The 137455-nt window shown below is 59.1% G+C and overlaps 4 protein-coding genes and 3 long non-coding RNA genes across 27 annotated transcripts in view; 4 read left to right on the top strand and 3 right to left on the bottom strand.

The window, feature by feature from the left end:
• The window catches only part of LOC309631043, a 7236-nt gene extending 457 nt beyond the window's left edge, over window positions 1-6779 (top strand). The window contains exons 2-4 of the long non-coding RNA XR_014246033.1: window positions 1747-1887; window positions 4528-4673; window positions 6270-6779. This is a non-coding gene — a long non-coding RNA (uncharacterized lncRNA). The remainder of the gene's footprint in view (window positions 1-1746; window positions 1888-4527; window positions 4674-6269) is intronic.
• Window positions 6780-35421: 28642 nt separating this feature from the next.
• On the bottom strand, window positions 35422-43600 carry LOC309631017. 4 transcript variants are annotated; one of them, XR_014246021.1, is made up of 4 exons: window positions 39592-43600; window positions 39245-39410; window positions 37590-37696; window positions 35422-36397 (listed from the first exon to the last, which is right to left on the bottom strand). It is a non-coding gene; the product is annotated as an uncharacterized lncRNA (long non-coding RNA). The 4 variants fall into 4 exon arrangements; XR_014246022.1 differs by having other exon boundaries at window positions 39245-40146; window positions 42774-43600; XR_014246019.1 differs by having other exon boundaries at window positions 39245-43600.
• A 4689-nt stretch (window positions 43601-48289) lies between these two features.
• GPC1 (glypican 1) lies at window positions 48290-78148 on the top strand. The gene is made up of 9 exons (XM_082396916.1): window positions 48290-48891; window positions 70605-70763; window positions 72829-73220; window positions 73849-74014; window positions 74798-74928; window positions 75014-75133; window positions 75232-75365; window positions 75725-75900; window positions 76297-78148. Exons 1-9 carry the CDS (start codon window positions 48726-48728, stop codon window positions 76530-76532), a joined length of 1680 nt encoding a protein of 559 aa, XP_082253042.1. The 5' UTR covers window positions 48290-48725; the 3' UTR covers window positions 76533-78148.
• ANKMY1 (ankyrin repeat and MYND domain containing 1) lies at window positions 62224-115334 on the bottom strand. Of its 17 annotated transcripts, none has more exons than XM_082396921.1 (5): window positions 109459-109638; window positions 108801-108950; window positions 107276-107465; window positions 79154-79250; window positions 62224-62341 (listed from the first exon to the last, which is right to left on the bottom strand). In XM_082396921.1, exons 1-4 carry the CDS (start codon window positions 109623-109625, stop codon window positions 79173-79175), a joined length of 585 nt encoding a protein of 194 aa, XP_082253047.1. In that variant the 5' UTR covers window positions 109626-109638; the 3' UTR covers window positions 62224-62341; window positions 79154-79172. The 17 variants fall into 17 exon arrangements, 8 of the variants coding, with proteins under 8 accessions (XP_082253047.1, XP_082253043.1, XP_082253046.1 ...); XR_014246016.1 differs by lacking the exons at window positions 62224-62341; window positions 79154-79250 and adding exons at window positions 95931-95961; window positions 96871-97258; XR_014246017.1 differs by lacking the exons at window positions 62224-62341; window positions 79154-79250 and adding exons at window positions 96416-96484; window positions 96871-97258.
• Window positions 114759-116637, top strand: DUSP28 (dual specificity phosphatase 28). Its single transcript, XM_082396928.1, has 2 exons — window positions 114759-115333; window positions 115547-116637. Exons 1-2 carry the CDS (start codon window positions 114941-114943, stop codon window positions 115673-115675), a joined length of 522 nt encoding a protein of 173 aa, XP_082253054.1. The 5' UTR covers window positions 114759-114940; the 3' UTR covers window positions 115676-116637.
• On the bottom strand, window positions 116563-119794 carry LOC309631016. The gene is made up of 3 exons (XR_014246018.1): window positions 119088-119794; window positions 118441-118642; window positions 116563-116971 (listed from the first exon to the last, which is right to left on the bottom strand). It is a non-coding gene; the product is annotated as an uncharacterized lncRNA (long non-coding RNA).
• A 647-nt stretch (window positions 119795-120441) lies between these two features.
• RNPEPL1 (arginyl aminopeptidase like 1) lies at window positions 120442-130486 on the top strand. Of its 2 annotated transcripts, none has more exons than XM_082396911.1 (11): window positions 120442-121121; window positions 124451-124591; window positions 125136-125269; window positions 125787-125903; window positions 126080-126315; window positions 126526-126639; window positions 127015-127127; window positions 127509-127617; window positions 128551-128781; window positions 128877-129019; window positions 129491-130486. In XM_082396911.1, exons 1-11 carry the CDS (start codon window positions 120594-120596, stop codon window positions 129776-129778), a joined length of 2154 nt encoding a protein of 717 aa, XP_082253037.1. In that variant the 5' UTR covers window positions 120442-120593; the 3' UTR covers window positions 129779-130486. The 2 variants fall into 2 exon arrangements, with proteins under 2 accessions (XP_082253037.1, XP_082253036.1); XM_082396910.1 differs by having other exon boundaries at window positions 120443-121121; window positions 125118-125269.
• Window positions 130487-137455: the final 6969 nt, after the last annotated feature.

Raw genomic sequence — 137455 nt, 5'->3', positions numbered from 1 at the left:
AACTGCGATTCATGGTTTCTCCACAAAGACTCCCAAGCCTCGCAGGGCTGCGCCGTGTGGGCCCGGGAGGCTCCGAGGACACCTGGGGCCTGGCCCACAGCACCCACACGGCCCCTTGCAGCTCCCGGGACACCCCCGCACACCCCGACAGGTGCCTGGCCTGGGAGGGACGAAGCGCCCTGCAGAAAAGGAGGGAGGGAAGCAGGCCTCCGGGCCCCCACCTGCTTCTCGGGGCTCCTGGCTTCCTGTGGGTCCTTTAGAATGTTCATGCCTGGGGGCTCTGAAGGGGTCATGGACAGCCCACAGAACTAGGGAGTCCGTTACCTGCAGCACCCCTGCCAGGCCGCGCTTATGGTGGACGAGGGCTCGGCCCTGGCCTGGTTGGGGCTGAGCGAGGATGAGGGTCAGCTTCTGAATGCGTGTCTCCTGGAACCTGGACCACGTCAGGGCAGACATGGCCCTGCTCTCGGGGGCAGGCAGACCAGAAACGGGCTGAATGCAGGGGGGGCGTGACTGCGGGAGCACCGTTTCAGACCAGGGAGGGGCTCTGAGGAGGCGCCGTTCAGGCAGAGAACAGGAGGCAACGGGGTGAACCTGTGTCGGGGACGGCGCCCCTGACAGCCGAGCGGCTGTGCAAAGGCCCCGGGGCAACCTCATGTTTGGACAGCAGGGAGGTCCGCACGGCCACAGCTGAGAGAACCAGGCCGAGGGGTGGGCGAGGGCCAAGAGGCAGGGTGCAGGGCAGATGGGGGACTTCGCACCTTTTTCTGATGGTGAACCTGCTGGGGCAGCTGCGGAGGACCTGTCACACCCGGGACACGTAAGACAAAGCAGGCAGATGTGCTGAAGTCCTGGCAGTCAGGTAGATCAGGGAGGGCTGAGCCCAGATGCAGACACAGTGCCTCGTGGGATGGAACAGGTGGTGTGAAGCCTGGAATCCAGTCTGACCAGAGAGCTGGCCTGGGTCCCCCAGGGGGCTGCCAAGGGCCCCACTGGCTTGGTGCTCTGATCTGGTGTTGGCGTCTGCTGGTCTGTGTTGGGTTTCCCACTGAGGCTGTCCCTACCTCTCTGGGTCTTCAGCGCGTGGTCTTTGCAGAAGCTTCTGGAACCCGGTACAGCAGCCACCATCACAGGAATAAGAGGGGTCTCCCTTCTCTGCTTGTCACCCCCCCATAGACACTGGCCCAGAGCCCGCCCAAGTGTCCTGGGCAGGCCAGGCTCCCAGGGACCGGTCCAGGCAGTGGTGGTGGGGGTCCCCTGGCTGGCAACCCCAAGGATTTCCGGCAGACTGCTGTGTGCAGAGGGGCGGGGAAGGGCCTGGGGCAGGGAGACAAAGGGGCTCTGTGCGCCAGACCCAGGGGGGAGTGGGTTGGGGGCTTCCTCGGGCCTTTGAAGTCCTGGGCTTGCCCACCCCGAGGCCTGAGGTGGCACAGGTCCTGAGCGGAGCCTCCCACAGAGGTTTCCTGCCTCTGGGGAGGGCAGTGGGGGCAGGAGATGAGAGAATCAGGATGACGGGGGACTCGGGAGGGGGTGGTGTGGGGAAGAGGGAGGAGGGCCGTGGAGGCCCCCAGAGCCGCCCCTGGCTCTCAAACCCCAGGGGACACTGAGGTTTCCTCCTGTTCTCTCGAACTTGGGTCCTCTAGTCCAACATGGGTCCCTTGACCATCAGGTCCCGGGGGTCTGCACCCTCTTCCCCCCGAAGCCAACCTCTCACTCGGTCCGAGCTCCCTCTCTCCTCCTCTCCAGTTTCCTCAGACAAAAGCCTGCCCAGCCTGGCCCAGCGGCCTTGTGCCAGGTGCTGTGGGGACCAGGCTCCACGTGGCCGCTGCATGGGGTCCTGGGGTGACCAGCAGAGGACTCCGTCAAGCTCCACTGGCCGCTCCTGCCGTAAGCCTCCCTTTCCTTGTACGTGCACGGACTGATCTCTCCCCTCCCAAAAGTTGCCCCAGGGCCTTTGCACAGCCGCTCGGCTGTCAGGGGCGCCGTCCCCGACACAGGTTCACCCGGTTGCCTCCTGGTCTCTGCCTGAACGGCCCCTCCTCAGAGCCCCTCCCTGGTCTGAAACGGTGCTCCCGCAGTCACGCCCCCCTGCATTCAGCCCGTTTCTGGTCTGCCTGCCCCCGAGAGCAGGGCCGTGTCTGCCCTGACGTGGTCCAGGTTCCAGGAGACACGCATTCAGAAGCTGACCCTCATCCTCGCTCAGCCCCAACCAGGCCAGGGCCGAGCCCTCGTCCACCATAAGCGCGGCCTGGCAGGGGTGCTGCAGGTGACGGACTCCCTAGTTCTGTGGGCTGTCCAGCTGGGGCCCGGGTGCTGGGCCCTGGGATTGCAAGGGGGCTGTCTCGGAGGCCTGCTCCAGCGCCAGGGTCCCCACCCCAGCCTGTTCCCTGGTTCTTGCCCCATGCGGCCCCCGCGGGGCTCTGACCAGGCCATGGCCAGGCCTCCGGCTGCAGGCACAGGACCCTGGGGCGGGCTTGGTGCGGCCACTCTCAGGCCTCTCCCCACCCCTGGACGCTGTTGGCTGGCCGGCCCCACCTGACCTGCCCTGCCCTCCTCGTGGTCGGGAACTCCTCTGGGACTGAGGCTCCCGGCTGACTGCAAGGCCACGGCCCTGCGCCATCCAGCCGGCGTCCAGAGACGACCAGGCCCTGGTGCCGTGACGGGGAAGATGCACCCACAGCCCGGCAAGCCCAGGCTCAGGCCATCTGTGCGGGGGCAGCAGTGTTTGCCCCACGCCCACAGGACCAGACCCAGAGAAGGAGGAGGGCGTGTAGGCCTGGCCCGGAGGGTCCTCTGATGCCAGCCGGGTGGTGAGGTCTGGGGCCACACGGGCGAGTCACATTCCTGAGGAATGACGCAGCGCCTGTTTATCACAGGCTGTCACTGAGGGAAGCCCACCCTAGAGGCCTCCCGGCCACAACGCAGGCATTCACGTGACAAACCTGCCCTCAGACACTCACAGGCCCCACCCCCGGCCCCTGAAGGCCCTGGCCGGGGGGCAGGGTCCCCAGACTGGGCTCTCAGGCAGTGGGCAGTGGGCAGGGTCTGGTGGTGGCCGTCAGGGTCAGGAGCGTCCAGCCCCCGGCCTGGCTCACTGGCCTCAGGCCTCGACCGTGTCCCCCTCCTCAGCACTGAGGCCCAGGGACCACCAGGACCCCCGAGAGCCCCAGCTTTCTAGGAGTGTCCTTGCCCCGTCCTCAGCGCCCCCAGCCCTGCCCTGAGAAAAGGCCCTGGAACAGCTTCCATGGGTCCCTTTAAAAGGCAATACAATTCCTACTGCTCCAAGGTTGACTTAAATCAGGTTTATTGTACGATTTAAACATATTTAAACGTAAAACTAGATGTTTGCAAGCTAAATGTGAACAATCGTACGAAGCCAATAAAACGAATACTGACAACACCAGGGGATGATGGTGTTGGGCTGAAACTCACTTTCGCTGGATCTTTGGAATCGACACGCCAGTGCTCTCGGCTGCCACGGAATGAAGACTCAGTTTCCCCTGCTCTCCTTGGGCCCAGGAGAAGCTGCAGAGCCCTCCTCGGCCGGGCGAGGGCTCCAAGAGCCGGCGCAGGTGCAGGTCCCAGCCACCTGGGCACCCTAGACTGTGGTCGTGGCCCCAGGCGGCCTCCTGCTGCAACACCTGTGCCTCACGTTTCTCCATTCTACTCCCAACGGCCATCGGGTCCTTTCCAATTTCTGGCCATTAGGATAAGGCCACTATGACCACTTTTGCCGTGTACCTTGGTGCCATCACTTACACCTCGACTTCTCCAGGGTGTGTGTCAGGGGCGAGGTCGACTCCGTGTTGTTAGAACATCTCCCGGAGCGACCTTATCGATTTGCACTCAGTGTCTGCCAGTTCCCGTTTCGCCCTGGCCTCGTCCACAGGGGATCTTTGCCCATCTGGTGGCTGTGCCGTGATTCACTGTGGTTCAACGCACATCTCCCTGCTTGCTACGAGGCTGGGCACATTTCCCTGAGGTTGATGGCCATTTGGGTTTCCTCTTTGGGAAAAACTGGCCGGTGTCTTCCCTGTTTTTCTATTCTGTTTCCTGCTGTTTTGTAATTGCTTTGCAGGAGCTCTTCACATACTCTGGATACAAAGTCTTGTCTGTTACATATGTTGCAAATATCTTTTTCCATTCATTCCAGGGCTTATCTTCTTTGGGATCTGGGGCCTTTTCTTCCCTACTCACTTAATCAGCGCTGCCCAGACGTTTGGGGCCTGATACTAAGTGGGAGCGAACAGGACATCCCCTTCCCCTGGGACTCCACTGAGCAGAGGTGATGCGGGACAGAACCGAGCCAGGTGCACCGGGGAGAGGTTCCCAGTGGGCACTTCACCGAGGGGGCGAGTCTTGAAGAGAGAGAGCATCACGCAGACGAGGGAGGAGAGATTTTCGCCCAACAGCGGCTGGCAAGCAGTGTGCCCGCAGAAGGGCCTCGGGGCCGACAGCTCCCTCCTGGCCCGGCTTCCGGGCAGGAGCGAGAAGAAATGACTCTCCGGTTGTGCGTCTCATCCACAGAGCGTGGCGAGGGCTCAGAAGCACAAATCCACTGGGAAGGACCAACCGGATGCCAAGTCCTCAGCTGCCCCCCTCCCCCCACCCCCATGGGGGTGATCCAGCTTGGAGCCAACAGGGGAAAACAAGGGACAGCGATGCCGGGAAAGGTGAGGAGACAGCGTCGGGTGGGACAGGTGGCCCTGGGCCTCAGAGAGCTCGGTCAGCCCCTCACCCAGGAGGGGAAGGAAGCCCCCTCCCCCGACTGGGGCAGGGGCCCTGGACACACACAGTGCAGGCTCACGGCACTCTGCTCACAGGGGTGCAGCGAGCGACACGTCTGATGATTTTAGTGTCTTAATTAATATGCCGGGCACGAGAGCTTCAGGGCACAAGGCCGCCCCCCGGCCACCTCTCCCGGTCGGTGCTCAGCCATCCTCGAAGACCAGAGCACAAGTTCTCCCTCTCTGGAAAAGGAGGACGGGCAGACAACTGGAGCGGAGTCTGGGAGGACCGATCCTCCCCGAGGCCGACAGGGCAGGCCTGTGGGCAGAGCCTGGGAGCCCCGCCTGGCCTGGCCCTACCTGTACACCTGGTCCCACAGCTGCCCCTATCCACTGCGGCCCCATCCCTGCCAGCCACTGCTTCTGGGTGCTGGACCAGGAGGGGCTTCAGGGCCGTGGGACAGCAGAGCCTGTGAGGGGCCAGCTGGAGGTGTCGCCCTCCCCAGGTGCTGGCTGGAGGGCAGGAGCCCAGCCTGTGCTGAAAGCACCCATTCGGGGAAGGCTGAGCACCTCGACCCCCTTTCCCGCCCGGCCCGGCCCCAGAACTCAGTCTCCACAAGACTGGGCCAAAACCAGGGCCAAATGGTTCTCCTGCGCGGAGGCCTGGGCCTCACGGGCCCTGAGAGTGAGGAGGAGGGAAATGACCGGGCTGGTGCTCGTGAGAAACGCATGAAACACGTGAACTTCCCCACTGGCTTTGCATAAACAAATACTTGGGGAAACAAATACTTGTTTAAAAAGGAGAAGAGGGAGAAATAGATGGGACTAGATTAACAGGCAAATTTAAAAGCTCCCGTCTTCTCTGGAAGATCAAAAAGGCCAAAATCAGCAGATGGAAATCAGCAAATTGCAAAAAAATATGCCGAATGGAGTGTGCCATACACCCCCCTCCCCCCGCCCCCGGCTTGGGGAGCCCAGCACAGGTTTACAGGGACGTGCAGCCGAGGGCAGGGCTCCTGCTGCGGAGAGCGGACAGAGGGACCCCTGGAGGGGTCAGACAGGGGCACCCTGGCGAGGGGTGGGATTGGGGTGGGCCCCAGGGGACAGGAGGAGCCATGGCAACGCCCTAGGGAGGTTGCAGGGTCCAAGAGGAACGGCCAACCCCACACCCATGGGCAGTCCCGGTGGCCCTTCCTGGGGCACTTGGAGATCACCAGGCCCAGTGGACCTGACCCCGCGTGTGTCCACACCGACCATGGGGACTGAAGACACAGCCGAGGTCTGGGCGGGGAGAGACCCTGGGGACCCCGAGTGACTGGGACGGGCCGGGGAGGTGCCCAGGGCTGCCCGACAGGCATGTTCCCACCCGGCAACGACCTTCGATTTAGGTAAAACAAAATGATGTTCTTGCACTTGAGTTTTGTCCAGAAAAGCCCCTTTAACCTCCCAAAATAGAAAAGATTTCACTAATGGAATTTAACACAACTGAAAGTATGCATACAAGAATGTAAAACTTTACAATGTTACATATTTATATTTCAGATGTATAACCCACACTGAGCTCTACAGTCAGTGGACACACCTTCTTTGCCAGCATCCATAAGCTTTCTAAAAATAATCGTGTATCAGGACACAATGAACATCTTGATAAATTCTATAAAAAGTCACTTTATATAAAAGAAATCGTATTGCACCTATTATTTTGTTTCTTGCTTCTTTTCTAAATACTGTGTTTTTTAATTAATAAACTTTGTTTTTTTAGAGCAGTTTTAAGTTCATAGCAAGATTGAGAGGAAGGTACAGAGATTTCCCATCTACTTCCGGTCCCCACACTGGCAGAGCCTCCCCTCTGATCAACATCCCCCCCAGATGGTGTATTTGTTACAACTGATGAATCTACACTGACATGACGTCATCACCCAGAATCCGTAATCTGCACTAGGGTTCACTATGGGTGGTGTACATTCTATGGGTCTGGACAAATGCATGATGTCATGTGTCCACCATTACAGCACCATACAGAGTATTTTCACTGCCCTAAAAATCCCCTGTGCCCCCCCATTCATGCCTCCCCCTCCCCCAACCACTGACAACCATGGATCTTTCTACTGTCTCCTTAGTTTTGCCTTTTCCAGAACGGCATCTAGTTGGAATCACACACATGTAGCCTTTTCAGACTGGCTTCTCTCACTTAGTCATACGCATTTAGGGTTCCTCCATGTCTTTTCGTGGCTTGAAGACTCATTTCTTTTCAGCGCTGAGTAATAGTCCGGTCTGGATGTCTCATAGTTTATTTATCCGTCACTGAAAGACATCTTGGTTGCTTCCAGTCTTGGCAATTATGAATAAAACTGCTATAAACCTCTGGGTGCAGGGACAACTCATTTTTTTAAATGGGCAAAAGACTTGAAAAGGCACTCACAAAACAGTAAATAAACGTGGAAAAAAAGTGCTCAACGTCATTTGTCATCAGGGAAATGCAAATTTAAAACCACAGTGATCACCAGAATGGCTAAAATTAAAAGGACTGACAAAACCAAGGGTTCTCACCAATGCAAGAAAGGGAAGCGACGCTTTGGGTGAGAGTGTAAATTGGTGCCGTAGTTTAGGAAACTGTTCGGCAGTATCTTCTAAAGTTGGAAATACACATAGTCTACAGCCCAATGATTCCATTCCCAGGAATGCTTGTGTATATTCACAAATGGACACCCTCATGGAGGCAGGGCAATGGTATTCATCAGAGCCCTAAGCCAGAAACATAACTGTCCATTGACAATACCATAGAGAAATACTCTCAAACAATTATATAGTCATCCAGTTGAATGCAACAGGGAAAAAAAGAATGAACTTCTGCCCGTAATAACCTGGAAGAATCTCACAAATATAAGTTGAGCAAAAGAAACCAGACACAAAAAAGAGCATGTACTGTATGATTTCATTTATGCAAAGTTCAAACCCAGACAGAACTCGCTGATGGTAATGGAAGTCAGAATGGTGGTTCCCTTTGAGGGGGTCAGCGAGGGGGAGCGGTGCACGAGCGGCTCATGGGGCTCTGCTGATGTTCTGTGCCTTTGTCTGGGTGGTGGTTTCATGGGTGTGTTCACTCTTTTAAATGCACCAAGCTGCACGTTTACAGTTTGTGAACTTTTCTGTATGTATATTACTCTTCAGTGAAAAGGTTACTAAAAAAACCTTGCCCATGAAAATGTATGTGCAGCCTTTGAACTTCAGGGGTAATCTGCTCACTGCAGGTTCTGCCATGGTCCACAGCAAAGATGGCAGCTGCTGAACCCAGAAATGATTTGCTGCCGGTAGAGACGGTCTCTCCAAACCTGCTGGAGGAGCCCATGGGCCCGGGAGATGCATGGGTCTGAATCCTGCGTTTATCAGCGTATCCTCACCAGTTCCTCAGAGATAAGAGAATTAAAAGGCTTGGAAGATGTTTCACATGCTGTTCTTGGCTTTTAAAATTCACAGTTTATATCCCCCGTAAGTTAGCTCTGGAAAGCAAACTTTGCCCTCCAAGGATGAATCCATCTTTTGGCTCCACGCTCTGACGAACCTGAAGATGAATCACGCTCAAGATCAATGCGTCTTATATGCAACCGCAGACGGTTCTCGGAGACCACGTGCTGGCACAGCTCACGGGCCAGCTCCAAGTGGGGCGTGTGTGTCGCCAGCATCCTTATGGAGAAGCAGAGCGGCTGGCACGAGGGGGCTGAGGTGGGGGGCGGGCGGGGGAGCCGCAGATGGGCACAGGGCAACCAGGCTGCCCGAGGGCCTGCCATCCGTAGCAACCCCTCACCCCCCAGGCCAGGCACCCTCAGGCCTGCAGTCGGTCAGCCTCTGACCCTCCCAGCCTGTCTTTAGGTCACTGTCCGGCCCTTCTCATGGCCAATCCCCACCTAACGTCAGAAAAGCGAGGTTCCCTGGGCACGTCTGGCTTCCTCCCCCTCCTCTCAGCTCAGACTCGTTGCCGCCCGCTGCTGCGGCCCCACACCCGTCTCCAGAAAGCCACACGCTCACTGCTGCTGGGTCCCAGGACGTGGGGCTGCAGGGGTCAGCGTGGCTGGCCAGAAAGGCGGCGTCAGGGAGAGGCTTGGTCGCCAGGAGCAGAGCTCACTCACATGGCGTGAGTCAAGGAGCCCTGAAGGCAGGCGAGGGCACTAGGAAGGTCCAGCGTCCCAGGAGGAGCCCTCTGTGTCCTGGCCTGGAAAATCGGACACGCCGCCTCCCCTGCCCCGGCAGGTTGCCCTGAACATGCTGTCTCTTTGTCCCTTCGTTTTTCTTTCCTGTTTATGTCTCTCAGCTACCTGTGAGTCCCTGAGGACAGAGCCTGTCCAGCCACCCCTGGACCCGGCACCAGCCAGAGCCCAGCGCTCCCCGGACGTTTCCAGATGAATGAACGAAGGGGTGAGAGAACGAATGAGTGGACGAAGGGCACGCCCAGCTCTGCCACACTCCTGGATCGGGCTGGGCCGCCGTGGGGTCCCTCCAGGTCACCCCTGTGAACAGCAGTGTGGAAACGGCCAGGAGAGCCCAGCTGGACACACGGCGCCTGGGTCTGGCAGCCGCTCCCCATCCCCACCGTGCCCCCTGCAGGCTGCCCTGCCCGGTGGTCACGGGTGGGTCTCAGAGTCTCCCGGGCCCGTGGCAGGGCCTGCTCTGTGTGCTCCGGCCCTGGCCTGGGGCCCAGCCCTCCACGGGTGTGGGACCAGGTCTGACAGGGGAAGCCCCATCCTCAGGGCCCAGGACCTGGCTTGCAGCAGGCCCAGGGTCAGGGCCACCCAAGGGCGCTCCCAATGCCCACCTCCCTTAGGGTGCGTCCTTCCCCTCCCCCTCCAGCACGCCCTGCAGCCCGTGAGGACTTGGGGCAGGCACTGTTCTGGGGGGAACACTGATCCCACCCTGATTTTCAGTAAATCAGTTAAACTGGCAGTCTGTGGCTTAATGCTCAGCGGTGGGCTCTCAGGGGGGGACAGACTGCTTTGCCCGATTGCCAGTCTCCGTGGTGCAAACGCCCATCATGGCTGGTGCAGAGGTGGGAGGAGACGTGCAGTGGGCACCGCAGAGGGCAGGTGCTGACCTGAGGGCTGTACCAACAGAAACCTATGATGCGCTGCGTATCCCACCACCGGCCTCGGCCCAGCACCTGGCCCTGCCTCCCGTACCAGTTCCGAGGCTCCTCTGGGTCAGGCCCTCAGCTGCACAGCCTGGCGAGGCCTCTTGGCTCTGCCCCCGGCCCCACATGCGCTTCTCTGACGGCCCAGCTCCAGCCCACAAAGCACGTCCTCCTGTAGGAGAAGAACAGGACTTGGGCTGGGCTGGGCTGGGCTGAGCTGGACTGGCCTGGGCTGGGCTAAGATGGGCTAAGCTGTGCTGGGCTGGGCTGGGTTGGGCTGAGCTGGGCTGGGCTGGGCTGGGCTGGGCTGGGCTGAGCTGGGCTAGTCTGGGCTGAGCTGGTCTGGGCTGAGCTGGGCTGAGCTGGTCTGGGCTGGGCTGTGCTGAGCTGGACTGGGCTGGTTTGGGCTGAGCTGGGCTGAGCTGGGCTGAGCTGGGCTGGGCTGGGCTGGGCTGGGCTGGGCTGAGCTGGGATGGCCGAGCTGGGCTGGCCGGGCTGGGCTGGCCTGGCTGGCCTGGGGCTGCCAGTTTACACTGCCTGAGCTTATGGGCTGGAAGAGTTCAAAGGACCAGGCTGGCCCACTCCGAAGGCCACCGTGGGCCTGAAGAAGCTGGTGGCGGTGGGGGATGAAGAGGACTTGGGTCTGTAGGGCCTCAGTGGCACTCGCAAGTGTCACCCACAAGCAGGACGCTGCCTGCTGGGGTCTGCTGGCCCTGGGGCCCATCAGAGGCCACAGGAATGTGATGGCACTGAGTGGCTTCCACCAAGTGCTGTGGGGGACGAGGCCAGCCCAGAGGCAAGGGGAGCAAGAAGGAGACCCCAGCCCTGAAGGGAGAAGCAACAAAGGAGCTCTTGGAAGAACTGGGTGGTGGAGGGCAATCTTTGAAAACAACCTCCTGCATATTCCATGTGCTCAGGGAAAGCAGGCAGCCTTGAAGCCCATATCGACGCGATATGTCCGGAACGCGCAAGTGCGCAGAGAGGGACAGCAGACGCGTGGTGGCCCGGGCGGGGGCGGGGAGTAGCAGCCGCCAGCCGTGGGGGTTTCCTTCTGGGGTGACGAGGGGCTCTGGAATTGGATAGTGGTGAAGGTTGAGCAACTGGGTGAACATACTTAAAAGCCAGTGAATTGCACACTGTACTTGAGTGAGTTACATGGCATGTGAATCATTTCTCAACAAAGCTGTTATTAAAACAACACGGCAGACACTTTCCCTGCCCCAGACCTGGACTTGGCCATTTCACCAAAGATCCCTGAGGGCTCCCATCGGTGGGGCTCTGTCCAGACCCACATGTGGGCGCGTGTGTTCCCGCCATCAGCTGTCACAGCTTCCCGCCTTTTCTGGGCAGTGAGCTGGGAAACACATCTGTTTGAAAAGAAAAAAGAATGAGTTCATCCTGATACAACTAAAGCCTGATAGTAAGGATTTTTTTTTTTTTAAGGGAATGTTATTTATTTATTTATTTTATTATTTATGGCTGTGTTGGGTCTTCGTTTCTGTGCGAGGGCTTTCTCTAGTTGCGGCAAGTGGGGGCCACTCTTCATCACGGTGCGCGAGCCTCTCACTATCGCGGCCTCTCTTGTTGCGGAGCACAGGCTCCAGATGCGCAGGCTCAGTAGTTGTGGCTCACGGGCCTAGTTGCTCCGCGGCATGTGGGATCTTCCCAGACCAGGGCTCGAACCCGTGTCCCCTGCATTGGCAGGCAGATTCTCAACCACTGCACCACCAGGGAAGCCCGATAGTAAGGATTTTTAATCAACTTTTCTACTTGCGTCTCTCGTCTTTTACACTAAAAATCTTTGCTCCTAATCACTGAACTACTCTTTTGCATTCATCTACAGCAGAAGTATAAAAACACACACGTACTTGATAAACATTAACATATTACTTCTAACAATTAAACTAAGATTTCTGGGGGCTTCCCTGGTGGCGCAGTGGTTGAGAGTCCGCCTGCTAATGCAGGGGACGTGGGTTCGAGCCCTGGTCTGGGAGGATCCCACATGCCGCGGAGCAACTGGGCCCGTGAGCCGCAACTACTGAGCCTGCGCGTCTGGAGCCTGTGCTCCGCAACAAGAGAGGCCGTGATAGTGAGAGGCCCGCGCACCGCGATGAAGAGTGGCCCCCGCTTGCCGCAACTAGAGAAAGCCCTCGCACAGAAACAAAGACCCAACACAGCCATAAATAAATAAATAAATAAATAAAATTAAAAAAAAAAAAGATTTCTGTGCAGCTCTGTTATCCTTAGAACAGTCAAATAACTTGAAGTCACAGATAAATGTAATCTTGGCGTTTCAATCAGGATATTCAAATTTCAGTCGTATCTGGATATTATGAATAAAGGAGGTTTAATATCCATTCGAGCATTTCGAGATTGATGAATCATAGGACTTTAAAATAGTTGAGTCATGCGATCGAAAATGGCTAAATTATAAATCTCACAGCTCCTGACTCATCTTCAATTGCTGAGTCATGATGTCCCCAATTCCAGAACCCCAGAGTTGGAAGGGACCCCAGAAGTCTTCTCCACTGGAGAAAGCTTGTCCGGAGGCCTCTGACCGAGACAGCTCCCACGCTCCTGTTGGCTGTGGCCCGACTGGGGAGGCGGGGGCTGGGGGGGGGGCACCCAGAGTGGGAGCCCTAAGGAACACCTCCTGACTCACTGCCATCTAGGCTCCTCTGCATCCGCTGGGGCCCTGGGCACTATGCCCATTTTGAACACACAGTGGGAGGCTTCCTCAGGCTCAGGGAAAGATGGGGCAGGGCACGAGCCCTAGAAGGTCAGGAGCACCTGTTCCTCCTATGGGACGTGGGCCCCTCCCAGCAGGGGCTGCTGGCCGACCTCGCCTTCACACCCTCTCACCCAGCCCACAGGCAGGTCCTCCCGGGATGGAAGACGTGACCAAAGGCAGCCAGAGCTGCACACCTTCCACAGACCAAACCCCAGCACGGCCAGCACCATCCGCCCCGGACAGCAGCTAGCAAAACAGGGTTCTGGCCTCCTCAGCGGACACACAGGAAAACGGAGGCAGGCAGAGGGACCGACTCGCCCAGACCTCCCGCGGGGTCGTCAGAGCCGTGACCTGGGAGCTCAGCGCCGAGCAACGCGTCCAGAGGGCTGGCCCAGCCACCAAACCGCCAACGAGGAATGTGGTGTTCACCGGGCCAGGGCGGCGGAAAGGCAGGACCCTCGGGGCGCCCTGAGCAGTCCACAAAGCCTCAGACTAGGGTGGGGGGCCAGGAGGTCAGGCTGCGCTGGCCCGGGTTATGAAGGGTCAACACTGGGCTCCATCCCGAGGGTGACCCAGGCCCAGGACTCAGCACATCTGGGGAGGACCTGTCTGGCCACAGCGTAGAGAGGGCCGGGGGCAGGGCCAGCCCGGGGGCTAAGCAGTGAGCAGACAGAGATGACCCGGCCTACATGAGGTAGGAGCTGGGGCCGGACGGGAGGAGGGCTCCTCTGGGGTCCCGGGGGCGCTGGCTCCCCGAGGGCGTCTGGGGAGAAATCCCGGCCGCCACCAGGGAGATGTGTGGACAGCGAGGGAGTCCTCAGCAGCAGGCTGTCCTGGACGCCGTGGGGGAGGGCGGGCTTGCCCAGGAGAGGGGCCCCCGAGGGACCAAGGGTATCCCAGAGACCAGGCCTGGCTGCCTGCTGACCACGGGCAGACAGAACACGTAGGGATGAGCATCCTGCATCCTCAAAGATCGCAGAGCCCTCCGCTTCCTTGGGGGTGCCGGTCAGAGCTCCCCAGTCCCCCAGTTGCAACCAGGGAAGGGAGCTTGGAGAGCCAGCAGACTTGTTTTACAAGATCGAGGCCCACAGAGTTGGGGGAGGAGAGCCGCCGAGCGCTGCCCAACTCCATGGGCTCTGAGCCCCGGTCGGGGCCTGGGAGACTCCCACACCGTGTGGCCTGACGTTGGTGAGTTGCTGTGAGGGCTCGGGGCGGGGGGGCTTGTCGCTGGGGAAGGACCTCGGCTGCGGGAAAGCTGAGCAGGGCGGGCCAGGGGTGAGCCAGCCCCCCGCCATCTCCAGGGAGGTCCTGCAGGGTCCACCCCGCCAACCCACCAGGCGTCCAGACACAGGAGGAGGAGCCGTCAGGCAGACCAGCAGCACCCTGAGGGAGACGAGCCTCTCAGTGTCCAGGACAAGCCTGAGCAGCGGGGGGAGGGGGCTTTCCGGAAGCTTCTGTCTGCTGTGGTCACCCCAGGGAGGCTCAAGGGGGCATCCAGTTCCTTGCCCGTGGCCCTCACCTGACCAGAGGCCACAGGGCTGCGGCATCACAAATACCCCCAGGGCGGTGTCGCCACCGTTAGAAATTGCCTCATAAAAAGTCTAAAATGTGCAGCATCTGGTCCCACAGCTGTGTGTTCCTGAATCCCAGAAGCTGACGTCCTGTAGACGGAATGTATTTTATCCAGATCTTTAGTCCTGAACAGCTTAACGGATCTGAAGTTACATTGCAGAGCCGGAGACCGCAAAGCGGGAAAGCACCGTTTCCCCTTCAGTTTAGGGAACAGACCGAGGTCACAAGCGACTCCAGGACTGAGGTGTGTTAGGAAGGGGGCTTCCTGGGATGAGGCTGGTGCTGCGAGGGGCGAGGCCCTCCCACCCCCTCTGAGGGCCAGTGGGGTCTACACTGGACATGTGATGGGCGCTGGGACTCTAGAGTTTCTGCTTTAATACTAGAACCCACGCTGAGCAACCAGGGGGCTTCTAAGGCCGGGGGTCTCGCCCCTCCCCACCGACACTGACTTCTGCAGCCTCAGTGACTGGGGGTGACGTGCTGAGGGGCCCCAACACGGGTCCTGGGTCTTCTGACCCTCAGCACCACCATAGGGACACGCCGGCGTGACCTGGGCAGCTCATTGATGTGATCGCAGCCTCCACCCACAGAAGTGACACACAGAGTGCAGAGAGTCGACAAGACCCGACGCCCCAGCCCCCGGGGACATGCAGCCGGCCGTGTCCAGGAGCATCTGACCCTGCAGCAGGCTACGGTGTGGCCCCGCTGGAGTGGCCTCTGCATGTGCTGCCCGGACGCCCCTTCAGGCCCCGAGGGTGCGGGAGGGACCCCAGCCCAGGCCCCGGGGCTCCTGGCTGAGGGCACTGGGCTCTCCGCGGGCGGTCCCTCCCAGCAGGTGGTCTCCTTGGGAGAGGCCCTTCCCTGGCCGGGGGTCCGACCCACCCACTCATCCATCCCCACCCAAGGAGGCCACGGAACCACAGAGGAAGCCGGCTGTTCCCAGCACACTGCTGCCCCTCCCCTTCCTGCCCTGCCCCTCCCCCCCCTCCCCTCTGCTCTCTCCCCTGCCCCTGCCCCTCCCCTCCCCTCTGCTCTCTCCCCTGCCCCTCCCCTCCCCTCTGCTCTCCTCCTGCCCCTCCCATCCCCTCTGCTCTACTCCTGCCCCTGCCCCTCCCCTCCCCTCTGCTCTCTCCCCTGCCCCTCCCCTCCCCTCTGCTCTCTCCCCTGCCCCTGCCCCTCCCCTCCCCTCTGCTCTCTCCCCTGCCCCTCCCCTCCCCTCTGCTCTCTCCCCTGCCCCTCCCCTCCCCTCCCCTCCCCTCCCCTCTGCTCTCTCTCCTGCCCCTGCCCCTTCCCCTCCCCTCTGCTCCCTGCCCTTCACTCCGTAAACACTAGCTGAGCCAGGTCTTCTACAAGGCTACCCTGGCCCCAGGAGCTGCAGACACATCTGTGGGTGGGGCAGGAAGGTGCCAGAAAGTACCTGCATCTCACCCTCAAGTATGTGAGGCAGGGGTGGGGGGATGCTGAGCTATCTACAAGGAAAGGACACAAGAAACACAGTAACACAGGGCCTGGAGCAGGCGGGGTGCGGCGGGTGCAGCGGCTGGCTGGGGACTCTAGAGCTGGGACCCCAGGGGCCAGCAGGGGTGGCCCTGCAGAATCCCGAAGGGGGCAGGGACGCACACAAGGGTGGGTGACCGTGAGCGGGGGAGCAGGCTGGCCCAGCGCAGCCCCAGGGAGGGGGCAGCAGCAGCACTTCCTCGTCCTGCCCGGGGTCAAGGGCGCTGAGCGGCCTCCTGCTGGGTGGCCCTTTCATCCACCTCCGCCCATCGCACCTCCATCTCCGCGGTGAACCTCCCCAGCTGCACAGCCAGCCCTGCCTGTTCCCTGCAGGGCCTCGCGCAGCTCCCCTGCATGTCCGGACCCCCGGCCCTTTCACCGTGGCCGCCTCGCCCGGCTCCAGGCCTCACACCTCGCGGCCCACAACCCAGATACCGACCTCTGACCTCGGTCGCAGCAAGAGGGGCTTGAGCCCACTTGCTTGGGTGGGAAGCCTTGAACTCATATTCCAGGATTCCAGGTGAAGGCGAGGTCTCTGGGCTTTCCTCTGGCTCCAGGTGAGTTAGGGATCTTCTCGCTGCCTTGACTCTGCCCCAAACCGCCCCGAGGTCACATAGCCACCAGGGCTTGGAGAGGTGACTTACAGCTCACCCGGCAGGCAGCTTGGTCTCACGTGTGACACTCATTTCTCCATCACTGAGCTCCTCTGAGCTGGATTTCTGTCTTCAGGCAAGATCCTTGGTCCTGCCCATGGTGGAGGCCAGCCCCACACAGACAGGGGGACTTGCAGACACAGGGTGTGCAGGACAGAGGCCCGGCCCAGGCCCAGCCCTGCGGCAGACTGGGGGCTCCACAGAACCGCCCTAGGGAGACGTGAGGCCAGGGGCGCTGCCCCCCGCAGAGGCCAGGGGGCTTGGGGCCAGTTTACGAAGGTGGAGTCAGGGGAGGTTCCATCCGAAGCAATGGAGGGCGTGCAGGGCTCCGGAATGTGGTTCAACAATCCCGTTTGGGGGCAGAAACGTGGTCAGAGACAGCTCACAATCTCTCCCTCCCCTGGACATCAGGTCTGAGGAGGCCAGCCAGGGCCCGGGTCCTCGGACCTGCCCTCTCTGTCTCCGGGATCGAGGACCCTCACCCCAGAGGGATGGGCTGAGCAAACCCCGGGCAGCTGACGGGGTACCCCCACCCCATACGAGCGAGAGCAGGGCTGGGCCTACTGGACCTTGGACATCCCCTGCTCAGCTTCGCAGCCCAAGGCCTCACAGGGCCTCAGGGGAAAGAGGGGTGTGGGTCCCAGCAGCCCAGGCCACGTGGGCTCAGCCCAGGCAGGCAGCACCCGGGTTCTGCGGCTCTGCCCTCACTCCTTCTAGAGTGAGCACGCTCAGGGCCCAGCAGCAGGAGGGCCGTGGGCCAGGGCCGCAGTGACAAGGTCCAGGCTGGACCTTCCCTGCCCCGGGGCCACACCCACGTCCAGAACAGGCCCCCTCACCCCCCGGACACCCGCACCTTGAGGCGCCCCGCCAGCGGCAGCCCCCCTAGAATTCCCACAGGCAGGAGCTGGGGCACAAGCATGCAGTGGTGGACAGATTTCATTAAGAAATTGGTTTTTCTTCTTATTTCCGCTCACCTGTTCTGTCTCCTGCCCCCAGCGAGCGACCAAGGGGAGAAGGAGCTCAGGGCGTTCACCCTGAAGCCCTCACCCTCCAAAGGATCTGCAATGCTGCCTTTACCATCTTCAAGGGGAGGGGTGTTGAGAGCCGGCAGCAGCGCGGGGGCTGGCAGGGCCGTTAGGGCACAGGGCTGTCCTTACGGGCAGTAAGAACGGGCAGTCCCCCGGGGGGCTCTGTGCCTGCGCCCACCCGCCTGCCCACAGTGCTATCGCTACTTCCCATGGCGCCGTCCTGCCCAGTCAGCTCGTAGGCCCGGGTCCCACCCGGGAGGGCACCCCACCTTTGTGACAGCATCAGCTCAGTGATGGGAAGACCATGTGTGTGTAGCTGTTGACAGCGCCCAATGCAAGGCGGGTTTGCTGAACTGTGGCAGAATGGGGGCAGCTGCTGGAAGAACTTCTGGGGGCACCTCTCCTGGCAGCCCCTTCCCCACCTGGGCAGCTGGGAAGGTGACCGATCAGGTGCTTGTGGAGGGGTCAGCAAGTGCCCCAGGGCTGGCACCCTCCCGGCCTGGGTCAGGGGTGACGGTGGGAGAGGGGGGAGCTGAGGTAACTGACAGGCTCCTGGGGAGACCCAGGCGCAGTTAGAGGTCTGGGAAATCATCACCCCGCCGGCCCCAGGAGGGCGCCCGGAGGGTGGCCGTCGCCGCAGCGGGGGCCCCCAGCTGGCCAGGAGGGAGCGCTCTCCCATCCGGGGCTCCCTGCCCGAAGGCCCCGCGGGCAACGTCCCCCCTGCTGGTCCCCGCCAGGCCCTTCCTGGGTGAGTAGCCCTCCCCTGCCCTGCGCATCCCGGCTCAGAGGCCAGACAGGCGGCGGGTCCCTCCGCCCACGCCCACAGTCCATCCTTTGTCTGCACATCTTCAAAGCAAGCACAGGAAATGCCAGCCCCGCGTCCCTCCCTAACCCCTCTGACATCTTGAACCACTGGGGGGATTCCAGCCCCATCGCTCACATTCACTCCCTGAAGCCCCAGCTCCCCGGGAGCTGCTAAAAATAGGGTGTGACCAGCCAGACCCGGATGGGTCCTGGGCTCTGTCCACCGACGCTGAGGAAGGAGGCCTCGGAGCTGTGCTGGGCCCCTGTCACCCACAGGAGCAGAATAAAGGAGCCTTGTCAGGGCGAAGGACTGGCGGTAAATACCCCAAAATGCCAGCCCTGCTGGTGCCAGGCTGCTTGTTTTTCTCTTCTGTCTTTTCCAGATGTTCTGTAGCCGTGTTTGTGTCACTTTTACAACAGACGGGGCACAGAAACACACACAAAGCTGCAGCCCGGAAGGGACACCACGGGTGGAGGCCTGGCATCGCCTGAGGCTCAGGAGGAGGCTGGTCGGGGAGGTTCAGAGCGCGCGGGGCCAGCTCTGCCGAGGGACGTCGAGGAGCCAGGGCAAGAAGACAGGTGCCCCGAGGGTCAGGGCCGGGCCCACATCACGTAGCCCCGGGGGCCGCTCCGTGGGCACCCTGCGAGGCCTCGGGCAGGCAGGCCAGGCGGGCACCACCCCTCCACTTGCGTCCAGACCTCCTCCTGACAGGCCCTCCAGCCCCGGCCGCTCAGTTCTCCACAGACCCCTAGGAGACCGAGGCACTGTCCTCCAGCCAGCCCTGCTCAGCCCCTGGGAGCCGGGAGCTCCAGCCGGGACCTGCTCCCCAGACGCCCACCCCGCAGGGGCAGGACAGCTGGTGGCCTCAGGCCCCACCCCCGCCTGGAGCTCAGGAGGGGAGGCAGACTCGCCCAGTGGCCCCTCCGAGTCTGCCAAGGGGCGGGAGCAGCCAGTCTGGGACTCTGCTGAGAGCCCCTCTTCAGAGCCGTGGTCATGGTCAACTGTGGGCAGAGGGGGCAGGGAGGCTGTGGCGAGAGCTGCACGTGGTGTCAGGCCGGCTGGGGAGATGCCAGCTCACCACTTACCAGGTGGCTCGCTCAGGCCAGAAGCTGGGCCTCTCCAAATCTCGTCTGCGTCACGCAGCAGACAGCGCTGCTGGCTTTCGGGATCCAGTGAGGACTAAAGGAGTCGCTGTGCCCAAAGCCCCGCTCCCCCAGCTCCCGCCTCCCCAGCACCCGTGGCCCCAGGAAGCCACCACCATCCTGGCAGGCTGCACCCACTGCGTCCCTCGGAGCCCTGGCAGCCTGCCACGCCCAGTGCTGTGTGGGGCACTTCTCAGGTGATAATAGCAGCTGTACAGACACTGCTCACTGCCCCCCACATCCTCCCTCCCTCCACCCTCAGTACAGCACTCTGATTTTATGGGGCAGCAATGTAAAGACATCTCTCAGCCTCCTTGCAGCTCGAGGGACCCAACAAGATGGAAGCAAAAGTCATGCCAAAGGGCTTCCAGGAGAGCTCCAGAGAGAAGGCCAACTCAACTCAGAAGGTCCCCATTGCCCTGGGCCTGTCCCCTTCCTCTTACCTGGAATGCAGGTGTGAAGGAGGGAGCCCCAGCAACCATTGGCAACCATGGGGCAGCCACGAGACTGGAAGCTCTGTGCTCAGGATGGCAGAGCAGCCACACAGAGGAGCCCTGGCCGCTGATGAGACCTTGGAACTGCCACACGGCCCCCAAACTTCTGCTCGAGAAAGTCAGCTCCGAATGTTTTTGTCACTGTAGTCAGAGGTCCGTTACTAGCAGCCACGTGCAATTCCTAATGGATTCACTGTCTGAGAAGCCCTGACCCCAGGCCAGGCACGGCACCCCCTTTTCTGACTTGTACACATCATCCAATTGCCACTACCTCCCGAGACAGTGGATGTTACCAACTGCTTCTACAGAGGAGGAAAGGGAAGTTCAAGTCCTGCGACTTGCCAACAAGCCACAGCCAGGAGAGGGGCCAGCCCAGCCCGGGACTGTGGACCCCAGCTCTTGGCCGAGTTCACGCCAGGGGGAAGGCGCAGCTAGAGTCGGGGTCTCAGTACCTCGGGGCCCCCCTGGCCAGGCCACGCCCGGCCTTAGACACACAGGCTCCGCAGGACGAGGCTGACCCTCAGTCTGAGGGGCACGCAGGAGTGTGAACACCTGTGGGTAACAGTGGAGGAAGGGGCTCGGGCTTCGGAGCCCCGGGTGGGATGCTGGGCCTGATCCCACGTGATCCCGCCCGGGGAAGTGTCCCCACGGGAGATGTGCGATCACACCTGGCCCGCAGGAGGTGCTCCCCACGCGCTCCCAGGCCCTTTGGTCCACAGACTCGCGGCTCAGACGGTGCCGGGGGACAGGTGGACACACCTCGCCCCACACGTGCCCTACCTCCTTTCTCTGATTTTAAAGCAAATACAGGAAATTTAGAAATTGCAAAAATGTACAACAGCAGAGAAAAAGATTAAAAGCCTCCAGAAATCGCCGTTAATACAATTTGGAATATCTGTGATGGTTCCAGTTAAACATGAGACTGCACCATTTCTCACGCTGATGGCCGCTGGCACTCCTGCGTGGACTCTGCATGCGTCCGTCCCTGTTGCTGAAACGCGGTGTGACTCTCCCTGTAGGACCCACTGCCTACAGTTGCTACAGGCCGCAAGTGTCCTTTCCCACTGGCGGTGACCTCATTCTGCTGACATGTTTTCTGAAATACACACGTTTATGATAATATGTGGGTTTTCTAATCTAACTTCTTTGTCTCCCAGTTTCTTTATTTTTATGCAGTACTTTAGAAGTCCTTCCAGAAGTTTACATGTGGCATTTCACGTCACCGCTAACACACATGTGGAAGCACAGAGACACAGAGATGGGAGGAGACTCAGACCCACCTCCCAAGCCCTGAGCCACAGGAAGTGTTCCCCCCACCTCCCAACACAGGGCAGCCAGGGCCTGATGAAGCAGGACCTGGCCAGGCCGGCCCTGTGTCCTGGGGTTGAGGACGGAGCCCTCATTCGCACCCTCTGAATGTCCTGCTCCGAAAAAGTGGTCACGGCACTCGCCGGCCTCCTGCCCCGCCGAGGCTCTGGCCACCGCGCAGCCGCGGGGCACAGCCAGCCGCATGGGCCGCGGGGCTGAGACCGCTGTCCCCGCGCCCTTTCACAGGGACATGGCTCCGAGGATGGCCCAGGTCCAAGGAGCCCGGTCTGGAAGATGAAGGGCGACCAGGCCAGTTTGGACAGCAGACACTGATGCCCGCCAACGCCCTGCGGGAGGGTGGCCCCACTCGGGGGACAGTTTTACTTCCAGCACTACTCAGATTTGGAACCGCGACGAGACGCCAGTGCCCGCAGCTCCTCTCTCCAGAGCCCGGCAGCTGACTTCAGTGGACACCACACTCCGTGAGATGCTCCCCTTCCTGGTGCAAGCCGTGCTTGGCCACCGCCGGGACAGCTGGCCTCGTGGACAGGAAAGCAGAGGGAGTGACAGGAAGGGCCAGGCGTGCTGTCCCCCAGGTGAGGCCGGGAGCCGGAGACCCCTGCCCCAGGCCCCTTGCCCACTCTCCACACGTGGGTTCCCGTCTTTGGCCTCCGTTTCTCCATCTGAGGACTGAGGGCAGTGGGTGGAGGGACCCGAGATCAAAGGAGAGAAGTGTCTGAATTGCTAGGGCAGAGGCTCAGGCCAGGCAACAGGCAGGAGGCCCAGCCCTGGTCCCTGCAGGGCTGCACCCACACCCCTGCCCGCCGGACCCGCAGCCCGAAGGCAGGGCTGTCGTGCCCGGCCAGACCTAGGACGCAGGCATCAAAGGGGCCAGGCTGCGGGCGGAGGGAGACAGGCTGGGGCACGAGGGCCGAGCTGCCCTGCAAGTGCCTGCCTGCTGCCAGGCGATGAGCCTGCCCCGGGAGGGAGGGCGCCCCAGCCCCCGAGCACCACCCCTGCTCAGGCCCACGGGCTGGACGAGGGGCAGCGACCCTCCCTGGGGCGGGGGGTGCTTCCTCAGGGCGCTGAGCCGCTGCTGGGGCGGGGCAGGGGGGGCGTTGCCAGCCCGTCTGAGTGGACACTCCCAGGAGCGCACGCGGGGCCTCAAGTACACGTTTCAGGGAGTGGCCAGGGGACCCTGTGCCTGCCCCGGTGGGGCCCCGTGTGTGTGGATGTGGACGCCCCCCAGCGCTGACCACACACACACGCACACACACACACGCACACACATACACGCCCGCGTGGGGACAGCCACAGGCGCACAGTCTGTGCTCGTCTGACTGCAGCACCCAAGGGTCTCTGAGACCCCCTGCCCACGGCCCCTCATCTGTAGACGAGGACCTGAGCTGGCTGGGGTCCCTGGCTGGGTGAGTCCTGGGCCTCTGTCTGACTGCCCAGGGCAGAGCAATCACCTGCCATCTGGACGCCCTGCCTCGTGCCCAGCAGGGAGGCCAGAGGCTGACCCTGGGGGTGTGGAAGGGCTGGGAGGGAGGGGACACCGGGAGGGACAGAGGCCTGGGCAGCAGGATGTCTGGGAGCCAGAGTCCCAGCCCCCAGCCTTCGAGAGGCTCAGGCCTGGAAGCTGAACATACACAGGCCTTTGATCCAGCCGTTCTACCCCCAGGGTGTCGCCAGCAGACAGCAGCCCACGTGCCCCCCATGCAGGGGCAAGAAGGCACTGGTAGCAGCCCCCAAGGGATGACAGCATACTGCCCCTGAGACATGCATGTCCTAAGCCCCAGAACCTGTGACCGTGTCCCCTTACTGGAGAAAGGACATTGCCGATGGGATTAAGTGGAGGCCCCTGTGGTCCCACTGTTACCACGTGGGTCCTTGTAAGAGGGAGGCCGCCGGGTCAGAGAAGGAATCAGACATGGGGTGAGGAGGCCACAAGCCAAGGGATGCAGGTGCCTCTAGAAGCTGGAAACGGCCAGGAACGGATTCTCCCCTGGAGCTTTCAGAAGGAACCAGTCCTGCAGACACAGTGATTTTGGACCTCTGACCTCCAGAACTGGGAGAGAATGAAAGTGTGTTGTTTTAGCCACTGATTTGGGGGGATTTGTCAGAGTAGGTGAAGGAGGAGGAGAAGCCAAAAGCTGGTGCTGTTTGTTTTTAATTTATTTATTTAACTAATTTATTTTTGGCTGCGTTGGGTCTTCATTGCTGCACGTGGCTTTCTCTAGTTGCGGCAAGCAGGGGCTCCTCTTCCTTGTGGTGCGTGGGCTTCTTATTGCAGTGGCTTCTCTTGTTGCGGAGCACGGGCTCTAGGCACGCGGGCTCAGTAGTTGTGGCTCACGGGCTTAGTTACTCCGCGGCATGTGGGATCTTCCCAGACCAGGGCTCGAACCCGTGTCTCCTGCATTGGCAGGCGGATTCTTAACCACTGCGCCACCAGGGAAGCCCGAGAGCTGGTGCTATTTGCTTCCCCTAAGTAAGTGCAGCCCTGGGGCCAGGGCGGCATCACCCGCAGGGGGCGGGGCGTGCCTGGGAAGGGCTCAGCTGTGTTTGGCATCTCAGTCTGAGTGCTGGTCTCACGGGTGTTTCCTGCTTGTGAAAACACACCCACCGGACATGTCGATTTCACACTTCAGGAAAAGTGAGCATAAGATCAAGGCCAGAGAGGGCTGGGGGGCCGGGGGTGGGCGCAGGGGGCAGCTCAGTGTGGTTTCTGGCGGCCGGGAGGCTGACCAGGCACCTGGAGTCCGGGCACAACCCAGCTCCGCAAGAGCGCCCGCTGCGGATGGGCACAGGCTCCCTCTTTGCACCTCCACGGCCTCCTGGACCACGAGGGACACATCCCCACCCTCGGTCAGGGACCCCGAGGCGCCGGCCCGCAGTACAGCCCGGAGCCCATGGGCAGGGGCCCGGCTGTCTCCCAGAGACCACCCTGGGCACAGGCGTTTAATCAGAGCCTGGGGATCAGACGAGCCCAGTGGCTCAGGCAGTCTCCCCAGCCAAAGCGGACTCTGCCCCTCACACCCCAGGGGCCCTCTGTGGGCAAGGCAGGGGCCCCAGGCCGAGGAGAAGGAGCTCCCCGAAGATACGGCCCCCCCCCCGCCCCACGCACCTGGGTCTCCCCTCTTCCAGAACCCCTCACCCTAAGCCTCACCTTTCAGCCTCACACCCGTGCGAGCCCACCTTCACCCGTCCTTCCTGGTCTCCCCACCCTCCTGCCTCTTCGCAGCCTCCGCCGAGGGCATCCCTTGTCCTGGGCTGGCTCAGCGTCCCAGCCTCCGCCCCCACCCTGGCCCCAGCTCCCAGGCAAGGGGGAGCCGGTGGGCAGCGCCTGGAGGGAACGGGCAGCGTGGACGCAGCGCTGTGGGTGTGAGCCCCCCGCGTGCACAACCACGGCTGGGACACGACACAGCGAGCAGCTGAGATACGACTGGGGAGGGAGAAGAATCAGACCATGATTTCCTTCGCTTTGTGATAAACTTCCTTCCAAAATGTGGAGCCCCCACAAGGCGGTGCACCTTGGGCACTCAGGAGCCGCGCATTGAACTGATAAGATTTCTCTGTGCGCCGTCTTCAAGGAAGATTAAAATGACAGCTATTTCCAAAACACACAAAGTCGAAGTAACCCTGAGTAATTAAAGCGTCTGAGAGGTGGGAAACAATTCCGCATATCAAAGACGGAAAAAGTTCAAGAAGTGGTTTACAAAATGGTGTTGTACCACCCCATGTGATCTCTTGCTATGAAACTGCTCTTTTCTGTCAGATGCTGTGCTTTATTTCCTGAATAAGGTAACCAAAATTCAGACTGGCTACGCACAGTTACTAATGCTTGCCCAGAGTGTCTTGCTGTCCTGAGTACCTCCACACGCTGGGAGCTGTGACAAACTCTTCCTGGAGGACTTCTGAAAACGTGCGTCCAAAGTTAAAATATGCAGACCTCTGACCCTGCATTTCTGAGAATTTTTTTCTAAGGAAATAATTGTGCAAGGATGTATATGGCAGGAACCTTTGTCCTAATGGTGAAAAACTAGCAGAAAAGCCACCGGAACCTGGCTGGTAGAGTGAATAAACGGTCCCGCCGTAGGGTGGGGTAGGTTCGGCCTATGCATGTCTCCAGAGGAAGCTGCCCCTTGGTTCCAGAAGTTACAGCAAGATCTCAGCTGTGTTAGGACGCAGCAGCAGTTCTCAGCCAGGGACGGGTTCCCACCCAACTCCCACAACCGGGGACACGGGCACTTCTCCAGACAGTTGTGGATGTCACGAGGTGACACGTGTGACTGTCACGACTCGGGTGCTCCTGGCGTCTGGTGGGCGGAGGGCAGGGAATCTGCTCACCATCCCACGAAGCACGGGTCAGGCCCTACGCAGAGGATGTCGGCCGTGCCAAGGTTGAGAAAGCCCAGAATGCAGCCTTCTGAGTATCTGAGAGTCTGCCCGCCACACCGTTAACAAAGTTGAAGCCTGAGGTGCAGGGCTGACGGTGGAGGACTGCAATGGGCCCGACTCCCTATATATTCGTTTGAGTTTTCAATAAATTATTCTACGAGATTTGTCTCCAAAAGGCCACTTTGAGTCCATTTCCCTCAAGGTTCCTAGTCGGGCACAACGCACTTTGTTTCAAATGACCCCTTACACCCTCCTGCCCCCGGCTTGTCTCTGCGTGTTAGGATGATAAGAACGTGTGCTGAAGCTGTTTACTTTCCACCCACCCCCCCCCATTTTAATGGCTTTATTGAGCTGTAATTTACATACCGTAACATATCCACAGAGTTGTGCAACCAACACCACCATGTAACTGTAGGACACCGTCACCCTCCCCCAAAGAAACCTCATGCCCATTTGCAGCCACTCCGCACACCCCCCCACCCCCCAGCCCTCGGCAGCCACAAATCTGCTCCCTGTCTCTTTAGATTTGTCTATTCTGGATACTTCATATAAATGGAATCACATAACACGTGGTCTCGTGTGACTGGCTTCTTTCACTTAGCGTAATGCTTTCCAGGTTCACTCATGTTGTAACACGGAGCAGAACTCCAGTCCTTTTTGTGGCCGAATAATATTCCGTTGCGTGGAAAGACCGCGCTGTGTTCATCCATCCATCCGTCATTGGACTCTTGGGTTGTTTCCACCTTCCGGCTGCGGTGAGAAATGCTGCTGTACTCATCCATGTACAAGTTTCCACAGGAACATGTGATTTCATGTCTCTTGAGAATATACTCAAGTGGAGTGGAATTGCCGGGTCATGTGGTAGCTCTATGTTTAACCTTTAAATGAACTACCGGACTTTTCCAAAGCGGCTGCAGCCGTTTTCACTCCCCCACCGGCAGTGCATGAGACCCCCGTTTCCCCACCTCAGACGAGTCCTTCTACTTTTAAACAGGAACCTTCCAGGAGTGCGGCCCCTTGAGAGCAGCGGCCCTGCAGTCCCAGCAACGAGATAGCACTTGCTACCTCGTCAAACTCTGTGCAAATAAATGTGGAAAATGGACAAAACGAGCACTAGCCTAGGAAACATAATTTACTAAAACTAACAAGGGTCGGGGGAGGGACCTAAATAGAACAATTGCCAGAAGAAAAAGAGAAATTTGTCAAGCAGCCACGTTCCAAAAAAGTACGAGACCCAGGCAGTGTAACCAAGGAATTCTGCCCAACCCCCCTCCAAGAAAAACGGATCATTCCAACATCATTCACACAGCTTTAGAGCACAGACACAGACAGGTTCTGATTGGATCCAAGGTAAGCGCGATACTGATGTCAAAATCCAACGTATATTGCACATAAAGATGGATCTCTTCTATGAAGACCCATGCAGAAATCCTAAATAAAATGCAAGCAAACAGCTTCTAGCCTGTTTGCACTTTCGGAGCATCAGACTGTATGAGAAGCAGGGCCTATTTCAGGGGGCAGTTTACTGACACAATTCGTGGATTTGATGAAGACGTTTAATGAAATGCAACATTCATTCTCATTTAAAGTTTAAAAAGGTAACGAAATAGAAATAGGTGGAAACCTCCCTCCCTCCCGATAAAGACATCTCCGCCCCACACGAGCATCATGCTTGATGGGGAAATACATATCTTTGTCCCTAAGACCAAAGCAAGACAAATCCACCATCCGCCCTACTGTTTGGCATTGCTGCACAGGTGAGAAAAGGAAAGAAACCAGGGGCATTCAAACTGAAAAAAGAAAGGTAAAATTAATACTATTTTCAGAGTATATGATTGCATACTTGGAGAAACAAATAAAATCAACTAAACATCGTTATAAGCCAAAGGAGAATTCTGCATGATGACTAAGTACAAAAATAATATATAGAAATCTGTAGCTTTCATCAATACCCCTAATAATAAATTGTACAAGATAGAAGAGAAGATCCCACTTGAAATAGCAGCAAGACTGATAAAATCCTAAGGAATAAATTCTACATGAAGAAAATTTTTACACAGGTACGTTTTGAATGAATAAAAAGTCAGACTATGCCCTTGCGTAGACAGATTCAACATCATAAAGATGTCAGTTCTCTGTAGCTTCGTCTAAAACATTAATGTGATTCCAATAAAAACACCAATAAAACATTTTAAATAAAAAAGGAAAAGTTTAAATTAAAGCATCATAATTAAAAGCAGCAGGTGGTACCATCACGCATGTAAGCAGATAAATGCTGGACGAAGCATTCCTGGTATCAACCCAAACATGCGGACCACGTCCTGTGTGGGGAGACCTGGGTTGTTCGGTGTATGATAGGCGATGTTGGGACAGCTAGAGCTGACTGGGGGAAAGCTTAGATATAGATCTCACATTTCACACCAGAAAAGTCAAAGATATAAATACAATGAAAGCATGAATGTTCAAAGGACCCGTGGGAGACCATTACATTTCCTTATCTCAGGGTAAGGAAGGCCTCTCTACACAAGACAAAATCTGCAGACATAAAAACATGGTACAAAGTAACTGCTTAGGGGGACTTTTCTTCTGCTTAGGATGGAAGAAGCGACAAGAGAATGTCACTCCCACCGTGACATGAATAAGGCTTCAGAATCATCATTTTGGAGCCACTGGAGGAGCTGAGGTGGAAGGACAGCCCCGGGAGCTGAAATCCAGCAGACAAGACGCACAGCTGCCCCCAAGCTGGGAAGCAGAAATCGGCGGTGTTTTGAGAAGTTCTCAGGACCCCATGGGGCTGACATGGCGGTTTGGAAGCCCCAGGAGTCCAGACACAGGGGTCATGCTTGCTTAGGCCCTGCCGAGTCCTGGGGGCCGCCCAGGGGGCTTGGAGAGCCGCTCTGTGGCGCAGGGCACGGGGTGCCCATCCGGCGGCGATGGAGGGGCAGGGGGGCCAGGAGATACCACCTGTGCCCCTGATTCTGTCTGATGCCAGGCAGGTGTCCTCTGCGTCAGGGGACATGACCAGCCTGGCTTCGGGACGCCAAAAATGAGGCTGGAGGTGCTGCCTTTGGGAGTGGCGTGGGATTGCACGGAAACCCTGCACTGGGTACCGTGGGGCGAAGGCGGGAAGACGGCAGAGGGAACCCAGGAGGCCCAGCACGTTCCGTCCTGGGGAGCATGTCCTATGTCTGTCGTTTAGTCAGTAGGATCCACCAGGGTAGGTGTCAGTGTGGACAAAGGCGCTGTACCCTGCAGCATGTCAGCCCTGGGGGCAGCGGGGAGAAGGGTCTCCTGGAACTCTTCAGTAAAGTCTGCAATCACTTCAAGATGAAAAGTTGAAAAAAAACTGACAGCACTGAGAAACAGTTTGCACGCTCTTTCCTTTCTGCATCCTCTATCCAGGGGGTGTCACGGTGAAACCTCGGCCCCAAGTTCCACCCTGCCCGTCAGGAGGGAATCCTTCTGCCAGCCCTGCGTGCCTGTGAAATGACCCGGGGCTGAGGGCTCTGGGCCCAAAAAACGGGAACACCCGCGTGCCCACACGTCTATGTGCGCACGGGACATACCGCGCACTGGGGCGAAAGTGTGCGGGGAACCGCAATCGGGGCAGCCGTGTGCACACGCGCACGGGCATGTGCACATGCGGAGGATGCAGGTAGCGCGTGTGCACAGCTCCACGTGTGTGTGTCCTGGCTGCAAGTCCAGGTCTAGGTGTGCCCCACTACAGACGCACAAACCCTCAAGAGGCCTCCAGGAGGCGGGGCACCTGCGGAAGGAGACGTGGCCCTGCACAGGCCCCAGTACCTCTGAGCTCTGACCAAGGGATTTACTGTTTACTCAGAAACGCTAACTGCAAACGTTTTAAATAATGATTAGTGGTTCCTGGGGAGACCAGGTTCCAGCTGGGGGGGTCCCTTGGGGTTCACAGCACCTGGCACAGAGCAGGAGTCAGATAATGCTGGATGAATGCATGAAAGAGTGAACCAGTAAAGAAACAACGGAATGTCCCGGTTCCCCCTCCAGCTCCCCAACCCGCCCCCTGCCCCGCCTTCTGCCACCCGTCCTAGTCAAGCTCCTGGGCTCACCTCACTGGCCCCCCAGGGCAGGGACACGCTCTCCTCATCTCCGGAGACAGAGCAGAACTCTCTCCCACCCCCTTTCTTCCCTCCTTGCAGCCACCTTGCGCCCGGCTGGCCCTGGGGCCACACGGACACGTTTTGCCCTTGGACCCGGGAACCCCAGCCCGTCTCTGTTGTGGGAAGCAGAGACCTGGGAACCAGGGACCCCAATTCTGTCCAGGCCGTCCTCGTGGTCCCCCTGTAACCTCCTGCCCCCTCCCAGGGTGCCCCTGAAGGGTCTGTTAGCTGGCCTCTCCCCACCACCATCCTACCCCAGGAGAAGGCAGGGCAAGCGGGGTGCCTAAGCCACGGCTTGGGGCCCAGACACCCTGGCAGGACTGGGAGTGCTGAGATGCTGCCCCGTGGAGGGGAGGGTCTGTTCAGCTTCTCTGGAAACGCAGCAAAGACTGAGGCGGTGCAGGACGAGGGGGCGGCCCTGCTCAACAGAGGACACCTGCGCACAGCTAGGCGATGGGACGCTGTCCCCGCTCGCTGACCTTCAGGCGCTCGGGGGCACTAGTCTCCATGACCCCCAACCCCCGGCCCCACCCCGCTGCCTCCAAGCTGCATTTCTAGCCCCCGCTCTGGTCCGCGCCCCCCCGGGTCCACCCAGAGACCTCCTCCGCAGACCCCCGGCGCAGCTCTACACGGTGCACCTGGCTGGAGAAAGAGGGGCGGCCCTTCCGGGAGGGGAAGGGCAGGTCAGACACGGGAGCGACAAAGGGCCCACGGGCCCTGCCCTGGGAGCCTGTGGCCTGTCAGACCTCCTCGTCCTGCTGCAGGTCCCAGGCCAGCCGGGAGGGGTGGGGGGGCAGGGCACCGAGCCCCACTGGAGTCCGCCCTGCTCCGAGGCCACACGAGGGCCACGGCATCCCAGACCCTCCACGGTGGCCGCGTGTCCCTACCCCTCGCGTCAGCACCCCAGGGGGCACCCCTGCCCTCCCGCATTTCTCCCCTTCCTCGTCCCTCGCTGGGTACGGTTCTCTGAAACCTGATGGAGAGAAGGCAGCCTGCCTCACCAGGGCTCCTCCTGGGCCGCCCACCGGAGCGCCCCTCACCCCAGCCTCATGGCCGTCATTTATGGGTCACGGGGTGACTGCTCCTTCCCTCCAGGTCTCAGGCTGTGGAGGGGAGGCGAGCAGGTGGGAAGATGGGTCCCAGCGGGGAGGGGGTCTGCCACAGCTGCACCCGCCCCTGAGCAGGGCTGTGGGCTCATTCCCACCGAGCTCAGGCCCTGGCTTTGGGGCCCAGCCTCAGACAGGCTCCTGGGGGCTCTGGCCCACCGCCCAGCCCTCCACCTCACGGTGTAGCCACCCCCTACCTCCCACGCAGGACGTGCCCTGTATCCCCATCTCCTGCGTGTGTGTGGCGGGGGGCTATCTCAGGAACCCCCCTGGAATTCAGCTCTTCTCCGCCATCGAGTTCCCAAGGGCCCAGGAACCATGAGGTCATAGCAGCCGTCCCCGCGAGACCTCAGCGTCGCAGGCACTGTCCTCCCCCTGCAGACTCTCCCCTTCCCACCCGGGGGGCAGAGGGGGGGTGAGGCCCAGCTGCACCTGCTCCCCACCCCCCAGGGCAGGAGAATCTCAGGGAGAGGCCGAGACCAGGTCACCCAGGGCTGGATGCTGGGGTCCAAGAGGGGAGCGGGAGGGGCCCACAAGAGTAGAGCTCGGCAGGGTGGGCAGCGGCTGGAAGGACTCGGGCTGTGTCTGAACACTGGACCCCAGCCTTGCCCTCGCCTCACCAGCCATGTGACCAGGCGGTGGCCTCACGTGGAAGGTGAGCGACACACAGGCCTCTGCCCTGGGATGTCTGCCATGGGCAGGTTTCGAGGTTCAGAGCCCTCTGGGGGCAGTGGGCCTTTGGGTCCACTGTGGGGTGAGCCCCAGGTCACCCCACCGTGCCAGGGAGAGGCTCTCAAGACGCGTCCTGGGCCGGCAGGGACTTACATGGACCTCCGCCCATCCCTTCTCTCTCTGTTATCACCGGCGACTGCTCCCCCGTGTGAGAGCTGAGGCTCCTGGGGGAGGGCCGGGTGGGGCGAGGGTCCCGGTCCACTCCTGGGCAGAGCCCTGAGCAAGCAGGGGGCCAGGGTGTGCCACGTCCTCCCCCGGTCCCGGGGTCCAGGTAAGCGGGGACGCCATGGCTGTGGAGAGCAGAGGCATCTGCAGGTGGGTCCCGGTGCTCTGGAGCCTGGGTGTCCCGAGGGCAGTGGTCAGTTTATGTGACCCTCGGCTAAGCTTTGGTGCCGGTGATTCAACTGCACAGGAATCTAGGTGCTGGGAAGCCGGTTGTAGACGGGCCAGCATCCGAGTCAGCTGGCTTCAGTAACGGAGGCGACCCCCATGGCCCGGGCAGGCCCCCAGAAATCTCCTGACTGATGATAAAGGTGCTGTTGGTTCCATCTCTCTGGCACGGCGGGGCTGCAAGGGCGGGGTGAGGGCCGCCTTCCTGCAACAGCCCGAAGAGCTTCGAGCTTGTCCATTTTATAGAGTGAGCTGGGGTCCAGGTAAGCTCTTCTTTCAATGAAGCACCTTCTGCTAAAAGTAAAGTTTGCAAACCACTGACGGAGCCACACCTCATCAGTGCCCCGAAGGAGGCAGTGCAGCCAGGGGAGGAAGAGGCCGGGCCGGTCAAGGGCAAAGCCAGGTGGGGGCAGCCCACACACCCTGCGGCCTCAGCCTCTCCCTGTCTGGGTCTGGCGCTTCGGGCCAGGGTGGGAGAGGGACCTGGCAGGGAGCCCCCAGCCGGGCCAAGCAGCCCGGCCCCTCTCCCTGCATCGATCCCTGGCAGGCAGCCCCAGGTCTGTCATCAATCACCCAGGGCTGATGGAGCCTCACTTCTGGAAGATTCCGGAACAGTCTGCTTCACCGCTCCCATTCTTTCTCCAGAAGCGGGGTGGCATCAGGGAGCTGTTGGTGGCCTCCTCTTCCCCCGCCCTGCGCTGACCTGGGGTGGGGCTCCAGGCCATTCTCCTGAGGCTGAGCCCCACCTCCATCGGCTGTGCATTTGAGACCCCGGGGAGGAGGCTGTGGTGGTCTCAGGGCGTAGGGGGCGCTGCCTGCCCGCCGCCCCGCTCATGCAGAGCTGGGCGCCACGGCCAGCCCTAAAGACAGGCCAACCCCAAACCAGGCCAAGGCCCATGGGGCTTTGGAGCCCCCCGCACGCACGCCCCCAGGGGTCTGCTCCCCACTCCCCGTCCAGGGAACCCCTTGGAGGGTGGCCCCAGAGTAGGACTGGGGTGACAACATGGAAAGACACAGGAGGCGGAGATGCCTCTGGAAAAAGCATGCTGGTCCAGACAGGAATCCCTCAGATGTGCCCCAGCGCAGGCCCAGGTAGCAGAGAATCTAACCTCACCCAAGACGAGGTCTGGCCATGGCCCCAGCTTCCAGGAGGTGAGCCCTGAGCCCTTGGAAGGTACCACCTAGTGGGGGTGCCTTTGTTCACCCGGGGACCTCGGTGACAAATGTGATGTGGGGTGCAGTCTTGGGGTCATGTGGTATCAATTGACCTCAGGAGGGGCTGGACGCTGAGGTCAGCCACTTGGACAATCATCAATCAGTCAATGAATCGTGCTCACGTAGCGGGGCTCCCGGAGGAACTCCGGACTCGGGCTGCAGTGAGCCCACGGTTGGCTGTGCTCCGGGCCCTGATCTCATGTGGATGCGGGGAGGCCGGCCATCCTACCTCCAAGAGAGGACAGTGGAAGCTTCCTGTCCAGCGTTTCTCCCAGGTTCTGCCCTCAGCTTCTCCCCATGGCTGCCTTTAACCTGTGTCTCCTTTCCCGGGAAAAACCATAACCCTGAGTGTAGCAGCTCTGGTGAGTTCTGAGAGTCTTTCTAGTGAATTACAGAACGTGAGGCTGGTCTCAGGGACCGCAGACTTGTCACTGATGTCAGAAACAGTCCTGTGTGGATTTTCCCTCCCGCCTGTGCCGGGTAAACTCTGGACCCCACCTCCCAGAGCTGCTGCGGGGAGACTGGTCCTGCTGTCCCAGGGGGCCCCCGATGTGTGGCGGAGTTGCTGGAGGTCACCCACTTGCTCCTCTGAACGCAAATGGCTGTGCTGGCAGGGCGGTGAAGATGGAAAGGGTCTGGAAACATCTAAACAAGCTCTGGCCACTGGCCTTCTGGGACTCAGGTTCCTTAGCTGGAGAACGGCGCAGCGGGGTCCCCCTACCGAGGCCACCTTCCAGGGCCACACTGCAGCCGCACGGGGGGCCGGGCCAAGGCTCCACCTCCGCCCAGCGGGCCATCTGCACAGACCTCAGTTTCAAACAGAATCAAAGTCTTTTTGGAGTTTGGGCAAAAATCTTGTGATTTTTCTTCTTTTCAAATAGTTTGGGCTTGGCAAGTCCCAAACTATACTTTGCCAAGCTCTCCTTCCTCCTGTAATTTAACGAAGAAAAAAAAAAACAAGGCGCCAAACCACTGTGCATTTCAAGGGAAACTCGGTCTGTGTGCCACTTCTGCCGCGTCATCAAAATCACGGTTTGGAGAATCGACGTCGGGCCCAACGGCCTCGCAGAGCCTTTCCCCGAGTTTGGTCGTTTTCTATTTTATCGTTTTATTTTTAATCCGTCCATGAGGTGCTGTCTCTGCAGGGAGTTGGGAGCCGGCCAGCCCACAGGTGGCCAGGTGATCCCTGCCGAGAACCCCTCCCCAGGGCTGCCAGGCCTGAGGGCCGGTACCCGGGAGCCGGCGGGCCAGACCCCAGCTGTGGGCGGAAGGGGGACAGCCGGTGAGGGGTCCTGGGTTGGGAGCTGCCGCCCTCCACCGTGCCCGTCGCCTTCAGAGGCTAGGGACCCAATACAGTCTCCTGACTCTGTGTGGCAGGACAGACAGACTTGCTGACACCACCCCCAGGGCCCAGAGGGCCTCGGTGGGCTCTGCTCCGTGCCCCGGGGGCTAACAAGGAAGGGCTGCTCTACCACGGTGGGGTCTGGGGAAGGATGAGGGCCTCGGGATCATGGCTGGTGCTTGACCTGCATCTTGCCCTCTGGGGGGTTCCCTGGGAAAACAAAGGATAGAAGGGTGGCCTCCTGGGTGAGCAGAACCCAGGCAGGGGAGACGCCAGAGGGGTAGGGCCCCTGGCTGAGCTCTTGGGACAGGCAGGCAGGATCTGCTGTCTGGTCCATTTGACTTGTGCTGCCAGGGCTCCCCACCACCGAGCCCCGTATGTCCTCCTTCTGTGGGTTTTCCGTGGCCCTCAGCGGAGGAGGGATCCTGCAGGGCCTACACCATCTGCAGATGGGCGGGTGCCATGCCCCAGGGAGCCGCCGAGCCACACGCCTCTGCGTAATAACAAGGCACCAGCCCGCTTACGGGGCCGGGAGCCAAGTGTCCACAGCTTTGAGCAGTGGTTTCTGCTCGGATTAAGGGATGCACATCTTCGTTTCCACCATGGGACCCGTTCTGCAGATCTGCCCGGGGGCACCGGCCTGCTGGGGACACCAGGCCCACAAAGTCAGGCGCAGGCCAGCGCCCAGACCTCATGAGGGGAGGTTTCCACCCTCCAGCCCTGGCACGGCGCTCAGCCGTGCACCCCCAAGTTCAAAATTCCAAAGGACCTACTGTACAAAGATGTGCGGGGAGAGGCTGCAGACCCCTGGGTCTCAGCTGCTGGACATGGGGGGTTCCGGGGTGGGTGACTCCACCCATTTGGGACACACAAGACATAGGACACTGGAGGCTCCCAGACAGGCCTTTGCTCAGTGACTCACTCGAGCAGGAGCCCTCCTCCCGAGCAGGCGGAGCCCCTCCTGGAGACCCCACCCATTTCCAGGCAACCCCGGAAAGGCCACGCCAGCCTCCCCAAGGCAGGACGGTGCCGCCGTGAGCACCGGCGATGACGACTGGGGACACTAAGCAGGCCACGGAAAGCCCGGGGCAGGACAGGAGGGGGCCAGGGTTCTACAGGGAACTTTCCAGATTGTGGGACACACAGCACCAGAAGCTGCCTAAGGCAGGCCAGGCCCGACAGGTGCTGTCCGTCACACCCTGGCTGAACAGCAGCCAGAGGTACACGGGGGACAGAGCCACTGGTGCCCCTCTGACCCCACAGTCACAGCAATGTGGCCACCTGCCCTGAGCCCAGCAGGGAGTCCCGGGGCAGGAGAAGTCACCCAGACCATCAGAACCGGAGGGCTTGGGGGCTGACCTCAGCAAACCACAGCCAGGATGGGGTTGAGAACACCTGCATTTCATGTAGGGTTTAATTCTGGGACAGAAGGCTGGCTCGGCATCAGTAAATCTATAAATATAACCCACTATGTTAAGAAGTGAGGAGAAAAAAATATGATCATCTTAAAGGTGTTGAAAGCATTTCATATCCTTTCCTACTAAAAACTTTGAAATTTCTTAGCAAGAAAAGAATGGCGCAAACCTCCCTAACTTGATAAAGATTTCCTCTAGAAACCTTCAGCCAAAGTCATGATTAACGGTAAAACTTTAAAAGCATCCCCCTTACAGTCAGGAGAACAGACAAGGGTCTCCATCGTTACCAATATTTTTTTTTATAAAGTTATTTATTTATTTTTATTTTTGGCTGTGTTGGGTCTTCGTTGCTATGCCCAGGCTTTCTCTAGTTGCGGTGAGTAGGGGCTACTCTTCATCACGGTGCACGGACTTCTCCTTGCGGTGGCTTCTCCTCTTGCAGAGCATGGGCTCTAGGCACACGGGCTTCAGCAGTTGTGGCTCGCGGGCTCTAGAGCTCAGGCTCAGTAGTTGTGGCGCACGTGCTTAGTTGTTCTGCGGCATGTGGGATCTTCCCGGCCCAGGGATCGAACCCATGTCCCCTGCATTGGCAGGCAGATTCTTAACCACTGCACCACCAGGGAAGTCCCACCAATATTTGTATAACATTTCATGTTTTACCAGTATTACACTAGAGATCATAGTCAAGGCAGTAATATATATACTTTAAAAAAAGAACTGAAAGTCATAAATATTTGAAAATAAAAAGATCAAGCCATGACTGACTGTAGGTGCTATCGAGAAATCAGAAGGGGGCCAACTGAAAAGCTGTTTGAATTCCCTGGGGGTCCGGTGGTTAAGACTCAGCACTTTCACTGCCGAGGGCCCAGGTTCGATCCCTGGTCAGGGAACTAAGATCCCACAAGCTGCGCAGTGCAGCCAAAAAATATATATATATATATATCAATGTTAGAACTAATTATATAATTTAGTCAAGTTGTGAGGTCAAAAAGCAACATTCAATAGTCACTAACTTTCCTGTACAAGTAATGACTGATGAAAATACATTGTCAAACATGTCACAAGAGCCAAAAAAAATCTAAAAATCAATCCAAAAAAATGTAAAAGGCCTGGATCAGGGGTCCCCAACCCCCAGGCCACGGAGCACTACCAGTACATCGCCTGTTAGGAACCGGGCCGCACAGCAGGAGGTGAACAGGGGGCGAGCGAGCGAAGCTTCATCTGTATTTACAGCCGCTCCTCATGGCTCGCGTTACCGCCTGAGCTCCGCCTCCTGTCAGCATTATGGGGAGTTGTATAATTATTTCATTATGTATTACAATGTAATAATAATAGAAATAAAGTGCACAACAAATGTAATGCACTTGAGTCATCCCGAAACCATCCCCCCAACCCCAGCCCGTGGAAAAACTGTTTTCCACAAAACTGGTCCCTGGTGCCAAAAAGGTTGAGGACGGCTGGCCTACATGATAAAAATTATAAAACTGCATTGAAAAGCAATTGTTTAAAAAAACTGAATAAAGGGAGAAATTTGAAATACATAAGATTCTCAATTTTGAGAAAAAAAATCAATTCTCCCAAAACTAGCCTACACATTCAGGGCAATTCATGAGACTTCAGGTCGAGCCCAAAGTTCTTACAGAGGAGAATAGCCGAGAAATTTTGAAAATTAAGAAGTATGTGTCCTACTAAACTATGGTATTTGAAACAGCGAGGTTTTGGTCCAGACGGAAACCTGCACAGAGATGGGAGGATGGGAGTCCAGAAACACACCTGCGTGGGTTGGAATTCATGTGGACCGATTCACATGGTTGCGGGCGAGGTGGAATCTGCAACGGAGACTCCAGGTGAGAGACTGGTCTTTGATCCATAGAGAATTCCTCAAATATCAATACAGAAAGACAAACAACAAAGGTGGAAGATGGCAAAGAGCTCAGATAGATGGGCCCCAGGAAACACGCAAGGTGCCACGAACTTATGAGAACATCTCAACCTCCCAGTCCTAGGGAAGCACAGATGGAAACACTCGTGAGATTCACCTGTCGTCCAGGTGGGCACACGACAAGGGGCTTCACCTGGCCCGGTGTTTCAGAAGGACAATTTGGCCGTGTTTATTTAAAATATTAAAGTGCACACCCCATAACTCAGCAGACGTGTTTCTGATCATCTGTTCTATAGAAGAACTCATGTGTGCTCACATAGACTCACTGGTGGGATTTAATGTCGATTTGTCTGAAATAACAGAACTCTCGAGCAGAGGCATGGTTAAATAGAAGGAGAATGCAGCCGCTTTTCAGAATAAAGAGGAAACAAACAGAAAGGACAGGGAGATCTGGACATACGAATGTGAAATGACCACCAGGACTTAGGGTTCAGTTGAAAATGCTCCACAACAATATGCCTGATAGACCTGAACTATTAGGGTCTCTCAGATGCCCAGGTAAGACCCAGAGAAAGTTCTAGAAGGGAATGCCTGCAGTGTTAACCTCAATACTCTGGATGGAGGGTGTGATTTGGGGTGTGAACAGGAACTTTATTTTTCGTCATACACTTCTGAATTTGGAGTTATAACAATCACATATACATACGCTACTAGAGTATTTTTTTAAGTTTTTAGGAAGCTTTAAATTCTGGCTGTTGGTCATGCACACTGGATCTTGGCTGAGAGCAGCGGGCTTCGGCCTGCTCAGCCACCTCTCACTCCAGCACCTCTGCCCACTCCGGCAGGGGCTGCAGCAAATAGTCCCCCTACCCGAGGCCCTGAGGGAGACCCTCCTGAGTGGGCAGCCCTTTCACCTGTCCAAACCAAGCGTGTCACCTGTAAGTCCCAGGATCCCAGGCCCCCCTGCTACCCCATATATAACTGCACTCCTGGCGCCGGGGGCACCCAACCCAGCTCCTGCCTGGTGTCCCCGGGTGTTTCTGACCACTGCGGGGGGTGGGCAGGGGGCTGGCAAGGTCTCTGGTTTTGAAGTGCATTTTCCACAACTGCAGTTAAGTCAGAATACCCAATCTGGACAGCTTGAAGGTGGAGACGTAGAAATGGTCATTTGGTGAGACTAGCTCCTTCCAGAAAATCTGCAGGCAGAGTGGGAAGGAGCCTGAGGCTGGGGGTCTCTCTGAAGCAATGGGAGGGTCAGCAAGCAGGCTGGCCAGCGACCACTGCTCTGAGCCTCATGCTGAACGCAGCCCTGAGGGGCGCGTCCCATCCCCACAGGAGAGGCCCGTGAGGATGAAGAAGCAGGACATCGGGGGTCTTCATGGCCTGGACCAGGGCACGAGGGACATGTGCAGGGTGTGAACACTCAGGTGAGGGCCAACCTGTGCTGGTCAGAGCAAAGGCGACTATCCCCCCTGGGAGCCCCTGAGCTAGGGAGCCAGAGGTGGAGGGTCAGGGGAGGGGGGTGATGGGGAGCAGCCTCCCTCACCTGTGGCCGGGCTGGCTGCCGGCTTAGAGGACGGATGGAGGATGGATACGCCAGCCCCTGCTGTGAGCTCCGCGGCCTGCTGTGGCTCATGACCTGGCGGTGACGAGTCAGTGGCACACGGAGAAGCCTCTGCGGGAACCTGACATTGTGACGACATTGCTCTTGCCTGTTATGAAAGGGTGGGTCCACTCCCAGTGGGTGGGAAACCAAAAACTCAGAGCCTGAGAAGCTCTTCTCGTGCCAGGCGCTTCCCCTCCGCACCCCTTCCCTCCCTCCCAGGGGACCTGCCTTCCAGGTGACAAATGCAGGTCCCCACCAGGGCTGGAGTTAAAGCGAGGACACACTACCAGATTGCCTCCTTCCCCTGTAACTCCGGTGTCCCTCGCTGTCCCCACTCTGGAAGGTACTGTCACAACAGCTTATCACAGGGACGTCCCAGGAGGGTCGCTCATGCCAGGTGTGCTCTCAGGCTTCACACAAATTAATCAGACTTACGAAGAATGACAACTCTGGGTTTTTTTTGGTGGGGAGCGGGTTATGTAAAATTCACATAACATAAAATTAACCATTTTAAAGCATACGATTCGGTGGCATTTGGTACCTTCACAATGTTGTGCAACCACCTCTCTCTGGTTCCAAAACATTCTCAACACCCCGAAAGGAAGCCTCACACCCACTGGCAGTCACTCCACATTCACCGCCTCCCCCAGCCCCTGGCTGCTACCAACCTGTTTTCTGCCCCTGTGGATTTCTCTCCTCCAGACATTTCGTATAAGAGAAATCAGACAATACGTGCCTTTTGTGACTGGCTTCTTTCACTGAGCGTAATGATTGCGAGGTTCATCCAGGTTGTAGGCTGTGCCAGCACTTCATTCCTTTTTATGGATGAATACTACTCCATTCTGTGGGTAGACCACACTTGCTTTATCCACTCATTAGCTGATGGACATTGGGGTTGTTTCCACATTTTATGTGCTGTGAATAATGCTGCTATGAACATTCGTGTACAAGTTTTTGTTTGACTACCTGTTTTCAGTTCTTTGGGGTATATATACTTTGGAGTACAATAGCTAGGTCAAATGGTAATTCTCTTTTTCTTTTTCAGGACCCACCAAACTGTTTTGCCCAGTGGCTGCACCATTTTACATTCCCATCAGCAATGTACGGCACTTCCAAATTCTCCACATCCTAGCCAACATTTGTTATTTTCCATCTTTTTTATTATATCCATCCTAGTGGGTATGAAATGGTACTTCCTTGTGGTTTTGATTTGCATTTCCGTAATGACTAATGATGTTGAGCATCTTTTCATGTACTTTTGGCTATTTGCATATTTTCTTTGGAAAAATGCCACTCAAGTCCTCTGCCCATTGTTTAATTGTGTTGTTTGACCTTCTATGGTTGTGTTGTAAGAGTTCTTGTATATATATACATATATATAAAATATGTACATATATTATATATTTAGTTAATTTATATTATATACACATAGATCTAGACACTAGATCTGTATCAGAGATGTAACCTGCAAACATTTTCTCCCACCCTGTGGGTTGTCCTTTCACTTTCTTGACTGTGTCCCTTGATGCATACAAGTTTCTAATTTTGATGAAGAAGTCCAATGTATCAATTTTTTTCTTTTGTTGCCTGTGCTTTTGGTGTCCTAGCTAAAAACTCATCGCCAAATCCAAGGTCATGAAGATCGACCCCTGTTTTCTTCTAAGAGTTTTATAGTTTTAGCTCTTCCCATTTAGGTCTTTGATCCATTTTGAGTTAATTTTTGTGTATGGTGTGAGCTAGGGGTCTAACTTCATTATCCCAGCACCATTTGTTGAAGGGACTATTCTCTCTCTCAGTGAATGGTCTCCACACCCTTGTTGAAAACCAATTGACCATAGACATGCACGGGCTTATTTCTATTCCATTGGTCTATGTCTTTATGCCAGTATCACGCTATCTGATTACTGTAGCTTTGTAGTGAGTTTTGAAATTGAGAAATGTAACTCCTTCAACTTTGTTGTCCCTTTTTAAGGTTATTTGGCTATTCAGGGAACAACCTTGTATCGTGCCCATTTTTCCCATGAGATAATGGAGAAAGCAAAAGAAGACACAGTGCCCTCCTGGGGTGGCTCAGCTGGGCACTGGCAGTTTGGGCACCAGCAGTGTTGGAGGGGATGAGGGGAGAGGGCTCGGGGGCCAGGCAAGGGCACTGGGTCTGCGGGCCGGGGAGCACCTCCAGGGGCTGCCTTGACCTGGCTCTGGGGCTCCTGGGGCTGAGGGCACAGTGGGCAGGCACCTCAGGCCACCCTCCCCGGCTCCAGCCCCAGCCTCAGGCCTGGGGACCCCTTTGATCTGGGGCCCCCGGGAAGGGCTAGGCTGCCCCGTCTGTCCCCTTCTCGGGGACACCTTGGCCAGATTCTCACTGAAGGGCAGGCAGCAAGGAGACAGGCAAGCTGGTCAGTGTCACTATCCAGTCTAAGCCACCAACTGCCTCCGCGGAGGGGACACTTGACCTCCAGTGCCCCCTGCCTCCCAGCAAAGGTGGGCCATGGCCACGTCCTGCTCACCCAGAACTGGCCCAGGTCTGGGGCGCTCGGGCTGAGCTTGGCTGTAGGGACGACCCAACAGGCCAGGTCATGGCTGCAGGCTGTGGTCACCAGCCTCCCCTTTCTCACCCAACTCCTCAGCCGTGTTGTTCCAGCCGGTGCCTCCTTTATCCATGGGGATGTCCCTGCTGTGCTGGGGGACGGGGAGCTGTAGCCTCCTGTGAGCAGGGCCAGGGCCGGAACCTTCCCTCACCTTGGGTTGCGCCCAGGACAGCAGGGCAGGGCGAGGCAGAACCGCTCCCCACGCCACCCCCCCCCAGCAGCGCACCCCTGACTCTGGAAGCAGCCTGCCCCTTGACTACCCCTCCCTCCCACCTTCCACCCGTTTCCAGGGGTAGGGGTTCCTGGCTCAGCGTCAGATGTCCTCTCCCACCCAGGAGGCGTTTACTCTTGCACAGAGAGTCAGAGCCCAGCAGCGTCACTGGCAGACCACGGCGGCTGGAATCTTCTCTCAGCCCCACCTGCCAGAGCCTCCCCTCGGGGTCCAGAAGACCCGAGTTCCTACCCTGGGACTCAGTGCACCTGCCAAGGTTGCAAGACCCTGCTCCTCGGACCCTGCAGGGCCCCCCAGGAGAAAGCGCTTCCCTGTGGGCCCACACTCCATCCCCTCCCTGGCTGTGCCCTGGCCCCAGCTTCACACAGCGTGTGGTGGTCTGAGCGTTGGGTGGCTGGGCTGGGTCCTGACCACACAGGCTGGGGGCCTCCTCAGCCCGGTGTATGGGCCCCGCCCCCAGCCCGTGGGCTGCCCACCAAGGCCACTGAGGCCAGAGCCACCTCCCCACTGTTCTCTGCTCCTCCCGGGCTGGCTGACAAGGGCCCCCAGCCTGGCCACCTCTCCCGTCCTCCCTGCCGACTCAGCCCCTTCTCTCAGGCGGACTCCCTGGGGAAGACCCTCGGACCGACGGCCCTGCAGCCCGGGGCACCTTTGTGAGGAGCAGCAAAGATCAGGACAGCCAGCCAGAGAGGGGTCCGTTTCTGGAGCACCGCTCCACGGCCGCGGGGTGCAGAGGAATCATCGCGTCCTGGGCTGCTGGGGTCTCAGCCCACGAGGTGAGCACGGGGTCCGCGCCTCCACGAGCTCAGGGAGCACGTAGGTGAGTGAGCAAGGTCACGTCCGAAGAGCAAGGCGACGCCTTGTTTCAGATGCCGATTCGTCTCTTCCTAAAAATGACAACTGGAATCTGGGTCCTCCTTCGGCCACGTGGTGGACCCTGGTCCTCCTGGGTCAGCTCCTCCCAGGGGCGAGTCCTCCACGGGGTTCTCAGAGGGTGCCTCGAACTTGACCCAGCCCTGGAAATTGCTCTTTGCTTTGGGGACCCAGCAACCCCTGAGGGCTGTCCACACTCTCCGGGTGATGAAGGAATGCTGGAAGGCCTCAAGTGCGGAAGACTGACTTCCCTCAAGGTTCCTCGAGGTCTCAGGTGCTGCATCTGCGTGGACACATACGTCCTCGGCCCCAAACCTCTGGGGCTGGCAGCAACCTCAGACCTGCCCCAAGACGAGTGGAAGATTCCGGGACTGAGCCAGGGCTGTCTGGGGCGGAGGGAGTGGCCTGGTTTGGTTTCATGTGCCGGTCAGCCGGTCAGCCGGTCAGCCGCAAAACAAGGAGCGGCCGAGGGCTCTCTGGCATCGCCCTGCAGGCAGAGTCTCTGCGGGCTTTTGGTAGAAGCTGGTTTTAGAGCCAGCAGCCTGGCCGTATGGACTGGAGAAAGAAAAGATGAGAAGCCAGCGACGGTCCCGGAGGGAAGAGGCGCGGAGGGCACACGGAACCAGGCAGGGAGGGCCGGCCAGCCCAGCGGGAAAGCAGCAAGCTCCCGGTGGCCTGGGCCTGCCAGGAGGGCTTCGCCCCAACACGTCACACGGTGCCTGGACACCCCAGGGCCCGGCTCAGCCCTCCCCAGGGGACGGGCCAAGGAGCTGGGGCGAGGAAGGCGGCACAGGGAAGAGCGCGCCAGGCGGGCCCAGAGCTGAGGGCGGGGCCTTCTCCTCCAGTGGGTGCGCAGACCCCAGACTCGGGCACGGGCTGTGCAGGGCCCCCCCTCCGTGCAACTCCTCCCCAGCGCGCCCCGCGTGCACGAGAGGCCTGCCCAGGCTTCTGGCGGATCAAAGGGCCCCGCAGAGCTGAGCAGGCTGCCTTAAAGTCTGAGCCCGGCAGGCGTTGGCGCGAGAGGGGCAGGGGGACACGTAGGACCACCCTACGTGCGGAACAACAGGGGCACCCATGGAGCGAGGGGCAGGGGGACACGTAGGACCACCCTACGTGCGGAACAACAGCACCCATGTTCTGTCTGGCCTGCTGACCCCACGGTGCCCAGATTGGGCCTCCTCCACCCTCCCTGGTCCCAAGAGGCAGCCCCTGGCCCGGCTTGGGGAGCAGCTCGGTCTCAGAGCAGAGTCAGTCTTCTGGGGGTTGGGGACGAGGCCCACGTCTGGGGGCCTCCAGAGTCCCACTGAGTGTCTGGGCAGAGTCGGGGCCAACTTTGGGGTCTCCACACTGGGGCAATCCCGGGGTGGCCTTGGGCCGAGACCCTTCATAAGGACAAGAGACGCATTCCCGAGCTGCCGAGTGAGGGACTCTGTTTTCCCACCTCCCCGCAGAGGCAGGGAGCTGCAGTAAACCAGTGGCACCCACCAGGCCCAGGGTCTGGCTCCCCCTCCCACCCCCAGGCTCTGGGGAACCCCGTCAGGGACCCTGACTCCGTCCGCAGGACGCCCCGCCTGGCGAAGCCTCTGCTCAGCCAGTGTCACATTCCCCTCCATCAGCCACACGCCGTGGCGTCCACTTCCTCTCTCAGGCTGCTGCCTGGGGGCCCCGTGCCCTACAGAGGTGGGGGGACCCTGTGTCCTCTGCTGACTCCCAGGGCATCACAACACCTCCGGGGCCCCAGTGGGTCAGGGTGTGGCAGCCTAGCTGTCCTGCCCAGTGCCCTCTGACCCCGTGCCTTACTGCCAACACGACGGGGCCCTCGTTAGGGACACGGCTGGCAGTGACGGTCGTGAGCAGACACGTGGATGGAATTGCTCAATCTATCTGAAAACTTGCTTTTGGGGTTCCCCTGTTGCTCCGCAATAGCTGGGGAAGGGGAGCACCGGCCCGTGGGGATCCAGAGGTGGAGGCCAGCAGGCCGGCAGCCCTAACGTGTGGATCCGGCGACCCGCGCACTCCCCATGTCTTCTGAGCAGCCAGGGCCCAGCGTGCCCTGACCCCTCCCTGGCCGGAGACAGGAAGTGGGGGGGCAGGGTGCTGCCCTCCAGGACTCGGGGTCACTCCTCGAGAAGACGGAAACGTGGGAGAGCACAGGCCCCCTTCCGAGATGACTCTAAATGGTCCCTTTCTTCTCAGCCCTCCCTTGGTGTAAGCAGAGGGCAAATCCAGCCCCCATCACACACCCACTCATTCAGGGACGATGCCACTTCCTTTTCATGAGCAAACCACTCACTCCTTCCTCCCTTTCTTCCATTGCACGTCTGTGTCTGCACGTCTGTGCCCACACCTCTGGCAGACCAGGGCCCCAAAGCAGGAGGTGGTGGTCTTGGTTGGAGCCACAGCAGCCATGTGTGGGCTCACGAGGCCCTCCCCAGTGTAACCCGGCCCTGGCTCCTGAAGCCCAGGCTGCGTGGGCATCCCTCGCCCTGGGCTGCCCCAGACGGGCACTAGATCTGAACGGCAGGGCCGGGGCAGTAAGTGGGGGCCTGGCAGAGGCAGCTGTGTCTCAGGAACAGCGGAGTCCCAGAAGCTGGCACTGGGGCACCTCCTCTGGGCTTCATGACCAGGGATGGGGCCCCTTCCCTCTCCCAGTAACAGTGTCCACGTCTGTACAACATAAGCACTCCCCCGGGTGGGGCAGCAAGGAAGGAGGCTCTGCGGGCCGGACGACTGGACGGAAGAGGGGAAGGAACACTGCAGGTGCACAGGCATCTCCTCTCCAGGCCCCCAAAGCCCCGTGACCTGGCAGAGCCGCCTCCACACCTGGCCTTCCAGCTGCTTGTCATCAAGGCCCTCTGGCAGGGGTCAGCCCCACCCAGAGCCGGGAGGATGGTCCCGCCTGCCATCCCTCTGGGCCACAGGCCAACACCGTGGCAGGGCCTTCATCACTGCCTCCTCCCAGGCCCTGAGAATGGGGCCCCCAGGAGCTGGGTCCACGCGGGGTCACAGCAGCAGCGTCTCTCCCGCACAGGCACAGACCTCCCTCCTAGAGCCTCACGGAGGAAACAAGGAAACTGAGCCGAGTGCCACATCCAGAATCACACTGCTGACAAGTGGGAGGGCCGGGATTTGAACTCAGGCCTGTTCCTTTCGCTCCGGGACAGGACCAGGGAGTCAGCTAGCGCCAGCTACCGAGATGATGCACCTCCTTTCCTCATGTTGGCTTTCTGTTACTTTCAGTCATCAAGTGTCCTGATGATGCAAAACTGGCAAGAAACTGCACCTGGTGGGGAGGCACGCATGTGCCCTGGGAAGAACCTCCGCCCCAGCCTGGACCCTGGCCTCCCCTCGGCCCCCTCAAGTGCATGGAGGCTGAGCACCCAGGAAGCCACCCAACGTGGAGGAGACCAAGAGGGACGCAGCCAGAGCCCCGCACCCCTGGGGAGGGGAGGCTGCCCGGCCGCCATTCCCAGTTTTCCTTACAGCCATTCTCCAGAGGGACACTGCACCCCTCACTTCCCCGGCTCCCCTCGACGTCAGGGAAATGAGAGCTCGGATCCAGCTGGGGGCATGTCTCCTCACTAGGGGACACTAGGGGAAGGGCCCTGGCTGCGAGGGTCGTGACCTCTGAAGGGGAATGACACGGGGACCTTGCAGGCAGTGGTGAGGATTTCTCTAGGGGATGGAGTCATCATACACCTGGGAGGCACGTGTGCAGGGGCCGTGCCCGTGACCACCATGTCCTGAAAACCGGCCACGTGAGCATGGCACGTGGACATTCTGGCCACACCACTGTCTGGAGGCCCAGAAACGCACTGGACGCTGACGCCACCCTGAGAAATCTCCCCGTCTGGCCGGATTAAGAGGAGGCGACAGATCCCCATAACAACAACAGTACGTGTGTGTGACTCTATCGAGCCTCAGGCCGTCTGGCTCCTGCCTGACCCGGAAGCACGCGGCTGGAGGTGAGCTCCTGAAGAGAAGGCGGGGACAGGGGCCAGGTGGCCTGAGCCAGGCGGGCACAGGGGAGGCATGCAGGCAGCTGTGCCAGGCACAGGCAAGCAGGAGCAGGCTGGCCTGAGCGCTGCACAGGGTCTGTGAGTCACCAGCATGACTGGGTGGCAGGTGCGTGAGGACGGCCAGAGGCCAGCACGCTGGGGTAGGGGCCTCCCAGCCCCGCTCTCACACAATGACTCAGTGTCTCTGGGTGAGGGGGTAGAAGACTGCAAGCCCCCTCTTGAGGCTGCTGAGCCCACCACTCTGGGAACCCCAGGGGAGCGATGGAGCCCTCCTTCCTACCCACAGTGGACAAGCTCCCCCTGCTGTGAGGTGAAACAGTAAGCCCCCAGGTTCAAGGTTTGGGCACCCTTATTGGCACATGGTGGTTATCCTGGGGTCCTCTTCCAAGGGTGCCTATTTATTTGCTTTCCCCCCATTTCAACCAATCAGGCGTCTGGGGTCATGGCCTGGTGGTCTCTGGGGCCTTTGCCCACGTATCAGGAGAGCAGGAATGGGGTGGGGGAGGGCAGCAGCCGGGAAGAAAGAAACGGAGGCACCCTCAGCTCCCGGCGCCCGTCCCCCCGCCCCGGCCTCTCACCTCGCTTCCCACGGCCCGCATCCCCACCCTCTGCGGCTACCAGCACTGTCCACCCGCCCTGCAAGGTCCCCCGCCGCCTCGCTCACTGTTACGCCCTCCTCAGCCCCCAGCAATCTGACCTGTTGTCGGCCCGACGCCATCCCTTCCCCAAGAGATCACCTGCCACCGCCCAGCGGCCCAAGCCAACGGAAAAGCTTCTGCCCCCCTCGCTCGCCTCTCGAGCACCCAAAGCATCACGTGGAGGGAACACAAAACCGGCTGCCGATCTCCAACAACTAACTCGTTGGTTGCCTCTACGCAGGAACGGGCGCGCGCGAGGTCTACTCTCGGCTAGTTTCCCACGTACAGCCCCCCACTCTCCGCCACAAAAAAAATCAAGTGTGAGCTGGAGCCGCGGGAGAGGCGGCTGAAATGGGCGCGGGGACGAGGGGCCGTAAAGGGGTGCAGGCGGGGGACAAAGGGGACCAAGGCTGCGGGAGCGGACGCGCGAGGCACGCGGCCAGGGTGCAGGAAGGCACGGCCTGATCCGAGGAGAGGGAAGACGGGAGGGATGCCGACTTCGGCTGGGGGCGGGGAGGCCCCTGATAGGCGCGCGGAAGGCGTGATGTCACGTCCGGCGGGGGAAGCCCTGCCTCAGCACCCCCGCCCCCGCCCCCACAGGTGGTGCCGCCGCCCCGGGCGCTGGGCGTGGAGGGCCCGCCCCCGGGGACCCCGGACACGGCCCGCGCGCTCCCGGCCACCCCGCTTCCCTCCAGCAGTCAACGGATCCTCGCGAGTCGGGCGGCCCCGGGAGCAGGAGGAGCGCCCCGTGCGCCTCGGATCGCGCCCCCGCGCCGCGCCCCGCCCCGCCCCTGCGCGCCCCGCCCCGCGCGCCCCTCCCCGCCCCTCTCCCGGGCCGCCGAGGGGCCGGGCCGGGACTGCGCGCTCGCTTGCCGCGCTCTGGGCCGCCGGAGAGAGCGGCCGGACCTCGCGCCCCGCGCGCTCCGCGCCCAGCCGCCGCCGGCTTTTGTTGTCTCCGCCTCCCCTGCCGCCGGCGCCTCCGGACCGCGAGCCGAGTGCGCCGGGACCTTGGCTCTGCCCTTCGCGGGCGGGGGCTGCACGGGCCCGGCCGGGGGCGCCGCCGGCCCCGCCATGGAGCTCCGGGCCCGAGGCTGGTGGTTGCTGTGCGTGGCCGTCGCGCTGGCCGCCTGCGCCCACGGGGACCCTGCCAGCAAGAGTCGGAGCTGCGGCGAAGTCCGCCAGATCTACGGGGCCAAGGGCTTCAGCCTGAGCGACGTGCCCCAGGCGGAGATCTCGGGTGAGTGACCCGGTGCTCCCGGGTCTCCCCCGCGCCCCCTTCTCTCTCCCGTTCTGCCCTCGTCCGCCCTGCGCCTCCGCGCCCCGCGCCGCCCTCCCTCCGCCCGGGTCTCCTCTGCTCCGCTCGGCCGCCCCCCGGCCCCCAACACGCACACCGGCCCCTTCCCCGCGGAGCTGTCCTCGCCGGGCGGCGGACCGGGCGGTCCCCGGCTTGGTGCGTCCTCCGGGACAGGCAGGGCTGAGCTGCGGGGCCGGCTGTCGGGGCGCAGCCGATGGTGGCCATGGGCTAGGTACTCCCACCGGCTGTGCGGGCCTCTCCGGGAGGCGCCACGGGTCGGCCCGGGGATTCCCGGGGGTCCCCGGCAGAGGCAGCCTAGGGGCCCCGGGGAGGTCGGGAGCGAACTGTGCACTCGGGGAGGGGCGGGGGCGAGGGTGGAGAGGCTCGACCTCTGCCACCGGGAAGGGAACATCACCTCGCAGGGATTCCTGCCCAGGGAACTTGTGCTCGCCTGGCACTCAGGGCCGCCTCGGGCGGGGAGTCCAGCTGCAGGTGGTCGGCACCTTGGATCCCGCCCAGGGGCCGTGTCATTTCTTTGTAAGAGCATCGCCGTCCCAGGCGGCCTCAGCCCTGCAGCTGCCCGCAGTCCTGCCCACACCCTCCCTGCAGGCCTCTGAGGAGCTTTGGGGACCGGAGTGAGGGTGGAGGTGGAGCATGGTGGCTAAGGATTTCACAGACGCCCCCCAGGCTTTTTCCTCAAACTGCAAATGTGTCCAGAACCACCGTGGGTCTGCGCGTCTGTTCAGGGTGCCTGGGACACGGTGGACGGGAGCAGAGCAGACCAGCTTCCTGCCCTGGGGAACTCCTCCCAAACTGGGCCGGGGTTGGGGAGGGGGCATTTGAGTAGTGACACGGGGGACATGGAACGACCACAGCCACAGGAGTTCTGAGCGAGAGAGGAGTGTGAGGGGCAAGTCCATGGCCGTGTCTTGCTGGGGAATGGGAGGGGGCAGCCAGGCCCTGGACCCCTGCCCCCAGCAGGGCAGGACCCACAGAAGGCTGCCTTGATACCTTGACAGCCCCCTGCCCCGGGTTCACGTCCCCCAGGGTAGGCCTTCCTGTGCCTCTGTCTGCTGACAAAGCCCTGTCATTGTCAGGGCTGCCACCCTCCCTAGGGGACAGGTTTGGGGGGCACATCTGGGTGCCTGGGGCCAGCACACGTTGGTTCGTAAGCCCCGCCACCCGCCATGCAAACAGAGGAGCTAATGCCCAGGAATCCCTGGCCTTTCGGTTGAATCCCTTCCCCTGGACACCAGGGTCTCAGGGCAGCTGAGCAGCTGCCCTCACCCAGCCCCGATCTTAGACGGCACTCCAAGGTCCCCTCGCCCCACAGCTCTCCTTCACACATCCACTCCCGCTCGGCCGCTGTGTCCTCGGGACCATCCTCAACTTGATCGCATCCACAGGCCTCTGTCCCAGTTAGGCTGAGAGACAGAGTGGCAGAGTCTGGGCAACCGTCAAGGGCTGGGAGAGAGCAGGGCAGGCTGGAGAAGGTGAGGTGGGGCCGGCGGGGGGCTGGGTCTTGGCCTCCTTGGGCTGGGGCTACAGTGGGTTGGGGACCCGGAACCAGCAGAGTGCCTTGCTGTGCATGTGATGGGGGGGGGGGGGGGTGCGGTGTTCGGCCGCCCAGCAGCTGTCCGAGCACCGCACCAGCCAGGGCTTCAGGTGCTGCCCCCCGGGGCCTGGACTGCACCCCCTCCCGACCAGTGCCCGTGGCTCCTCCGTCCCACCTCCAGGGGCTTCTGGGAAGCTGCTCTCCCCGACCCCCTATGGCTTCATACTCCCCCATAAGCACCTGAACTGGAGAGTGCCCTGCAGGGCCCAGGCACCGAGGAGAGTGCCGGTGCCACGTGGGGTGAAGGAAACAGGGTGACCTCCCAAGGCAGCGGCCAGGCCTGTCCTCTCCTGCTCCGAGCAACTTGGCCGGGCTCCGTGGAACGGGCGCCCTCTGGTGGCCCCGTGGTGACACGCTGCTCTCGGGGATCCGGGCCTTTGGTCTCCTGTCCTGCCAGGCGGCAGGCAGACTTCTCCAGCCTGGGGACCCCCGGGGGTGGACGGCTGGGCTGGCTGGTGGGGTGGAGACTCAATGCTTGCTAGTTGTTGGAAGGGAGGGAGGGCGGCCCTGGGTCTTTGGGTGGCCTTTCCAGCCTGCGCCTGCCTGGGAGAGCAGAAATGGTGTGGGCTCATGAAGGAGGGACCATCAGCGCGCATGGGGCTCCCGTTCGTGACTTTGTGTAGTTTTTTGGATGGACGGCCAGGTGTGGCCCTGATGAGGACGACGGTCATCGCCTTTTACAGGCTGCGCAGCTCAGGCAGCCTCCCTCCGGCCAGAGCACTATATGGAAGGTGAGGGGGAGCCGCCCCTCTAGCTGGCTCTCTCTGCAGCACTGGGGAAGAGCCCGGCCCCATGCTGCATCTCACACACACACACGCACGCACACGCGCGCGCACACGCATGTGCACACACTTGCACGCACATGCACACACGCACGCACGCACACGGGCCGGCCATCTTCTATCTCTGCCTGTGGGGTTGCTCCTGGTCCCCAGATGTTTCCTGAGCACCTGCTCGGCCTCCTGACACTTGACACGGTTTGTCATGTGTCTCTCTGAACCTTCCCTGAGGCCCTGGGGGCAGAGGCCACCTCTGTCTGTACTGTTCTTTGTAGTAGCCACAGAACCTGGCGCAGTTCCTGGCACAAAGTAGGTTCTCAGTCAAAACTTGCTGGAGACCCGCACACGGCCTGCTTTCTGCCAGCTGTGGTGGGTGGGCAGTGGGAGACGGAGGGCCTGGGCACGGGAGAAGGGGCCTGGACTTCGGGGCTGGAGATCAGAGGGGAGCGTGGGCCTGTCAGTGCAACACGGACTGGTGGGCAGCTCCTCTGCTCCTGGACCCCGGCTGGCCGTGGGCTCCCCACCGAGGACCACCCCTTAGCCTCCCAGCGGAAACCGCTGCTTCTCTGTGCCGTCCTGCCCGAGGCCGAGGGAGCCCGCCGAGCCTGTCCCTCGGCCGTGCGGCTCTCGCAGGCCATCTGCGTACAGCCCGGCCCCACACCAGACGGTTGTGTGCCCCCTGTCCTGTTCAGAGGGCAGAGGCCCCGTGTGCCTGGCTTGGGGCCCCAGGGTGGTCCGTGGCCTCCAGCTGAGCTGCTGCTCTGGCCCTTCACCACTAGAGCAGCTGAGGTTTCATCACCCCCAGCGTGAGGGCAGGGCTGGGGGGGGGAGCGGGGAGAACCACAGGTGGGGGGGCCCAGGGGAGCCAGGAGCCGACGGGGCCACCTGCGCGATGCGGCGGCCGGGGCCTTGCTGGAGCCGTGGTGCCGGCCACGCCGCGTGCTGCTCCGAGGGGCGGGACGTCCTCCGTGGGCCTGGGCTCAGGTGCCAGCCCTGCCGCGTCGGCCTCCCCGCCACCACCACCCCCCCAACCTGGCTTCTCTGTGCCTCCGTTTCTTCACGTGTGACACGGGAGTAGTCACGACCACCCGAAGGCCGCAGGAGGGGAGCATGCTGACCGTGCGCTCTGCGGCTGCCTCAGGCGTGTCCTCCCCTGTGCGCCCCGCCCTAGAGGCCCCTGGAGGGCCTGCAGGCGGTGGTGTCTGGCACTTGGGAGCCCTCATCGTGACCCAGACTCAGCGTGGCTCCCTCCCCGTGACTGTCTAGCTGGTACAGTGGATGAGGAGGGGTCTTTGCAGACCTGCTTCACAGATAAGTAACCGAGGCCGAGAAGCCCCACAGCTTTCTTCAGGGCGCTCGGCCCACGTGGAGCTCTGAGGTCTAGAGCCCAGTCTGTTGACCCCAGAGCCGGTGGCATTAACTGCTGAACAGCCCTGGGCTCTGTGTTCTCTGGAAGCCTCGTGCCGCCCCGGCCTGGAGGCCTGAAATGGGGCCTCGAGGCCAGGCCCTGATGGGCCACCAGCTGCCTTCTCCTGGTCGTAGACTCCACTGTTTAGGCCGGGTTAGAACTCCTCTTAACTGGAACACCTCCTGCGCCTTCTCCGGGGCCGCCCTGCCCCGACCCCGACTGCTGCCGGTGACTCGGCCTTCCACGTAGCTGGGCCTCACCCTGAGCTGGTCCCGGGAGCCTGTCCAGTGAAGGCCCGCCGCTCCTGCCCTGCTAGAGAGGGCTGTTCCAGGGGCGGGAATCAGGTGACCCCGCCCGGGGTGTACACAGAGGATGGCCCAGCTGTGTGCTGCTGGCCGACCCTAAGAGCAGCCCCTGGCATGTCCCCAGTACCATGCCGGGCCAGGTCCCCCAGGAGTCATGGACAGATGTCCCATCCAGGAGTAGGTGACTCCAGAAGACAAGACAGGTCGGTCTTGGTAGACTGGTTCCATGCCGGCCCTAAGAGGGAACAGCGTGAGCCCGTGGTGGACAGGGCTGCAGGGCCCCGGAGGCCTCCCAGGAGAGGGACTGAGGACACTCCCGCCAGGCGGCAGGTGGGCCTCGGAGCCGGGAGGAGAGCACAGAGGGTGTGTGGGTGCACCGGGCCTGTGCTAGGCCACCACGTGCATGGGCACAGGTGTCAGCCTGGCTGGTCCTGGACAGGGAGACAGGCCAGGAGAGGGGCTCACCCGAGGCCACGCCGGAATCAAATCGGGCCCAGGTCTGGACATGCCCAGGTGGTGAGAGGTTGGTCAGCTTGCCAGACCCTCTTCCCTGAGGCCTGGCTTGGTTCAGGAAGATTTCAGACCAAGACTCAGGGTCCAGGCCCTGCCTGTCTGATGTCTCCTTGCCTGGTGCCTGGCACCAGCTGTGACCACATCCAGCCATCAGCACAGCCTTGTGGGGTCAGGTCATCACCCACATTCGGAAGAGGACACAGGCTCAGGCGGGTGAGGGCTCCAGCCCGGGGCCACCCACCCCGTGCCAGCTGGCGGCCTTCTTGCCACGTGTGTCTAGGAACAGGCCTGGGCAGGTGCTCTGAGCTGCCTGAAGTCTCTGGGCGGAGATGGTTCAGGCGGAGGTGCTGCAGTCCTCCCCAACCCCAGGCCCTACCCAGTCCCCAGCTGTGGGGTGGGGGCTGTCCTGTCCTCCCAGCCGTGACCCCTACACTGGGGGCAGGGCCAGGGCCTCCAGCTTTCTCGACTGTTCTTGGTCTCGCCATGGGTGCCAGGGAAGCTCTGGGTGTGAGGGGTGCATACTGGCTTTCCTGGCAGGAATCCTGGAATCCTGGGTAGATCTAGGAGCCCCTGAGGGGGCCAGGCCAGCCCCACCCCAGCCCCTCGTCTGCCTGTGGCCTCAGCGTTGGCTCCCGCCAGCTCCTGGCTGGCTCACCTTCCTGGCACACGCGCCCCCTCCTGCCAGGGCGGCCCTCCCCATGCCCACCCCCGGCACACGCCCGTCACCATCCTCCCTCCGGGGCTTGGCCCTGCCACGCAGCTTCCTGGGCATACCCAACACACCCACTACTCTCCAGGGCTCTCCCTGTTTTCCCGGGGTGCTCCCCGAGTCTGGGCAACCTCAGCAGTAAGTGTGCTGAGCACTGCCCACGTGGTGCCAGGCTGGGCTGGGTGCTGGGGGTCAGGCGTGTGTCCGCTTCCCCCGGCTGCTGGCACTGATGCAGCAGGCTAGGCGGCCTCACAGCAGGAGTTTATTGTCTTGCAGTTCAGAGGCTGGAAGTCCAAGATCAAGGTGTCACTGGGCTAGTTCCTCCTGAGGCCGTGAGGGAGAAGCTGTTCCAGGGCCTCTCGTGGCTTCTGGGGGTTGCAGGCGATCCTTGGGGGTCCTTGGTCTGTAGTCTCTGGGTTTGTCTTTATGAGTAGGTGTCCCTGTGCTGGCCTGCTTCTGAATTTCATTTTATGGAAATAAGGACACCAGTCCTATCAGGTTAGGGGCCCAACCAGTTACATTTGCAAAGACCCCACGCTCAAATGAGGTCACCTCCTGAAGTCCTGGGGGTTAAGACTCCGACATACGAACGAGGGTCGGGGTTCAGCCCATTGCAGGCGCGGCGCCCCACTCTTGGGCGCATCCTGTCCAGTGGGCGGGGGTCCTGGGCTCTGGGTATTTCGGTGGGTGGCTCCTCAGGACAGGACCATGCCACAGGCTCAGGGTCTCGGCTCAGACGTGCGCTGGAGCCTTGGTGATGGAGTGAGGGTGTCAGGCCATGCTCAGCCCGCTCCTCACCCCCACCAGCCTGCAAGCTTCTCAGGAAAATGGCCAGAGCTCTGCACCCCATGGGCCTTAACTTCTCCAACTGAGTCAGAGGGGAGGGCCGGGCGCCACTCATTCTGACATTCAGAGTCTGGTAACTGCCGACCCGCTGATGCATCTCACTTGTGGCACGTCCCAGAACCTGGGTGGGCGATGAGGGGCCCAGCCGTGAGACCCTCATGGGGGTCAGGGGCACCCGTCTGGGAGAGTTGTGACTCACTGGCACCAGTTTGCCGTGGACAGGCTGGGGGTCCCCCCCCACAGGTGCGAGGGCCCCTGAGCAGGGGACACAGCATGCGGGGCAGGGTGTGGGGAGGGGAGGTGGGCAGGCAGCTGGCTCCTGGCTCCGTGGCCCAGCCGAGGACGCTGGCTGCCGATTTGTGCCAAGTGCTCCCTGGGTTCTAGAGGCTTGGCTGGATGACAGGGCAGGCCCGGCGGGCTCCATCAGCCCTGCGCCCTCACCATCTGCCCTGACCTCGGCCCCCTGGAGGCCCAGCGCCCTGCCTGCCGCCCCGCTGCCTCTTGGAGGAGGAGAGCTGCACAGGCTGGGACGCCGGCAGGGGGAGGCCAGGCAGTTTGCGACCTGGCCGAGTCCGGGGCTGCAGGGAGGGAGGAGACGGAAACCGGGGTCCAGCACCAGGAGATGGTGAGGACCAGCCAGCAGCACCGCGAGGCGGGCCTCCCATCAGCTCGGGTGTCGCAGTGTGGCCGAGCCCAGGGCCCTGCAGGTAGACAGGATGACCACAGCCGGGCCCGGGGCCAAGGGGAGCACCAGGGCTGGAGGAGGCCAGCACGCGGAGGCCCTGCCGGAGCCTCGGCTTGGGCCCTGCCTTCCTCGCCCCTCCTGCCCACCCACTGAAGTGCCCAAGAGCCAGCCCCGGCCTCGGCCCAAGGCCCTGCGTCCTTAAGCCGTGCCCTGGCCTCCGCCGGCCCATTGCCTGGCAGCCCCCCCCGCCTCCCAGAGCGGGCAGGACAGGGTGCTTGCAGGGCAGGCCGAGTACCACCTGGTGCAGCCACTTAGTGTGCAGGTGGGGAAGCGGGGTCCCAGAAAGGGGTCCCTGTGCTCAGAGCGCCGTCCCTGGAGTAGCTTCTCCTCCGTGGCCTTGCTGCCCTGGCCCAGGTTGGCCCCAGGTATCTGGCGTGGGCACCGGGCAATGGTGCCACCCACTGAGGGGGTGCCCCAGAGAGGAGGAGGGCGGGGCGAGCCACGCAAGCCTGCCTCGTCGGGGCGCTGGGGGCATCCGTGTGGCCCTGTCCGTAGGTGCTGGGTGTGCGTTCCAGGCTGCAGGGGTGAGGTCGGCCAGAGGACAGAGCTGGCGGGGGAGGCCACAGAGCTCCCACAGGTACAAGGAAAGACGGGCCCTGGCAGACCCCAAGGCTGGGACAGGTGGGCGAGCCCCAGGAGGGGCTGGGTGGGGTGTCCGGGAGAGGAGCCGGCCTGAGAGGCGCACGTGAGGACTCGGGCTGCAGGAGGGCCCGGCCGGCCGGCAGGAGAAGAGAAGGTCAGGCTCAGCTCAACTCCAGCCCAAGCTCTGCCAGCCCACCACCTCAAGGAGGGCCTCCTAAGGTCAGAGCTGGTCCCGCCGACGGGCACCAAACGCCCGAGCCCCACCGCCCCGCCTGGAAGGGACGAGGAGAGGCTGGCCAGGCAGGAGGCGAGGACCTTCACCCTCCTACCCATCCATCCATTCGTCCGCTCTGTGCTCACCCCAAGCTATGGGCCCCACCCCCCGCAGGTCAGGATCTAGTGAGAAACTCAGCTGGGGCCGCCAGCCCCTCCCACACCCCGCAGTCCGGAGCCAGGCGGCCACTGCACCCCGGCTGGTGGCCTGGGGGTGGATTTGGCTGCAGTGCTCCCAGCAGCTTGAGGGACAGGCCAACACGTCTCCCTGTCAGGCGGGCAGCCAGGCCCTGGACAGGGGCACCTGGCAGTGACTGTGGCCCTGTGCCTCCCTGGCAGGGACATCTCTTGGGCTCACCATCAGCACCAGAACCTGTGGAGGTCCGTGGCCTGTGCTACACCTTCGGACAGTGTCCCCAGTGCTGAGGACCGCTGTCTGAACCTGAGGGTGGCCGTCCGGGCTCGTGTGTGTGTCTGAGCGCATCCTTGGCGCCTGGGGCCACCTGTGGACATCTGGTCCCTGTGGTGAGCCATGTGTGATGTCTGTGTGCGTGCTCAAGTGTCTGGGGCCACGGAAAGTACATCCCACCCACCTGTGACCATCTGCAGGCCCTGGGGAGACGGATGGTGCCACCTGCTTCAGGGCTGGCTGAGGTATTCACTCCCATCTCCCTTCATCGTGGAGTTCGGGACACACTGGACCCACAGGGGTATTTTAAAGGGACGAGGCTCTTAAAACGTTTAGCCCCGCCGTCCCTGACCCCCCGCCCCTGGCCTGGCAGTGGCTGCCCACAGGACACTCCAGGCACCTTGCCGGTCTCCCTTCGAGTGACCTAACACCCAGGGTCTGCCACCTCCCCGTCACTGTATATTTGGGAGCTGCTGCAGGTCAGACACACAGCTAACCGCCCCAGGATAACGTGGGTGTTCCCAACCAGGAGCCGTTCCCCGGGGGCGTTTTTGGTTGTCACAGCATTTAGGGGAGGGGACAGGGAGGCCGGAGACCCCATGAAGTGCAGGACACTCCTGAACAGGTGGGAGGTGGCTTCCCGAAACACCAGTCCCACCCCATGAGAAGCCCTTGAACCGAAGCTCTAGGCAGGATGGAGCCAGCGGCCGAGGGGGCAGAGGGGAGGGGGCACCCCTCTGCTTTGGGGCCAGGATGGCCTTCCAGGGATGGTTCTAGAAGGATGGGCAAACGGGTGGACAGACGTGGGTGTGAAGGCGGGTCATTTGAGGCTGGGCTCCTTCACCAGGGTGCACTGGAGAGGCCCAGGTTTAGAAGTCAGGGAGTTCTGAGAAAGAAATTACATCTCCTTTTTTGCTAACCTTTAGCATTTCCTGTTACTATGAACAAGGCGACGATGGCATTCTAGAATCTGGGACTTGGTCACCAGTGGAAACTGCTGATTTTTTCACATCCTTTACATTTTTAGCAAATATCTCAAAGTACCGTTTCCACTCATCACAGCTTTGAGTTTCTGATGGGCATCAGGCCTGCAGGATGTTCATAGGAAAGCGCGTGGACACCACCTCACGCGCCTGTTTATAATGTTCCGACGGCTGCAGCACTGCAGCTAGCTTCCTTCATGATTCTCTGCGTAATTTTTTACTTCATTACTTCTTTATTCTGAGAACGGGTCTGCAGTCTTCAGCCAGCGGCCAAGGGGGCCCAGGGCCCAGAGAAGAGGAGGCCTCTGGGCGGCGGGCTGGGCCCTCAGCCAAGGCGCGAGGGCTGGTGGAGCCCCATGTCTGCCCCAGGAGAGCCGGCGGGCCGGACGGGAGCACTGGGGCAGAGCGGGGGCCCGGCCAGCTGCCTGCGGGTGGGGGTGATGGGGACACAGAGATCAGTCTCTCTGGGTCACTCGGTAGTGTTCCTTGAGCTCCTACTGTGTGCCGGGCGCTGTCCTCGGTGCTGAAATGCAGCCACAGTGCCATCCGCGCAGGGACTGGACGGGTGTCAGAGGCTTCACGTGAGCTGCAGCTTTGCTGGCCACGGTGACCACGTGTTACTTTTGTAAGTTATAAGTAACGAGAAATAACATGTGGGTTTAGACACACGCATGCGGTTTGCAATCATACATGTCGCTCTTGACCGCAGAGCAAAGACCCCTCCCAGCCTGGGGCGGCCCCTGGCCCACGTGCCGCTTGGCCACTCTCACTGTGAGTCGTGGCCTTCTCGCCCCATCCTCCCTGAGGGCTTGAGGCGCTTGCTCGGCCCCAGCTCCCTCCTGGCCCGAGGGTCCCACGCTGCCCTTGCAGGGCTCTTGCCTTGGGTGGGCCCCCCACCCCAGGCATTCCTGGCCCAAGGAACCAGCCCCCACCTCCTCTGCTACCTAGAGTTTTCAAGGCCACCCCCTGGCCCAGAGCCAGTGTCCTTTGGATCCAGTGGCCATTCCCAGTGGCGTATGTCTTAGGAAAGAGGTGGGGCCCTAGCAGAAGCCAAAACCTGGTCTCCTGGACACGGCCATCCTGCCGCCAGGGTTCAAGTCTGGTGCCATGCTCCCTCGCTGTGTGACCTTGGGCCAATTACTGAACCTCTCTGTGCCTCAGAATCCTTTTCTGTAAAATGGGGATGGTAGCAGCGCCTGCTGTGTGGAGTGGTTGTGAAACTGGTTTCTCGTGTGGAGTGCTCAGCTCGGGGCTGTGTCCTAGGGGGGCATCACGGCTGGGGGGAGCCTGTTGGAGAGAGAGGCCCATCCTTTCTCCAGAGGCGGCCGTGGGGAAGAGTGCCCCCTGGTGGGGAGGGAGGCCAGCCTGCGCCGGCCAGGCCCAGGGGCCACGCTGGGGGTCAGAGGGATTGGGCTGGAGAGGAGGGGCTCCCCGGTCACTACGGCTGCTTCCTGGGTGGCGCTGTCTCGTGGTGTCCCGTGTTCCCCCTTGGCTGGCCCTGGTCCTGAGAAGTTGGGAACTGGGTAGCGCTGTCTCATGGTGTCCATGTTCCCGCTCGGCTGGCCCTGGTCCTGAGAAGTTGGGAACTGGGTAGCGCTGTCTCATGGTGTCCGTGTTCCCGCTTGGCTGGCCCTGGTCCTGAGAAGTTGGGAACTGCAAGAAGAGTTGGCTGCAGGCCCCTCCTGGAGGGGCAGCCCGCGATGAAGGAGTGCTGCCCCAGCACAGGGCCATGCCGCCAGCCAGGAGGGCTCTTGGGGCAGCCTTGGAGGGTGGCAGCTGGTATTCAGAAATGAGTCCCAAGCAGAGGCCCAGAAGGCCCTGCAGGCTCTGCAGAGACGTCGGAGGGTGGGGGGAAGACAGTGCCAGCAGGACCCCACTCGTGGTCAGCCCGCGGCCAGCCTAGGGGCCTGGCAGCCTGCATCAGAAGGGGCCTCTCCTTGCCCAGGTCATGTGGGGCCTGTCACTGCCCCTTTGACCCGTCTCTGGGGATGGGGCTGTCTGCCCCAGGAATCTGACTGCCCTGGGCGGGACCGTCCCACCTCTGCCTGCTGGATGTGGCTGAACAGAGTGGGGACCAAGACACTGGGTGCCTGAGGGAGCAGAATTCCCGGCCTGCTTAGAGACCTGGCCCTTCCCTGACGGATGCGTCAGCTTGACCACCCTGGAGGAACTGAGCTGGAGAGGTCAGGAAATAGGCTGGCCCACCCATTCCCACTGGCCCCCAGGACCCACAAGAGGTCAGGGTCCCATCTTTGGGGAGCCGGGCAAGCGGGCAAATGCCAAGGTCACCTTACTGCTCCAGGTTGGGAGCCCTTTCTGGTGGGTTTGTGCTGCTGGCAGGAGTGTCCCGGCAGGTGTCCCTCCCGTGCGGGGGGTGGGCATGGCCGCTGGCCCCGCGGGCTCCTGCCCAGCTGCCTGACGGTGTCCTAGGTCTTAGCTGCTCCTGGCCACTGACGGGGTGGTGCAGGCTAGCAGGGTGGCCAGGCCACCACTCTGCCCTCATCTTCCAGGAGCCTTCATCTCTGCACCTGGGACCTCTGGGCTGCTGGTGGGCCCCCAGATGCCAAGCACTTTCATTTCCTCCCCTTCAGTGAAGACAGGGAGGCACTCGGGCCAGTGGAAGGAGACCAGCACTAGGCAACACGTTTGAGACATTGAGCAAGTCTCAGAACCCTCCCAGCCTCAGTCTTCCCATCTGTGAGATGGGGATAATTGTATCTTCCTGTTGGCTGAGACGGTGAGGCCCACCGTTTTCCAAGGAGGCCGGGGGCTGTGGGAAGGTGGACCCTGCTCTGACATCCACCTCTGCCCTCCTGCTGCTGGCATGGGCAGGGTCTGAGGCCCTCGTCCAGGGAGCCTGGAAGACAGTGCACACGTGTGCATGCCCACGTGTGGCGGGGAGTTGCCGGTGGGGAGCCTGAGTGACTTTGGTCAGGCTTCTCCCCACGCCCCACAAAGGGCCGGGCCGCCAGATTTAGCAGATAAAACTACAGGAGACCCAGTTAAATTGCTATTTCGATAGTTAATAATTTTGTAGCGTATGTCCTGAATATTTAAGTTTCAAATAAACAACAAATACATTTTTAGTATAAGTAAGCTCCACATATTTAGTATAAGTATGTCCCAAATACTGGGGAGGGGGGATTGTGTGCTTTTTTGGTGGTAAAATATGCATAATAAAATTCACCGTTTGAATGATTTTTACGTGTACATTCAGTGGCACTAAGCTCATTCCCACTGTTGTGCAGCAGTCACCACCATCCACCTGCAGAAATTTCATCTTCCCCAACTTCATACCGATTAAACACTCACCCGCCCCCACCCCACTCTCTTCAGCGCCTGGTAATCACCATTCTACCGTCTCTATGAATTTGACTCCTCTGGGGACCTCATTTAAGTGGAATCATAACAGTATTTGTCGTTTCAAGACTGGCTTCTCGCGTTCAGCATCATGTTTTCAGGGTACATCCACGTTGTGGTGTGTGTCGGCGCTTCGTGACCCCTTAAGGCTGAATGGTGTCCGTTGTATGGATGTGCCCCGTTTGGTTTATCTGTTCATCCATCAGTGGACACTTGGGCTGTTTCCACCTTTTGGCTCCTGCAAATAATGCTGCTGTGAACAGGGGTGGAAAAGATTCTGTACAAGTCCCTGCTTTCAGTTCTTTGGGGCCAGATACTTCTAGTCTGAAAAATAATGCATCGTTTATCTGAAACGCACGGTTAGCTGTGTCCTGGCTGTATCTGCGCACACGCCCTCACAATCGTGCCTTTGGGGCTGGGCTAGGTGCCCCGACACCGGCGAGCTGGGTGTGTGCTGGACACGGAGGTGCGGCCTGGGCAGACGTGCTGAGTCAGCAGCTGGGGACCATCCCACCTGAGAACTCCCAGGGCCCTCCGGGTGGCTGTCTGCATATCGCTTGGTGGCAGAGCGTGTCTGCTCCTGCTTCAGCCGCTACCCTCCTGCTCAGGAATTCCCCTGGGACTGGAATCAAGGGAGGTCTTGTGGTGGGAGAGGCGGGGGAGGCCAGGATTCTTCTGTGTCCCTTGCAGCACTCCAAGCTGAGTGGCCTGGGCATGTCACTCTAGCTCCCTGTGTGGCGCCGGCAGCAGTAGAATGGGAGAGAGCAGTTGTCGTGAAGAGGAAAGGATTCTCAAACCCGGAAATGGCCGAGACCCTTGCAGGCACCCAGTGAGAGCTCCATCTCATCAGGAGGTGGCCGGGGCCTCTGGAAGAATAAGGGAGTCCTTGTGGACTGTGAAATCATCCCCGCAGGCCCCCCTCGCACCAGCACGCAGCTGGCTGTCATGCCGCCTCTGGGGAGGGGTCGGGTCGGGGAAGTGCTGGCTTTCCAGGGGAGGGGGAGGTCTGAGGCTGCGGCTCTGGGGCAACGCTGGTGTTAAGCCTCATTTCCCTGAATGCCAACGCTGCACAGAGATCCTTCCTTTATACATATTTGTTACGCAGCACCAGGTCCAGGCTGGATGCTGGGCAGAGAGGCGAGAGAAGCGGAGGCTCCCACCAGCAGGCCGAGCAGCTCTCCTGCTGCTGGGAAGGGTGGCCAGTCGGAAAGCCCCCAGGGGGGGCCGCCCATGCTCAGGGAGGTTACCGGCTAGGCAGGTGCTTTGGCCCAGAGGGACCTGGAAGGCTTCCTGGAGGAAGGGAGAGGTGAGTGGGCCTTGAAAGAGAGTAGGGCGAGGGAGAAGGGCGCGTGAGATCGAGGGGTTAGCGGAGCAGCAGGTGAGAGCTGGATGCCAGCGGGGATGGCCATGACCTTGGAGATGGCTGCCAGGCTTTGTAGGCAGTGGCTCGGTTGGGGGTGAGCGGCTGAGCCCCTCTGTTCCTTCCCCTCTGGATTTACGGAGCCGGTGCTGGGCGTGGGCCTGGGACTCAGCCTGCCCCCGAGGGCTCCCTCAGTGGCACCCAGGGGTCTGCTCTATATTCTGGCCCAGCTGAGAGTCTGTGCCCTCTGCCTGTTCAGCCTTCCCGGGGTGGATGGACGGGCCTGCGTTGGGTCTTTGTGGGAAACTGGCTGAGAGGACCCCTGGGCCGCAGCGTCCCCTTCTGCTATTCCAGGATCGCCCCGGTGGACACGGCAGAGGCAGGCAGCATCAGTCCATCTCACTCCCAGGCCCCATGAGAGAGCCCCCTGCCCTGCAACCAGGACCTGGGGTCACGGGCACAGAAGACGCCCCTTCATCCCCCCTTGTTCTGAGGCCACGGTGTGAGCCCTGAACCCTGAAGCACTGTGGGAAGGCCAGTGGGAAGAGGCCTGGCCTCTGAGCCAGAGCTGCTTCCAGGCCCACATCCAGGGAGGCCCACCGCCTCGCCAAGGCGCCCCCAAGCCCGGTGCCTGCCGGCAGGGTGGCCTGCTCGGGGGAGGGGGGTCCCTGAGTAGGAACTAGGCAGCAGAGAGCGGCCTTGGGAGTTACCTGGTGGAACCCCCTTCTTCAGGCGCCCTCAGTGTTCTGGGCCCCCTTGGAGAGGGCGCTTCGCTCCAGAGCTACCTGTGCAGCACGTGTCTCCGTGTCGCTGTGCAGGCTGGCCAGGGTGGGGGCGGGGGAGGGGGACCCGGCACGGCGGCACTGCGGCGAGGGGGACCTCAGTGGGTGGTTTCTCCAGTGGGTCTGGCAGGCACGGCGGAGGCGAGGAGCAGGGCTGGGGCTGCAGCGAGTGGAGGGGACTGGTCCTGCGTGTGGGAGGGTGACCCAGGAGGAGGCGGTGGCTGAGCCAGAGGAGGGCGTGGCCAGGCGCGGTCTGATATTTCCTAGGGACGCAGATCAGGACGTTAGGATGGAGGCCCAGGTCTCTGAGGCCAGAGGCTGGGGGCTGGAGAGGGCGGGGAGAGGATACGGGGAGTGACCGATGGTGGCCCTTGAGTGCCCAGACAGCAGTAGGGATCTGGTCGTTGTCATGCGGAGAGGGGACTCTCAGGCAGTGGGCTGCCACTCTCCTTCGGAGGAGAGAGCTGACGCCCCTCCCATCACCATTCTGGGATCGGCCCTGGTTCCCCTGCGCACCAGACTCCAAATGGGGAGCAGCCCCCCGTAGGGCAGGGCGGCAGGAGCCTGGCGGGCACCGGGCGAGCCCCGGGCCGTGGGAAGCTCGGGGTCTGAGCGCGGCTGCCGAGCCGGCGGCGGGAGGGGTGCGGGGCGGCCGCGGCGGTTTCCTGGGAGACGGGGGCGGTGCCGAGCGCAGCGGGGCGGGGGCCGCGGGAGGAGGCGCGTCGCCGCGCGGGGAGCCGCCGCCCTCCACCGTGCGCGCCAGTGCGGCTGCAGTGCCGCCCTGGGAGGCGGCCGCGGAGCCCTCCAGCCGGACCCGCTCGCCTGCGCTTCCGCGCACCTCCTCCAAGCCCTCCAGCCCGATCCCGCTCCTCCGCCTTTCCACGGGCGGACCCCTAGACCCCCACGCACCCGCACCCGGAGTCGCGCGCCGCCCGCCCGGACCGTCACCGCCGCCGCCGCCGCCGCCGCCGCCACCACCGCAGCTGGGGACGCCGCCGCCGGAGCCGCCGCCGAGAAGGGGTTTCGGGCTAAGCCCGGGCGGCGTGCGCGGAGCTGGGATCCAAGCCGGTGACCCCGCCCGGGCCCAGCCCGCCGCCCGCCCTATACCCATTTCCATCTCCGCCGTCCCACCGCATCTCCATCCGCAGGCCCGCCACCCTCACCTCCACTCCCTCCTCCTAGCCATCTTCATCTCCAGCCCTGTCGTCCCCCATCACCACCGTCAGAACCCCACCTTCAGTCCATGCTACCCCGCCCTCACCCTCACCACAAGCCCTCGTCTGCGCCCTCATGCATTTCTCCACCCCCTTCCCATCACGAGCCCCCTCGCCAGTCTCCGCGTCCACCCCATCGATCCCTCACCCTCACTGCGCCCATCACCAATCCACCTCTCCTCCCCTCAGCTCCCCACCTTCACCCCATTTTCGCGTGCCTCCCGCTGTATCCCCGCAGCGCCCCTGCCACCCCTCCCCGCCCCCATCTCTTCCTGCAGCAAGACCCCCTTCCTCTTCCGTCAAACCCATTCCCCTCCCTTTCGCTTGCGGCAGCCCCCGCGAGCCCCCTCTCCCGCCACCCCCGCCAATGCCTGCCGCGCCCACTGCGGCAAGCCCCTTCCCCGCCAATCGCGTCGCCCTCCCGCCCTCCCCCCCTCGCCTGCCGCAGGCCCCGGCGGCGCGGCCCCCCTGCTCTCTGCGCGGCCGCGCCCACTGCGCCAGCGCCCCCTGCTCGCTGCGCCAGGAGCCAGGAGCTCGGCCGCCGCTGCAGACCCTCGCGCGCCGGCTCCTGCTCCGCGGCGTGGGGCCCTCGGTCCCTGGCCGGCAGCGACTGGCGCCCGGGCGCTCGGCCTTTGTCCCGCCGCCAGCGACGCAGCCCCTGGGCAGCGGGACCCCTGGCGAGCCTGAGGGGCGGACCCCTCCCGCCGAGCGCAGAGGGGTCGCAGCCGAGACCCCTCAGTTTCGGTCCCCGTGCGTGACGGAGGCTCTGCAGCGGCGGCAGAGGGCCGCCTTGGTGATGCTGTCATGTGGCCGGAATGGTGGAGGGGCTTAGGGCCGGCGATGAGGTGGTCGGTGAGGGGTAGAGAAGCGCGCTGGGAGCGGGGCGGGAGGGGTTATGGGTTTTGTTGCCGCGTTAGGAACGGGGGAGGATGGTGGTTGAAATGTCCTGTCCGAGGTGGGTCTGAGGCTGCCCCCCTGGATGGACTCTAGGTGCTCGGGGTGACCCTGCGACAGAGACTGGCGAGGGACAAACGCTTCTTGGTTGGGGCCGGGGGGGCGGGGTGAGGAGATGAGGAAAGAAGGTCTGGAGCTCGGGTTGTGGGCGGTGCCCAGGGGACCTCGGGTTATTTGTCCAGCGCCCCCCACCAGCAGGCTGGGGGACGTGCCAGCAGGGTCCTGCAGCACCCACTGGAGCTGGAAGGGGTCCAGGAGCAGGAGTGGGCATGGGCATTTGTCCCAAGAAGGGTCAATTGCTTGGGGAAAGCCTTCTGCACACCCCACCCGCTCAGCAGGCCGGCTGGGGTCCAGAGCTGAGAAGAAGGGAGGGGTAGGGAAGCAGCCCCCTAACTGCTTTTCCAGACCTGGGCCTCTCCCTCGTGTTTTGGAGGCCAGGGTGCCTAGAACTGGCCACAGAGCTGCATTCCAGCACCGTCCTGGGAGACGAGGGCGGCTAATTGCCTGCACTGAATTGCCGAAGAGTATTCTAGGGGCGGCAGGATTAGTTGGTGCTGAGCATCTGGGATGTGGCTTTAAAGTCAAGTTGAGCAGGCAGTCTGCGTACTCCTGTGTGAGCTGCAGAAGCTTCTGGAGAGATGGGCTTGGTGTGGCGCCATCTTTCCTCTGCAGTCTCCTTGGGAGGGCTCTAGGGCCACCAGTCAGGAGTGGCTGCCAGGCTGGGCCCGGACAGATGAGGTCTGCATCCAGCATTGGTGATGGGGATCACTGCTGCGATGGGGTCTTGGGCTAAAGCACTGGGTCTGCAGAGCTGGTGGGGGGACTGCTGGGTGGGAATGCCATCAGGAGGCTGCTTGTGCCCTTAGGAGGGCTGGGAACTGTGGCTGTGTCAGCAGGTGGCAGGAGGTGTGAGGCTTAAAGATGTTTAAGCCATAGGCTGATGGGACTTGCTGAGGAGAAGCCGGAATCTGGGGTGACCCCAGGAGGTCTGAGTATGGGGGAAAGAAGGCGGATACGTGGTCTGCCATCCAGCAAGAGAAGGAACTGCGGGGGGTGTGGGTAGGAAGCGAGTGCAGGTGTTTTAACCTGGGGAGGGCGGCTGGGGGTTTGGAGACTTGGGACCTGGGGGCCAGGCCTAGAGGAGGGGCTCTAAAGAGACTGGGGATGGGGGAGCAAACCTGCCATGAAAGAGCTCTCCCCTCTTCCCCCCAGAAAACCTGGGATCACGAAAGGAGGAGGTGTCCCAAAGGCTGAGGGAAGAGAGAGTTCTAGAAGGATGTAGTCTGCTGTTGAAAAAGCAGCAACAGACTGAGGAAGAAAGGAGGGGCCATCACTGGCCAGCTGGGGGAGAAGGCTCAGTGCCGATGGGAGGGGTCCGTGGGAAGAGGGGACAGGCTGATGCCTCCCAGTGGGGAGCGGGGACCGGAGGGGTGGAGTGGGCAGCTCTAAGATGGACGGGATACCAGCCATGCCCTCCTGCCTGGCCCGAGTGCCCCCCTTTCTCCAGGCGTTTAGCCGAGAAGAGGTGAGGGTTTGGGGGTGGAGGTCTGAAATGACAAGAGGGGAATTTTATCAGTCTGCCTTGCACACTTCCCAGGGTCAGGGAGCTCACCTGCTCTCTGGCAGGCCCCACCCCCCTCCAGCCGTTTGGCTTAGATCAGGGAACAGACTTGCTTTTTGGGAAGGTGCCCTGCAGAGCCCACCTCTGCCCGGCTGATGTCCAGGACCGACAGATGACCTGCGGGCCCAGGCCGAGCTGGGCCAGTGCCTTGACCACCGACTAGCACCGGCCACCGCATCTGCCCTGCCGCGGGCTCGGGGAGCCTCAGCCCAGCCTGCCCGGGGCCTCAGGCCGGCGCCCGGGCTCTGGCTCCGTGTCTTCACTCCCGTGTGTGTCCGAGGAGGGAGGGAGGGACGGGGGCTGTGCTGGGGCGGCCGGAACAGCGCAGGTCACCGGGCTGGCTGGACGAGGTAGCCAGGCAGGGCTGAGGGGGGCCGCAGGGAGGCTGCAGGGGGGCGGGGAGGGGCGGGGAGGCCAAGGGGGCGGGGGGCGGCTCACGGCTGTGAGCGGTGGGTGGGCCGACAGCGCCAAGGAGCCCGCTCAGAGCCGGCCTGAGAAAAGGGGGTCCTGGGTGATTTGTCCTCGCCTCTCTCCTGCCTGCAGGAACGGAAGGTTCGGGAGGGAGCGCGGCCAGCCGGGGAGGCCGCCGGCCCCTGTGGCCCGCAGGTGCTTGCACCTCGCAGCCTGCACCCTCCTGCCTCTCCTGCCTGCCCGCCGCTGCCCCGTGACCCATCCGGCCTGGCCTGGGTGCCTGTCACAGCTGAGCCTAGGCTGGCACCTGCAGCCACTCCCAGCCCCAGGGCACGCCCCCAGTTCAGCCCCCGACCCCCAGCCCGGCACCACCACGGCCCGCTGGTCCCAAGCAGCAGGGGAGGGGCCTCGCCAAGGGTGCTCTCCTGGCCCCTGCCGTTGGAGGGGAAGCCCGGGGGGAGGGCGGTCGGGGCCCAGGCCCCTCCTGGCTGGGTGCACACGGCCCCATCGCACAGCCTCCACCATCAGGGAGACGGGTCCAGTATCTGCCCTGCTCTGCCAGCTGGGACGCCGGCTGGAGGACCCTCGTCCTGCTCTGTGAGCTGCCCCCTGCTGGCGATGGTCCAGGGCCACGGGTCAGCGTCAGCCAGGGCAGCCGAGAGGAAGAACTGTCTCTGGGGACGTCCTCGGGTCCCAGCCCTCCCTGCCTGGAGGTGCCCGCCCACCCCACCCCGGCCCCGAAGGAAGGAGGGCAGGGATGGGGGTGCTTACTCTCTGCCAGGCCCTGGGGAGCTGGGCTCTGTCCCTCCACCCCAGCTGGTTCCCGTGAGGCCCACACGTGGCCAGAAAGGCCTGACTCGCCCCGGGGCGGGGGGGGGGGCAGGTCCCAGACCCCTGACTCCCCACCCCCGCGGGCCTGGGGCTCTGCAGGGCGTAGGCACACGAGCTCCGACGTCTACCCCACAAGCAGCCCTGTTCCAGGGTGGAGGCCACAGCGCCCCTTAGACAGCAGGCCCTGGGAGCAGGGGTGGGGGCCCCGGGGGACGAGGCGGCTGGGGGCAGGTTTGTGAGGGAAAAGCGGGAGGGAGCTGCCCTTCCTGCCTCTGCCCACCCCCCCTTTCTCCCCACCGAGCCTCTGACACTTCCCTCGAGTGCCACCCGAGTGTGCAGCGCCCTTTGCCCCCTCCCACCGCGCCTGGGGCACCGCTGCCCTCTCCCCGCTGTTACACTGATGGGCACAGAGCTGCAGACGTGCCATAGGGCGACTCTGCCCTCCGCACCTGTCCCTGCTTCCCCGGGGCGTGTGCAGGAGAGGAAGACACTCAAACCTAAGTGTGACCGAGCCACCCCCGCAGGCTCTTCAGGGTTAATGCAGCCTGCGGAGAGTGACTTGGTCTTACCCACCCCTCTCCCCCCGCAAGGCCTCCGCTGGAGGCCGCTGCCCACCCTGCAGCCCCCCACCCCTCAGGGCAGCCTCGGGACCCAGAGATCTCTGCCCAGGCTGCTCCACGACCCCCTGCAACCATGCCAGCCGCACCGGGCGAGCCCTCGACCCCAGCCCCACACAGCCTCTGTCCAGGCCAGACCCCTGCGTCCACTTTCCTCCGTGCCCTGCCCCGCTTAGAGGCAGGAATTGCGGCCTGTGGGGAGTGGGCCTCGGGGGCTGTGAGGCAGCGCAGGGGCCATGGGGGCCTGAAATCGGGCGGCTGGAGCCACTTGGCCCCTGACTGTGTGACTTCAGACAGGAACCCTCATCTCTGCCAGCCTCAGTTTCCTGGTCTGTAAAGTGGGTTTACAGCACCCACCTCAGAACTGGGCCCAGCACAGTTTGAAAGGTGCGCCCTGCACCACGAGAGTGGTGGAAGCAACCTCAGTCACGTCCTAGCGCTGCTGTAAGCAGTGCTGCCGGGATCCCGCGCCCGGGCGGTGGCACGGGGGTGATGGGGGATTTGAGGGTGCAGAGGAGGGTGCACACACCTGAGGGGGCTCAGTGTGTCCTGCCAGGTGGGTGCGGGTCTCACAGCAGGGCCCCAGCAGACTTGTGCCCGGGCTGTCCTGATGGGGTGGGCCTCAGCCTAGGGGGCCACTGCCTCTGGCCGGCCCGGAGCTGTGGGTGGGTGGCCTGCCCAGCCTGCAGGGCCTGCTGTCCTCCGTGGGAGCTGGCAGCCCGGACTGGGGTCGGGGAGGCTGGGGCTCTCCTGCCCTGCCCCTCGGGGATCCCTTCCTCTCCCTGTCCTCAGCCTGGGCCCAGGGAGGGGCGCCGGGCAGGCCTGGACACTTCCCCTGTGAGCCTTGAGTCTGGCAGCCCCCCATGCCCCCCACGCAGGACCTGAGGCCTCTCTGTGCTGAGGTCCAGGCGTGAGCGGAGCTGCTCAGGGCACCTGGGGTGGCCCTCCTCACACGCAGGGGGCGTGGAGAGCTGGAAGGGGCTGAGTGGGGACAGCACCCCACAGCCCTGCCCTGGGGCTCAGCCTTCCGCACCCCTGCTTTACACCCATCCGCACCGGGGCTTGCCCCAGGGGTCCTAGAGGTGGGATTCTGCAGAGGAAGCCCTGCTCCTGTGTCCTGCGCTGAGGGCTGCACGGCCCACCCTAGACGCTGCCCCGAGCCGGGCCTGCCTTCCCCCAACCCTGGCTGGCAGCCCCACCTGTGTGCCGCCTCCCGGGGCCTGCTGCCCACGTCCCCACTGTGCAGGAGAGCCCACCGGCCGCGAGGTCCCGTCTCCTGGTGCCCTGCCCTCCAGCCTCCTGTAGCCCTCCTCTCCCTCACGCCAGCCCCTCCCCACAGGTGAGCACCTGCGGATCTGCCCCCAGGGCTACACCTGCTGCACCAGCGAGATGGAGGAGAACCTGGCCAACCGCAGCCGCGCCGAGCTGGAGACGGCGCTCCTGGACAGCGGCCGGGCCCTGCAGGCCACGCTGGCCGCCCAGCTGCGGGGCTTTGACGGTGAGGGGCTCCGGGGCCGCAGGACGCTCACGGCAGGGGGCTGGGCACTTGGGGGCCTCTCGCAGCGAGGCAGGGTCAGAGGGGACGTAGTAGCAGAACGCTGGCCGCGTGCAGGGGCCTGAGCGGGGGGTCACCTGCAGGTCTCTGTCCACCCCGAGGCACGCACGTTTGGGGAGGGCCAGCCCGTCCCTTCCATCAGCCCCTCAGAGGGGACCCTCTGCCCTCCAGAGCTGTCCTAGGCACCTGCCAGGGACAGGCCTGGCACTGGCCACCAGCTGGCCTGGAGCTGGGGAGCTCAGCGTGAGGACTGAGATGGGGGGCCAGGACGGGGCTGCAGGCTGGGGGCACGAGGAGTTTGGGGCCCCTGCCATGGCCCTCGAGCCTCCAGGTCAGCTGTGTGTGTCAGTCATCTATTCCCAGCCCCTCACCAGCTCTCTCGTCGTGTCTGGGCCCCTAAACAAGGGACGGTGGGATGACGTTGTGATGCTGACAGCGGGCACCTCGGAGGGGATGGCGGGCGCCGGTGGGAGGGGCCCCAGAAGTGACAGCTGATGTCAGAGCCTGCACAACATCCATTCGGGACACTAATCTGTGTTCAAAGCGATTCCTCATCCGCTTCCAGGCCCACTTGTGCCCCCCCCACCGCGAGAGTCCTTTCCACCTGCCCCTCTGTGTGCCACTTCCCGCCCCGCGCCTCAGCCCCACTGTCGTGCCTGATCTGGCTCCCTCCGCGCCTCGTGCCTCGGGAGCAGTCCTTACCTGGCCACCAGCGGCAGGGGTCTCAGAGCCTTCGTCTGAAGTGCGCCTGGGACCCGCGTCTAGTGGGGCCTCAGGTGGCTGTGTTCCAGGACGCGGGGCCCACGCTCACGCACCACACCTTTGGGCCGGCTGCCAGGGGCCTGGCTCAGAGCAGGACCCTGCTCAAAAGATGGGGCTGGGGGCCGGCCATGGGATTGGGGGCCCCCATGACCACCCCGTGTGCTGCTGGGCTAGTGACTGAGCTACAGACTGCCCATTTGGGCCAGAGGCTGGGGTGGGGACCAGGACCCGGGGTCCCACGGCAGGAGCTGGATGGGAACTTGGACTGTCCGCTCCTTCCCACGGTTCCCACCTGGGGAGCTGCAGGGGCACAGCAGGAGCTGCGGGAGGGTCTTGGGTGGGGTGAGTGTAGACACAGGTCCGAGGGCCAGAGGCCTGATGTCCACCACGCCTCAGAGCAAAGCCAACCTGGCCCTGTGTCCCTGGACACCCGAGTTTGGGTCTGTGTGGGGAGGGCTGGCCACAGCTCTCGAGGAAGCGTCTGAGTGGATGGTCTGTGTGCTTATGGACCCTGCAGTCTCCCTGCTGAAAGGGGTGGACGGCGTTGGGGGCCTCGTTCTCAGCACACGGGGCACAGAGGTATTTCCCCAAAACCACAGGGGTCTGCGGCCCACGCTAACGCCCCGCCTCGGCACCCTGTCCGGGACTCTGGGTGCATCCTGAGGGCTGCGGGAGACCCTCTCCAGACCCTCAGGCTCGCCAGCTTCCAAAACCAGAGGGAGGGCGTCCAAGAGAGATGAGGACGGAGGGGGAGGGCAGGAAGCCCAGGAGAGCCTCAGAGGTGGGCAGGGTGGAGAGTGCACAGAGGCACGCCCCCAGGGCAGGGGGCCTGGCTGGGTGACAGAGGCCGGGGGAGGGGGCGGGACGCAAGGAGAGCTGCTGGGAGGGAAAGCAGGCGAGGGACGCCCTGGGCCTTCTTCCCCCACTGGGTCCCACCCCCACTCAGAGCACCCTCCTGCCCCTCCACACAGACCCTTGCCAGGTGATCTCGGGGGGCACTGAGGCACCGTGTGTCCCCTGCTCCAGGCCCAGCTCAGAAATGGATTCTGGATGCCCAGACCCCGGGCCAGGAGGGGGAGGTCTCAGAGCCCCGTGGGGGCGGGCACCCAGGGCCCGTGCAGGCTCTGATGACTCTCAGAGCACCGGGGGTCCCCGGCGGAGCCCCCTTAATGCCGGTCGCGCTGCCACAGCACGCGGGGTGGGCAGGGGGCTCTGGGAAGGCCTGACGCCCGTCTCCCGCGCGCAGATCACTTCCAGCGCCTGCTGAACGACTCGGAGCGGGCGCTGCAGGAGGCCTTCCCGGGCGCCTTCGGAGAGCTGTACGTGCAGAACGCCAAGGCCTTCCGCGACCTGTATACCGAGCTGCGCCTCTACTACCGCGGCGCCAACCTGCACCTGGAGGAGACGCTGGCCGAGTTCTGGGCCCGCCTGCTCGAGCGCCTCTTCCGGCAGCTGCACCCGCAGCTGCTGCTGCCCGAGGACTACCTGGACTGCCTGGGCAAGCAGGCCGAGCCGCTGCGGCCCTTCGGGGAGGCCCCCCGCGAGCTGCGCCTGCGCGCCACCCGCGCCTTCGTGGCGGCGCGCGCCTTTGTGCAGGGCCTGGGCGTGGCCAGCGACGTGGTCCGGAAAGTGGCCCAGGTGCGCGCGGAGGCCCCGCCCCCTGCCGCACGTCCCCGCGCCCCCACCCCGGGGCCCTGGGCCTCCCGGTGCCTCCTTTCACCCTCCACCCCGGGCGGATGGGAGGATCCAGCATGCGAGCTGTGCTCCGGGCAGCGATGGCGAGGCCGGTCCCGGGCAGGAAGGGAAGGAGATGGGCTGCGGCTGGATGCTGAGCCGGCTCCAGGGGTCAGGTGGACGGGAGACGGGAGATGAGGGAGATGCGTGCTCCGAGGCTGGGGCGGGGGATGCCTGGCCCCGTCGGGCAGCTCGCTCCGTCAGACCCACCAGCGTCGGGTGTGGGAGGGCATCGGCCTCAGGCGCCTGCAGCCCTGGGCGTGAGCCACCTCCACCCCAACTGGGGTCCCTAACGAGCCTCCCCAGCCCCAGCCTCCATCCGTTCCGCTGCATGGTGGGCGGTATTCCCTCTTCCCTGGGAGGGTTAGTGACCACCGTGTTCCGGGAGGCGTGGCACTGTGAGCGTATCGGTTATTAGACGGAGCCCCGCCGCGGCCAGCAGGCCAGCTTGGCCACCTGAGAAGGACCCCGGCGCGCCCGTGGGGCTGCGCACCTGCTGCGGGGCTGCGCTCAGGCTGCCTTGGCTCCCCAGGTGCCCCTGAGCCCGGAGTGCGCACGGTCCGTCATGAAGCTGGTGTACTGCGCCCACTGCCTGGGGGTGCCCGGCGCCCGGCCCTGCCCCGACTACTGCCGCAACGTGCTCAAGGGCTGCCTGGCCAACCAGGCCGACCTGGACGCCGAGTGGAGGAACCTTCTGGGTGAGCTCCCACTGCCGCCACCGCCTGCGGGAAGGGGGGTTGGGGGCGTGCAGAACCGGGCCTGTCCTCTGGAGCAGGCGGTCCCTGGGGCGAGGAACAAGATGCCCCCTGAACGTCCCAAACAGAGTGCAACGTGGGCAGCTGCCCAGGAGGGAGCCCCGCGGGGTCACAGTCCTGCCCTTCCCCCCCGAGCGCGTACGCGCCAACACGTGTATGACCTACAGCGGGCCAACCCGTGCATGAGCTAACGTGTGCGTTGCTGCCCTGGGGTGGGCCAGCTCTGAGGTGTGCCGACGTGACGTGGGCCACCAAGCACCTGTGCCAACACAGGTGCACCACAGTGTGTACACCTGCTGCTGTGAGGTGAGCCTGCGTGCATCCATGTCGACACACGTGGGCTGACGTGAGGGCTCAGCGTGCCTGTATACCGAGATACGTAAGTTCTAACGCGTGCTGACACGTGGGCCAGCACACATTCACGCGGAGACACGTGCTAACATGGACGTGTGATGGCATGCCTCGAGCCAACGTGAAAACGTGAGGTAACATAGGCATGTGGTGGGCCAGGTGTACGTGTGCCGACAGGCGTAAGCTTACACACATGTGCTCAACCTACACGTGTGCCGACGCACACAGGCGCTAACGTGTACACGGGCTGGCCTGACGTGGGCCGACATGCAGATGTATCGTCTCGTACAAGCTGCCGTGTGCGTGGTAGCACGTGGCGAGCCAGTGCGCGTACGTACAAAGTGCCCCCTGTGTGTGTGCTCACGCCTGTGCCAGACTCCATGGTGCTCATCACAGACAAGTTCTGGGGCCCGACGGGCGCAGAGAGCGTCATCGGCGGCGTGCACTTGTGGCTGGCAGAGGCCATCGGCGCCCTACAGGACAGCAGCGACACCCTAACGGCCAAGGTGCGGGCCGGGGCGTGCGGTGGGCGAGGGGGGGCGCCCCGGATACCGCCTCGTACCCTTCCAGGACCCCTGCGTTCTCCCCCAGGTCATCCAGGGCTGCGGGAACCCCAAGGTGAACCCCCAGGGCCCTGAGCCTGAGGAGAAGCGGCGCCGGGGCAAGCTGGCGCTGCCGGAGAAGCCGCCCACAGGCACGCTGCAGAAGCTGGTGAGTGGCCCCTCAGCCGGGCAGGCCCCGGGTGGGCGCAGTTGGGGGTCCAGGGCAGGCTGGGCCGGGGTGCCGGTGGCCTGACTGCTGCCCTGCAGGTCTCCGAGGCCAAGGCCCAGCTCCGAGGTGCCCAGGACTTCTGGATCAGCCTCCCGGGGACGCTGTGCAGTGAGAAGTTGGCCATGAGCGCGGCCAGCGATGACCGCTGCTGGAACGGGGTGGCCAAGGGTCGGTAGGTGCCCCCCGGCTGACACAGTCCGTCCCTCCTCCACGGCCCCTCGCCGGTCTGGGGCACCAGGTGTTGTGTGCACAGGGCCATACCTGACGTGGGACACGCAGCGGGACGCAGAGCTGGGATGAGGGCTGAGCCCTCGCCCTGTGCCAGCTCCCCACAGCAGGCGCCGTGCCCAGCGCATCCTCACCCCGCCATAGTGGGGCCTGCACGGGCTCCCGTCGGCCCCTGAAGCCTCTGGGGGGGTCTCAGGCTTGCCACCGCCCTGACGGGGGGAGGGGAGTGGGCAGGCATGCTGGGGCAGTGCCCTCGTGCGGGGAGCGGGGCAGTGACCCAGGGCCTGCCTTCCCGGCCTCCAGGTACCTCCCCGAAGTGATGGGCGATGGCCTGGCCAACCAGATCAACAACCCCGAGGTGGAGGTGGACATCACCAAGCCCGACATGACCATCCGCCAGCAGATCATGCAGCTGAAGATCACGACCAACCGTCTGCGCAGCGCCTACAACGGCAACGACGTGGACTTCCAGGACGCCAGTGAGAGCGGGGCCCGGGAGGGCCTGGGGGCTGAGAGCCTAGGGTTGGCGCCGGGACGCCAGGGAGCACCCCCAGCTGGGGAAGGGTGCCGGGGACGGGGCCCTCCCAGCCCCACGGCCTCCACAGTGGCTCTGAGGACGCAGCCGCTGCCCGGGTGTGGTCACAAAGTTCCCCTGCCCCTTGCCCCCAGGCACAGTTGTGACCCGGCCCGGATGTCCTCCCAGCCTCGGCAGGCCCAGGGGGTCGGGGTGCTGCGGTCAGGATGGAGCTGGCGTCACCAGCCCGGGAGGCCCAGGCGGGGGGACACGGCTCCGGGGTCCCCAGGGCTGGGCGGGCCCGCGGCTCTCGGGGTCCCCAGGGCGGGGCAGGCCCGCTGGAGCCTCCTCTCCTTGCCAGGTGATGACAGCAGCGGCTCAGGCAGCGGCGAGGGCTGCCCAGACAACGAGTGTGGCCGGAGGATCAGCAAGAAGGGCTCCAGCTCCCGGACGCCCCTGAGCCACGCCCTCCCCGGCCTTTCCGAGCAGGGGGGCCAGAAGACGTCAGCCACGGGCTGCCCCCGGCCCTGCACGTGCCTCTTGCTCCTCTCCGTCCTCACCCTGGTTCTCTCAGCAGCCAGGCCCCGGTGGCGGTAACTGCCCGACCCCAGGGACCGAGGCCAAGGACTGACTTTGCCAAAACTCGAAGCAGACGGTATTGAACTCCCTCGGCCGAGAGCCCCCGGGGCGGGACAGGAAGGGCCGGCGAGGGGCCGCGGCCGTGACCGTGCTGGGGGCCGGGTGAGTGGCTTTGCCAGCCACCCTGGCTTTTAGTTTTGTATGAGGCCCTCAGGTCAGCAGGAAACAGTGTCCCCAAAAGCCATGCATTTCAGGGACCTCGGGGATGCCAGTGCCGTCTCTCCCCCCAGCTCCTGCGCCATCACGGCAGCACCAGGGCCTGTGAGGAGGCGGCCCGAGCAGTGTCCCCCGGAGCGCGAGCCGTGCCTTCCTCTCCCGCCTGCCCCGCCGAGCACCGGGGGCTCCAGGTGTCTGAAAGCCAGGCCCACCCTCAGCGCCCAAGAATCCCTGAGAGGGCGTCGGGGTTCCCGCCGTCCAGGGTCTAACGGGGCCTTTGAGATCATGCATGAACCTTGACCCGCCCCCCCAGAGCCACCTCTGGGCTCTGCTCTCAGCGGCGTCTCTGCGGGGCTGGGCCGCTGCTCCTGGCCATCCACGTGGACCCGCGGCCCACACGGGGACTTCTGGCTGTGCAGACGCGCCACCTGCTGTTGTCCTGCCCCCTGTCTCCGCCCAGACCCAGGGCCAATCCCAGCTCAGGGCGACACAGGCCAGGGCTGCAGGTGACCCCTGGCTGTCACCTGGCCACAGGGATGCTGGGTGGCTGGTGAAACTTCAGCTCAGGGCCAGCGAGACCCGGCTCTGCGGGCCAGAGGGACATCCCTTCCCTGACCCCACCAGCTGCAGGGCCCGGGGAGCTTTGACAGTTAAGGGCTTTTCCAGCCGTGCATCCTCTGCAAGCGCTTCCCGTTCTCTCACCTAGAGCTGCTTTCTCAGCTCCTCCCGAGATGCTTTTGAAGGTCCCGGGTGACCTTCTGCGGCCCTGGGATCTGGGCGCACCCCCGCTCACTCAGGCTACCCAGGCCCCTCCGTAGACCTGTGGGCCCACCCTCCTGGGCCCTGCCCTCTGCAGGGCCTGGGGAGGGGCTGGCGAGAGAGGGAGCCGGGCAAGGGAGGGGGTCCTTGAGGGTCTGGGGGGTGCTGAGCCACCAGGGCCAGGGAAGGTGGTCCTAAGCAGCCCCCGGGCCCTGAGAAGGCTGCTTCGCGCTGCTTTGCTTTTCCTCACAGGACTGGGGGGGCCCCTGGCCACTGGTTAGGGCTTCTGGGATGCGTGGGGTCCTGCACTCTGCCAGCAGCCCAGCCTCACAGGCACACCCACCCCATCGTAACCGTGTCATGCCTGGGCAGGGGGCTGGGCTTGGGGCCTCCTTCCCTGCGAGTGAGGGCTAGCTGAACTCTCAGGGGCTCTGGGGCAGTGACCACCCGTGTGCCAGGACGGCCGCCCTTGAGCTACACGTGGACGGCCCCAGAGCGGCCTGCACGCTGGCCCTGCCCTACGTGCATCTCTGGGAGGGGCGGCCCTGCCACGGTCACTGGCCAGGCGGCAGCCAGGCCTGCTGTCTCCTTGTGCTGCACGGTGTCAGCAGGTGACGTGTGTTCTTTGAGTCCTCGTGTGAATAAAAGGCTGGAGGCCGCGTGTGGCTGCAGTGGTCCCGCTGTGCTCAGCCCGGCTGCAAGGGTGTGCCGTGGGCCGTGCACAGCAGGCCGTGGCTGGTTGGGAGGTCAGGAGGGGCTCGGGCACAGATCGCGCCTGGCGGTGTGGCCCACGGCTGCAGAGTGCACGTCCTGCCCCCGACCGGGGTCCCCCTGCCGTCCACCCTCACCGCCCCTGCTCTGTACACACACATCCGGACACATGTCCCAGGAAGGTTCCCGTTACCAGTTTCTGCCAAGTAGCCTCAGAGATGCCCAGAAGGTCAGAGCATGGGGACCAGCATCTCCTGAGGTCGGGCCTGGCGGGACATCCTGATGGTCCAGTCAGCCCCCAGTGCCCCAGAGAGAGCCCTGCCACGCCTGGCTTCTCTCACCAAAGCACGGACCCCTGCCCAGCCACCCTGCCCTTCCCCAGGCAGTCCCGTGGGATCCCTGAGTAAAGCTGCCAGACCCACCTCTGCCCCCGGGGGGCCCTGCGGCCCCACCTGGACACCGGCCTCTGCAGCACCGCACCGAGTGCAGGGCCCGGCACCTCAGCCAGAGGCAACATAGAGGCGGGAGCCACTGAGGGTCACTTCATTTGGGTGTCGCAGCCCACGGTGGCCTGCCAGTCAAACGTTCTGCAAAGCCTCTCTGTCACCTGGGGCCCTGGAGCACTGAAGGACCAGCAGCCAGGACCCTGGGCCCCGTGAGTGTAAGGAGCAGGGCCCCCAGCACAGGGTCGGGGGGAGACCAGGCAGCCCACCCTGGGAGGAGAATGCCGCCCCACGGAGGGAGGCCTGCAGGGGTCGCAGCTCCTGCTGGGCCTGGGGCGAAGCTCAGGCCTCCCTGGACACCTGCCCGGCAGCAACTGCGTGCTCACCCGCCCACCCCTCCTCGAGTCCTGGGGTGGTCCCCGTTCCTGCTGGCCCAGCTCCTCCTGGAGCCCTGTACAGGCAGGTGGGTGCCCAGACGCTCACTCGTGACCGTAGGTGGAATATAAGCACCTCGACTTGCGTGGCAGCTTCAGGGTCGCAGACTTCTGTGGCTCGTTGCCACGTTGCTGCAAGGGTTCCCTTGTGAACAGAGCTGGATGTATTCTCCCTGTCGGGGGAAAGGAGTCCACGGGTGAGGTGACAGCCGACGGGTCAGGAGCAGGAAGGGAGGGGGCCCACCTTGGGGGTCTCTCTGCCTTGTCCCTGCAGCACTGGGCCCTCCCTGCCCCGGGCCAGGCCCCGGACCACCCTGGAGCTCCCAAGCCCTGCCCACCCCAGGCCAGGTGCCGGTCAGTGAGAGGCTCCCCCTCCTTGGCTCCTGGTCCCCGTTCATTCCTCATGGGAATCCAGGAAGCCACAGACACCCTGACCGACCCACACTGATGGGCAGAGATCACCCAGCTCCACAGGGAGCTACCTGTGGGTGGCCTGTGCAAGGCCAGCGTGGGTGTCTGCAGTGCACACACATGCACAAGCATGCACACACTCATTCAGACACACCAGTGTTTGCATACGCGTGCAGGAATGCGTTCTCTGCTCCCCTCCAGGTGACACTCCGTCTCCTTTACCTGGAGACAAGCCCTCCGTCTAGAAATGATGTTTATAATCAAAGTGCTAGTCACTTCCAGGATGGAGAAGTGACTCCCCAACCATAAGACCCTAGTGAATAATGGAAGGATTAGAATGAGGGTGTCTGTGTCCCTACTAGAAAGTGAAGACACGTGACAGGGCCATCAAAGATGGGGCACATGGGTGGGATCCCGGGAGACCCCAGCAGACCCTCCCTCTGCACAGCAGGGACTCCTTCTAGACAGGACCCCACCCTCGAAAGTGAAACCTCAGTGACCCTAAACACTTCCCTCCTCCCTTCGTGTGGCCTGAAAATAAGGACAGGAACCTGCAGAGTTTCTAGCATAAACCCATTTCTATACCCAGCCTGGGAAAGCAGAGAAACACACCAGCAAGGAACTTGCCCAAGATCTCAAAATATGCAGCAGCGTTGACCTGGGGGAATCAGACCGACTGTCCCGACATGAGAATATCAAGAAACAGGAGAAAATATTAAGAAATGTCTACTTTGAAGAGGTCACGGCAACATGGTAGCCTCAGCTGAAATGACCCACTTCCCGGCAGACATGTTGAAATGTTGGGCAAAATCAAAGTATTTATAAAATCAACAGCTACCTGAGGTCACAGGAGAGCTAAGTCCGATGCACTTAAAAAAAAAAAAAAAGGCCCTGTGTGGTTGCAGTGAGTGTGTGAGTGGTTATCAGATGCAGAAACATTCCCTTCTGGGCATCACAGGTGAGCAGACAGGCATGGGACAGGCAGCTGGAGCTGGCAGCCCTGTATGGCCTGGACTGTGGGAGGAACAAAAAGCTCTCCCTGCTGGCCAGCGGGGGCCGAGAAAGCTTCGCTGCCAGGGCTCTGAGCAGAGGCATCTCCCAGCAGCATCAGAGTCCCACTGGTCCTCAGCTGACGACAGACAGGAGCAGATAAAAAAGCACCCACAGAGCTCGCCCAGTGTAAGGCAGAATGTGATTTCCCCCAGGGAGAGAGGGAAGAGCAAATCCCCAGCAAATTAGCAAAAAAAAAAAAATAGCAAATTTAAAAACTACAACATGCCAAAAACTACCCACCAACCAGAGAGAGCACCCTGAGAACGCTGGATGATGGGGAAACTGGAATAGTGCATAAGGTGGTGTGTGTGGCAGCTGCCAGTGCACCCCAGAAGGTGTGGCCATGCTCAGTTCAGACCCAGCTCTCCCACCGAAGCCACTGGGCACACACAGACTGCACAGGGACACTCCCACACAAGGACAGGTCTTCGAGACCAGCATAGGTGACTGTTTTGCATAATTTCATAGAGACAAACAGAGAAAGTCAAACAAAATGAGACAGAGGAACATGTTCCAAATGAAAGAACAAGATAAAGCCCCAGGAGAAAAAAACTAATGAAACAGAGATAAGTGATTTACCTGATAAAAAGTTCAAAGCAATGGTCCAGAAAAACGCTCACCAAACTTGGGAAGAGAATATAGGAACACAGTAAGAATGTCAACAAAGAATTAGAAAATACAAAAAAGAACCAATCAGAGCTGAGGAAGACACTGAAATGAAAAATACACTAGAGGGAATCAACAGCAGAATAGGTGATACAGAAGAACATGTAAGCAACCTGGAAGACAGAATAGTGAAAATCACCCTATCAGAACAGCAAAAAGAAAAAATATTTTTAAAAAATGAGGACAGCTTAAGGAACCTCTGAGACAACATCACACATACTAATGTTCACAGTATAGGGGTCCCAGAAGGAGAGGGAGAGAAAAAGAGGCAGAAAATGTATTTGATAAAATAATGGCTGAAAACTTCCCTAACCTGAAGAAGGAAACAGATATCCAGGTCCAGGAATCACAGAGGGTCCCAAACAAGATGAACCCAAAGAGACACATACCAAGACATATCATAATTAAAATGGCAAAAGGTAAAGATAGAGAATTTTAAAGGCAGCAAGAGAAAAAGAGAGAGTCACAAACAATGGAACCCCTACAAATCTATCAGCTGATTTTTCAGCAGAAACTTTGTAAGCCAGAAGTGAGTGGCACAACATATTCAAAGTGTTGAAAGGGAAAAACCTACAACAAAAGATACTCTACCAGCAAGATTATCATTCAGAACTGAAGGAGAGATAGAGTTTCCCAGATAAGCAGAAACTAAAAGAGTTTGTCACCACTAAACCAGCCTTATAAGAAATGTTAAAGCATCCTCTTTAAGCAAAAGAGAAAAGACCATAACAAGAAATGAGAAAATATATGAAAAAAATCTCACTGGGACTTCCCTCGTGGGCCAGTGGTAAAGAATCCGCCTTGGGGGCTTCCCTGGTGGCGCAGTGGTTGAGAATCTGCCTGCCAATGCAGGGGACACGGGTTCGAGCCCTGGTCTGGGAAGATCCCACATGCCACGGAGCAACTGGGCCCATGAGCCACAATTACTGAGCCTGCGCGTCTGGAGCCTGTGCTCCGCAACAAGAGAGGCCGCGATGGTGAGAGGCCCGCGCACCGCGATGAAGAGTGGTCCCCACTTGCCGCAACTAGAGAAAGCCCTCACACAGAAACGAAGACTCAACACAGTCATAAATAAATAAATAAAAGAACGTGAATTTCTTTAAAAAAAAAAAAAAAGCAAACTGGGCTATTCATTTCAGTAACAGTCAAGTGGTCTTAGTTTGCATTCAATTTCCAATCAGTTTAAAAAAAAAAAAAAAAAGAATCCGCCTTGCAGTGCAGGGGACGTGGGTTTGATCCCTGGTCAGGGAACTAAGATCCCACATGCTGTGGGGCAACTAAGCCCACGCACCACAACTACTGAGCTCGCACACCTCAACTAGAGCCCACTTGCCACAATATACAGAGCCCATGAACTCTGGAACCCGTGTGCCACAACTACAGAGCCCATGCACCCTGGAGCCTGTGCACCACAACTAGAGAAGAGAAAACCCACACACCACAACTAGAGAGAAGCCCGTGCACCACAACGAAGAGCCCGCGCGCCACAACAAAAGATCCTGCATGCCTCAACGAAGATCCCACATGCCACAACTAAGACCCAATGCAGCCAAAAATAAATAAAATAAATAAATAAAATAATAATAATAATAAACCAAAAAAAATCTCACTGGTAAAGGCAAATATATAGTAAAAGCAGTGGATCAGCCACTTAAAATTTAAGCTAGTACAAAGGTTAAAAGACAAAAGTCACAAAATTAACTACAATAAGGAGTTAAGAGATACATATAAAGATGTAAAATATGACATCAAAAACAAAATGTGGAGTGGGGGAGTAAAAAAATGTAGAGTTTTTAGAATGTGTTTGAACTTACATGACTATCAGTTTAAAACAAATTAGATAGATGGCAGATAGATATAGAGATATGTACATAGATATAGAAATAGATATATAGAGACAGAGATATACATGAACCTCACAGTAACCACAAACCAAAAGCCTACAATAGAGACACACAAAAAAAGAGAAAGGAAACCAAACATAACATTAAAGAAAATCATCAAACCACAAGGGAAGAGAGACCAAAAGAAGAAAAGAGCAGAGAAGAACTACAAAAGCAACCAGAAAACAAGTAACAAGATGGCAATAAGTACATACCCATCAATAATCACTTTAAATGTAAATGGAGTAAATGCTCCATTAAACAGACATTGCATAGCTGAATGGATTTTTTTAAAAAAACCTATCCATATGCTGCCTATAAGAGACTCACCTCAGAACTAAAGACACACACAGACTGAAAATGAAAGAATGGAAAAAGATATTCCACACAAATAGAAACAAAAAGAAAGCTGGGGTAGTAATACTCGTATCAGACAAAACAGAATTTAAAACAAAGTCTATAACAAAAGACAAAGAAAGGCATTATATAATGATAAAGTGATTAATCCAAGAAGAGGATATAACGTTCACAAACATGTATGCAACTAACATAGAAGCACCTAAATATATAAAGCAAATATTAAGACATAAAGGGGGAAATTGACAGTAATACAATTATAGTAGAGGACCTTAATACCCCACTTATGTCAATGGACAGATCATACAGACAGAAAATCAATAAGGAAACAGTGGCCTTAAATGACACATTAGACCAAAAAGACTTAATAAATATCTATAGAACATTCCATCCAAAAACAGCAGAAAACACATTCTTTTCAAGTGCACATGGACCATTCTCCAGGATAGATGACATACTAGGCCACAAAACAAGTCTTAACAAATTTATGAAGATTGAAATCATATCAAGCATCTTTTCTGACCACAATGGTATGAAACTAGTAATCAATTATAGGAAGAAAACTGGGGGGAAAAAACATGTAGAGACTAAACAACATGCTACTAAAAAAAATGAGCCCATGAAGAAACCAAAGATAAAATAAAAAACACCTTGAAATGAATGAAAATAGAAACACAACTTTCCAAAATCTATGGAATGCAGCAAAAGCAGTTCTAAGAGGGAAGTTTATAGCAATACTGGCCTACCTCAAGAAACAAACAAACAAAAGTCTCAAATAAACTACCTAACTTTCCACCCAAAAGATTAGAAAAAGAAGACCAAAGCCCAAAGTTAGTAGAAGGAAGGAAATAATAAAGATCAGAGTGGGAATAAATGAAATAGAAACAAAAAGAAAAAGAAAAAGAAAAGAAAGAAAGAAAAAGATCAATAAAATAGCTGGTTTTTAGAAAAGATAAACAAAATTGATAAACTTTTAGCCAGACTTATCAAGAAAAAAAAAAAAGAGTAGGCCCAAATTTTTAAAAATTAGAAATGAAAGAGAAGTTACAACTGATATCACAGAAATACAAACCATCATAAGGAAACAGTATGAACAGTTATACAGCAACAAATTGGACAGCCTAGAAGAAATTGATAAATTCCTAGAAACATATAATCTCCAAAACTGAATCATGAAGAAATAGAAAATCTGAGTAGACGAACTACTAGTAATGAAACTGAATCGATAATCAAAAAACTCCCAACAAACAAAATTCCAGGACTAGATGGCTTCACAGGTGAATTCTATCAAACATTTAAAGAAGAGTTAACACCTATCCTTCTCAAACTCTTCCAAAAAATTGGAGTGGAGGGAACCCTTCCAAACTCATTCTGTGAGGTCAGCATTACCCTGATACCAAAACCAAAGACACTATAAAAAGAGAAAATTACCAACCAATATCCCTGATGAACAAAGATGCAAAAATTCTCAACAAAATATTATCAAACTGAATTCAACAATACATTAAAAGGATCATATACCATTATCAAGTGGAATTTATTCCAGGGATGCAAGGATGGTTCAATATCTGCAAATCAATCAACATGAAACATCACATTAACAAAACAAAGGATAAAAATCGCATGATCATCTCAATAAACATCTAGCAGAACAAAATTCAGCATTCTTTCATGATAAAAACTCTCAACAAAATTGGTAGAGAGGGAATGTACCTCAACATATTAAAGGCCATTTATGACAAACCAACAGCTAACACTGTACTCAATGGTAAAAAGCTTTTCCTCTAAGATGTTAGGAACAAGACAAGGATGCCCACTCTCACCATTTCTATTTAACAATAGAATTGGAAGACATAGCATTCAGACAAGAAAAAGAAAGAAAAGGCATCCAAACTGGAAGGGTAGAAGTAAAACTGTCACTATTTACTGATGACATGATACTATATAGAGAAAACCGTGAAGACTCCACCAACAAACTATTAGAAATAATAAATAAAAATTCAGTAAATTTGCAGGATACAAAATTAACATACAGAAATCTGTTGCTTTTCTGTACACTAATAATGAACTATCAGAAAGCAAAAACAAGAAAACAATCCCATTTACAATCAAATCAGAAAGAATAAAATACCTAGGAATAAATGTAACCAAGGAAGTGAAAGACTTGTACTCTGAAAACTATGACACTGAAGAAGGAAAATAAAGACTATACAAATAAATGGAAAACTACCCATGCCCACAGATTGGTAGAATTAATGTTAAAAAGTCCATACTACCCAAATCATTCTACAGATATAATGCAATCCCTATCAAAATACCAATGGAATTTTTCACAGAAATAAAACAATTACAGAATTTGTATTGAACCACAAAAGACCCCAAATAGCCAAGGCAATCTTGAGAAAGAAGAGCAAAGCTAGAGGCATCACACTTCCTGATTTCAAACTATATTACAAAGCTATAATAACCAAAACAGAATGGCACTGGCACAAAAACAGACACTTAGATAGTGAAACAGAATAAAGAGCCCAGAAACAAACCCACTCACACATTGTCAATTAATCTCCAACAAGGAAGCAAAAGTATATGATGGGGAAAAGACAGCCTCTTCAATAAATGGTGTTGGGAAAACTGGACAGCTACATGCAAAATAATCAAACTAGACCACTACCTCATACCATACACAAAAATCAATTCAAAATGGATTAAAGACTTGAATGTAAGACCTGAAACCATAGAACTCCTAGAAGAAAACATAGGCAGTACTCTCTTTGACATCATCATTCTTAGCAATATTTTTATGGGTCTGTCTCCTCAGGCAAAGGCAAGAAAAATAATCAAATGGGACTACGTCAAACTAAAAAGCTTTTGCACAGTGAAGGAAACCATCAACAAAGTGAAAAGGCCACCTACTGAATGGGAGAAGATATTTGCAAATGATATGTCTGATAAGGGGTTACTATCCAAAATATATAAAGAACTCACACAACACAATATCAAAAAAAATCTGATTAAAAAATAAGCAGAGGGCCTCAATAGGTATTTTTCCAAAGAAGACAGACAGATGATCAACAGACACATGAAAAGGTGTGCAACATCACTAACAATCAGGGAAATGCAAATCAAAACCACCGTGAGATATCACCTCACACCTGTCAGAATGGCTATCATCAAAAAGACAACATAACATGTGTTGGCAAGGATGTGGAGAGAAGGGACCCCTCAGGCACTGTTGGTGGGAATGGAAATTGGTGCAGCCACTATGGAAAACAGCATGGAGTTTCCTCAAAAAATTAAAAATAGAGCTTTCATACAATCCAGCAATTCCGCTCCTAGGTATTTATAATCCAAAGAAAAGGAAAACACTAATTTGAAAAGATATATGCACCCCAATATTCATAGCAACAATATTTACAATAGCCAAGATATGGAAGCAACCTAAGTACCCACTGACAGGTGAATGGGTAAAGAAGATGTGGTGTATTTATACGATGGAACATTACTCAGCCATAAAACAGAATGAAATCTTGCCATTTGCTGCAACATGGAGGCACCTAGAGGGTATTATGCTAAGTGAAATAAGTCAGGCAGGGAAAGACAAGTACTGTATGTTTTCACTTATATGTCAAAGCTAGAACAAAACAAAACAAATATAACGAAACAGAGGCAGACTCACAGATACAGAGAACAAGTAAGTTGTTACCAGAGGAGGCGGGGGAAGGGTAAAATAAGGGAGGGAGATTAAAAGAGGTACAAACTACTAGTTATAAAATAAGTCACAGGGATGTAATGTACAGCACAGAGAATACAGTCAATATTTTATAATAACTTTGTGCAGCATGTAATCCATAAAAGTATCGAATCACTACGGTGCACACCTAAAACTACTGATAACGTAAGACTGTGTAAATCAAGTATACTTCAATAAATAACAGTAAATAAAATTAGGTGTTGTGTAGTATCAGAGAGGGGCAAAGGGAGAGATGGAAACCATAAGGTTAGAACAAGTCTATTTTTAAAAAGAAAACAGGAGAAAAAGATTGGGAAATGCACCAAGTGGAGCTGAGGCAGGGATGCCCCCGCAGAAGGCGGGGACCCCCGCAGGAGGCAGGTGGGCAGGAGCTCTGAGTCTGTGGGGGGGGGGGGCGGGTAGGGAGAGCAAGTCTTGGACCCAGTGAGGTGGGAGGTAGAACGAAGACCCCCGTAGAAGTGAGAGCCCCCCACTCCTCCTTCACAGGCTGGCAGCCTGAACGCAGCCCCCAGGCTGCAGGGGCCCACGCCAGCCGATTCCTTCTGGATGACATTCTGGAAAAGGCGAGTGTGTAAGGGTGGGAGCCGACACACACTGCCAGGGGCGGGGGAGACAAGACCATAAGACAGGTGGTGCCGGGACGCGGGCTACCGCGTGGAGAAGATAAAACGGGCCCGTGCTTCCCATTATCAACAAAAATATATTTGGGACGGAATAAGGAGGGAAATGGTGGAAAGCGATGTTTCAAAACAGAGAAGATGGCGGTGTATGACCTGAGGACGCGGCAAACTTTCCCAAAGCAAAGCCGAGGGATGCGAGGGGCGACCACGGTTGCACTGACGTCCAAGCCTGCACAACAAAGACCATGGACACGGGGAAGTGCAGGTCACAGAGTAGAGAAGAAGCTCCTACTATCAATTTAAAAAAAAGGCAATTTAACAACAACAAAAAATGGGCAAAGATCACACACATGTAATTCACAGACAAGGAATTCCAAAGGGCCAAAAATAAATGTATGGAAAATGCTCAACTTCGCTTGTCATCAAGGAAATGCAAAGAGACCTTCCAAAGTGTCGTGCAGTGTGGTCTCACAGTGGAAGCAATTCCACCCGTCATGTAGGGAGATGCCAACGAAAGCAGGACCCCAGAACAGGAGACGGGGTGGCTTCCCTGCATCTCGGCCAGTTCTTAACAAGCCAGGCCTCACACGAGCGTAACTCAGCATGGACGCCTGTGTGGACACCTGTCCCACCTGGGGGGAGGGGGGGAGGGGGCTCCTTTTATTATTTTGTTGACTTTTTTAAATTTCCAGCGTTGCACTAGGTCGGGTCCAGGGCCTTGAAGCTCTTATAAGGGGGTGGAGGGTGGTCTCTTCTAAAACAAGAACACAAACCACAAAGGAAACTAAGCTGGGAGCCTCCCCAGGCTCAAGGTCACTCTCTGGACCCCCGAGGAGGAGCGGCAGCGGGCGGGAAGGCGGAGGGGCAGGTGCCCAGCTCCCCAGGCTCCAAGGGCGAGCTGGCGGGGGCTCTGTGGCCCGGAAGGAACCTGAGGTTCCAGGCACTGTGGTTTCTGCATCCTTCCTGAGACCCGCCCTGCTCCCCACCCCATCTCTGCAGAGCATAGAACGCTGGCTCTGGGCAGAACGCCAGCACCCCAAATTCAAGGCCCTTTATCTCAACCACCAACATTCCCGGCCAAATGCCACTGCCCTTTCCCCATCCCAAGGCCTCCTCCCAGGCTGTGCCCCTCTCGGGCTCCCCGACTCCCCTTCCCAGCTTCCGGGCTGCTCCCCAGACCTTATCTGGCATCCCTCAGGGCACCACCAACCGGCCTGGTCCCTCCGGCTCAGAGGCTCCGGCCCCCCACCCCCCCACTGTCCCCTCCCCTCATGCCCTGAGGACATGGGCCCCCCTCATAGCATCCTCTTGGCCTGTCCCCCGCCCCCGCTCCTCCCCCGCTCTAAGAGGGGCCCATCCGCCCATCCGCACCCCCGCCCCTTCGCCCCACCGCCTGGACCTCGCCTGCTCCAGGGCGCAGCGCCTCAGACACCACCGGCCACTGTCCTGATCACCGACCCCCGGCCCGCACCCCGCACCCCTTCACACTCTCCGCCGTCCTCCCCCACTGCCCTCCTGACCTGCTGCTCTTCCACTGAGTCTGGACCCCGAAGGCCACGGCCGCCACCCTCGCTCTGAGGTCGCCCACGGTCACCCTGGGCCACCTCCCCCCTGCGCCGTCCTGCCCCCCCCACCTCAAGTGCCCCCGGTGTGGGCCTGGGGCGAGGCAGGTGCCAGGGCTCCTCTTACCAGCCTGAGGGAGGACCCGGCGTCCAGGTGGCTGGCCGAGAGGAGCCTGGAGGCGGGGAAGCTGAGAGCGAGGGTCACAGGGAAGCCAGGGGGCATCCGGGCGCACTCTTGAGCCACAGGAAGGGTGGGAGTGGCTGGGGGGAGGGAGAAGGCAGGGGTGGGAGCGCCTCGGAGCAAACTGACCCCCCAACGGCTGCCCGGCCCTCCACCTACTTGGCAGTGACCGCCTCTGCACACGCGGGCACACACGGACACACACCCGCTCCGCAGCTGCCCGGGGCAGGAGAAATCCCACCGCGCGGCCCCCCCTCCTGAGGCCGTGGGCAGTCCGCTCTCCCCTCCCCTCTCCCCTCAACTTCTCGGGACGCACAGGACTTGGCCCTGAGGCCGCGCCCCCCCCCCCGTCCAGCCACGCGGCTCCAACGACCGCCCCCGGCTGACGGGTCCACCGCGGCAGCCCCGCCACGTGCTCCCGGCGCCAGCGCGCGCTCCTCTGCAGCCCCGCCTCCCGCAGGTGCCCGGCACACGCTGAGCGTTTCTGCATCGAGCTCTGACCCTGCACCCCCTCTCGCCAAAACCTGACCCCTGTCACTTAGACCCGTCGATCACTGCCTTGTGCAGTGATCCCGTGGCCCTCCCCTCCTGCCCTCGTGGCCCTGACGCCCAGCACAGCCCCTGAGGGACCCAGCGCCAGGCCCTCGGGGCTTCTCCCTCTGGGGCACCGAGGTCCCGGCGAGTCACCAGGCCTCGCACGCCGTGCTCCCTGGCCTCAGCCCACCCCCCGCTGGTGGTCTCACCCCGAGCGCTGCTGCCCCAGCGACCTTGGACGTTCCCCTCCCACCAGCCTCCAGCAGGCGACCGGCAGTCCCAGCGACGCCACGACCCCCCGACGGGGTGGGGTGCACGAGGGAGGGGCGGGCAGGCTCCTCCAGGTCCAGGCCACCGACAGGGGCACAGGTGGGGCCCAGCGTGCGGCCTGAACACAGCCTCCCTAGCTTCCTGGGGCCCGTCTTCCTGCAGCGGGGCCTAAGTGACCAGAACTCCAAGTTCTCAGAGAGCCAAGGGGCCAGCGGCCAGCCCAGCCCACTGCAGCCGGGAGAAGAGAGGTGGGATTTCGGGGCACATCCTCACGCTCAGAGAACAGAAGCAGGCAGAGGGTCTCAGCAACATCACAGAACTTTCTGGAAAGGGAGCTTTGCTTTGCAGGAACCCCTAGCACGGGGCCCCCTTTGCTCCACACACACTGGCAGTGCCGGGCGCCACCCTGCTCTGAGTCTGTCAAGGGGAAAGCTGACCCCAGGGACAGCCAAGAGCCCAAGCTATCCCTGCGTCTGAAATCCCGACCGGCGGCTGCCCGAGGCACTCGGGACCTGAGGGGGTGGCCACTGGCCTGGCTGTATCCCTGCTCTGGTCGGAGTCTCCGTGGACGGCAACGTGGGAGGGGGACGGGCGGCACGAAGGAGGGGTCCATGAGGCACAGCCTCCCAGACACCGCAGGGACCACCAAGGGCAAGGTGAGAGGTGATGGGTTCCCGTATATTCTGGAGACGCAGCTGAATTTCCGGGTGAGGGAGGGACGGAGAGGCCAGCGCTGGGCCGGTGGCCTGAGGGTGGCGGTGATGGGGAGATGCTTCACCACACAAGTGAAAATACACAGAGGCACAGCATCCATTGAATAGATCAGTGGAACAGAGACACAGAGACGTAAGATTTAAGCTGGGACGACGAACTGTAGCGCAACAACTGTAGAACGGAATGCCGCGTATCCTTTAAGAATCAGTGGCTGAAAGCCTTCCCTTAAAGTCACAGGTGGCCTGCCGCTGCCACGCCATCCAGCACCACTGCAGCACCGGCCAGTGTGCCGGGGAAGGGATAGACAGCCACAGACGCCGGGGAGGGACGGACCCAGGCATCGCCATCTCCGGAGCCCGTGGCCGACCACCCAGAGGCTGGGGACAAGCAGTAGCCGAGCTGCCCGATCTCGTCCATGGTGTGGGCACAGATCACGTGTAAGACGAACGCTGGGGCCTGCGGGCTGGGTGCCCCGTGGACGGTACTGAGGCACTGTTGTGGCACCTGCGGTTCAGCCTGGCACACAGTTCCTTGTGGAGGCCGGCAGCCGTGGGCCTCCCCCACACAGCAGCTCTCCCTCCTGGAATGTGGGCCCCCAGGGCAGGGACCCGGTGCCCTTGTCCTCTGCGGTGTCCTGGGTGCCCAGAGCATGCTGGGCAGCGGGGAGGCACTCAGTCACGTGTTGGCCCAGAAAGGAGTGGACATGGCAGCACCCATCTGGGGGCGGGAGGGAGGGAATGAACCACGTTTGGGGGAGGGCGGTCAGCCAGAGGGTGGAGCCAAGCGCCAGGGGGGTGAGCGCCAGGGTGGGTGTGGCGACGCAGCGGGGCCAGAGGCGCGAGGGCTCTGAGCGCACGCGGGTGGAGGGCGGAGCTACGTGGCCTTGGGCCGTACTTTGAAGGCGGAGCTGAGCAGGTTTGCTGAAGATCTGACGTGAGGTGTGAAAGAGGTTGCCGGTGATTCCTTTGTAATGGAAAATATCAAACTCAACAGCAACATACTGTTGCCTAGAAAACAACATACAGGAGGTGCTAACTGTCTCCCAATCAAACTAAACACTGGAAATAATTACAAAGTCCCAGCAAGACATTCTTGAACCTGACAATTTACAATTCATCTGCGTATGGACAACAGCTAGTGCATTTCAGAGGGAACAGAACCCTGGTGGGATTGTCCCGGGGACCGTGGAGCCAGCAGCCTGGAGCACCCAGGAGCACGTGTGCCCGGGCAGCAAACAGAAGTGGACACTCGATCACCACTAATCCCGGGGGGAGAGGTCCAGCTAGGCGGCTCTCGGGTCCTGCACAAAAACGAATTCTAGGCTGATTATAAAATTCCAGGTAAAACCATAGTGCAAGAAAATCGTTTGTAAAATCTGGGCACACCCTTGTATAATCTCATCCAGGGTTGCTCCCTAAGCAGGCCAGCAAACCGGACCCTGAAGGACAGAACAGACGGAGTGAACAAGAGAGTAGAAAATTCCACGTGGCCAAGTTCAACTGGGAGAAGGCCCTTTCCACAGGAGAGGGAGAGGGGATGTGCTTTAGGAAGAGTCCTCACAAGTCGGCGAGAGCAAAGCTCTCCAGTCAAAGCAGGGCAAGAGGAAAGACAAATGTTGAATCGGAAGCGTGGAAGTGTGCTCACACTGGTACAAGCCTTCCCCAGGGGACCGGACAGGGCAACAGTGCCAGAGCCCGTGACTGATGGTGCAGGGTGGGGACACGCGCGGTGACCTCCCAGAACGCAAAACTAAAGGTGTGAAGAGTTAACGCCTGTGAATTTAGACAAAGGGAAAGATAGGCCAACGGTGTGCGTGCAGCACCCTCTCACAGGTGAACGGTGAACCCAAACGCCCTTCACAGGGGCATCAGGCAGACATGCTCGGGTTCCTGCGTGGAAGTGACAGGACCGCGCGGTGCTCTAGAAAGGCAGGTTAAGGTCGCAAAGTTAACCTTTGTTTTAATTAACATAAATGGACGGAGTGCATGAAAAAGCACATGTGTGCATGGGGTGCTTGAGGACATACACGCATGTATGCATGCGTGCACAGATGAAAATCTAAACATGTTCAGGATAGTTATACTTGAGTAGGCTAGGATGCTTTACGCTGATTTCATCTTGCATAACCAGAATGAAACAAACTATTTTCATTTGGGGAAAATGATGTTGCAGGTAAGTATTTAGTAGCATAGAGAGATGTTCGTGGCCTAGTTTAGAACACGACCGTGCTCCCACTTTAGATATGCATGTGCGTCTGTGCTGTGTGCACGTGTGTTGTGTGTGTGGTGTCTGTAGACACATAGATGAAATCGGAAGGACACACACCACAGTGCCAACCGTGGTAATTTCCGGGTGTCAGGATAATCGTCATTCACTATTTCTTACTTTTGTGTATCCATATTCTCTAACTTTTCTACGAGTCCTTGTTAGGACGTTTTCCTTCTGGCAGATGCAGTGGGAGGCGGCCACACCCCCACCCCTCCCCCCTCCCCAGGAAGGCCCTCCACTGCCATGTTACGTGTCCCCCCGGGGGGCCTGCAGCCACAACTAGCTGAGGCTGCTACAAAGGCCCAGCCCCCAGCCTCCATGGAGAGCCCCTCTGAAAAGCCAGCCCAGCTCCAGAGCAACACACAAGGTCATTTCTCACTCTGCCCACAGGCCTTCCTCTCCCCTTACAGGAGCATCAGTCAGGGTGGCCCCCAGCAAACTTCCCACATAGGGAGCCCCGTCTCCAACAAGAGGCTATGGAAGTCAAGCAAAACCCCCATGGCTGCAGGTGCCGCCTTGACCAGCAAAAAGCCTGCCTGGTTGGGGACCTCACCTGCTGGGCTCCAACCCCAACTCCCTGCCAACTGCCGCGCCCCGCCCCGCCCCTCTCCCCAAGGTTCTGCTCTCAGCAGCAAGCCCCCCTTCTGCCACCTCCTCCCTGGAAGCACCACCACCTTCTTGCCCTCACTTCTCACCACCCCCCTCCCCCCACCCCCTCCACGAGAGCAGACGCACCACCCAGGGGCCCACCCTCCTCACGCTGTGCTCCTGGCTCACGGTCACCCTCTAGTTCCTCCTCCGTCTCAGTCCACATCCAGCAGCCCCCCTAGAACACCCCTGGCAAAGCAGACACTCAGTAAACGCACGTGGAAGAAATGAACGCGCTAGACACCAGCGGACAGCCTGGAGCCCGTGGGCAGAAACGTGAGACACCCAGCCCGTCCCTTCTGAGCCCGGTGGGTCCCCCGTCCCGGCGGTGATCTCTAGAGCGCGCTCCAGCCGCACCCTCCGGCCCTCCTCCTCTCCTGCCAGACGGCGCAGGCCCATGGGGCCCAGTGAGATCGCCAGCGCGGACGTGGAGCCCCTGGCCCGGGTAGGGGCAGAGAGGGTTAAAAACAGCCCCACGGGGGCCACTTTATTGGGGGTCAGGAGGGAGACCTTGCTACGCACAGCACTGCAGGCGCAGACCCCCCGCCCTCGATTCCTTGGGGCCAGGAGCCCAGAAGCGACCCCAAGGTGCAGCTGCCAGCAGGTGAGAACAGGCAGCCCGGCCCCCGCAGCCTGGGCACCAAGCGCGGCTCCGCTACTGAGATCCTTCCACCCTCCAGCCCTCGCCCTTCCAGCAGGCCCTGCACCAGGAACTGGCAGGGGGAGGAGAAGGTGAGGGGCCTGGGCCGTCCCCCGGGGGCCCACACGCCCTTGAGGGCCGGCGCTGCTGCTCCCAGAGCCGTACTCCGCTCCCCGCCGCAGCGCCAGGTGACCAGAGCCCGACGTGGGGCGAGGGCTGCACAGGCGTGCCGTGCTCCGTGCGCGCACGTGTGTGGGTTACACGGCAAGGACTCCCTGTGCGCTGTGATCGCTCCTCAAAGAGGACCCAGCCCCCGGTGCTGTGAGCAGATCCAGGGTGCACCCCACAGGGGCCTGTTATCAAAAGACCCACTACACAGGGGGGAAACGGAGGTGACACCGGCTGTCAGAGCTTCGGGGGCACAGGCCCGAGGGCAGGGTTCAGCCCAGCCTCTCCGGTGGAACCGAGGACAGGTTCTGAGAAAGAGCAGGCGATGCCTGCCCCTCTCCCTGGCCCCCAACAGGCCCGGGCCGCCCGGCCACGTCCCAGGGGACGGTTCTGCACACAGCCCTGCTCACCACCGGCCTCACCGGGAGCACAGGGCCGGGGAGAGTCACCACCCACGCACCCTCAGCTCTCCTCGCGGCCCACCAGAGGGGGGTGGGGAGGGTGGGAGAGGAGGGTGCTTCTAGAAGCAGACTCCTGCTGCGACAGACACCCGGGAGAGCGGGCTAGGAGGAAACTTCCAGAAGCAGCCCCAAGGCCAAGTGCCCTGTGGTCCGGGAGAGCCATTGTCTACCAGGGCCGTCCGGTGTCAGCAGAGCCCCCAGGTGTCCAGCGGAGCCCCCGGTGTCACGTCACACCTCCAGGGAGCCACGGGCACACTAAGCGTGGCGTTGCCACCTTACACGGGGACAGTGGCCTCCCTGTCCCCACACAGACCCATCTGGGAATTCTGCAAAGTGGCTTGAATTTGAACAATTTCAGAGGATGATGGGGGATGCTTGCCCGGCCACCCTGCAGGCTGGTGCCTGTGTCCCAGGAGCAGCCCGGCCCGGCGCCCGGACTCACCGATGGCCATCAGTGAGTGGCAGTCCCTCCTGTGGAAGTCGCTCCAGGCTTTGGTCTCGCAGTATTCGCTGCAGGTCAGGATCCCGTAGCAGCGGGTGCAGGGCGTGAGGCGCACCCCAATGCAGCGGCCACACTCATAGCAGAGCTTGAAGAAGGGAATCCCGCCGGCGAGCCACGTGGGCCGTCGGGAGGCACCCGTCACCTGTGCCCGAGGCCCGGAGCCCCGGGGCCTGCCCTGTGTCCAGTGCGGTGCTACTGGGAACAGGAATCAAGCCTCGTGCCCTGGAAGCCGTCCGGGTGCTGGCCGGCCCGACTGGGCAGGAGACGACACCACACCATTAGGGGACCCGCACCACGGCGTGGGAGTGGGGGGCAGTCTGCAGTGGGGGGAGCAGCCTCCTAGCGGGCGCGCCTCGGGAGTGGGCCTGGCACGCCTGCGTCAGGAGGACGGTGAGCCCGGTGGGTGTGCCTCCCCCGCGCCCAGCCCACCCCCGTCCACCAGGGTTTAGTGGGCGGGCGCCGTCCAGGACGCCCACCGCCCGCAGCAGGGCCAGGCCTCTCAAGAGCCGCGCTGTCCGGGGCAGCGGGGATCGGGGCCGGCCTGGCAGCACGCCCAGCCCACCGCCACCCTCGGCCACTCACTGCCCCTGCTCGTCCAAGTCCAGCCCCTCGGGCAGGCCGGTGCCCTTCCGCTTCAGCCGGCGACAGGGGGCCAGCTCCGCTGCACCGGGAGACCGCGTTAGCCCCCGAGGGCCCTCCTGGTCACGCGTGACGCCACCTGCGGAGGGGGCCCTGAGCTGCCCACCTCGACCACCCTCCTGTGGTGGGCCCACCCCTGGCTGCGCGGCAAGGCAGGCAGGCGCCCCAAGCCTTGGACAGCCCCCCGAGCAGGTCCGAGGGCGCAGAGCGGGGCTCGGTGCTGGCGGCGCCCCCTGCCCCGGCATCCTTGCCCTAGGATCTGCGGCCTCCTGGCCACCGGCCCCGGCTCTGTGTCCCCTCACCACGCCTTGAAAGGCCACCGGGCAGCGCCAGGTTCTCTCTGGCCTTGCCCGGCTCACACCCCTCTCTGGAGGGGAGACTCTTGGCTCTGCTCTCTGGCCACTGGTGGCAGGAAGCACAGCGGGCCGGGGGACAGGCGGGCAGCGAGCCCCCGACAACAATCACCTGCGGCTCAACCGCGTCCCTCCACCTTCCTGTCCTTAAACAACACGCAGTCCTCCCAAGGAAGGTCACCTATCCTCCGCTTCGCCAGCACCCCTGAAGATGCAGGAACTTCACAAAGAAACACCTGCTGGCGAGTAGAGATGAGTAGAGAAGGTGGGAGCCCCTCATCACCCCCCCAACCGCCGTGCCCACCAGCACCCAGAGCCACTTCCCACGCTGCTCTGGGGACTAGGACGTGGGTCAGGAAGCCAGCTGTGTGACGAAGTGTGCAGGGCCAAAGCCACCGTCCTGAAGACCACATGGCACCAGGGCGATGCTTCTGGGAGGGCTGACAATAAAGCAGAACTTAAAAGTGGATCTGATGGCACCTCGGTGTCACAAATCACCTCTTTAAAAGGAAACAGGGAAATGACAAGAGGGCATGTCTGTTTGTTAGAGTGCTGGGACTCTTTTGTGAACAGCTTTGTTGAGACCTAATTCATATTCCATCCGATACACCCATTTAAATGTGCACAACCCAGTGGCTTTTAGTACATTCACAGCTGTGCAACCATCACCACAATCAATTTTAGAACACTTTCATCCTCCAAAACGGTTCCAGCCCGACAGCTTTCATGCCCCGATTCCCCTACCCCTCCATCTCTAAGCAACCACTCATCTACTTTGTCTCTGTGTATTTTCCTGTCTGGACATTTCATATAAATGGAATCATATAATATACGGTCTTTCACGACTATTTTGCTTACTATAATGTTTTCAAGGTTCATCCATGTTGTAGCATGTTTCAGTACTACATTCCTTTTTATGGATGAATAATATTCCATTGTATGGTAGACCACAATTCGTTTATCCATTCATCAACTGATGGATACTTGGGTTGTTTCCATTCTTTGGCTTTTATGAATCATGCTGCTATAAATCTCCGTGTGGACATATGTTTTCATGTCTCTTGAGTATATACCTAGGAGTGGAATTGCTGGGTCGTATGGTAATTTGATGTTTAACATTAGAGGAACTGTCAACTGTTCTCCACAGCAGCTGCACAATTTTGCATTCCCACCAGCAGCGCACGAGGGTTCCACCATCTCCACATCCTCACCAACACTTATTATTGACTTCGACTATAGCCATCCTAGTGATTGCGAAGTGATATCTCTTATCTCCCTAATGGCTAATGATATTGCACATCTTTTCATGTGTTTGTTCGCCATTTGTGTATCTTTCTTAGTAGAAATTTCTATTCATACTCTTTGTCCATTTCTTAATTTGGTTGTTTGTCTTTATTATTAAGTTGTAAGATTTTAAAATTTATCCTAACTACATACAAGTCCCTTATGAGATATATGATTTTCAAAACATTTCCCATACTATGGGTTATGTTTCGTTTTCTTCATAGTATACTTTAAAGCACAAAAGTTTTTAATTTTGATTTATTTTTTCTTTCCTTGCTTATATCTAGGAATCCATTGCCAAATCCAAGGATATGAAGATTTATCCCTGTATTTTCTTCTCCAAGTTTTATAGTTTAAGCTCTTACATTTAGCTCTTCAATCCAAATTGAATTAATTTTTGCATGTGGTGTGAGGTCGGGTCAAATTTCACTCTTTTGTGTGTGGATCACCAGTAGTCCCAGCACCGTTTGTTGAAAAGACTGTTCTTACTCTCACTAAAAAGTCTTGGCACTGTTGTTGAAAATCGGTTGACATAGACACATGGGTTTATTTCTGGGATCTATTCTACTCCATTGTTTCTATATGTCTATCTTTAGGCCAGTATCATGCTATCTTGATTACCATTGTTTTGCAGTAAGTTTGAAATTGGAAAGTCAGAGTCCTTCAGCTTTGTTCTTTTTCAAGATGGTTATGGCTATTCTGGGACCCCTGCAATTCCATATTAACTTTAAAATCAGTTTCTCAATTTGTACAAAGAAGTCAGTTGGGATTCTGATAGGGAGATGTCTTTCCATTTATTGAGGCCTCCTCTAATTTCTTCAACAATGTTTTATGGTTTTCAGAGTATAAATTTTACACTGTTTTTGTTAAATGTATTCATAAGTATTTTATTCTTATTGATGCCATTGTAAATGGAATTGTTTTTTAAATTTCACTTTTGGTTTGTTCATTGCAACTGTATAGAAATACTATTGATTTTTTTATGTTGATCTTATATCCTGCAATCTTACTGAATGTATTTATTAGTTTTAATAGTGTAGTAGCTTTATTTTTAGATTAATATTACTATTTTTATATGTAGTCAAAATAGTTTAATACTAGTTTGTTAGTTTTAAAAGTGGTTTCCTAAGATTTTCAATCTGTAAGATGATATCTGCAAATAGAGTTTAACTTTTTCCTTTCCAACCTGAATGCCTTTTATTTATTTTTCTTGCCTAATTACACTGGCTAACAACTCCAATACAAAATTATACAGAAATGGTGAGAGAAGACATTCTTGTCTTCTTCCTGATCTTAGGGAGAAAGTATCTAGTCTTTCATCATTGAGTTTGATGTTAACTATGGGGTATTTTGCAGGTGCCCCTTATTGGGTTAAGGAAAGGCCGTTCTATTCTTTGTTGTGTGTTTTTATCATGAAAGGCTGTTAGATTTTTTACATCAAATGTTTTTCAACATCAAATGAAATAGTTTTTTCTTTCATTTCTAATAATGTAGTGTATTACATTTATTATTTTGTTGTTTAACCACCCTTGCATTTCTGGAGTAAATCCCACTTGGTCATGTCAGATAGTCAATAGTTCTTTTGACATGATGCTGAATTTGGTTTGCTAGTATTTTGTTGAAGCTTTTTTGCATTTATATTCATAAAGGATATTTGTCTGTAGTTTTCTCATAATGTCATTGTCCGGCTTTGGAATCAGAGTAATGCTGGCTTCATAAAATAAGTTAGGAAGTGTCCCCTTTAATTTTTGAAAGAATTTGAAAAGGATTGGTGTTAATTCTGCTTTAAATGTTTGGTACAATTTACCAGCCATCTGTGCCTGGGTTTTTCTTTGTTGGGAGGTTTTTTATTACTTATTCAATCTTTTTAGTTGTTATAAGTCTGTGCAGATTTTTTATTTCCTCTTTAATCAGTTGTGGTAGATCATGTGTTTTCAGCAATTTGTCCATTTCATCTCAGTGATCCAATTTTTGTCATAAAATTGTTCATAGTATTCTCTCATAATCCTTTTCATTTCTATAAGTTTGGTAGTAATGTCCCCTCTTTTACTTCTGATTTTAGTAAATTGGGTCTTCACTTTTTCCTGGTCAGTGCAGCCAGATATGTCAGTTTTGCTGATTTTTTTCAATGAACCACCTTTTGGATTTATTGATTTTCTGTTGTTTTTCCGTTCTCTACTTCATTAATGTTTGCTCTAACAGACACACATTTATCTGGCTAGCTAACTAGCTTACTTTAGGTTAGTGTGCTATTCTTCCACCAATGTTTTAAGCAGGAAGGTTAGGTTACTGATTGAGAGATTTTTTTTCTTTTTAATACAGGCATTTACAGCTATAAACTTCCCTATAATCACTGCTTTAGCTGCATTCCATAAGTTTTGGTATGTTGTGTCTTCTTTTGCATTCATATCAAAGCATTTTCTAATTTCCCTTTTGATTTCTTCTTTGACCCCCTGGTTATTTAGGAGTGTGTTTTATGTGATTTCCCCAAACTTCTTTCTGTTATTCATTTCTAATTTCATTCCACTGTGGCCAGAGTACATAATTTGTATTATTTCTATCCCTACAAATTTATTAAGAGTTTTGTGGGTTTATGACCTAGCATATCATCTGTCCTGAACAATGTCCCAAGTGCACTTGAGAACAATACATATTCTGTTGTTGGGTAGGTAGAATGTGCCATAAATATGTTGGGTCTCGTAGTCTAATAGTATTGTTCAATCTTCTGTTTCCTTACGATCTTGTGCCCAGTTTTTCCATCAACTATTGAAAGTGGGGGATTGACATCTCCAATTATTTTATTGTTGGATTATCTGTATCTCCCTTCATTTCTGTCTGATTTTGCTTCGTGTATCTGGGTGTCTGCCATTAGGTGCATATAGGTTTATAATTATTTTATCTTGCTGATTAATTGACTTTTATCATTTTTAAATGTGCCTCTTTATCATCAGTAATATTTTTTTGTTTTAAAGTCCATTTTTTCCTAATATTAGTATAGCCATTCCAGCTTTCTTGTGGTTATTTCCATGATATATAATTTTTTATCTTGTTACTTTCAATCTGTTTTTATTGTTGACTCTAAAATATGTCTCCTGTAGACAGCATATAGATGAGCCTTTTTTATTTTTATTCAGTCTGACAGTTTCTGCCTCTGGACTGGATTATTTAGTCCATTCACACTTGTTATTATTGATATGGTTGAATTTACATTTGCCATTTTACATTTTGTTTTCTATGTGTCTCATAATATTTTTGTTCCTCTACTCCTCCTTTATTTACTTTTTTGCATTAAGTGAATACTTTTTAATGTAACTTTTACTTTCTTCATTAATTTCAAACTATACTTTTGTTATTTCCTTAGTGGTTGCTTTAGGGTTTACCATATGAATCTTATCAAAATCAGCTTCAGATCCATATTAAGTTAATCCCAGTGAGATATAAAAGAGTAACTCCTATATAGCTCTGGCCTCTTTCCTCCCTTTTTGTGACATTATTGTCATACATATTACATCTGTAAATGTTACAAACCCAATCTTACAGTGTTATGATTAGTTATATAATTTTGTGTACACTAAAGAAGCTGAAAAAAGCATGTATTTATAGCTTTTGCTATATTAAACTTATTATTTATCATTTCTGGGTCTTTCTATTTCTTCTTCTCAATTTGAGCTGCCATCTGGAGTCATTTCTTACTACAATACATCTTTCCTCCTACCCACCTCCTTTGTACTGTTATTGGCAAATATATTGCATTTCCATATGTTATGGGCTCAGTAATACACACACATCTATAAATATATATTAATATATATGCACACATTATATATAAATGAAATTCATACATACTTATACTAATTTTTATATAAATTGCTTATATATAAATTAATATGCAAATTGCTTTTTAAATCTGTTAAGAAAAATACACATTCATTTTTACAGTGACTTTTGCCAGTGCTCTTTGTTCATGTGGATTTGATTTCCATCTGGAGTCACTTGCTTTAGTATTTCCTGTGAAGCAGGACTACTAGTAACAAATTCTTATGGGTTTTGTCTTTCTGGGAATGCCTTTATTTCACCTTCATTTTTTAAGTTAGCTTTGCTGGATATAGGATTCTTGGTTGAAGTTTATCTCTTTGAGCACTCGGACTATAACATCCCACTGCCTTCTGGCCTCCATTGCTTCTGATGATAGGCCAACTGCTAATTTTATTGGGGTTCCCTTGTAAGTGATAAATCATTTAACTGTCAGCATTTCCCTTGTAAGTGATGACTCATTTAGCTGTCAGCTGTTTGTGGGTCTCTTTGTGTTTATCCTATTGGGAGTTCATTAAGCTTCTTGCATATATAGATTGACATTTTTCAATAAATTTGAGATGTTTTCATCCATCATATCTTTGACTACTTTTCCTGCTCCTTTCTCTCCCATCTCTGCTTCTGGTACTCCAGTTATGCATATATCGATGTGCTTGGTGGAGCCCGCTTTTCTCCGGGGACCTGTTCATTTCTCATCATCATTCTCCCTCTCTGGGGCTGGTTACTGTTATCTGCTCAGTGGCCAGCTGGGTTAACGCTGTGATGTCTACATCCTCCCTGCAGCGTGAAGCTTCTGATGCTGCTCCACACAAGGTGCAGCTGCGTGGGTATGCCCACAGTCACCCAGGACTGACTGTGGTTTGGGCAGGGCTCTGACTGTCTCCTTCCTGGAGCACACCCAGATGTTTAGTTCCATTGACTGCTGACTGATTGTTCTACTGTTTTCAACAGTGCTCTTGGGCATAAATTGCTTCACAGACTGGTTCAATCAAACTAGGGCTCGTTGAAGGGACAGTTCCCAAGGTCAGTATTTGAGATTTGCTCTGACCACAGGAGGGCTCCTCCCAGCTGCCTCTTTCCTGGTTTCTTTGGCAACCAGCCAGATTACAGTTTAGCCTTTATCTCTAATGAATCTACAGTCTCCTTAACAACTGCCTTTGCCACAACCTCCACTGATTCTGAGAGTACCATTAGGCTTGAATGTCTCCATGCTCTATTGCCAATGAGGTAATTTCCTTTGAGGTGAAGTTCAGTGCTCTCTGTTTTATGGTGTGCTTCTCCCCTGGGTAGATCTCTGAGCCATGGCTCTGGCACTGTGCTGGGGACAACGGCACACTTTCCTCTTAGTGACACTTCCACTTTAGGACCTGAGCAGTCAGTGGAGGTCAGGGATGACAGCCTCCGGTCTTCTGAGCTTGCCTCTCCCAGCATGAAATCTCTGCCTTACTAGCTGGGGCAAGAGCGATCAGAGCCCCAGTATTCTCAGTGGTACCACATTGAAGGTTGAGCCTCTGTCCCATAAATTGGGGGTTGAGCATAAAAATGAAGCCCCACTCCCTGGACATACCAAAGTCAGGTGGCTGGGCACAGGATGAGAATTGCTGACATCTACCCTTCCCAGAAACACAGCCCTCATATTCAGAGCTGAGGGGAAAGGGAGATCTGAATACCACAGATTCTCCGTTCTTACCAAATTTGATTTTCTTCAATAAATGTTATGCTCTATGATCTTTAGACCATTTACCAAGACTTTAAATGGTTGGATTTTTAAATTATCATAATTTTCAACAGTCTTGCTTGGAAGTGGGTCTGTGGACCACCTCATGCTGTCATGTCAGAAGTAGAAACTATATACCTATTGTTTTATATAATTGCTATTTCAATAAGGTAAGGAAAGGCAAGAAATATTATTTATACTGTCTTTTATAATAACACTTGCTGGTGCTCTGTGTTCATGTAAACAGAAATTTTCACCTGATCACTTGCTTTCAGAACACCTTTAGTATTTCTTGTAAGGCCAGACTACTAGCAGGTTTTGTTTACCTGGGAATGCCTTTATTTCATCTTCATCTTTGAAAGTTACCTTTTCTGGACATAGGATTCTCAGTTGGCTGCTTTCAACCTGAAGATCTTCCTTTAGAATCTCTTTTAAGGCAAGTCTGCTAGCAATAAATTCTCTCAGCTTTTGTTTAACTGGGAATGTTTTTATTTTGCCATCATTTTTAAAAGATAGTTTTGCTGGATTTAAGAATTTTGGTTGAATTTTTTTTTTTTTTTTTAGCACTTTGAATGTCATCCCACTATCTTCCAGACTCTAAGTCAACAATTAATCTCATGGGGTCCTCTCGTATGTAATGAGTCATTTTTCTCTTCTTGCTCCCAAGATTTTCTCATGGGCCCTGGATTTCTGCAATTTTACTATAATGTGTCTGTTTGTGGATCTCTCTGCATTTATCCTTTCTAGAATTCCTTTGTCTTCTAAGATGTATAGATCAATATTTTCAGCACATTTGTGAAGTTTTCAGCTACTATTTCTTCAAATATTCTTCAATCTCTCTCTCTCCCTCCCCCCACCCCAGTCCCATCCCCCCCTCCCCACAATCCCATCACACATATGCTGATGTGCTTGGTGCTGTCTCACATTCCTTGAGGTTCTGTTCATTTTTCCTCACTCTTTTTTTCTCTCTCTTCTTCTGATTGCATTATCTCTATCAATCTATCTTCAAGTTTGCTGATTCCTTTTTTCTGTCACTGCTGTGCCCCTCTTAGTAAAGTTTTCATTTTGGTGACTGTACTGATTTTGAATTCCAGAATTTCTGCTTGGCTCTTCTTAAAATAATTTCTATGTATCTCCTTATGAATGTTCTCTACCTGAGAGGTTGTCATCATACCTTCCTTGACCTCTTGAACTGTGGCTTCCTTAGTTCTCTGAACATACTTTAAATGGCTCCTTTGAAGTCTTTCTCTGTTAAATCTGACATCTGGGTGCTCTCAGTTTGTTGTTTATCTCTTTTTTTTTTTAATCCTTCCAATGTATGCATCATATTTTCCCATTTCTTTGCATGTCTCGTAATTATGGGTTGAAGACAACGATTTAGATAATATACTGTAGCCACTCCAGGCACTGGTGCTCCCGCAGTGTTGGGCTTGTTATTGTTATTTGCTTATTTGCTTACTGACTGGCTGAATTATTTTTGTGTCTGTCCTCCCCCCACCCCCTGTAGTGTGAAGCTTCAGCTGTTGCCCCTGACAGGGTGGAGGGTCACTCACAGCCACCCTGGATGACAGTGGTTTGGGCAGGGCTTCCTTTGACCATCTCTTTTCATGACCACACCATATATTAGCGCCATGGATTTCAAGCTATTGCTCTATTACTTTCAAAAATGTCCTGGGATGTAAATTCCTCCTCAGTCTGATCCAGTCAAATGAAGGCTCTGTGAAGAGACGGTCCCTGAGGTTTGTCGAGGCTTGCTCTGGCCTCTGCAAGCCTCCCCTCTGCTCCCTTTTCCCCAGTTTTCTCTGGCTACCAGCCAGCCTCTAGTATACCCTCGGTCTCCAAGAACCTACCAATCTGCCTCCGTTGCCTTTCACCGGTGGGCTTTCACTACTCCATGCTGCATGGGAAATGAAGTGAGGCACCAGGCGGGGGACGGCCCATCTGCTGCCCACATTCATTCCATTTGTATGATTTGGGGGGGCCTATCAGAGTCTACCCAACTGAAAAAAGGTGCCACGTTGCAGACCATTTGTGTGGAACTGTAAGGAGAATCCAACCCCCCGGGGGCTCCTCAGGTTCGCCTGCAGGGGAGAGGGTTTCTGTCCGCTCCCAGGAGGGCGCAGCTTTGGAGGACCCTCTCCATCCTTCCTCCACACAGAGCCGGAGCCTCATCTGACCAGCCAGACTGACGCGCTCGGGCCCGTTCCTCAGAGGCAGCTGACGCGTGTAAAGCCGCTGCTCTCGGCCTGCACGCCCTCTCGTCCTCCTGGCCTCTCTGGTTCAGGAGCTGCCGTGGCTGCAGGAGCATCTGCTCGGTGGACCCAGACGTCCCCCCAGGCAGTGACAAAGCTGATGCTCTACCTGCTGGGGTCCCCCTGCACAGCGAGGACCTGGGGCCAGGAGGACCGGTCAGTGGGCCCCAACCTACCACAGCTGGGAACGTGGGCTGTCTGACCACTGGACACCACACTGTTGGGTAAAAGAGGAACTAGCCAAGGACTAAAGAAACAGATGCTGAACAAAAATCAGCGCTTGGGTCATTGGGGTCACGACGCCGTGCATTCTTTGGCAGAAGCTCAGCACAGGCTCAGGTCCCGGCCTCTGTCCTCACATGAGGTCTGGAGGCTCCTCCGAGCTGGGGGCGCATTCCAGGTGGGACTGGGCTGGGGGCCCAGAAGCTCCGCCTCTGCCTGCAGCTACTCCTGCTGCCCCCTCCCTGCCCCCACCGCTCCCCAGGCTCCATCCCAAGACCCCCGCTCGCCTCCCTGCCCCGCTCTCCCCTGAACTAGGGAGACTAAGTGCAGGAGGTGAGGGGCTGGGCGAGGCCCCCCAGCCTTGGGCACCAAAACCAGGTGAACCGGGGCCCCAGAAGCAGAACCAAGCCTGGAAGAGAGAGGGGCAGAGCCGGGACCCTACACGGCCCCTAGGAGGTTGTGCCAGCCAGCGCCTGCTTCCCAGAAGAGCTTCAGTGCCAGGTGTCCTGCCCTCTGATGCTTTTCCAATCCCCCCCAATGCACACACCCCTACGGTGCCTCCAGACGGTTTTTGTTACCTGCAAGCAAAAGATGCACTTAAGTCCCCACTGAGCCACACAACCCTGCAAGCAGGACAGAACCCCCCGCCAGCGCACGGGCAGCTGGCGGGGGTGCGACACATTGTTGGGAAGCCTTCAGAAGCCAGCTGCCCGCTGGGGGAGGCGCACTAAGCCCCCAGGCCACAGCACACCCCCAGGTTTGCCACACGCATGGCTGCTCCACCTCCCGGGACGCCAGGTGGCGCCAACAGCTTCTGCCACGGGCCCCTCAGAGTCCCCACTGAGGAGGTCCTGACCCCGCCTGCTGCAGCGGCGCAAAAGTGCACTTTCACTTTTAGAAAGATCCATTTTTTCTGTTTGAGCTTAAATACAAGGCAACTTCATCAATACAAATATACAACTCCCGACAGTAATTCGCAATTTTTAAAAATTTGCCTAGAATAAGAATTTACCCTCTGAAGTCACAGTTTCCCGAGCTGCAGCCTGTGGACACCCAGGCGAACCTCGGACGTGATCTCAGAAGTCTCTCTGCGTGTTTCTCAAATAGGAAGGACATTTGCCTAGCATCCTTCCCACTGGTGGATCTACAGGTTCACAGCACGTGCCTCTTAGGAGGAGAGAGACAGGCCATGGTTGGCTGAACCGGGGGAGGAGAGGGGAGCTAGTTACCTCGCCCGTGGGCCAAGAGAATTCTCCGCATCCCAGCTTCACGTCCAGCCCGAACTCTCCTCGGTAGACACAGCCGTCCTGCCACTCCTGCACACCCCGGATGAGCTCGATGTAGGCCTCCTTCAGGTCCTGCTCCCTAAGGGGACCCTCGGGCTCCTCCTCTTCCTCCTCTGGGGCCTCCGGGATGAATCTAGGAAGACGAAGAGCAGAGGGAGGGGAGACCGATGCTGGCTGAAGGTCTTAGGGCCACTGGGTACCGAGAACCACACACCATCTTATTTCAACCAGCAACCCCCGAGGCCGACTGCGTAGCTATCCCTGTTCTCCAGAGAGGGAAACGGAGGCACCAGGGGCACAGTGCTTGCCCAGGGTCACACAGAAGTGGAAAGTGCACTAAGTGTGCAGCCATGTCGGTCTGACGAGGGTAACGGCTGCAGTGCCCTGGAGCCCGGGCCAGGCAGCCCTCTCCAGCCCAGGCCAGCCACACGGCCTGGAGCCCAGTGGCTGCCCCACTCCAACCGTGCACTGGGGGGCCTTGTCTCCTCCCCCAGCCCAGCGTGCACCCCTCCCCTGGCCTCTCCCCTTGGTTTGACACTCCATCTGGACCAGGACAGGAAGCTTTGGGCCAGGGGAGGGGTCTGAGAGCAGTGTGAGGGACAGCAAGCCAACTAGCAAGGGGCACAGACTGAGGGGAGGATGCCAGGACGGGCAGGCGCGCAGCAAGGGGGCAGAGCACGTGCCACGGTAGCTTTGCCTCTTCCCTGCTCTTGCTAGCTGAAAGCACTGACTTAAAAGTAGACCCATCTCTCGCCCCCTCACACCCACCCCCACCTCCTTCCCCACTCTAAAGGGCTCTCTGGGGGATGCTGCGCCGGGGTGTCTCTGGCCTACAGACCTGTGCCACCGTCAGGCTGATGGCCTGGCGGGGCTGCTCACGCATGGGAACCCTCAGACTGAGCCCCTCCACCAGCCAGCCTCAAATGCCAGCCATGAGCCACAGAGGCTTAACAAAGCACCTGCCCAAGGAAGAAGGGATTCGCCTGCTGCAAACACAAATATCTCTCTTTGCCACATTGTTATTTGTCTGTAGAAAGAAGCCAGGAAGGATAGAGACCCACATGCAACAATGTTAAAGTCTGGGGGCTCAGAATTGGTTTGTTTTTCTTTTTCTTACCTGTAGTTAGGGGTTGAATTGTGTTCCTCTCCCCCTCTCCCCACCCAAATTCATATGTTGGGAGTTCTAAGTCCCGGGACCTGACTGTGTGCCTGTATCTGAAGACAGCATCTTCACAGAGGCGATCAAGCTACCGTGAGGTCATGAAAGTGACCTCAATGTGACTGATGTCCTTAGAACCCAATGTGACTGATGTCCTTATACAAGGGGGAAGTTTGGACACAGGGAGACACACAGAGAGAAGATGATGAGAAGACACAGAGAGCAGACAGCCATCTGCAAGCCAAGGAGAGGGGCCAGGACAGATTCCCACCCCCTCAGAAGGAACAACCCTGGGGAGGGTTCCCACACCTTTTGGTGCCGAGCATGGAGCTCTCCGGGGTCCCGGCAGCAGCAGGCACACTGCCCCCCTCCTCCACCTGGTTTTCAGAATTGCCAGCATTTGGGATTTCGTAATATGAGATTGAGGATAACGATCTTCCATGTCTCTCGTCTTCGAAACTGGAAGCAAAGCCGGGGACCCACATTCGCCCTCAGGGGTCCTGGCAGGCACCCCCGGACCCGCCCACAGAACCATGGGCCTCAGAGGAACAAGGCCCTTTCCCCTAACAAGGCGAACGTCCTGACCCTGTTGGAACCGCCCAGGGAAACCTCCTCCAGCGCCCCGAGGGTGACCCTAGAACCACAGGAAGCACCGGCTGGGCTACCCTCCTGCGACCTTACAGTAGGTCCACGTTTTGGGGCCACAGACAGCAGGCTCCTCCTTCCCCCGCGGGCCTCGGGAGCCAGGGCGGCGAGGACCCGGTCCCCACGCAACCCCACACTCACACCCTCTCACGCACGTCGGGTCCCAAATCTGCTCTGCTCCCCTCCCAGGGAGAACAGCGGGCCAGACCCAGGGGGCGTGGAGCCCACGCACAGGCCCCCCACCGCCGCCTGCACGCAGCTCGGGGATGTCCCCACTCATGCCCCTGCCGCGGGGCCGCACCGAAGCTCGGAGAGCTCTCACCGACCGCACAGGGTCCACGCAGGCCTGTGGCACACGCAGCGCAGACCGCTCGCCAGCCTCCGCTCGGCACAGCTCAGGGTGCAGGAGTCAGGTTTCCCTGGAGACCGGCCCGCCGTGCCCCAGGCGGCTCCGGGTCCCGGCCAATCCCCGCGCCCGGCCACGCCCATACCCACGGCCCCGCCCACACCCCCTGGCGTCCCGGGTAGGGCAGGTGGGTCCCCTCTGTGACCTCACAGGGCCCACGGGCCGCCCGCCCCCAACCCCCGGCCCGCGCCGCGCCCGGTGCCCCGCGGAGACCCTCACATCCGGCTTGCTGAGCCTGGGCCGGCGGCCTCCACCTCGGACACCCATCTCGCGGTCAAGCAGAGGACGGCGGGTCGGCCTCTGGGTCAGGGACTCCCCGGGGGAGATAGCGCTAAAAGCTCCCAACGCCCCCCGGGAAGAGCTCAGAGGCCCCGTGTGACACCTGAGGACACTGAGGCACAAGGGAGTAAATTAACTTGTCCACAGCCACGTGCTAGGACACGGTAGGGCCAATACTTGATCAAGCCCTGCCTGACTCCAAAGCCGGTCGTTTCCGTTCAGTTAGTGTTTGTGGAAGGCACAGAACGGGAGCTCACGGCCTGGCTGGGGAACAAGATAAGGGAGGAGCCGAGGGTCACTGGGAGAGAAGTGTTAGCTGTCTGGACCGAGGGGTCACTGGGGAAACCTTTATGGGGAGAAGATTCCTAAGTAGGGTTTCACAGGATGAGTAGGAGCTCTCTCAAAAGAAGAGAGAGTGCATTTCAGGGAACTGGACTAGTACGTGCACAGACACAAGGCTGGGAAAGAGCATGAGGCCTTTCTGCCACTGAAGCAGTCGTGGCTTCCTGGAGAGCGAGCGAGGAGGGGCTCTCTGGAGGCGCAGGGGTTGGGGTTCTCGACGCAGACTGCCCCTGAGAACAGGGGAAAGGGATAAGAAAACCTGATGACCAGGCCCCCCCCCACGAGCTGGAGTGGTGGGAAGAAGGCAGCTGTGCCAGGATCCCAGGGTTCCAGGGGCACTTCCTCCACCCTGCGATCTGTCTCCCAATTCACCTCTTTCTTCTCCCTTGCTCCCCTCTCAGCCCCCCAGTACCACCTTGGTTCCTAGATCCCCTCTCTACCTCTTATCCTTTCCCCTCAGGTCCCATCTTTGCTTTGCTCCAACTGCAGCTTGCGAAGCTAAACAGAGACAAACCGTGCTGCCTTTAAAACTTGTTTGTGAAAAGAGAAAGAAAAGCAGTCAGCTAAAACTTCCTGTTAAACCATACCACCTGCTGTGAGTTGAGCAGTGCCCACCCCCCCCCCCCAAAAAGGATAAGTTGAAGTCCTAACCCCTCTGAATGACCTTATACAGAAACAGTGTCTTTACAGATGCAATCAAGTGAAGAGGTCAGACTGGATTCGGGTGTGCCCCAAACCAAGTAACTAGTGTCCTTACAAGGAGAGGGAGATTTGGAGACACCAACACAGAGGGCAGAATACACTTCGGTTGTTTTCAGCCTATGGGTTTGTTGTAATGCTTTGTTACATTGACTCTAGGAAACTCACATATCACCCAGAATAAAAGACTGACTGAACAGCAGCTAAAACTATTTGTTTCAGCAAATCTGACAACTTCGTGAGGCTGGCAAAACAATTCTAACATGTGGCCCAAAAAAGGTGTTCTGGAAAATTCTATAAACTGGAAAAAAATGCAATATGAAATGCTGAAATTCTGCTTATGTTCATGAGAATATATGCACTGGTATTTTTAAAAACCAGGCATACAATTAAAAAGCCCTATTTCCACAAATTGATACAAGTCCTACAATGATGAAGAGTATATTCCAAAAGAATGTTTTCATAGGAAAAATATATTAATATTCATCGACAATATTCAAGAATATTAGTTTTTGGTGAATAAACTTGGTAAAAATCAGCAAATTAGTAGTTCAGCAAACTGACCTTTAGGACGACTGGCTTTCAGCAAGTTAGCTGTTCAAATGACCGGTGATGGTGTTCGCAAATCTGAAAATACTGGCTGAACCTATTATAGTTATGAAATTTAGTGAAATATGACTGATGATGTGTGCATGGGGAAGAAGAGTGGCATTTCTATTAAAATTCAGTTGAAGGCTTTGAAAAGTCAACAAAAGCCACTTAAAAACTGCAATCAAATTAGATGCATGTGAGACACTGTAGAAGATTTGTGAGTAAAAAAATATTTTAAGAAATTCCAAAAGGATTCTACTGGCTGATCACTTCTCAAGTGCTTTTAAGTTCACATGAAGGAAAGCAAGGGAAACTGGAAGTCACGGCCGGGCACCGAGTGCCACTATGAGTAACGCCTCAGCTGACCCACAGGGAAAAGTGAGCGGACGTATATGTGTGATCATGACTCATCAGAAGAAAGTGAGTGGATATACATGACAGGGAGTAGGTCAAAATACAATGTTTAAGGGAATGGGTAAAAATCTTGCTTTAAATGACTTTTTAGATCAACTAAATGATGGTTAGGTTTTTATCTTTTTTTTCAGAATCACATGGAAGGCATGGTAACACACAGCTTCCTGTGTCTCACTCCCAGGGTTTCCGGTTCAGCAGGTCCTGAGTAGGTGGACTCCTGAGAATGTGCATTCCTACCAAGTTCCCAGATGCTGCTGCTGAAATCTGGACCACGCTTTGAAAACCACGGGGCCACGGTGTGGTGGGCAGGTGGTGTCGACTGAAAAAAGAAAAAGCACAACCTGAGAATTATGAGTTAAGTTTTTTGGGGGGCAAAATGAGGACAATACCCCAGGAGGCAGCATTTCAGATAGCTCGGAGAAACTGCTCTGAACAGGTAGCGGGGAGGTCAGTATATATGTGATTTTGGTGAAGGGGGAGTACATGCAATCAAGCACGTATTTCTTGCAGAAGGTTTCTGCTAGTCACGAGGAGCAGACGTCACTGTGAAGGATTTTAGTGCTTTTCTAGATACAAGGAGATGCAAGAATTGGGCTCATAAAATCTTCTCCTGAAAATATCTAACCATCTGAAGAACTGTTCTGCCAGTTTTTCCTAGAGTACAGAGTGCCACATTCCTGATCTCTGCCCTGAACTCCTGTCAGGAGGTGTTGAAGGTCAGCAGCTGCAGCGGCTCATAATTTAATCCTTGTAGAGGTAGATGGCCAGTGCCAATTTGTAGGTGACAAGGGAACAAAGAGAAAGGATGATGGACAGGACAAAGCAGGAGGGGCCTTGAATGCCAGGTTAAAAACAGAAGCAGCAAGACATTTTTACACAGGAGGGCGGTGCAGTCAGACGTGTGCTCTGAGAGGTTTCAAGACTTTTTGCCTGGGACCCATTGTAATACCCCATTTCATATCATGAGCCAGTACAAACATAACTCAAAAAATTATGCGGAAAAACTCACTCTGCTACATGAACGCACCCTAATATTTTCATGTAGTCTATTCTTTTCTATACCATTTTACTAAAAATAAAATACAGGTCATAACCCTCAAAATTGATTTCACAACCCACTAACGGATCACAACTTGCTGAGTCAGGACCAACATTCAGAAAAGCACTGCTTTAAAAAGCGTATTCCGGCTACAGCGAGGAAGGCTGGAAGGCTCCCCTCAGGAGGCTGGTGCCAAGCCCAGAAGACAGTGGCCCAAAGTAAACACAGCAATCAAGGTGGAGAGAATGGATTTGAGATACTCAGGATGACTTGCTACCGACTCATTAACTCCATGGGGTGAAGGAGTGTGAGGTTATCAGTTAAGAGGCCTTGGAACAGAAAATCCACCTCAAATATCCAACAGTAAAGGGTGATTGGATGGCTCAGGAAACCAAACAGTCCAGAAGTTGGAGGCTCTTCAGGTTTGGTTTGATTCAGTGGCCCAACAGTATCTTCGAGGACCGTTTCTTCAGCTGTGCTTTCAACCAAGGCTGGCTTCCCTTTGTGGTCATAAGGAGAGGACAGAGGTTTCCAAGCCCCTCTCTCCTCTTTGGTTCATATGGCAGCCCAAGCCCTTTCCTGAAGCAATCATGGGGGTACAGGCGTCACTGACTGGACGTAATCAGAAGCCCGATTCTGGAGCTGGGCGACAGGGAAACTCCACCTACTTGGATGGCTCCCGTGAACTCTGGGGAAAATGGGAATCCCATCCCAGGAAAGTCAGAATCCTTCCTTAGGCCACAGAAGAGGGAAATGGATGCTGGGAAGGCCTCTACGTGGGTGATGTCTGGACCTGCGAAGACCAGTGAAGACCTGGTTACACGCCAACATTTGAATCTTTAGCTCAAGGGAGAGCCCCAGGTAGCAAAAGAGATCTGACAGTTACCAATGCTTGGTGGCTTTGGCTAGAATGGAGAGAATCAAGGTCACCCAGAGAGACTGTACAGGTTCATTTTGTCAGGTTTATTGAGTACTCTGTATGGGGGAGGGGGCGGGGCATGGGAGTACTGGAGAATAATTTTTAATAGAACGGATTGCAAATCTTAAGTAATGATGCAGATGAACCAGAAAAAATGTTTTCATATTATCAGAATAGAATTGAAATGGCAATAACTAGATGCATGCAGGACTGGAAGACAGTTAACCGTTCACTGAAACCGGCCCCTGAAAGACACTGGACCTCAGAAAAATCTATTGAAGAGGGCTTCTTACATGGCAACTGTGTAATTAAATGGTATTAATTCTTTAAAGTGACAGTAGTAATGCAAAAAAAAATAATTGAGAAAAATAAAAACAAAAATACTGGTCTATGAAAAAATGATGAAAAGCTAACGGTAAGTAGCTTTATTTTATATGAACCATGTTTTACAATAAGAGAGAAAATAAAATGCAGAAATTACACAGGGTGATTTATTAGGAAACAAATAACAAAAAGGAATATACATAAAGCTATACTAAAGGGCACCTCACCTGGCTATGCGGTTATAAGAGAAGCAGTTATTAAGGGGCCTACCTACAAAACCATGTGCAGGATCCCGGTCAGTGCCCAGGTGAGAATCTGTGACAGGGTCCCCTGCTCCTCTGCACATCAGCCACAGCTTGAGAAGCGCACCTCCCCGAGCCCCGCCCAGCTGGAAACCTCCACATTCGCAGCGACAGGCACCAGCTATTCTCAGATGTCCCGGCTTGCAACCTGCAGGGCTCTGGTATCCAGCGAGGAGAGGCCCATTCCTCCCAGCAACCCGAACCCGCCCACCTCACTGCGGCCATTCAGACTCTTCCGATGGCCACCAGGCCAGCCAATGGCCGCAACCCCCAGCCTCAGCCAATCAGAGGAGGCCTCTCCCGTTTAGACCTGGCCAATGAGGAGGCGGCCAGGTTTTGTGGGCGTGCCCGCTCGTGCACAACCACTACAGGGCCCGCCCCGGGAGAGAGGGAGGGGCGCCCATCGGAGGCCTCTAGGACCCGGGGGCGCCCGGCCGGCCTCCCGACGGCCCAAAATAGACACCGGGGCTGGGGGCCCGAGAGCAGGTCATGGAAGCGGAACGAGCCGGACGCCGCGGGGCCACCGCGGCCACCCCGCCGCTGTTCGTGCGCGTCGCCCCCTCCCTCTTCCTCGGGAGCGCGAGCGCCGCGGCCGTCCCGGAGCTGCTGGAGCGCGCGGGCGTCACCCTGTGCGTCAACGTTTCGCGCCAGCAACCCGGCCCGCGCGCGCCCGGCGTGACCGAGCTGCGCGTGCCCATATTCGACGACCCGGCTGAGGACCTGCTGGCGCACCTGGAGCCTACCTGCGCCGCCATGGAGGCCGCGGTGCGCGCCGGTGGTGCCTGCCTCGTCTACTGCAAGAACGGCCGCAGCCGCTCGGCCGCCGTCTGCACCGCCTACCTCATGCGTCACCGCGGCCTCACGCGGGAGCGGGCCTTCCAGGTAGGGCGGGACTTTCTCGTGGGCGGGGCTTCCGGCGGGAAGAGGCGGGGCCTTCTGGGCGGGCCAAGGCTCTAGGCAGGGGCGGGGCCCGCTCGTGGGGGCGGGGCTTCGAGGAGAGCCCGCTCGTGGGGGCGGGGCCTCCGGGCGTTGTGGATGCCCGCGGAGCTTGCAGCCAATGCTGTGCGGTGTCCAGCCAAAGCCTCTCGTTTGCAGATTGTGAAGAGCGCCCGCCCGGTGGCCGAGCCCAACCCGGGCTTCTGGTCCCAGCTCCAGAAGTACGAGGAGGCCCTGCAGTCGCGGTCCCGCCTGCCCGAAGAGCCCTCGGGCCCGACTGAGCCGTAATGGGTCAGCCCTTGAGGACGGCCCAACCCCAAAGGGGGGCGCTTGGAGTTTCCTGCAGCCTCGGGGTGGGAAGAGGTAGTTCACGCACTGACGGGAGGGTGGTCTGTCCTCTCCTGCCTCACGTCCCACGGATTTTTTATTTTCTGCAACTTCCTGAAGGTCTCTGTCCCCCCCTTGACGGTAGGGCAGGGGTGTGTCCACCGAGGAGAGAACTGAGAATCGTTCCTCCCCTGGTCAGCAGGTTTATTAGACAGAGCTTGGTCAGGAACATCAAAACCACTTGAGGAATTTTAGCCAAAACCACATTTACTACAGAGAGATGGAGGCCAGGGAGCCAAGGTCAGGAGATGGGGAAGTACAGGAGTCACAGAGACCCGCCACCCTGTTCCTGGCTGCCTTCCACTCTGATGTGGGCGACTTCTGGGGGGCTGCTGGCAGAACCTCGTGCCTGCCACCTGCTCAAGCCACAGTGGCTTTCCCAAACCTCACACTGGTCCCATCACAGAACGCAACATGGGATCCAGCTGGTGAGGGCCCAGTTTCCAGACTTGTAGCTGCTGTGACACACAGTGAGGGTTCGAGGCTGTGTGACAGACCACCCAATGTGGGCACCCTTGGGGGTCTCAGTGTCCGTACCCACCTCCTACCTTACTGGCCTCCCAGTTTCAGCAACAGCAATGAGTCCCAGCCTAACATCCTGCAGCCAAGGTCATGTCAACAATGCAATGACCACCCGTGTGTCTGAGCTTGTTGATTCCTCTTCTGGTTCAGAGGCACCCCACTTGGACACGCTACAGCCTAAAGACTATACTAGAAAATTAATCACCACCAACACTCCTTAAATAAGATAGTGGGGAAAGAGTAAAGGAAAAATTGGGTAACACATATGAATTACAGATAATATAATACCGGATTAATATACAAATATATACATAAGTTTATGAATAAAATACTGCAGTTGATGTTTATCATTTTCCTTGACCCTCAGCCAATGCCTCAGGTCCTGGTCTTTCCTAGTCGGGTGTCTGGAGCCTTCATCCTGAAGAGCCCTGAGCGGCCCTGCCTGCACTGGCGCTGTGGCCTTGGCGACCTCTGCCGTACCACCAGGGAGTCCTGGGAGGCATCAGGAGAACGCCCTGAGTTCCAGCGTCCTCCTCCTGGCCCCCCTGAGCAGCAGCAAAGCCCTGCTGCCCCTTGAAAGTCAGGATCAGGGAATTCCCTGGCGGTCCAGTGGTTAGGAGTCGGTGCCTTCACTCCTGGGGCCCAGGTTCAATCCCCGGTCAGGGAACTAAGATCCTGCAAGCCGCATGGTGCGGCCAAAAAAAAAAGAAAAGTCAGGATCAGTCACCTCACCCAGCAGAGCAACTCCTGATTTGAGGCTTGAGCCCCAAATGGTTAAGTGGTGTCTCAGCCCCCCATCCAGGTGTGTCCCCAGATGGAAGCATCCTACCTGCAGATGAAGACCTCTGACCCAGCAGAGCCCAAAGTTGTGGGGATGGGAAGCTCACACTCTGTGAGTGAGGCACTGGGGTGGTTGTGAAAGGGTCTTCCTCCTCCCCAACCCTCTTGCTCCTGCACCTGGGCTTCCAGCTGTGACGGTCCCTGGCTCAGAGCACACACCACACCCTGCAGGTCAGCACCCAGCCCGGTACGATGTCACCAATCGGCAGCCCCCATGTCCGAGAGCCACAGGCCTCGTCATAACCCAAATGCAGCTCTTCGTGGCTAACCCGACTTTCACACCTTTATGGAAGGCTTGCCAGCTGCCACTTACTCCCCACAAGCCCCTCACAGCTCTGGTCACTTTTTCATCAACCCCGTAAACAAGCTCCTGCTGTTGTCTCCACGTGGCGAGTGAGGCTCCAGTGGCTCCACCTGTAACCTCAGGTGAGCTGAGCGGTTTGCCCAGCTAGGAGGTCAGGAGCCAGGACCTGAGCCCACATTTTTACCCTGTGTGCTCATGACACCCTTGCTGGCACGCCCCCTCACCTGCTGACCTGGCCCTGGGTGACAGGGCTGCCAGGATGTCAGAGCCTGGGCCAGGCTGAAGGACATCTGTGGGTCACATCAGCCTTTTGTCCCACCAGCTCCATTCTGAGAACCATCCAACTTTGGCTGCCACCAGAGGCCCAGGTATCCCTAGGACCTATGACCCAGGGACAACACAGCCCCCATCTGAACACCACAGGCTTCCTGGAAGCCCTCCTGCCTCCGTGCCCACCCGCTGGCAAGTGAGGCCAGGGACCCACTCCCCTCCCAGTGCCAGCGCACTTGAATAGGGGTACCTAGTCCACGTGCATCCGGGGAAAGCTGGGGTGCAGGCGGAGTGTCAGCTGCATCAGCCCACCCAAGCCAGCCAGGATTTGATCATCAAAAGGCTGGTGTATGAAAATTCCTACGGGAGGAACCCCAGCCTGTAGCAGTGCCGACTTTCAGTTTCCTCTCCCCTAAGCGGTTTGGGGCGGGAGTGAGAGGAGGACTGCACCGCAGCCGCCCTGGACCTTTGTCAGCAAGGCAGTGCCCCGCCCCCAGCACTGAAGGCAGTGTCCTCCGCAGGACAGGAACAGGGTGGAGAGTGGAGACGACCCCTGTGGCCTTCGAAGTGGTAACAGCCCCTCTGGACCTGCAGGACTGCCCCATTCCACCCCTTCTGTGTGCAGAACTGGCCGCTGGGAGGTGCCCAGGAGAGAAGGGATGAGACCCAATCCCTGCTCACCCAAGTCCAGGGGACCAGGAGGGCGAGAAGCCCCCTGATGTTAACTTACCCCGAGTGTGCAGGTGGCTGGTAGACCTGCCTGCGGGTGCCTCGGGCAGGCTAGTGTGGGTGCCCACACACGGTCCTCCTGAAGGTCTTCTAACTCCAGCCCCACTGGCCTGGTGGGGGGTCGGTGGCTCCAAAAGGCTGGTCAAACCGGGAGTGCCATCTAAAGCACTCTGCCCTTGGCACCTGGGCAGGTGCTGGGCCACCTGAAGGCATAGAGGACTGATCAGACCCCAGTTCTCTTCCCTCTTGAGTCTCGGATGCAGGACTGAACCCCCTCCTCCAGGTGACTGGCGAGTTTGGGGTGGGGCCCCGATAAGGAGATTGTGTCCCCCCAGCTAAGATGGCACATAGGAAAAACTGAAGAGATGCCTCGGTGCAGGTGCTCTGAATCAGTGAACACGTGTCCTCCCACTCAGGCGTCCTTCCCACCCAGCCCCCCACCCGGGGAGGAGGGCAGGCAGGATCACATGGATGACAGATTGGGATACTGAGCCCAGAAGGATCAAACGCTACGCAGGGATGCCATCAAGGCTTAACCTGCGTTGTGAGTCAGGCCCCAACTTTGCCACAGGGAGACTGATCAGGGGAGAGAGGTGGGTTGGATTCCAGGCCAAAAAGTCCCTTCTCCCTAAGGGTCTGACTTCTTACGCGATGATGACAGCATCTTGGTGGCCCCTCTGGTTCCATGGCTTTGAGATCCCCCTGATGCTAGCTCTTTGAGCACCCTCGCTGGTCTGCAGGCATCCCCTCTGGGCCTAAGTCTCTGGGCAGGCCTGGGCGAGGTGGAATGGGGACAGGCAGGCCAGGTCCTGTTACTGCCCAGCCCTCACCTATACAATCTTCCTCCAGGGCCCTGACAGCCCTTAAGGTAGCACTGTCCAGCACAACTTTCTACAGTGATAGGATATCTGCTCTGTCGAGGATGGCTACCTCTAGCCAGACACTACCCTCCAAACACACACGGAGACCTTGAAATACAGCTAGTGCAACTGAGAGACTGAACTTCTAATTTAATTTAAATCTAAATAGCTACACTGGGCTTCCCTGGTGGCGCAGTGGTTGAGAATCTGCCTGCCGATGCAGGGGACACGGGTTCGAGCCCTGGTCTGGGAGGATCCCACATGCCGCGGAGCAACTGGGCCCGTGAGCCACAACTACTGAGCCTGCGCGTCTGGAGCCTGTGCTCCGCAACAAGAGAGGCCGCGATAGTGAGAGGCCCGCGCACCGCGATGAAGAGTGGCCCCCGCTTGCCACAACTAGAGAAAGCCTTCGCACAGAAACGAAGACCCAACACAGCCAAAAATAAATAATAAATAAATAACAAATAAATTTTTAAAAATAAATAAATAAATAAATAGCTACACTTATCTGACAGCACAGCCTTAAGGTTCTCGAGCACCGCCATGCACCATATGGCACGTAACACAGACCACTGGTCTCACAGAGGAGTGGGTCGGGTGTATGGGAATCATTCTATCATTCCTGGGGCCAGAGGTTCCCGAATGGACGAATAACACTGAGTTCCAGACGCCACACTTCCCAGCTTCCCTGACCCAGGTGACCCAGCAGTCGCTGCCCCAGGAACCTGGCCCGCAGCATCGCTGAGGGATCGGGCATCCTGACTCCCGGGGTCTCCCAGACGCAAGCCGGGTAGGAAGCGCAAAGGGCTGGGGAGACCGCAGGGCCACTCCGCCGCCCGGCGCACCCCGGCTCGAAAGCGCCCCGCCCCCCACCCCACCCCCAGCACAGTGCCCCGGCCACCTGCACACGGCAGCTGCAGCCCCATGCACCGCACCGGCTCCCGGCCCAACCCTGGCACAGCGCCCCCGGCTCCCCTGTGACCCCGCCCCGCACAGCGCCCCGGGCTCGCGGTCCTAGCCCCGCTCTCGGCTCCTCGGTCTCCCCGTTCACAGCGCCCCCGCTCACTGCGCCCCCGGCTCCCCGGTCTCCCCGCGCACAGCGCCCCCGGCGGCGGCCGAGCGGAGCCCGAGCGGGGCGGCGCACGGCGCGGGGCCGGGCCGGGCGGCTCCCGGCGCGACTTCCTGTTGTGCCCTCGCCCCGCCGCCACCGCCGCCGCCGTCTCCCGGCGCCCCTCGCCCGCTCCCCGCGGCCCGGCGCGGCCGCCGCCCATGGATTTCACCTAGCGCGGCGGCTATGGCGGCGCAGTGCTGCTGCCGCAAGGCGCCCGGCGCCGAGGCCGCGCCCGCGCGTCCGCCGCCCGAGCCGCCGCCCGCCCTGGACGTGGCCTCGGCCTCCAGCGCGCAGCTCTTCCGCCTCCGCCACCTGCAGCTGGGCCTGGAGCTGCGGCCCGAGGCGCGCGAGCTGGCCGGCTGCCTGGTGCTCGAGCTGTGCGCGCGGCGACCCGCGCCCCGCGCGCTCGTGCTCGACGCGCACCCGGCCCTGCGCCTGCATTCGGCCGCCTTCCGCCGCGCCCCCGCCGCCGCCGGCGAGCCACCCTGCGCCTTCGCCTTCGCTGCACCCGGGCCGGGTCCCGCGCCGCCGCCCCCGCTGCCCGCCTTCCCCGAGGCGCCCGGCGCGGAGCCCGCATGCTGCCCGCTGGCCTTCAGGGTGGACCCTTTCACGGACTACGGCTCCTCGCTCACCGTCACGCTGCCGCCTGAACTGCAGGCGCACCAGCCCTTCCAGGTCATCCTGCGCTACACCTCGACCGACGCCCCCGCCGTGAGTCCCCCGCCGCCGGGTGGGCGCTGGGGCGGTGGGCTGGTCGCCGGGTCGTTTCCAGGCGGCTTCTCCCCGCGCTGCCGCCAGGCTAGGGGGGGCGTTAATGTGGGCTCTGCGCCTGAGGCACCTGCGGAGAGATGGGGCCGGCCTGGCACTTCCCCACCTGGCTCCGGAGTCCTGTCCAGGTGCCTGCAGTGCTTCCCAGCTGGTGCCCGGGGAGCCCGTAGGAACCTTGGACCGAGCGAGAGCCTGGGTGCTGGCCCTGGACCGTGGGGACAGGGGACAGCATGCCACCACGGGAAGCCTCTCCTTTCAGGTGTGCAGGGACTGTCCCTGCCTTGGGACAGGGACAGCTTCTGGTGAGCACACGCCAAGCCATACATCTGAGGGAGCCTGGCACTGAGAAGCAGGCCAGGCAGTGTCAGATGTGGAAGGGCCTCCGTGTGACCTGGCCTTCAGAGGAATGTTCCCTGCAGGTGGCAAGAGGGACAGACCTGGCGGAGTGGGAGGCGGAGAGGCCCGGGTTGGCTCTAATGCTTCAGGCCCCCTGGGGACTGGCGGGTGCGTCGGCAGGGTTGCCCCGTGTCCCCAACACAGACACACGTAGGCTCTGCGGGGCTCTGGACGTGGAGCACCTGCCGCCCCAGGGGCTCAGCAGGAAGGCTGGGTGGCCCAGGCGGGGTGCTGTGGCAGCAGCGCTCCTCCACCTATGCATAGGAGGGCTTTCAGGATGGAGCAGGGCCTTCCGTTCTGGCAGCATGGGGGCTCCTGGGTCTCCGTGTGAACAGCACACTTGTGACACTGCCCGCCCCAAACACACACACACACACACACACACACAACATGCACGTAGCTCTGGGCGGCCCCAGAAGTTTCCACGTGTCAGTGCCCCCGGCGCGTAAATGGATAGGGCGATGCACAGAGGCATCAGGTCAGAAGCCATCAAGGTGACACCTGGACAGGAAGAGCCTAGAGCAGACACACACCTACGGGCTTCCTGCATGATTCCCAGGAGCCCTCAGCTGCCACCGCACCTCCTTTGTGAGCTTCCGTGGGTGTGCTGGCCTGGCCCCTGGCCTGCTGTGTTGGCACCTGCCGGGGTAGCCTGGGTCTCTGACAGCGGCGTGTGTGCCTCCCACTAAAGCCGTGAGAACAAAGGGGTATGATCCTCCCTGACCTCGATCTGTGAACTTGGAGCCCACGTGTCTGGTCCACCCAAGACTGGCGGAGTGGTGGGACTAGGGCCCATAACAGGCCACCCTTGCTGGCCTGACCATACCCCCAGCAGCCTGACCATGGGGGCCTGTCCCCAGCATGAGCCAAGGGCTACCTGCAGAAGGACTCAACTGCGGGGGGAGTCTCCTTAAATGCAGATTCCTGGGTCCCAGCCCCAGGAAGCTCTGTGGCAGGGCCCAGGAGTCTGCATTTTTGAACAGGCTCCCCAGACAGGCCTTCTGAACATCTGGGGCAGCCCTGGGGGTCCGCAGAAGAGGAAGGTACCACTCACCGTGAGAAGACAGAGACATAGCGGCCCAAAGGAAGTTTTGAAGACGTCTGTGAACGCTGACAGTGGTCTGGCTGGGTCTGCAGGAGAGGCAGCCCCCTCCTGGGTCTGGGGTCTGGGGTTTGCGGGGTAGGGAGCCCCACTTGGGTCTGGGGTCCTCCACGTCTGTGGTCTCAGCACAGACAGCTCGCAGCGGCAAGCGGCTGGGGTTACGCTCAGCCGTGGATTGCTCAGACCTGTCACTTGCAGGGGGCTGGGGTCCTTCCGTAACGGCCCCGGGAGAGCCTGCGTGCGCTCGGTCACTAAAGTAGACGAGGGACAGTCCAGTTGGCTTCAATGATCGTGTCGTCCCGGCAGAGGGGGCGTGAGAACAGATTTGGGGCCCCACGGAATGGCTGCGGTTGGGTTGGGGGAGCTCCCCCGGGCTCCGTGCGGACCTTCCTGGAGACCCCGGAATGTTCGGCCGGAGTTGAGAGGGGGTGTCTTGCAATGGCCCTAGGGAGGCTGGGGGCAGTGGTGGGCACGAGGGTGCGAGGGAGGGCTCCCTCGTGGGGGTGGGGCCTGGCCTCGGCATCTGGGGGGCGGTCGGCTGCGAGGGCGACAGTGTCCGGCAGGTGTGGAAGCAGGTAGGCGGCACGGCACCGAAGAGCACCCCCGTCCCGGGCCCCCGTGGCCTCCCTGGGCCACCAGCGCCGCGCAGCGGTGGCCTCTTCCGGGCGGGGGCCGTTTCCTTGCGCAGCGGCCCTGCAGGGCGTCCTCCCCACTCCTGCCCCGAGCCCACGCCCGCCCCTGACGGCTGCCCTTCCCGAGGACACCGTGCGTGGTGTCAGGTCCTGTGCGGAGGTCCCCGTCCGTCCTGCCGACGAGCGAGGCACCCACCAGTGCTGGCCCGCCCGGGAGGTGGGTGCCTGGGCGCTGGTGGCCGCTGCGGGGTCTGTCCACAGGGCTCCGGCCGTGGCCCCGGCGGCCCTCCCCCAGGCTGCCGCTGTCCCGCCCGTGCCCTCCGAGAGCCCGGCCTGAGCTCCCTGCCCACAGGCCCTGGCCTGGAGCCCTTCTCCCCATGGGGGGGTGGGGTCCCTCCCTGTGAGGCTGCGCCATTTCCAGGGGTGGCCCTGGGCTCAGGCATACGTGGGGGTCACCAGGAAGCACTGCTTTCCCCACACGTCCACATTCCCAGCTCCCTTTCCTGGCTGAGACCGGGTTCGCTCCTGCCTGTGAGAATTTGGACTCGGGTGCTCTGACCGTCTCAGTTTCCCTCTGGCAGCTGGCGTGAGGGGCACAGGCTGGGGGACTCCCTGGGTGCATGGCCTCCCACCTGGAGAGAGGCCTGGCCCTGGTGGCGAAGCACAGGCCACACTCTGTGTCAGCTGCCCTGCCTGCCCAGGGTGGGCAAGCGATGGTGCCCAGGAGCTGCTGTTGGCCCTGGACGAGCCCAGTCAGGCCATCCCCTCCTGGGCCCTTCCTTATTCCCTCCCTCTCCAGCTGCTGCCCCAGCAGCCCTGGGCCTGGAAGCCTGAGAAGGACAGGGGGGTGGGGGCCACTTCCCAAGGCCTTGCCCTCTCCAGGAACTCTGCTTAGCTTTCAGGAATCAAGGCTGGGCTGGCAGGGGTGTTCTGGCATCCCCACGTGCTGCTCTCTGTGGGGCATGGCCCCCAGGCTCCCCCCATTCCCTGTGTGCCTCGGGTGCCCCCGCCTCACTGGTACAATGAGGGCCGTCAGCCAGCAGCTCTGGTCTCCAGGAGGCCTCAGCCCACGTGATGGGGAGGGCGTCACTGGCCAGAGCCCAGGGGCCGTCGGCTGATACCCTGCCCACCGCCCACTGCAGATCTGGTGGCTGGACCCAGAGCTGACCTACGGCAGTGCCAAGCCCTTCGTCTTCACCCAGGGCCACTCCGTCTGCAACCGTTCCTTCTTCCCGTGCTTCGACACGCCCGCCGTCAAGTGCACCTACTCGGCCGTCGTCAAGGTCAGCGCCCACCAGCAGGCCCCGCTCCTCACTCTTACCTGCCCAAGTCTGGCCCCAGCTGCCACCGGGACCGCTGTTCTAGAAGGAGCCCACCCTCCTCACTGTGCAGGAGGGGGCAGCCTGATAGGGTCGGGGTCCTGGACCCAGGATGAGCCAATAGGACCCTGACGAGGGGAGGGCACAGACGGAGTCGCTGGGTCCCAGGGCTCCTGGCCTGAGCGTGGCAGCACCCCTACGCCCACCCGACTCCCGACTGGGGCAAGAGGTGTGCAGACCAGGAGCGTGGGGTTCCCTGAATAGCGTGGGGGGACCTCTGATGGGGCTGAGAGGGTCCCCGACAGTGACGTGGCTACCTGATCCAGGTGGCAGGGCTTCCCGTCGGGGACATGGCATCCCCTACCGTGAATGTGGGGCTTCTGACCGGGCTGTGGACTTCCCACTGGGGACACGGGGTGCCCTGACGGGGCGTGGGGCTCCCCATCGAGGACACAGGGTGCCCTGATGGGTGGGGCCTCCTCGAACACAGGCCCCGTCGGGGGTGCAGGTGCTGATGAGTGCCACACAGAGCACCTACGTGGAGGAGGAGGGCGTCTACCGCTTCCACATGGAGCACCCCGTGCCCGCCTACCTCGTGGCCCTCGTGGCCGGGGACCTCCAGCCGGCAGACATCGGGCCCAGGTAGGGCCGCCTCTTGCTTCCTGCAGCTGCTGCTGCCGCCCGGAGTCCAGGCCTCGGGGAGATCCTACCGTGGGCCGGGTGTGCGGCCCGCGTCTGCAGCTGCCCGGCGGAGGACCCCACATGCCATATCGCCACTCCCCGGGGCCGTCCCTGCCAGGCTCCTCTCACTCCTGTGCAGCCCCAGACCTGGAGGCTGGGCTTCCGGCCTCCCCAGCGGCCTGCGCAAGCTGGTCCTCCTGCCGGGCCAGGCCGCCGCTGGACATAGCCTCACGCCTGTGCGGGCTCCCTCGACTCAGAGACAGAAGGAGCCGGCGGCCCCTCGCGTGTGGCCCGGCCCCCATGTGGGAAGGGCCTGCGTGGTGGCCGTGAGTGAGGCAGGGCGGCGGGCGGCAGCTGGGCGGTGGACCAGGCCAGGCTAGGTGTAGGTGGTGTTTGAGCCCAGAAGCAGAGGGAAGGCCTCGTGGGGTGAGCGGGATGGGGGCTGGTCGGCCCCCACCCACCCTCTCCCCTGTGACAGGAGCCGCGTGTGGGCTGAGCCGTGCCTCCTGCCCACGGCCACCAGCAAGCTGTCGGGCGCGGTGGAGCAGTGGCTGAGCGCAGCCGAGCGCCTCTACGGGCCCTACCTGTGGGGCAGGTACGTCCTGGGGCACCTGGGAGCCTGGCTGACTGCAGGAGGGGTCAGAGGGCAAGTCCCCACCCTACCGAGAAGCAGCGGGAGCCCCTGGTGGGGGGCCTTGTCTGACCTGGGGAGGAAGTGGTGCTCACTGCCCGGGCCCCGGCCCTCTCACGGTCGCCCCCCACCCTGGGCAGGTATGACATCGTCTTCCTGCCCCCCTCCTTCCCCATTGTGGCCATGGAGAACCCCTGCCTCACCTTCATCATCTCCTCCATCCTGGAGAGCGACGAGTTCCTGATCATCGACGTCATCCACGAGGTGGCCCACAGCTGGTTCGGCAACGCCGTCACCAACGCCACGTGGGAGGAGATGTGGCTGAGTGAGGGCCTGGCCACCTACGCGCAGCGCCGCATCACCACCGAGACCTACGGTACCGCCCGGGCCGGAGGAGGGGCGGCAGGGGCACCGCCGTGGCCTCGTGCAGGCTGGGCTACCAGGGCCATCCGGGCACTGTGTGCGGGGCTGGGAGCCCAGCCTGGCCCCCGGGGTGCGGTCCCCCTGCCGTGTGTGTGTCCAGCCGGGTGGCCGGGGGTCGTCTCCACAAGGCTCAGGGCAGCAGCCTCGCACCTGCCCCGTCCAGGTGCTGCCTTCACCTGTCTGGAGACGGCCTTCCGCCTGGACGCCCTCCACAGGCAGATGAAGCTCCTCGGCGAGGACAGCCCAGTCAGCAAGCTGCAGGTCAAGCTGGAGCCAGGTACCCACTGCCACCGGCCCTGCTCCGGGCCCCGGACACGTCATCCTGCAGGGCGTCCTTGCCCCCCCCAGGCTAACTCTGGCCGGGCGTCCCCGTCCCCACTGTGGCGTCCCTGCAGAGGCCAGGTCGGGGCCCCTCAGCCTGCCACTGCCTCTCACGGGCTCTGAGCACCCGTCACCGTGGTGTGTGGGCCGAGGTCTCCACCGAGGCCCCCCGGGTAGGGCGGGCCCCATCTCCGCACTCCTGGGACATCCAGATGTGAGGGACAGCGGCCCTCTCCCGCTCCACACAGCACCTGCCCGCCATCCTGCCCCCGTCCCTCGGGACGTGGGAGGGTCAGGGCGCTGCCCAGAGCCATGGGTGTTCCGCTCGCAGGGGTGAATCCCAGCCACCTCATGAACCTGTTCACTTACGAGAAGGGCTACTGCTTCGTGTACTACCTGTCGCAGCTCTGCGGGGATCCCCAGCGCTTTGACAGCTTTCTCCGAGTGAGCGGCCCCCTCCCCGAGACAGGCCCCGCACGCCCCCCTCGTCTCTGCCCCAACTCCCAGGGCTGCCCTTCTCCCCTGGTGGTGGGGATGGAGTGGCGGGGGCCTGTGAGCGGAGCTGGGACGAGGCCTTCTCTCCGGGCAGTGCCTGGGGTGCTTCCTCCCCTCCCTCCCTCCCTCCCAGTTCTGACCACTTGGCAGGGCCCATGGGGCAGCAGCGGGTGCCTCCGCGCCACCCTGGGCCCTGCACACCGCTCTGTGCAGACGCCTCAGTGCGGCGGCCCTTTCCGGCTGTGCAGGCCCCAGCTGTGGGGCGGATGGTGGGATGGTGGTGGTGTGCCCAGCCCCCAGGCCAGCCGAGCCCTGCCCCTGCCCCAGCAGGCCTACGTGGAGAAGTACAAGTTCACCAGCGTGGTAGCCCAGGACCTGCTGGACTCCTTCCTGACCTTCTTCCCGGAGCTGAAGGAGCAGAGCGTGGACTGCCGGGCAGGTGAGGCCCACCGCCTGCCGCGGGTCCGCAACTGGCCAGCCCTCGGCCTGCCAGGGAGGCGGCGGGTGTGTGGGCTCCACCGCCCCAGATGCCCCCTCTGCCTGGAAGAAATTCCCTCGGGTTCATCCGTCCTTCCTGCAGCCACCCTCGCTGGACAGTGTGGGCCTCGGGCTGGACACCATAGGAGCAGAGAGGAGGGTGTGCTTCCCAGCACGGAGGTGGCACTTAGCCCAGGAAGACCTGATTAAGCAGTCCCAGAAAGAGGTCCCCGGAAACTGCCAAGGGCCTGGGGCAGGATCTGCGAGACAGAGAGAGGTTTGCCTGAAAGCTAGCTGAAGGCAGCTGGCCTGCGTGCGAGGCTCACGGGGGTGTCCCTGGTCCAAGGGCTTGGGGGCCAAAGAAGAGACTGGAGAGTCTGACGTCTAGGGAGAAGCCAGGGCTTGCTATAGGGCAGTGAGGTGTGGCTGGGAGGTGTGGGCAGGGGGACCCTGTGTTTGGGAAGGTTTGGTCAGTGCTCCAAGCGCTTTTGGGAGCGGGCGATGGGCAGAACCTGCCCCCACGGCTGCCCAGCTCCAGGGTTTTAAAGCAGGAACATCGTTTTCCCAGGGTGGTGCCCCCTACCCCCTCGTGGGGCAGAGCCTATCCCGCCACCTCCCCTCCATGGGTTTACAGTGCCTCGTTGTCTTCTACCCAGGAGAGGCGTGGAGGGGCCAGGGATCCCTCAGTCACCAGCTCGAGCCTCTGTGTGCCCCTTCGCCAAAGCCACCCCAGTGGTTTGGAGTGGCAGGGGCTAGAGGTGACCCCGGCCTCCCCAGACGGCCCCCGCCCTCGGGGCTCCCAGGCCCCGGAACAGTCACACCCAGGCACACCCTCGGGGTCTGGGGTCTCCTGGGCAGGCCTGCTCGGGACCCCAGGGTGGCGTCTCCCCTGCAGGGCTGGAGTTTGAGCGCTGGCTGAATGCCACGGGCCCCCCGCTGGCCGAGCCAGACCTGTCTCAGGGATCCAGCCTGACCCGGCCCGTGGAGGCCCTCTTCCAGCTGTGGACCGCGGCGCCCCTGGACCAGGCGGCCGCCTCCGCCAGCACCATCGACATCTCCAAGTGGAGGACCTTCCAGACGGCGCTCTTCCTGGACCGGCTCCTGGACGGGTCCCCGCTGCCCCAGGGTGAGTCCTGCAGCCAGCGGGGTGGTGGGGGAAGGGAGGGGCCAGTGGTGGGAGAAGGGAGGGGCCGGCTGGCCTGACCTGCCCGTGGCCGGCAGAGGTGGTGACGAGCCTGTCCAAGTGCTATTCCTCCCTGCTGGACTCGATGAACGCCGAGATCCGCATCCGCTGGCTGCAGATCGTCGTCCGAAACGACTACTACCCCGACCTCCACAGGGTGCGGCGCTTCCTTGAGAACCAGGTGCAGCCACCGGCGCGGGCCCCGCCCCGCCCCCGCCCCCGTCCCCGCCCAATCAGACTGGGCATCCCAGAGAATGGGGTGGGGAAGACGTGGCATCGGGGCTGGCAGTGGGGGGAAGAGCGCACACCCCGCCGGGCCTTGGGGAGGCGGTGCCCAAGGGCCAGGCTGGGAGCAGAGTCCGGGGTGGGGGTCTGGGCCCACTGGGCCCTGGGCGTGGACAGCCGGGGCATCTGAGCTCTTCAGAGGCCCTAGGGCCCCAGGCCTGCAGGGGCCTGGCCTCCCCACTCCCCAGACCTGTCCCCCGGCAGTGCCCCCCTAGCCTGAGCTCCCTGGAGCTGGGGCCTCTACAGAGGCCTGCAGTGGCGGAGGCAAGGACAGTGGGGCGCGCGCTGCGGCAGTGTGAGTGCAGCCCTGGGGCCGGCGGGCGGGAGGGGCCGGGGAGCGGCCAGCGTGACAAGCGGCCGCCCGCAGATGTCCCGCATGTACACCATCCCGCTGTATGAGGACCTCTGCACCGGCGCCCTCAAGTCCTTCGCCCTGGAGGTCTTCTACCAGACGCAGGGCCGGCTGCACCCCAACTTGCGTCGGACCATCCAGCAGATCCTGTCCCAGGGCCTGGGCCCCGGCACAGAGCCCAGCGTGGAGCAAGGCGGGGCCAGAGCGGACTCGGAGGCGGACGCGGACGCACCAGCCCTGCTGCTCGGGGACGAGGCCCCCGGCAGCGCCATCTCTCTCAGGGATGTCAACGTGTCTGCCTAGCCCTGACTTCCCGACACCACGATTGTGCCTTCTGGGCCCCGGCCCACCGTGACCGCGCCTCAGCCTGGCCGGGAGCTCTGCCGGGCCCGCGCATCCCTCCTGCAGGCTCTCTGGGGCCCCCCCGGGGCCGGCCAATGCCAGGGGACCTGGTCCCCCCAGCCCTCTTGCACTGCAGGCCTGGAGCGGGCAGCACACGCCACACCCTCCTGTCTCAACACTGACTGCCAGGCGCTGCCCCTGGGTGGATGGCGACCGCCACACCGTGCCTTACATCTGCCGGGGGCCCGGGCCACGCTGTCCCCCCAGCGTGCTTCCTTCCCGCGGACCCCACCCCCCACCCCCGGGGATGGCAGCCTCGGTTGGCCCCCGGCAGAGGACGCAGACGTGCCCTCCGTGTGGGGGGAAGGGACACCGAGGAGAGGGTGGATGTCCCTGGGGAGGGGCCCCCGGAAAGCCTTAGCTCCTCAGGGAACACGGGATCACAGGATCCCAGGCCCCAGGGGGAGTGGGACGGGACAGTCTGTCTTGGGGCTGCCTGGGGCCAGTGCAGCAATAACACACAGGGAGGGGCAGGCGACGCTGGTGCTCTTTCTAGGCCCACCCTGCTGGAAGAGGCCTGGGGAACCCAGTGCTTAGAGCCGGGCCCCCCGGGGGACCACTGTGCAGGGTCACCGTGATTGTCCCATTAAACCTCCACTCTGCAAACTACCTCCCGGCCTGTTCGTCCCAGCTCCTTCACACCTGCCCAGCTGCCGTGGGGCGGGGTCCTGAGCTGGTCACCGCCAGACACGCAGGCTCCCGGCCAGAGGCCGGAGGGGATGGGTAGGGCTGAGGCTCTTCTCTACCCCCAGCCCCTCCTGACCATCCCGGCTCTGCCCTCGGAAGCCCCCGATCCTGCCCGGCAGCCCTGAGGGTCTGAGCACCAGCGGCACCCTCCACCATCCCCAGTCCCTCCCCCCCCAGCCCCAGACCCCCAAACACCAAAGCAAGGAGGCCACTTGTCACCACCCTTGCTGTGGGCCTTTCTCAGCAGTGGTCCCCCATCCCAAACTGGAGTAAAGGAAGAGGTGAGTGTGACTTTGGGGGATGGAGAAGGAGGGATGTCTGCAAGCACAGGTGCAGTCGAGGCTGCAGGTACTGGTGGGGTTTGGAAGAGGGAGTGAGGTTGGGCACTCCACTTGGGGCATCACCACGAAGGATGGCTAAGCTGTGGGCACTGGGATTGATGCAGCCACTGCGACAACGGGCAGCGATCGGGCCCTGCTCCTCCTGGTTGCCTGCGGGGTTGGGCTCACGGGGCAGCACACCTCTGGTTGTGGGTCTCCCACCAGGATTACACGCTCTGGCCCCGCAGTGACATGTCACCTGACCCACTGGCCGGACCCGGTCACAGAGCCCCCTCTACCCAAGGGGCCAGGGCGTGGGAGGACCGCAAATGGTGGGCCAGCAACCCTGGCCCTGCCACATCCGGCTCCCAGGTCACCAGATGTCCCACTGACTCTCCTTCCTGCACTCAAGATCCAACCCCTCCACCGCACCCCCCTGCCCCGGCCAGAAGCTGACCTGGCCCCATCCAGTCATGGCCCAAGGTCTCGGGGGGCTGTCCCAGCACCAGGGCCAGGTGGGGCTCCCCTCGGCCCAGCCACTCGTGAGCTGGAAGGCCAGCCACCCACCCACGGGGAACAGGGACAGGGCGGCAGCAACAACACCCTTGCGGAGGGAGAAACACGGGGGGCCATAAGCCCCCGCCCCATAGCAGTGTTAGAGGCCCACCAGGGACCCCATCCTGGGCCAGGCTCCCCCAGGCCTGGGTTCTCTGTGGCCCTTGGCTCTTCCCTGGGAAGGGTCCATCCTCCTCCTGTCTAACTGACCACACCTGAACGTGGCATTGGCCGAGCCCTCTTTGGGGGCTGAACTGCTTCCTCGGCCTCTTCCCCACCAAGGCCATTTTCAAGTCTCTAGTCACAAACTTTTTAGTCCCAGCCTCCTGGTTTCTTTGGCAGTGCAACTCTCAAAAGCACTGCGGTCCCCCAAGGTCCTGACATGGCCTCTGTGGGCGTGCCGCCACACCCGAGGCGCCTGCTTCGCTCCCCCCGGCCTCGCCCGACTTTGCGAGGCTCAGAAGCAAGCCCCACAGTCTCACCGGAGTGACGCCCACACCTCGGTGTTGTCCTTGCCACACTGTCCTGACTCTGATCTGCCCTCTGGGATGAGCAGGTGCCCTCTCAACCCCATGAGTCCCTGCATTCCTGCCTGTCTCGATTCCTTTTCCTCCCAGCTTGCAAACCGGGAATGTTTTTTCAGCCTCTCTCTTCCTCGTGGTATCTTGCCAAACGCAGCCTGTGACCAACACAGGCTGCCAGGGTTTCCCAACCTCTTCCACCAGACCTGTGAGTTATTTTGGACATCGTTTGCCTCATGGGTCATCACGGTTGAGTTCTACCAAATGTTTTGTGGCTGTATACCACAGCTTCCAGTGACGGGCCCATGCCAGCCCCCGGCCTGCATCCTATGTCCTGATACAGCCTCACACCTATTCTGGGGCCGATGTCTGTGCTCTGGCAACAAACAGCTCTAAAATACCAACGTTTTATTTTATTTTATTTTTAATTAATTTATTTATTTTTGGCTGTGTTGGGTCTTCGTTGCTGCGTGCGGGCTTTCTCTAGTTGGAACGAGAGGGGGCTACTCTTCGTTGCGGTGCGCAGGCTTCTCATTGCGGTGGCTTCTCTTGTTGCGGAGCATGGGCTCTAGGTGTGCGGGCTTCAGTAGCTGTGGCTCGCGGGCTCTAGAGCGCAGGCTCAGTAGTTGTGGCACACGGGCTTAGTTGCTCCACGGTATGTGGGATCTACCCAGACCAGGGCTCAAACCCATGTCCCCTGCGTTGGCAGGTGGATTCTTAACCACTGCACCGCCAGGGAAGTCCCTAAAATACCAGTGTTTTAAATGACGAAGTTTTATCTCTCACTCGTGCCTCGTGTCCACTTCAGGCCAGGCGGGGGTGTGGGCTTCCTGTCACTGGTTCCTGAAGGACCCATGCTGATGGACGAAAGCACCTCGCCAGAGGTGGGGCTGTGAAGGGGCTCACACCAGCAGTCAGATGCGCTGGGGCCACGCGCCACATCTGTCCACTCCTGCCACGTGCATGGAGGTGGGGGTTTTCAGCCAGCGGCAGGACTGACCACCGTAGGGGCTGAGGGCAGCATTGGGAGACAGAACTTTCAGGACAGAGAAGGGAGCAGTCAGGCAGGAGAATGGGGCCGAGGGGGGTGACGTCCAGGATGGGGATGGGAGTGGCCGTGAGCATCGGATCTGCTGGGGCCAGGGAAGGTGGGGCAGCGAGGAGAGATGGCGTGTGGAGAGCTGACGCGTGAGGGTTTGCACGTAGAGCCCCGCGCTGCCTGGAGCCTCTCTGGGGTCCAGGTACAGGTGTCTTGAGTCCCTCAAGCCGTGTCCTGTGCGGTCCAGACTCGCCTTGGGGGCGCTTCTCTCCCCTCCCCCACTCTTACTGGGACTTACTGGGGGTAAGCCCCCCTCTCTCAGGCCAGATGCCTTGGGTGGAACTTCAGATGTGAAGATAAGGCCCAGTCAAGCACCCACCCAGGAGAGCACCAACCACGTGCACGACGGCCAGCACTCACCGGCTCAAACTGACCCCCAGGGAAGCAGGGCTAACAACGTAATCAGAACAGAACTAACGTCTCAGCCACACAATGGCGGGGTGAGGGTGGTTTGAAATAAACCCTAAGACAGGAACAGGCACCTGTGAAATGACCGGGGGTCAGGAAAAAGAACCAGTCAGAGGCCTTGGAAGTTTCTTAAAGGGACAACTTTTTAAATTAAAAAAATGCAACCTGAGAAGAATGGTCACAATGAAGACGGGACTCACGGATCGGAGCACCTGACAAAGAGCGCTCCTAGCGTCAGCAAAGGGCCTTACGAAGGGAAAGTACCCAGGAAAAGCGAAGCAGCGGAATTCGCCCAAGACCCGGGGTCACGGAGAGACTGGGCCGCACAGAGCAGCTCAGGCTGATCAAGGCATCCTCGCCCTCATCACATCCGGGACTCCAGCCTCCTTTCCTTAGCCGTTGCCCCCTCTACCCACCATCAGACCTCCCCGGCCAGGCTGGGCCACCTGAGGCCGCCATGCCCCAGGCAGCCTCCCTAGCCCACACACCCTAACACAGGCTGTCCTTTCACCAAGAGCAATCTGATGGCAGCTGTTAAGGGTTTTTTTTTCCTTCTTCACTTTCTTTCTAAATAATCACTGACCAGACCCTGGGAGGATGCAGGCCAAGAGTAGGGCAAGGACCCGAACGTGGGGTGTGCCAAGGCTGCCCACAGGGCTAGCCCAGCATCCGAGAGGGGCTCTAACAGGTGCAGGGCAGGGCGCTGAGAGCGCTTCTGCCCACCCACCCAGGCCCAGATAAGCCTCCCTTGTTCAAAAACGCATGAGCAAGCAGAGAGGAAAAGACTCCACGACCTGAAGTGAATGCAACGGCCGCAGTGCAGAAAATATCCCACTTTGGAAATATGGTCACCTCAGAGGACTGAAGTCAAGGAAGAAATTACCTGTATTGTGTTCAAAATAAAATTTAAGAACACATGACCATTTTGGAGCAGTAGTTAAGGGGGAAAATTCCTATAAGGAGCATGTATTATTTTTAACAATGAGGTTAAAAAAAACCCAAAACTTAATCTAAAACATCACCCCAAAAGAATCCATTCCTCTGTCAGCAAGCAGAGTGACCTGGGCCCGCCTGGTTTCAGAATGCTGGCTCCATCCCACGTACAGCTGCGGGGTCCTGGGCTGCCACCTCCGCCCTTTGAAGTTCAGGTTCTTTGTCGTAAAATGGGACAGTGACACCTACGTCTGAGATGCGTGAGGATCATACACACTCCACGTATCGTCATTGTCAAATGCACTTGACCCTTCAAGCCCTTAGGGGCGGAGCCTTCCTCACTTCTGTTGAACGGATTGCAGGTTGCAGGAAAGACACGGATGACTTTGTTCCAGCCCTGCCTGGGAAGATTCCTTCAGCTGGAACCTTCAGACAGGGGCAGGGGAGAGACCCAAGCTTCCAGAACCCACTCCCACTCCACCCCAGCTAAGACCGTCCCACGGAGGAACAGTCCACATTCGTGGCCCTCACTGACTGCCCCTTGGCCCAGGCCCAGCACTGTGTCTCACTCAATCCTCAGCACGCCCCAGGGCCTCTGCACTGCGGGGTTTGTAGCTGGAGACGGGGGCCCAGAGAGCAGCTGGGACAGCTGCCCAGCAGGGCCAGGTTTCCGGTGATCCTCGCTCAGGTGACTTCAGGCTGCTCCTGGCTCGGGGGCCCTGGACTACTGTTCTGCATGCCTCCCGGCCCCGCTGGGGTGGACGCCCGTGCTCCCACCGTCTCTCAACGCTCAGAGGCCGGAGTCAGCTCTGGGATGTGCATGGTGGACGCTGGTCCTACGGGCCCAGGGCCTTGCTAAGGTAGGGGACCTCCCACCTGTCCCGTCCCCTCAGGAGGAGAGTCCCGGAGAGAAGGGCTTGCTCAGAGGGACAGGCACCCCACTGCCCGCAGGCCCGGGACACGAGTCAATCTCCGGCTGCCTGGGGTGGGGCACATGGCCTTCACTGTTCTGTGGGCCTGAAACTGCCTTGCAGTTCAGACATGTCAATGTAACTGAGAACGCGTCTCAAGAGCTTCCTAACCTGAGGGGCCCGAGGCCAATCCTTCTTCCAGCTCCACGGGGCCTCCCGATGTCTCACTTGTAACCGTCAAACAGCGCTATGACATGGAGCTGGTGTTCCCGCCTTACAGCGAGGGCCCTGAGGTCAGACTTTAAATAACTGCCCATCCCAAGACCTGCGGTTGTGGAGACTGGGGCTGTGAACCAGCTGCCCCCAGAACTCCTCATCTTCCCACCCCAGGCTGTTTCCAACGCCTCCTGATACCCACAAGCCAGAGGCTCCACTCTGCACAGGGCGGGGGGCGGAGGGAGGGGGGCCCAGGAGGGAGAGGGGACTACTGCCAATTAGCCAAGGGGTCATCTCTGCACCCAGAGGTGGGGAATGGCACCACAGGGCTTGTGGGCGGTAAGTGTGGCCCAGGCCGAGCTGTGCCCGCAGGCCGACAGGAGAGCTGCCTTCATGCCATCTCAGTGTTGGTCACAAACCAACACTGCAGACCTGGGCTGCTGCCTACCCAGCACCAACTGTCTCCTGGCCCCTTCTCTGGGCATGGGCCCAGTTCTGGACACCAACGTGCCCACAGGACACTGCCTACTCTCCAGAGCTCGCAAGCCTGGGTAAGTGGCACAGCAGAGGCCCCCACTTAGAGTCCAGATCCTGGGCTGGCCCCAGCTCGCTGCTCACCACCCCCATGTGTTACCTGGAGCAGACCAGTTGCCCAACACCCCAGGTCAGGGAAATTTGTCTCAGTCCTTCAGGACACCCACATGAAGCAGAGCCCAGGCCATTCCTGATTCATCCAGCTACGGTGCAGCCTCCAGCTTGCCATAAACATCTTCTGGGAGAGTCAGCACCACGGGGATGAAGGGTCATGAAGTAAGCATCCCAGAGAGAGATGTCAGACAATGCGGTCACTCCCTTCTCTAGAACCTCAGCAGAGATGAGGACCCTAGGCCTCCAAACCAGGGATCTGGGGCCTGGTGGGGTCAAGATAGCCCATATCATGCCACCACTAGCAGCTGCTACTCATGCAGGCCTTGCTGGGCCTCTCAGAGGGAGAAGCCGCAGCTGTCACAGCAACCGGGGGCTCTGGAGCAAGATGGTCGAGGCAGGGGCTTTTGGACCAGGCTCCGTTTCTCATCAGCAGTGGGGACTTTCTGGATTAGATTGCAGAAGGGCTTCGATCTGACCACCCTTCCTATCTGGGAGGCTGGGCAAAAGCGGCCTGGGAATACAAAATTTGAGAAGCTCTAGTAGGTATCAGAGAGTTGTCCTAGAAGGATTGTGCCCCACCCCACCCCATCTCCTCCCCTGTGCGGCCCTCTGTGAAGGCTCCAGCCACAGTGAAGCAGGCTTGGAGAGGCACTCAGAGAATAAGCCTCTGGCTGGCTGGCTGCCTTCCTTCCTGGGAATGGGGACGCGGAAAGGCTGGTTCCTGCAGCAAAGGTGAATCCTTGAGCAGATCCTGAAGTCACTGCCCTCACCAACCCGCAGCACTGAGCGGCCATGGGCTGTAACCTTAACTCCAGCGGGTCACTGTCCAGCCCACCAGGACCAGATGCCCGGCCATCTGGGGACCAGGAGGATGGTCCAGCCTCATCGCCTGCCCGGCTCCGGATCCAGCGCGTCTGATCCCAGCCTGCCTTGAGACAGCCTCCCAGGCCTGGGAAGGCCCTCCCGGGGCCGTAACATTCCCCAGGACCCCAGCACACAACCACAACAGTGGCGGACACCACACGGTCCCTGACGGCCCACAGCTCCCTTTCCCGAGTCTCATTGGCTCTCCCGACACCAGGTGGCCGGACCCACCGTCCCCGCCGGAAGAAGTGCATTCTGGAGGCAGCGCGGCATGCTGGGACGTGTAGTTCGTGTCCCGACCTCGGCCGAGACTGCCTCTCTGGTCCCTTCAGCCTCAGGAGGCAGTCCCGACGCCCCGACCCGAACCACACCGGCCCGAGGACAAGACGCTGCCAGCCTCCCAGGTGTGAGCCTCG

The sequence above is a fragment of the Balaenoptera borealis genome (genome assembly GCF_965194805.1).
Source record: "Balaenoptera borealis genome assembly, chromosome: 6".
Classification (NCBI taxonomy): domain Eukaryota; kingdom Metazoa; phylum Chordata; class Mammalia; order Artiodactyla; family Balaenopteridae; genus Balaenoptera; species Balaenoptera borealis.
This window is presented reverse-complemented; position numbering and strand designations above follow the sequence as displayed.

What these genes read in the sequence shown, in the direction of transcription:
- GPC1 (XM_082396916.1), top strand. Translation starts at nt 48,726, where the DNA reads ATGGAGCTCCGGGCCCGAGGCTGGTGGTTGCTGTGCGTGGCCGTCGCG. An exon ending in CCAGCTGCGGGGCTTTGACG is followed by an intron (nt 70,764 to 72,828) that starts GTGAGGGGCTCC and finishes TCCCGCGCGCAG; the next exon opens with ATCACTTCCAGCGCCTGCTG. An exon ending in TGGTCCGGAAAGTGGCCCAG is followed by an intron (nt 73,221 to 73,848) that starts GTGCGCGCGGAG and finishes TTGGCTCCCCAG; the next exon opens with GTGCCCCTGAGCCCGGAGTG.
- ANKMY1 (XM_082396917.1), bottom strand. Translation starts at nt 64,734, where the DNA reads ATGGAAATGGGTATAGGGCGGGCGGCGGGCTGGGCCCGGGCGGGGTCA.
- DUSP28 (XM_082396928.1), top strand. Translation starts at nt 114,941, where the DNA reads ATGGAAGCGGAACGAGCCGGACGCCGCGGGGCCACCGCGGCCACCCCG. An exon ending in CGCGGGAGCGGGCCTTCCAG is followed by an intron (nt 115,334 to 115,546) that starts GTAGGGCGGGAC and finishes TCTCGTTTGCAG; the next exon opens with ATTGTGAAGAGCGCCCGCCC.
- RNPEPL1 (XM_082396910.1), top strand. Translation starts at nt 120,594, where the DNA reads ATGGCGGCGCAGTGCTGCTGCCGCAAGGCGCCCGGCGCCGAGGCCGCG. An exon ending in GGGCCCTACCTGTGGGGCAG is followed by an intron (nt 125,904 to 126,079) that starts GTACGTCCTGGG and finishes CACCCTGGGCAG; the next exon opens with GTATGACATCGTCTTCCTGC. An exon ending in GAGCGTGGACTGCCGGGCAG is followed by an intron (nt 127,618 to 128,550) that starts GTGAGGCCCACC and finishes TCTCCCCTGCAG; the next exon opens with GGCTGGAGTTTGAGCGCTGG.